The sequence below is a fragment of the Oryza glaberrima genome, chromosome 11 (genome assembly GCF_000147395.1).
Source record: "Oryza glaberrima chromosome 11, OglaRS2, whole genome shotgun sequence".
Lineage (NCBI taxonomy): Eukaryota > Viridiplantae > Streptophyta > Magnoliopsida > Poales > Poaceae > Oryza > Oryza glaberrima.
In genome coordinates, this window is record NC_068336.1 from 22,370,945 (window position 1) to 22,511,413 (window position 140,469).

The 140,469-nt window shown below is 41.5% G+C and overlaps 13 protein-coding genes, 2 long non-coding RNA genes, 4 other non-coding genes and 2 pseudogenes across 30 annotated transcripts; 13 read left to right on the plus strand and 8 right to left on the minus strand.

Moving 5' to 3' along the window:
• Positions 1-1,224: 1,224 nt before the first annotated feature.
• LOC127755813 (U-box domain-containing protein 70-like) lies at positions 1,225-4,888 on the minus strand (annotated as a pseudogene).
• Positions 4,889-13,661: 8,773 nt separating this feature from the next.
• On the plus strand, positions 13,662-13,733 carry TRNAP-AGG (transfer RNA proline (anticodon AGG)). Its single transcript has one exon. It is a non-coding gene; the product is annotated as a tRNA-Pro (tRNA).
• An 800-nt stretch (positions 13,734-14,533) lies between these two features.
• Positions 14,534-14,605, plus strand: TRNAP-AGG (transfer RNA proline (anticodon AGG)). Its single transcript has one exon. It is a non-coding gene; the product is annotated as a tRNA-Pro (tRNA).
• A 328-nt stretch (positions 14,606-14,933) lies between these two features.
• On the plus strand, positions 14,934-15,005 carry TRNAP-AGG (transfer RNA proline (anticodon AGG)). The gene has a single exon. It is a non-coding gene; the product is annotated as a tRNA-Pro (tRNA).
• Positions 15,006-15,118: 113 nt separating this feature from the next.
• LOC127753873 (uncharacterized) lies at positions 15,119-21,658 on the plus strand. The gene is made up of 2 exons (XR_008012718.1): positions 15,119-15,591; positions 21,343-21,658. It is a non-coding gene; the product is annotated as an uncharacterized LOC127753873 (long non-coding RNA).
• Positions 16,211-21,309, minus strand: LOC127753872 (uncharacterized). Its single transcript, XM_052279323.1, has 2 exons — positions 17,271-21,309; positions 16,211-17,114 (listed from the first exon to the last, which is right to left on the minus strand). Exons 1-2 carry the CDS (start codon positions 20,711-20,713, stop codon positions 16,814-16,816), a joined length of 3,744 nt encoding a protein of 1,247 aa, XP_052135283.1. The 5' UTR covers positions 20,714-21,309; the 3' UTR covers positions 16,211-16,813.
• Positions 21,659-28,420: 6,762 nt separating the features above from the next.
• Positions 28,421-31,042, plus strand: LOC127755814 (uncharacterized). Its single transcript, XM_052281453.1, has one exon. The coding sequence runs from the start codon at positions 28,421-28,423 to the stop codon at positions 31,040-31,042; it is 2,622 nt and encodes an 873-aa protein (XP_052137413.1).
• A 3,317-nt stretch (positions 31,043-34,359) lies between these two features.
• LOC127755815 (BTB/POZ and MATH domain-containing protein 1-like) lies at positions 34,360-35,512 on the plus strand (annotated as a pseudogene).
• Positions 35,513-36,387: 875 nt separating this feature from the next.
• Positions 36,388-39,327, plus strand: LOC127755921 (BTB/POZ and MATH domain-containing protein 1-like). The gene is made up of 2 exons (XM_052281532.1): positions 36,388-36,685; positions 38,522-39,327. The coding sequence occupies exons 1-2, from the start codon at positions 36,388-36,390 to the stop codon at positions 39,325-39,327; spliced, it is 1,104 nt and encodes a 367-aa protein (XP_052137492.1).
• An 890-nt stretch (positions 39,328-40,217) lies between these two features.
• On the minus strand, positions 40,218-44,050 carry LOC127753656 (mitochondrial inner membrane protease subunit 1). 3 transcript variants are annotated; one of them, XM_052279071.1, is made up of 5 exons: positions 43,853-44,050; positions 43,526-43,750; positions 42,590-42,700; positions 41,327-41,379; positions 40,583-41,224 (listed from the first exon to the last, which is right to left on the minus strand). In XM_052279071.1, exons 1-4 carry the CDS (start codon positions 43,988-43,990, stop codon positions 41,329-41,331), a joined length of 525 nt encoding a protein of 174 aa, XP_052135031.1. In that variant the 5' UTR covers positions 43,991-44,050; the 3' UTR covers positions 40,583-41,224; positions 41,327-41,328. The 3 variants fall into 3 exon arrangements, with proteins under 3 accessions (XP_052135029.1, XP_052135031.1, XP_052135028.1); XM_052279069.1 differs by lacking the exons at positions 40,583-41,224; positions 41,327-41,379 and adding an exon at positions 40,218-40,546; XM_052279068.1 differs by lacking the exon at positions 41,327-41,379 and having other exon boundaries at positions 40,587-41,288.
• A 1,227-nt stretch (positions 44,051-45,277) lies between these two features.
• Positions 45,278-50,046, minus strand: LOC127754751 (oligouridylate-binding protein 1B-like). Its single transcript, XM_052280313.1, has 12 exons — positions 49,581-50,046; positions 48,702-48,763; positions 48,355-48,457; positions 47,505-47,581; positions 47,341-47,402; positions 47,136-47,223; positions 46,921-46,996; positions 46,802-46,832; positions 46,589-46,708; positions 46,350-46,435; positions 46,078-46,251; positions 45,278-45,807 (listed from the first exon to the last, which is right to left on the minus strand). The coding sequence occupies exons 1-12, from the start codon at positions 49,758-49,760 to the stop codon at positions 45,541-45,543; spliced, it is 1,326 nt and encodes a 441-aa protein (XP_052136273.1). The 5' UTR covers positions 49,761-50,046; the 3' UTR covers positions 45,278-45,540.
• Positions 50,047-54,899: 4,853 nt separating this feature from the next.
• Positions 54,900-56,358, plus strand: LOC127755487 (uncharacterized). The gene is made up of 4 exons (XR_008013026.1): positions 54,900-55,460; positions 55,624-55,710; positions 55,797-55,875; positions 55,964-56,358. It is a non-coding gene; the product is annotated as an uncharacterized LOC127755487 (long non-coding RNA).
• A 2,090-nt stretch (positions 56,359-58,448) lies between these two features.
• LOC127753757 (probable non-specific lipid-transfer protein 2) lies at positions 58,449-58,778 on the plus strand. Its single transcript, XM_052279181.1, has one exon. The coding sequence runs from the start codon at positions 58,449-58,451 to the stop codon at positions 58,776-58,778; it is 330 nt and encodes a 109-aa protein (XP_052135141.1).
• A 5,335-nt stretch (positions 58,779-64,113) lies between these two features.
• Positions 64,114-70,770, plus strand: LOC127754790 (monosaccharide-sensing protein 2-like). Of its 2 annotated transcripts, XM_052280373.1 has the most exons (8): positions 64,114-64,314; positions 64,859-64,962; positions 65,744-65,848; positions 66,980-67,101; positions 67,258-67,824; positions 68,600-69,297; positions 69,435-69,622; positions 70,018-70,770. In XM_052280373.1, exons 4-8 carry the CDS (start codon positions 67,020-67,022, stop codon positions 70,445-70,447), a joined length of 1,965 nt encoding a protein of 654 aa, XP_052136333.1. In that variant the 5' UTR covers positions 64,114-64,314; positions 64,859-64,962; positions 65,744-65,848; positions 66,980-67,019; the 3' UTR covers positions 70,448-70,770. The 2 variants fall into 2 exon arrangements, with proteins under 2 accessions (XP_052136333.1, XP_052136332.1); XM_052280372.1 differs by lacking the exon at positions 64,859-64,962.
• A 104-nt stretch (positions 70,771-70,874) lies between these two features.
• On the plus strand, positions 70,875-74,391 carry LOC127754789 (pollen receptor-like kinase 3). The gene is made up of 2 exons (XM_052280371.1): positions 70,875-72,738; positions 73,356-74,391. Exons 1-2 carry the CDS (start codon positions 71,319-71,321, stop codon positions 74,021-74,023), a joined length of 2,088 nt encoding a protein of 695 aa, XP_052136331.1. The 5' UTR covers positions 70,875-71,318; the 3' UTR covers positions 74,024-74,391.
• A 2,029-nt stretch (positions 74,392-76,420) lies between these two features.
• On the plus strand, positions 76,421-76,502 carry TRNAS-GCU (transfer RNA serine (anticodon GCU)). The gene has a single exon. It is a non-coding gene; the product is annotated as a tRNA-Ser (tRNA).
• A 12,866-nt stretch (positions 76,503-89,368) lies between these two features.
• On the minus strand, positions 89,369-93,378 carry LOC127753713 (uncharacterized). Of its 2 annotated transcripts, XM_052279139.1 has the most exons (3): positions 92,941-93,378; positions 92,331-92,715; positions 89,369-90,342 (listed from the first exon to the last, which is right to left on the minus strand). In XM_052279139.1, the coding sequence occupies exons 2-3, from the start codon at positions 92,690-92,692 to the stop codon at positions 89,775-89,777; spliced, it is 930 nt and encodes a 309-aa protein (XP_052135099.1). In that variant the 5' UTR covers positions 92,693-92,715; positions 92,941-93,378; the 3' UTR covers positions 89,369-89,774. The 2 variants fall into 2 exon arrangements, with proteins under 2 accessions (XP_052135099.1, XP_052135098.1); XM_052279138.1 differs by lacking the exon at positions 92,941-93,378 and having other exon boundaries at positions 92,331-92,934.
• A 3,028-nt stretch (positions 93,379-96,406) lies between these two features.
• On the minus strand, positions 96,407-101,951 carry LOC127755040 (glycine-rich domain-containing protein 1-like). 2 transcript variants are annotated; one of them, XM_052280673.1, is made up of 9 exons: positions 101,827-101,951; positions 101,319-101,495; positions 100,382-100,499; positions 99,999-100,250; positions 99,314-99,769; positions 98,496-99,028; positions 97,905-98,100; positions 97,644-97,802; positions 96,407-97,493 (listed from the first exon to the last, which is right to left on the minus strand). In XM_052280673.1, exons 2-9 carry the CDS (start codon positions 101,474-101,476, stop codon positions 96,657-96,659), a joined length of 2,709 nt encoding a protein of 902 aa, XP_052136633.1. In that variant the 5' UTR covers positions 101,477-101,495; positions 101,827-101,951; the 3' UTR covers positions 96,407-96,656. The 2 variants fall into 2 exon arrangements, with proteins under 2 accessions (XP_052136633.1, XP_052136634.1); XM_052280674.1 differs by having other exon boundaries at positions 101,319-101,500; positions 101,827-101,851.
• A 1,536-nt stretch (positions 101,952-103,487) lies between these two features.
• LOC127754230 (stress enhanced protein 1, chloroplastic-like) lies at positions 103,488-105,009 on the minus strand. 2 transcript variants are annotated; one of them, XM_052279720.1, is made up of 3 exons: positions 104,745-105,009; positions 103,939-104,141; positions 103,488-103,854 (listed from the first exon to the last, which is right to left on the minus strand). In XM_052279720.1, the coding sequence occupies exons 1-3, from the start codon at positions 104,827-104,829 to the stop codon at positions 103,750-103,752; spliced, it is 393 nt and encodes a 130-aa protein (XP_052135680.1). In that variant the 5' UTR covers positions 104,830-105,009; the 3' UTR covers positions 103,488-103,749. The 2 variants fall into 2 exon arrangements, with proteins under 2 accessions (XP_052135680.1, XP_052135678.1); XM_052279718.1 differs by having other exon boundaries at positions 103,939-104,144; positions 104,745-105,005.
• Positions 105,010-107,320: 2,311 nt separating this feature from the next.
• On the plus strand, positions 107,321-110,362 carry LOC127755381 (protein ELF4-LIKE 4-like). 6 transcript variants are annotated; one of them, XM_052281049.1, is made up of 3 exons: positions 107,321-107,473; positions 107,908-108,355; positions 109,422-110,362. In XM_052281049.1, exon 3 carries the CDS (start codon positions 109,517-109,519, stop codon positions 109,868-109,870), a length of 354 nt encoding a protein of 117 aa, XP_052137009.1. In that variant the 5' UTR covers positions 107,321-107,473; positions 107,908-108,355; positions 109,422-109,516; the 3' UTR covers positions 109,871-110,362. The 6 variants fall into 6 exon arrangements, with proteins under 6 accessions (XP_052137009.1, XP_052137006.1, XP_052137008.1 ...); XM_052281046.1 differs by having other exon boundaries at positions 107,322-107,473; positions 107,908-108,360; XM_052281048.1 differs by having other exon boundaries at positions 107,322-107,473; positions 108,151-108,360.
• Positions 110,363-129,687: 19,325 nt separating this feature from the next.
• LOC127755816 (BTB/POZ and MATH domain-containing protein 1-like) lies at positions 129,688-132,020 on the minus strand (the record flags this gene model as incomplete). Its single annotated transcript, XM_052281454.1, has 2 exons — positions 129,688-129,843; positions 131,631-132,020. Coding segments are annotated over 2 exons (546 nt in total), but the record flags the coding sequence as incomplete, so codon positions are not given.
• Positions 132,021-140,469: the final 8,449 nt, after the last annotated feature.

Below are 140,469 nucleotides of genomic sequence, written 5' to 3' on the forward strand. Positions count from 1 at the left end.
GTGAATCGATGGGCTGGAGTAAATAATTGCCTCATCAAAAATCAGGGCTCAAATCTCTCTGTATTGTTACATACTCTGTGCTAAGCTCCCCAAAAATGGCCCATCTCGAATTAACTATTATCAGGGTCGTTGTGGCAATTAGCTGGGGGAAGGGTAAAAGGGAGAAGTGAACCAGACAAGTTCGATGGATATCCAGAGTTAGACCCACTTACATCCCTCCCTGTCTGCATATAATTATTGGAATTCTTGAATTAGTTGGTAGTGCAGATCAAGGTAATTTCATATGCCATGCAAATGTGATTTTTGCATGACATGTACTGTGGAATTTATTGACAAACTTCTATATTTATCAAAAAAAAAAACTTCTTAAAATAGAAAACCAACCATCGAGACAGATAGACAAATAAGTCAAACAACAGTTTGCTACATGACATAAAAGATTAATTACAAAACCAGGATACAATCAAACTCTGCAGATTAAGCATAAACAAGATAAACAGACCAGGATTGAGCTTACATCTGCATAGCTGCATATGCTGAACCTCAGCTAAAAGTAGCTAACATGATAGAAAAAATAGAAATATGTCTTCTTTCCAAAACAAAATATAGAAATATGCATGCCACCAAACGATTTGATTTATCTGTGTGATTTGTGGCAGTTACTTATTTGAACGGACCATCAGTCAGTCAACTTCATCTGACCCATATAGACATTCTGACTTATTCATTGACTCAATCTCAGGCCACACCTCAATTTCCAAGCTTGGACGACGTTTCCTTTCACTATTGCTGCATCTCAGGCCCAGTGAAACCATCTTTACAGCATCCTGTATAGACGTGTCATCCAACTTCAACTGAGCATCCAAGATTTGAAGTTTCTCCAAGATCATCTTTTGCTTGCGTGTGTCCATTTTTTCCAATTTTTTACCTTCCAATTTATCAACGATGTGCTTTCTTAGGCCCGTTGCACTTTGGCCTGTGACTAGCTGCAGCAGAATGATACCCAACGCGAATACATCTGACTGAGGAGTCAATTTGCCTGTATTCTTGAATTCAGGGTCCATATAGGGACCGCTACCCTTTGGCACTTCTGTAATATGGTTAGGCGTTCCTGTGTCGTTTGTCTGCTGTAACAAACGGGAGATTCCAAAGTCACTGAGCTTGCATATGTTTTCATCATTGAAGAGGATGTTGCCTGGTTTAAGATCACCATGAGCAATTGGATTAGGCTTGGCGTTGTGGAGAAATACAAGAGCAGTGCAGATGCTAGTTGCCACTCTTACTCTTTCTTCCGATGAGAATGATTCCCTTTGTTTCTCATTAATAAGGCGATCTTCAAGGGTGCCATTAGGTAAAAGCTCATACATGAGTGCGAATTTCTCACTGCATGCTCCTCTGAGAGTGATCAGGTTTTGATGCCTTATTCTTTTGAGTATTGCAACCTGAATTTTCAGAATTTTTTTTTTTGGTGCAAGAAGAGCAATAGTAAGAATACATGTTAGGTTTATCTGTCAGACAAATATTAGGTTTGCTAAAAGGTAATGCAAGAAGTTTAATGGTGCTAGAACTTGCTTGAAAGGGTGATGTGAACTGCACATTCTACAGAATAGCTTTATCTGTCGGATAAATATTAGGTTTGCTAAAAAGTTAATGCAAGAAGTTTAATGGTGCTAGAACTTGCTGGAAAGGGTGAAGCCGGGAAGAAAAGGTGAACTGCACAATCTACAGAATAAATTGTTGTGCCTGTCGTTTTATTGATCTATTGGTGCAGAACTGCAGGTAGTGTCTACCTCTATTGGAGTGATCGTTTCAGTAAGTAAAGTACACTATTTAATCAATATTTTGAGCATAAATATCGCAAATGAACAGTACTTGCTGATGATACTGTAGCAGCAGCCTCACACTGAGAATACCCTCTTCAGAGTTCAGAATATTTCCTAAATAGTGTGATTTGTTTTCTAGTATAAGAATTAGTTGTTTGACTATTTCTTCTTTTTTTTTTGGTTTGATCTTACCCATATTTGGTAGGAGAACCCTTTATGCTATGAGGCTAGTGCTATTACAATGAAGCAAGAATAATGAATCAAAGAAGTCCCCATGATCTCTTTCTCCCCTCCCCTTCCAGTTGACAAAATAGTTATCCACGTAATGATAGAATTATTTACAATTTATTTAATTGGTTACTCACCTCTTGCTTGAACTCCCGTTCTCCTTGCCGGCTACTCTCATTGAGAATCATCATAGCAACAGTCTCGTTCCGAAGTTTTGCCTTGTAGACGATGCCATAACCACCTCTCCCGAGACAATGATTTTGGTCCTTTGGGACTGAATCATCTACCTCTGAGGGATTGAACTCGATGAAGCTTACCCCACTACTGGAGTTTGAAGCTTTGTCCTCAATCCATTGACGGAACTGTTCATAAACAATTGTGATGGTTTTCATCCTCTTGAGTTCTTCGCCCTGCCTTTCGAGTTTTCTGCGCTGTCTTTCGAGTTCTTCGCACTGTCTTTCGAGTCTTTTGTGTTCTTCACACTGTGTTTCGAGTTTTGTGCCCTGTCCTAATTCTTCGTGTGGCCTTTCATGTTCTTCGCCATGTCTCTCTTCTTTAAGTTGCTTCTCTTTTCTTTCTAGCTCAGTTGTTTTCCCATGCTCTTCTTTTTGTTCGAGCTGCAATAATCGGAAGAGGTTATCATAGTTCAAAACTACTTCGGAGTTGACGAAGGGCCTATTTAGTTCGCAAAAAAAAAAATTTGGGTGTCACATCGGATGTTTGACCGGAAGGAGTTTTCGGAGACGAATGAAAAAACTAATTTCATAAACTCCACATCATCAAGAAACTAGTACTAGACACTACCCTTCCAATGCAAACACCACTATCCATACTTAAATTTAATGCTACTTATCTCACATGATGTATTGGATGTTGCATAGAAACCATGTCTCATGCAATACATGGTTTCCTTCTCTTTCCTCATTTATTCGCTTGCCACATCATTTTTCATCCTATGTGGCAGCTTATTTAATGCTATGGACACCATCCTAGTCATTGGTTTAGGAATGGCCTTAGGCTCAAAAGATTCGTTTCGCGATTTCCCCCCTAACTGTGCAATTAGTTTTTTTAATCTATATTTAATGCTCGTTAACACGGTCGAAGGTCAAAGCAGAAAGGGTTTGAGCTTCTTTGGCAACTTAGCTATTCTTTGGCAACAGAGCTATTTGCATATGTCCAAAGATTCGATGTGATGTTTTTAGGAAAAAATTTTGGAAACTAAACCAGGCCGAAGGTTGATGCTGCTATAGGCTTAACTCTGCGATGCTAGGGACTTTGAGGATAGTTACAAGTTACAACAATCTTTATTATCAGTTGCTAGTAAAATACAATCACAATCCATATGTTTTGCATCAGAAAGGAGATACATGTAAGAATTATATAATTGTATGGCTAAGTATATTTCTTAACTAGTCTGGAGTTCTATGGTACAAAATGGAAATGCGAATAAATTTATGAAGTATCGGAAATATGTCAGCTGTTAACAACTTATGATAAAATACTTTAGCCACTAGAAGAGGACAAAGCAGCCAAAAGAAATATTGTATACTCCCCAAGTATTAGGTAGTAGGTGGAACTAAATGAAAAAAGATTGTTATTGATTGAGAGAAGAAAATATATGGAGAAATTGTTATATTTTAAGATAAATTTTGAATGCTACGTTGTTATATTTTGAGAGGGAGGGAATACTTTCTAGTCCCTATGCAATTCTTAAAATTGCTAAAAAAAAGCTATTGATGGAAAAAAATACTACACATCATTTTGATCTGTGTTTTTTTGTTTTTGACAAAATAACAATGTAAATATTTTGGTAAAATTATCAAGCAACAAAGGGTGCGACGCAAACTAGTCGAAAGCATCTATTTGAAGCTAAAAGCCCAAAATAGATAGTTGTTTCAACAAACCGGCAGATTGAAAAGTAAAATATAAAAACCATAAGAAGTGTACTTTCTATATCCTCAACTTTCTGGTGAAGGTGCCTCTATGGAATTCTAATAATGAAGGGTCTCTATGTTATTTGCATTTGACTTTACAAAAATAGCTAGGGTAAAGATCCAGCTTTATACTTAAAAAAAGTTGGGATGGTTAGAAGGAGCTAGCCATCCGATATAATTAAGATAGATGGAGCCACATATTTCTAACTTTTCATTTAATCCAAGCAGAAAAATGAGTTCAGGAATTAAACCCAGCTGCAGCGTTCACAACTGAATACCTGCGCCAACCGCGCTAGAAGCGCATGCATCTCAGCCGTCCAATTGAAAAGATAGCAGCCATGATTGCATCATGTAGATAATGCATCAATTATAAATTTACTTTTTATGCTTGAATAGAAAACTACAGTTTTTATTTTTGCTGGTTTAATTAACTCCGTAGTTTTTCTTTTTGACAAAGTAGCATGTAAATATCTTGGTGAAACTAATAAAAGCTCAAAATAGAGTTGCTTCGACGAACCGGTAGATACTTAACTAAATGAACAATAAGTAAATTTATAGAGAAAACTCATTGTTTCTCCATAAGAAGTGTGCTTACTATATCCTCATTTTGCCGGGAAAGGTAATCTACATCCGGTGAAGGAAGTTTTCTTTCTGTATCCTCAGTTTGCCGGGGAAGGTACTCTACATCCGGTGAAGGAATTATTCTTTCTGAATCCTCAGTTTCTCGGGGAAGGTCTACCTCAGGTGGAGGAATTATTTCGTCCTGCGATTAATCATAGCTAAGCATTCTTACTATGTATATCATGGTTTGAACTTTTCTAGCTAGGCTCTTGAGGAGGTACGGAGAGCAACCTGAAAGTTGTTGAGGTTCCCTCTATTTCTAAGAGCACGTACCATCGCCATCCCTGCCGCCAAGAATACCCCTCTCATCTCCATCAGATTTTCTTGGTAGGTGCAACCGATCGGGATCGATTTTGATTTAAGAGAAACAAGCCCGTCGAAAAAAAGAAATTTTAGAGAAGCTAGGCTTGTTTTGTTGGATAGCACGAGGTATAGATCTGTAGATGAACAAAAAAGGAAGAAGGAAAGGTATTGTTTGGTCGTCCTGACTAACACACATTCAACACGCCAACCGCTTGCAAATTGCACTTAACATTTAAGCAACAAAATGTAATTTAATGCAAATGGTTTTAAAAAATAAAATGGGCTCAATAGTATTGAAAGTTTGCGTTATCAGTTTTATAATTCTAAAGTTTTCAAATGGACTTTTACATTTTAGCCCTTTCAAAAGTTATTTTATAAACAGACCCTAGGAAACTTATGAGAACGTATCCTATGCACACATTGTGCACACCAATTAAAAAATATCATAAAAATTCTAAAAAAATGTACATATACTTTTAATACAATTATGTGTAAAGTTTTATTTTTAAATTCATCATATACAGGGAACACCAAAAGGACAAATTCTGACAGATTTATACCCACAAAATTGTCAAATTTTTATCTATTTTGTTATGCCTAAAATATAATGAATTTGAGTTTAAGACTTTACATATAGGTGTAATACTATTAAAGTACTTGTGCATTTTTTTTTCTAGATATTTTTGGTGAAATTTGTTAGTTGGTGTGCACGATGTGTACACGAGAAACCTTGTGTGCGCATGATATTTTTCATGAAACTTTTAGTATAAATTTACCTGGGCATATGCACTAGAGTATAACACCGAGGTTACAATCAACTATGCGGATTAAACATAAACTAGAAAAAACACAGACCAGGCTCGACCGCTCGAGCTTAAATTTGCATAGCTGTATATACTGAACCTCAGCTAACATATTGCGAAGTTTTACAGAGTACATGCTGGTTCAGAAAATTTTTTAAAAAAGTATACATGATACCTAAAGAATTTTATCTATTTGGTTCTTGGCAATTACATTATTTAGAAAAAATAATTTCATACCACAATACATCTTCCTCAATCCTTTTGGGTGGGGCACATCTATATTCTATCTACCTATTTCTATTATATACTAAAAAGTTAATTAAACACCCTACAAACGTTCCTAAAGTACCACACGGCATTCCTATAAACCCTCATAAACCTCCAAGTAACACTTTAAAATATAACCATTGATTTTCCTTTAAATTGATGGGTCCAGTATTTTTAACCATTAAATCTAATTTAAAAACCAAAATCCCCCTCTTCACACCCGTCCCCACCTCCCCTCCATAGTACGTACTTACCCTTGCTCCGGTTGGTTCATACGTACACCCCTCATCTTCTCTTCCGGTTTTGGTTCGTACGTACTCCCCTTATCTCCTCTTTCCTTTCCTAATCTTCGATTTCTATAGCTAAATTTAAGTCACGTATATTTTTTATTATTATTTTATTTATAATCAAATAAATAATTCAAAATCCATGATGTTGTATGGGCTATATATTCATTGAATGGCAACCAAATATAACAAGGAGGAAACATTATTTAATTATAAAAAGGTTGACAACATATAATATGTCACCTTAAATAATTCTACGAACATGCGTTGCTAAATTATAAGATGATATCCAATCTATCTATCTATCTATTATATACTAAATGTTTAACTTCCTATAAACACTTCTAAACCACCACGTGACACTTATATAAATGCTCCTATGGCATCACATGACACTATAATAAATTAGAGAAAATCTAGAAACCCTAAGAAAAAAATAACTATTTTCATTAAAATTAATAGGCCCACCACACCAAGCTGTTAGATTAGATTGATTGTTTCTCTTTCTTACAAATCAGCGCCCGATTTATTTGAGAAAAATCGGGCGCCCCTTTCTTACATGCATGTTATCTGTGTGCACTTCTCTGCAACACATCCACATGCATGCTTTATTTCTCTCTCTTTCCCCTCCCTGCATGCAAGTTTTTTAGCACTCCCTCTCTCCTTCTATGCACCTAATTAGCACATTTCTCTCCTTCTATGCACCTAATTAGCAAGATATAAATCATTTTTTCTTACAAATTACTTACCCAATTCACGATTTGATTGCAGCGTTAAATTCGTCGTGATTAAATCTTTACAAAGAGATCTCGCATGATTATATTTTATTGTAAAAAAAATCTTTTTCAACCGAAAAAACATTAAGTTACAACTGCTGAAACATCACACAATAATAGCTGAAACATCACAAAAATATCTACTGAAACATTCACAGAGCACTGTGTGCAACATTTCAAATGATCTAATGAAACATCAGTTAAATTATCACAAAATATCTGCTGAAACATTCAAATAGCACTATGTGCAACATTCCAAATGACATAGTGAAACATAATAAACTACTTATTGCAACATTTAAAAGAGCATTATGACAAAAAAAACCTTAAAATATTTTTTATCCAAATATAATCATATGAGATCTTATTACGAAGACTTAATTACAACGAATACAACAGTGTAATCGGATCATTGATTGGATGCATAGTTTAAAAGAAGAAAAATATTTAAAGTTTTGCTATTAAGTTAGTGCATGAAGAGTGAGATTGAGGAGAGAGGTAGGAGGGTGTGTTAGATCTAGTGTCCCCGAGGAGCGGTAAGCAACTATAACCGATGAATTGCTTGGAGAAGCTAGAGAGATGGAGACAGAGAATGTGCCAGCAGCCAACACACTAAATTATAGGGGTGGATAATTAGTTGGCTCGGCTCGTTTGAGCTTGTTATCTTAACGAGCCAGCTTGGCTCAGCTAGTTAGCATTAACGAGCTATAATGCTAGCTTAGCTCTGCTTGGCTCATGAATAGGATCGTTAAGCTCGATGACGAGCTCTATCTCATTTTTACCATATTAATAATTTTAAATTTAGCATTTTGTCATATATTAACATAATAACAAAAACTAACTAATAAAGAACTCAATAAATACGAATAGTTTGTAACTAAAAGACTAAGCACTAATTAAGAAGCACCGATATCTTATACTAATGAGCTAAACAAGCGGATCGTGAGCTAGTTCGTTAAACTCACGAGTTAGAAGGGTAACTCAGCTCAACTCCGAGTTCAAGGTGATCCAAGTCGAATTCGCTACATAACTTCATTTTTTTTTCACCCTTACATGTATCAATGGCTGGGAAAATATTAGGTATTTTTTTAGCGTTGTAGTTTACTCCCTCTGTCCTATGTAAAACAAATCTAAGACTAGACGTAACATATTCTACTAAGATGAATCTGGATAGAAGTATATCTAGATTTATAGTATAAAAATATACCATATCTAATGCTATGGTTTTTCAAGATACGGATGGAGTACATAAGAGCGATAGTACTCTTTGGTGGAACTTCGAACAAAGATGTCAGGACCTGCCCGAGGTTCCGAAAAGCAACAAGAGCCTTTTCGCAAAAGAGCGGCTCGTCCGTGGCCCGAACATACCTGGGGCTCAAATCCAGGGGAGGACCGGGACGGGAGGCCCGCGCGTCAATAGCGAAAATCGGTGTGTGGGACTCGGAAAACAATGGTCGGTGATTCCTCGGGTGGTGAACTGGTGATGATACTCCGGCCAAGGTCTCTGCTGACCTTGACCGTTTCTAATTAATGGCGTTTGAAGCGGCCATGGAGGAGATCGATGGTACGGTAGCTATCCACGACACCAACGGAGAAAGTGAGAAACGATGGGCAATCTCGTTCGTTTTTTAGGTTATTCTTCGGCCTCGGCCGGCGTCAGTACTGCCGCTGCCTGCAGCTAGCACGTCGTCCCACAATGGATTTGCACATGTCCTCGGTGCCTGATCCCAAGCCACAAGCCACATGCTCCCTTCGTTTTAAAAAAATTTAATTCTAAGTTTAAATCTATATACATTATATTTAGATTTAAATCTAGAATTAGATTAAGGAGTATAGATATGCCATGTAGTGCTCCCACAAGATTAGTTTATCACCAAGCCGTACAAAAATATCCTAACAGATTCTTGTTCTCCTTTTTTTTTTTAATTGACAGTTAGAATCTCACGTTTCAACACTGACGCATGGAACAGATTTTAAAGTTGTCATACTAATCCGACTATTAATTGAATGAAGTTGTAAAAGAGACTTAATTATCTGCTGTTTATACTAGTAGTATTTCCGAAGTATACGTTGCCATTTGCCATAGACGTTGAGCGGCGCACATTTTCTTCTGCTTGGTTAATTAACTGATTGTGGCTACTCTCAAGCAGGGTTTACAATTTTGGAAAAGACCGAAATTTTGGGTTAAAAATTTTCATATTTTGAGTTAACAGTTTAAAATTTTAAAATCCAAGTTAAAAGTATTCAAATTTGAGTTGATTTAAAAAAAAATAAAATTGAGTTGAAAGTTTTCAAATCTAAGTTAAAAGTTTTCAAAATCTTGACTTGAAAGTTTTAAATCTAAGTTGAAAGTTTTTAAATTTGAGTTGAATGTTTTAAATTTGGGGTATAAAGTTTTAAATTTCGGTAGATTTTTTTAGAATTTAATTTGAAAGCTTTCATTATATTTAAAGAAACAACCAAACATTAATTACGGCCTAATTACAAAAAAAACCCCGAACACTAATTACGGAGAAAAAAATCGAATTAATCGTGCTAATCGGCCCTAAAATACAGTGCTACTCATGTTTCTTTATGTTTTCGATTTTATCCTAAGCTAGCAAAACGTGGACGCCCGCCGGTAACTCATCTCGTGCAAACGTGCTAATTAGTCTTCTCGGTAATCAGCTAGGCGTACCGGTGAACTCAGAGATGTCGTAGCCGCAAAGAATAAAATTTAAAAATATACAATTTTTACGTTTTTATGATTGCTAGGAAAAAAAATACCCGTTGCAAAACATATGTTTTTAGTGATACAACAACTTATAGGAGCCGAGAAATAAATAAAAACAGTAGTATCGCTATACATTATAATTGAAAAAAATAATGAATATCTTTTCTTGATTTTGGACCAAAGCCTATTTCTTCGTTACGTTTTCAGCTTACCTCCCTCCGCTCAGCCTATCTCTCTTCGGCCCAGCCCACAAGTAGAGCCGCAGGCCGCTCACATAGCCAACTCGTGTCCTCAACCTCCGGAAAACAGTCCTTTACCTATATGACGTGGAAGCCTATGTTCTCACCATATGACGTGGAAGCCTCATCAAATTTGATCGAATGTTTCTCAATCTCCCAAAATTGGTTGAGGGTTTTCATCCACTCGATCTTCTCTTTCCGATCAATGTTTCTCGATCTCCCAAAATTGGTTGAGGGTTTTCATCCACTCGATCTTCTCTTTCCGTTTTTCATAAAATCGGACAAAAAGTCTGAGAAGCTCGACAATAGGCCATCATCAATGGAGTGACGAATTGAAGACGAATTGAAAGAGTAAATCATGGGGAAAATAAATGAGGGAGGAACGTCAGAGCCTATCTTCCCATCAAATTTGATCGAATGTTTCTCGATCTCCCAAAAATTGGTTGAGGGTTTTTATCCACTCGATCTTCTCTTTCCTTTTTCATAAAATCAGACAAAAAGGCTGGAAAAAAAAAGAGAGTAGTGGGAAATTGATTTTGCAATCATGGAGGAGGAAACATACGGAAGGTAGATCGACTGAGATCAGACAAAAAAAAAAAAGAACCGAGAACTAAAAAAACCAAAAGGCCGAAAAAAAAGGAATTCCACATACGTAAAAATACTAATCGGACCAGAAAAACCGGCCGAAAAAAAGAAGACGGACAAAAAAACAGGAAGCTATTAGGTATAGATATAGATAAATTAGAGATAAAAATAAATATTAGAAAACCAACTGGAACACAGATGACGTATCAAAATTTTAACGGAAACATATTCAATTTTTATAATAGTAGAGATATACATGATTTTGAAAGATTTGTGAAAATATACACGTACATGATTCGGAGATGTGCGGCCGGTTATTTTGCGTGGCACGGAGGTAGCGAGACCAATAGCCGGAATAATCCTGCGACATCGGTGCACAGTACCACATTGGTCCTGCGGGCCAGTCACGCGGCACCGCATATGTGCGTATACTGCATGCATGTGTGTAACTTGGCTGCTCAGTCGTGCGCCCCGCGTCGCGGATTGTTCCGGACGTTGGTCTCGCACTCCCGCGCCTTCATGCTGTGTAAAATAATCTGTCATTTTTGAACTGCGGAACGCGTATATTTCGATAAATCGTTCAAAACCTTTTATAATCGTACATAAAAAATAATGTATATTTTTAAATTTTATTCTAGCCGCAAATGCTCCGCCGCCACGCCACCGCGCGGTCAGTCGCCCGCCTCTAGTCCTCTCTCCTCCTCTCTATAGTAAGTAGTACATGTATAATTGTATATACGTATGTGTGTATTATATATACGTATGTATAAAATTTTTATATGTATATATATATTACAATTTTTTATATGTATACACTTTTACTATAAAAAAATACATGTATATAAAAATTATATACGTATTTTTATAAAGTTTGTATACGCCCATATAAAAAAGAATAATACACGTATATAAACACATATACAAACTTTGTAACGTATTAAAAAAACCAAAAAGTGGGAAAGAAACCGGAGAAAATATCAACTTCGTATTTATATTTGTATATATACATGTAAGAAAATACATGTATATAAAGTTTATATATGTGTATACAAACTTTATAAACATGTATATACACGTAATCACGTATGTAAACTTTGTAAAGTAACAAAAAACCGAGAAAGAAAACCGGAAAAATGGAAAGAGAAACGGAGCGAAAAATAGGGAAGCGCGCGGCGTCCGCCGCCCCTCTTTGCGCGCGACACGTGTTCGCGCGTGGGGGTGTGTGTGGTGGGCCATATGCGGTATGCCGTGTGCCCCTGTCGTTTCGAAGATAACAAATTAACGGTAAATATAGGGGCGCCTACGTCTTTCCAGCCACAATCACCACCGTGTAAGATCGATCCAACGGCGCATGGAGAAGAGGCCGCGAGATCGCTAAAATTTTCCCCATTTCCCGTCGCCGCCGCCGCCGCCGCCGCTCGCCGGAGCTGCGCCGCCTCCCGATCTTCCCGGTCCCTCTCCTCCCTTCCAGAAGCGGCCAAGACCAACGGCCTCGCCCCCGCTACGTGAGATCGCTGGTGCCCTCGTAGCTCCGATCCAGCCTCGCCCCCAAGCCAAGGAGCGAATTCAGGTATTGCTTCTTCTTTTTCTCCCCAGATTGCTGTGCACGGATTTGCGGTAAGATGGGGGAAGTAATTTTTTTGGAGCTTCCAGTAAAGGGTCTGATTGCCTGACCCTTCCCTTGCCATATCAAGAACGCGGCATCAGCATGTTCTAGTATTCGTACAGATTCTAGCCTGAAGCTGACTTTTGATGATGGATGATTCCTGCAAAGTTGCTTGATGTTTTTAGTGACTGAGTTCACACTATCATATTGGGTAATTAATTTGGGTAAACTTCATCGTCGGTCATAATGTATCATCCTCTGTTTAGTTACATCACTGATGGTCTTGATTTCGCAGTGTGTTAGTTGTTAGTTTTGAGTTCAAGTATGAAGACGTGTTGTTAGTGCTTTATACTAGTAGTATTTGGTAAGCTCATGCTCACCTAACAACATTTTGTTTCTTCAGATTTTCTATGGAGATTTAGCTTTCATCAAAACAAAAACAACAATATGCATTATGCACGAATTAAAATGGCGTGTACTATAGTAATTTGTCTCAGACAATTGGTAAAGATTGCGGTTTTTACCTATACTGTCTATTGTTTTCTATGTCTCTCCCTGGATCGCCAGTGGTAGCTGAAATTGGGGCATTCAGCATGAGGTACAAAAATTATAATACATTGTGATGTAATAGTAGAGGGCAATATGTAAGGCAGTCAGAGTCACAAGCACAATTAAAATGTAAAACCTGTTATTTCTGATATATGGAAATGGGGAAGCTCTGCTTTCCTAGTTAAAAAAAAAGAACACAATTAAAATATACCTTTTTTTTTGTAAAAGTGAAATTGTAAATTCATTTGAGGTAAATGTCCATGCACATTCCTTTTCTTGTTTATTGTGTTTGCATATCTGGACAAGTCAAGTATGAACCATTTCAGATTTGTTGAAGATAACGCATAGGTCACTGCTTGAACATGCATCAGACTAATGTGTAACTGCAAGGCTGTTTGCCACAAATGTGTAACAACATTCGATATCAAAATTGTTTGGTCTTTAATAGAGCTATCATGGCCACTTGTAAGAAAAGAGGAACCATCAGCCTTAGGATAACCACAATGGTTGGGAGCTGCCTGAACTGTCAAATTTCTTTAAAACATCATAGGATGTTTGATTATGTTGCATCTGCCCAAAGTACGATAGAATGCCATTTAGAGTTCTCTCTACTTTCTTATGACCACCTTATCAATTTATCCCCATGGGTGCTACCTTATGAATTTTGTAAAATAATAAGTATAACACATGTTAGTATAAAGATCAAGTGTTAATTGGTCATCTTAGTTGGAATGCGTCGGAATCATAAAGAAAGTAATCTGATGTTATTTACTTATGTTAAGTTCTTTCATACTAGTAATATCTGCCCATGTGCATTGCTAACAAAATGTTAACCCAAACATCACCCACATTAAATAAATCATTTACCACTGTACTGACCCAGTTTTCCATGTCCCAAAACTTTGCACATATGCAAAGCAGACAGATGGGGATTTAGTCTAGTGGTAAGATATTCGCTTAGGGAGCGAAAGGTCCCGAGTTCAATTCTCGGAATCCCCAGTCTGAAATTTTTTTTGGGAAGTTTGATGTGAAGAACCAAATATTGTAGAATGATATTCAGAAATAAGATGATAAGGTCTGGAGTCTGGACAATGGAATCTGGACCACACACAGGTTCTGACGATAAGGTGTAGGACTGTATGCCAGAACTTCACAAGTTGTTGGATTATATGCCTACAACTACAATTGCAAGGTAAATGGCATAGCAGCAATTTTATTTGCCAACCTGTTAGTTGGGCCAGGAACAACATTTGATATCACACTTTGACAGATTCTGTTCTTTTAATCAAACTTCATATCAATAACGTATCGCAAATTGTAGAGCAGAAGGCCATCCCTGCCAAACAGCTCAGCACCACCTGCATTTGTATGTGATAAAACATTGATTTTGTTTATGCTGCAATGAATCTTGAACTAGAAAGCTGCACAGTAGCATTCACCCTTTTTTACTGTAACTGATCAATGATCACTTAGCAATTCCTACATCTTCATTTATGTTTCTGTGAACTTACTGAATTTGATTGCAGCGAGACAGACAGAAGTCAATTACTTCTGATCTCAATATAAAGATCTGGGTGGTTGGACTTGTCAGTTTTATTTTAGGAGCCTTGTATGGAAGTAGATTGATCCGATGCAATTATGTTTACTTCACTTTTTCCACAGAACATCTCCTTGCTTAATCAGGCCTCTGTCGTTACTCCAATTCATCGAGCTGCTACCTCAAACAGGCTAGAGAATTTGAACATTATTCATATGTATATTCATGTATGAAAATTTGCAGATTTCCATATAGCACAGCTGGGGATTTAGTCTAGTGGTAAGATATTCGCTTAGGGAGCGAAAGGTCCCGAGTTCAATTCTCGGAATCCCCAATCTGAAATCCCTTTTGCAATGCATGTCAAAGTTTTTTCTTTTCCAGAGAGAGAAATGCATGTGAAGGCTATCTATATGTTTGTATGATTTTCAGTGGTCTGGACTCTGGAGAGATGAGGTTTTGGACCACAAGTTTGATGAGGTCATGAGGTTCAGGTATTGTGTTTGTGCCTGAAATGACACTAAATGCCAGGATTGGTATTGCTGTTAGTTTGTACATACTTGGCATGTGAAGATGCATGTAGCACAGAGGCTCTCGCAGCATAATACTGTTTTTGAATCTGAAGTTTTGATATTATAGTTTGCTATAAAAATCAAGCAAACAAAGGGCATTTGGTCTAGTGGTATGATTCTCGCTTAGGGTGCGAGAGGTCCCGAGTTCAATTCTCGGAATGCCCCTATTACTGTCATTATTTTTATTTTTATCTAAAAGGAATTCCGTTCCGGATCGCCAATTTCTGGTCCAAGTTCTCCCCAACTGACAGATTTGTTTTCCCGATTTTGTTCTTCTTTCCCCTTCTTGATTCATGCAAGACTTGTCATACATCTTGCCAAACTCTTCTCAAATTCATTAGTTCATTCCAATTGTCATTAAAAAAGAAAGCACATTCTAACGTGCATGTGAAAAGTGAAAGATCTCCTTTTCAGTTAAAAAAAAAAGAAACAAAACACCGGAAGCGGCATCATATCGTGATTTCAATCTGAAAATAAGAACATTGAACCAATTGTCTGCATTCGCTCGTGGGATACGAGGGGCTGAGGGCGCCTTGGCCCTGGTCGATCGCTCCAAATTTTCGAAACAAGCCCTTGATTTGTTTATATTTACACAAACAAAAGAGCAAAGTGAAAGGTTCAGTTGTTCACCGGTTGTTGGCCGTCCCTTCCCGCCGGAGGAGGAGGAGGAGATGGGCCATCCGGCGGCGGGGCGGGAGGAGCGTCGGCGGAGACCCATGGCGTCGCGGGCTGCCCGCCGCGGAGATCACTGGTACGCCGTCTATCTCTATCCTCACCCCCGTTTTACTCCTTTGTTGTGTGTGTGTGTGTGTGTGTGTGTGTGGGGGGGGGGGGGGGGGGGGGGGGGGCGTATTTGTGTGTCGTGTCTCTTGCACGCTGGGTGTTCGACGGAAGTCCTCAACCAAAAAAAGAAAAAAAAAACTTCTTGATTGCTTATGTTATGCGGCCGATTGTAGGTCTAGTTGATGCAAATTCCCTCCGTCCAAAACAAACAAACTTAGTATGAGATGTGACAGTATTAGGTTTGTTTTCCAAATGCTGTTATGTGTGCCCTCTGGTCAAGCATGTAGTGCGCAGTTGGTGAGTCTGACATATAACTATAAGAACCTTTAGACTGTAATGCATACAGTATAACTGAAGGAAAGACAAATCATTTACACATAGAAAAACTTGTCCTTGTTCTGTACTGCTCATTTGCTGCCCCTAACTGTTAGTAAATAATATAAATTGTCGCTCGCATAGTGAAAACTCCATCCGTCCTAAATTATAAGGCTTATATTTTTTTACATGGTCTTCAATAAACCATTAATTTATTCCATGTTATGTTCCCAACAAATATGAAATTAGAATCATATGAAAGTACTTTAAAATATGAATCTAGTGATAGATATAACATGCAAAATACTTAGCATATTTATGGTTAGTATGATTGTTAGTCAAACTCACTGAGTTCGATTTTTCTTAAAAAGAGGGCACCCTATAATTTGGAACGGAGAGAGTATAACCCTATAGTGTTGTTGAAGAACATACATTAATAAGTCTGTTTTCTACAGAATTATTTTCTTTTACAAAATGGTACTCATTATATTGTGGTACCTATGTAAGTATTTCCAGAATTTTCTTTTTTGCTTTAGTATTTACAGCTCATTACATAATGGGGGGTACTTAAATTCTGTCATAGACCACAATGAGCTGCAAATACTAAAGTAAAAAAAAGCAATATAATGGATGGAGCTAACTATCCAAGATCCAAGCCCTTTCACATTTTCACTTTATGCTGTAGGAGTAAGCACAATGAATCCCCGCAAAAAGTAGGAAATCAAATTGTGATGATTGCTGACAGCAAAACGAATCATCCAGCTGTCCAACATAAAATCATTTCAGTCATTGGAAATCTGGCATTCTTTTTCTTTTTCTGAGAAAGGCATTTGACGTTCTTAAGAATATTACTCTTTCTTATCCACTTTGCATGTTCATGCTTCTCTAAATCCATGGTTGGTTTGTGTATGTGTTTCTAGACTCCCTTTAACCTTTGAGTGTGGAACTCTTTCATAGAAAAGAATGTAGGCCTCACATTTTAATACATTTTCGAACAGAACTTCTTCAACCTTCTCATCATTTGCAAGAAACCATGAATGAGTGTCACTGCTCTCCCGCTTCTGGCCTCCAGTCCTGCTTGCTCTTACATAGGCAAAATAGTGCCCGTCATCCAACTTTTGACCTCCGTGCACAATTACCGCTACAAGGCAATATTTGTACTCATTGTCCAGATATCTGAACATCAGAGAAATGAATAATGGTTAAAAATATTTTTTTTTGAAGAAGTTATCACCAAAGTTATTGGCACTATGATCTTATCGTGTATCATATTGGATCAGTATTGAAAAAATATGAGCTATGTTATATTCAACTAAGTAGAAGTATTAATACCTGGTGTCCATATATTCGGTTATATCAAGTGTCTCCTGAAAGATCACATGTTCTTCGATCTTTCCTGACCCATCATCGTGAACGAATTCAAATCTCTTCAGCTGAATGGTTAGTACAGGTGGTGCCTTGTTAATGCGATATTTAATTGTTGCAACTCTTCTTATCTTTTTTCCCTCCTTTGGTTTGTTGTGGTATTGATCCATTTGACGTGCATTGCAATCCAGCAACGGTAGCTTCCCTTGGTGCTGATTTTGCGTGATAATTTTCTTCCCAGCTGAATAGCTGAATTGCTCCTTTTGGTGTGTTCCACTGTTCAGCTGCTCGGTTTGGTCATCAACTGTTGAATCTGTTTGGCTTGCAGAGGCATTTTCATTAGCAGAAACAGAACATTCCTTACACTCCCAATCATCTATCTCCCCAGTGGTATATAAATCTAAGCAGTCCTTCATTGATACAGGCTCATTTGATGGTATTGCTAGACTAAGAACAAGAGCCTCAGTGGTAATTGAATGGTGCCCACATTGTATGCTGGAAACAGATTTAACCACCTGGCCGTTGAAGAGCGACTTAACTGTGGAAGGGAAGTGCATACCCTCAGGTTCCTCATTAATTAGATCATTTAACAAGGAGTGAAGGGCATGATTGCTGTCCCCCATGTCACCCTGATTGATATCTTCATGCCTTGAGCACATAAGTTGGAAGAGCTTCTCGGTCTCCAGCGTACTCTCTTTATAATTAATAGTATCCACGAAGAGCTTCTTCAATTCCAAATGAAGGGCTCTTCCTGGAGGAGGGTCCTGTTCTAACATCCTGCTGCGCAGCTCACTGAGTGCGAGGAGGCTCTGCAATACCGCATTGAAGTAGCATCTGTTCCCAATATTCTGCATCTTTCTAACCACATTTCCCTGCCCATTTGCCAAGCCTGACCTGTGTCCTCCATTCGGTGTTGTTGTAGTTGGCATTTGTTGTCTGTCACCTGCAGCTTGCTGCATCTCATGCACAGGCTGAACGTTGCTGTTTTCAGCATTGTTATTCGGAGTTGCTCCTGGGGCATTGTTATCAGGCACATCTTCCACTGGCCACAACATGCTCTTCTCTATTCCACAATGCCATAGTAGTGCCCAGATGTGGGTTATGAACTCCCCTCCTGACTCGAGGCATTTTTTATGTGCTGATGCATTCCAACTAGGGGCGAGGTGTATAAGTAATTCTGTCCATACCCCAGATAGGATCTCCCAAGAGTCTTCATTCTCCTCTTTCATCAGTTTATCAGCCAATTTTGCCCCTTGTCGCAGAACATCTTCATTTATGTTTTCTTCCCCAACATTTTGGGTATTGTTCTTTTCTTTGGGCATCAATTTATCATACCTTTCCTGTAGAGACTCACAGCCTTTAAGAATATCATCGTGAGCAAGTGTCACGGCTTCTTGAAAAATCATATTGGGCACAAAAAAGCTGTCAGGGATCAGGTCAGGCTTTGAAACCAATAGATATGCACAGTATCGCGACAAGCTATTCGTGATGATATATCTTTCCTGCAGCTTACCGGGCAATTTCTTTTCATCCATAAGATACAAGCTGGAACTGAAGCAATTTGTGAAGCACGATAATAGATAGCACAAAAATCCTGGTTTGCTTAAATCAACACCTTCGTTTTTAGCAAGCTTAATCTCACAGATGCTGGTAGCTATGTGCCACACAAGAATAGTGTGGGTGCATGTCTGAAGCTCAGAGCATGCCCATCGGTAACATTTCCTTTTATCATCAAGCAGTGAGATAACCACCTTGGGCAGATGGCCGGCCGTAAGGTCTATAGAGTTGAGTTTCTCCAGGATGGCATGTTTGACACATTCTGGAATATCAATGGGGTTGCTGAGTTTTGCCCCATTGTCCTTCTTTGGAACCATTCCTGTAGATATCTTGTGAATCAGATTCCAAATTCTGGGTCTGTCGTCATATGACTCCAGGAAGACATATTGATCGATTTGTCCATGCCACCTGTTAGCAATAATGTTAGATTTGAAGAAGGATAATATTAGGTTCTCCATGCAGCGGTTTCTGGTACGCTCATCATCCCATCGCGCATACATGCACACAAGGAGTAATCTTGTCCAATCTGACAGTAAGTAAGTAACCATCTCCCAGATCTCCTTGAACGGCATGAACAACATGAATACCCATGTGATGATCATGTCCACATTGACACCCTGCTTCAGATGAACCAGCTCACCCTCCGGGGGCTTATAGACCTTACGGATGTCAATGGAAAGCCAGCATATAACGCAAAATGTCACCATGGATGCAAGCAAGCTCCAGGAGAGCGAAGTTAGACCAGACCAGAAGACCATAGGATAGCGGGTGCTGAAGTAATCATTCAGGAAGGCCAGCTGCTGCTCCATGATCCCAAAGGCATGATTGGCATCCTTCTCTTCAATGATTCTCCTCTTGACTAGATTTATATTTATGCGAAAGGTGCCCCTTTGCAGCTTCACATCCTCAAGCCTGCAACGGAGTAGCCTGGACAATGCGAAGGCGAGGGACAGATCCTTTTGGTCCTTGCCTTGAATGATGCTCCCTGAATTGTTGGGGCTGGGAATGTTGTCACAGGAGCATAGCAGGTGCCTGTGACATCCCCAAATCTTATCTAGTGTGATCAAAGATGATCTTGTAATTGTCTTGGACCCACTAGTAGCGTGGTGGTTGCCTCGCTCGCTGCTTCTTCGCTGACTGGTAGCTTCCAAATCTTCTTTTTGTAAGGAGGTAGTTCTATTATTTATATTCAGAACATACCGAGGTTTCTGTAACTTGACCCTTTCTCCATAGACTAAGTACTTGAAGCCTTCCATTGTCCTTGGGCTGCATTCCTCAGGTTTCCAGTTGTTAGCTTCACGCATGTACTCTGAAACGAGCTCTGAACTCCTGCCATGCCAGTTGGAATTGATGGCCAGAGTACGTGAATGGAATCTGTACCAGCTCCTCAGCATCTGGAGAGCCCAAAGACACCAGAGTGGTAGCGCAAATTTGGAGCCGCGCGACAAATTCAAGAATGCTGATCCAAGAAGCTTCACCACATTCCTCCACTCTGTGAACCGTCGCCCTCGACTGTCAGGAACACCATAACCAGAGATGAAGTCGACACTGTACCGAAAATTGACAAGCACAAGGGCCCAGACGGGGAACAGTTGATTCTTGAAAGGTGCAGTTTTCATAGCTCCCAGCAGGTATATGACTATGGAGTCAGAGACAGCATCGAGGATGGTAAAGATGGCTTTCATGGTCGCATTGTGGATGTGGCGACGAAAAATGTCCATGATGAACATCACAAGGAACAACACTGTGACCAGTACCACCAGGAACTCGATCCGAAACAGGATAAACTTCTTCTGGTTCAGCATGACAAACAGCGATGACACCAGATCACGGATCTCATGGAGGCCAATCATTTTTCTTTCCTCGCTTCTCTGTATGCTGGCCCTTAGAGTCAGACCCTGCAAGGCCAATTCATTGGATGTTTACAATAAGCATGGATTTTAGTTAAAAGGAAATTGGCACATTTGTTCATACTCATATGTGCCGATTCGTTAAAAAAAATCTATATTGGATGTTTTACAATTCATTGGATTTTTTTCTTTGTATGGTTTTCTGTACTTGTGCAACTCCTTTTACTCCTACTATATGCAACACTCTAAGTACCGGTTCGTTAAAAGAAAACATGAACTGGGTTTGAACAAAATATCACTGTGTAGAAAGGGTGTCATCAAATTTATGTATTGTTTGGCTAAATTTTCTGATTTTGTATGAAGGCATATGCTCAATTATGGAAATCAAGTGTGTGATATTTCTCTAAGGCCATTTGGTGCATCCATACTGCAGTGTTTTGAGGAAGATGTATACATGCTTAATTATGGAAATCCGGCCAAGTGTCTGGTATTTCCTACATTTTGGTATATCCAAACTGCAATGTTTGGAGGAGTTTTGGTCATATAAGCATTGGCTTGATACTGCTGTATGAATTTCGAGGGTCGTCTCTCTCCAACTTGAGGTGAATATGACTCAGTTTTCTCCTTTTCAGGGAATCAGGATTTTTAGAAGGTGAAATTATGGTGTATCAAATCAATGCAAAGCATACATTGGATCCAATTGGAACTCTCAAGTTGGTGCTATGTGTATGTGAGCCCACTCCTGGGAAGAGTGGGTTAATGCGGATTTGGGAAGAGGGGGTTAATGTGGATTTGTGTGTTTTTTTTTTAGAAATGGATTTTCATTAATCCGGCCTCTATATTCACGCTTGGATTTTGGATATTAATTAGAAAAGCTAAAGTACGTATCATGCTTGTGAATGATCCAATCATACAACGCAAAATACTCAAGAACGACTTAGATCGATACATTTGACCAGGTACGGTGAAGTGGTGAGCAACTCGTACCTCGACTCGATCTGCTTCTCGCACCTAGCTAGCAGCTGATGATCGACGATGCCTGGATCCAGATATACGGATGATCGGTGTGGAACGTATGCTTGCCAATTCCAGGCGACCCCTGTTTTAGAGAGACGAGATGTTACCCTATATAGGTTGGGTAAGTTAAGTTAGAATGCATTGGGTGGAATCATAGACAGTAGCTACGTATACCTTCACCGCGAAATCATTGCAAAATTGAACTACAGTAGTAAGTTTGCTTCTCTAGGTTGTAGTCTTCGTTTATCATTATCAATTCGTTTCGATCTTGACCGTCCAGTAGTCAATTTAGTGTGTGTATTTAGGTAGTTGTCTATATCCCCATATGATCGGATCGATGAACAATAAATTCTCTACTTCCGACTATGCTCAAACAAAATAATTTCTCAGCTCCGTCGGTCAGTTGTGTGATCCAGATGATGGTATAGTATATTAATTCCTCGTAACTAAAAAAAATTGGACCTGCAACCGCGCGGCTAATTTACTGACAAGAATATATATACATGTGCTACCGGCGCAACTATTGCTTTTCCTGGTGTTTCTTCCACGAAGATAGTTGACTTGGGGGAAAACTATTGCTCCAGTCAGGAAAACAAATGCTTTTAGCCTAACTTTAAAAATAGCTGGGCATCGATGCTTTTTAAATGTTGTTTGTATGAATCATATGTATATATATTGCCTTCATTTTTCAATAGATGACGCTGTTAATTTTTGATACATTTTTAACCATTCGTCTTATTTAAAAAATTTTATGTAATTTTAATTTACGTTGTTGTGATCACAACAAAGTAAATTATAATTACTTTATTGTTTTATCGCTAAAAGTATTTAGGTATTTAATCATTTAAGCATGATTTATCACTGTGAGTTGTTTTATCACTAATCATGATTTATATCTTATACATTGGCACAAAATTTTAAATAAGATGAATAATCAAACATGTGTCAAAAAAGTAACGGCGTCGACTATTCAAAAACGAAGGAAGTATGTAGATAGATTTATCTCAAAAACATACTTTCTCACTTGATCGCCGCCATTAGTGGTGGATGTTCAGTTTTTTTCGTTCTGCTCGGCTTGGTTTCTTTGACTTATGTTAAGATCGGTTTCGGTAAAATAGAGAAACCAAAGTAGCTAGCTCAAGAAAAAAGAAGTAAAGTCCAATTACCGAACAGGAGATGATGCCTACACGTCTGTTACGCGACTTGTTGTCCGAGCCGTCTATCACAGGGTGGATCCAGAATAAGATCAGAGAGGACTCATCTCCTTTCTCCTCCAGTCCCCTTCCTCCCCTCTCTCCTTCTATCAATAGTGAGGGGAGACTCAAGTTCCCCTAGCACCCACGTACAAGTGTGGGACCCTGTTATACATGCACATGGCGCACACAACTAACAAAGGTCATGTGGGAGACGACAATGTCACACATGTGTGTACTAATAACTCGGGACGAGATGGCTAACCCACTCCTACGCAAGGACTTCGGCTTCTTTGGTATGGAGAAGAGTACCGTGTCCTATACCAGTTGTAGACTTGAGTGTTGTTTGAAAACTTACTAACGACAATCCTCTTGGTACCTCCTAAGGAAAACTCTTGGTTCCTTCTTGTAAAACTTTTAAAAGTTGTGTTCGGGTACCTCTCCTCCATGTATGAAAAACGGGGTTGCTCATTAACATATGATTAATTCATTATTATCTAAAATAATACGATTTTTTAAGTAACTTTCATGTAGAATTTTTTTTTACAAAAAAACGCATTATTTAGCAGTTTGGGAAATGTGCACATGGAAAATGATCGAGTATAAGTTGGGAACTTTCACATTATAACACAGCCTTGAGAAGAAAAATAGTACAAGCTCAACTTCAAGGCTAAATAGTCTTTGAATACTGCTAGTTGATAAAAGATAAAAAGGGAAAGATCAAGATCTATTGCGGTCTTCTTGGAAGCACATCTGCACATGGTTTTGCACGTGCCCGCCACGCCGTAAATCCATGCTAGCTTGTTTATCGTATTATATAATATGTATATGAGCTTGGTTGGATGTTGATCTCTGTTTTTGATGTGCCTACCCTTAATTTTATCTCTGTACCATGATCTGACTGAAGTTTTCATTTTGTCGTGTGTGAGCGTTTTGGGGTCTAGTTTTAAATTAAGATTTGGTTTCTAAGTAGCAACGTTACACATTTATACGTATACTCCCTAAGTGCGGGCTCCTTTTGCACATGTATACCCCTTCAATGTATAGGGCTCCTTTTGCATATGTATACCCCTTCAATGTATAGTGCGTATATGTATGGGGAAAAAAAGGGAGCAACACAGAGTAGAAATAATGTATCTATCGCTAAAAAAAAATCAAGTCAAAACTCAATATACCTAGTGAGAAGACAAGAAAAGCAAATTCTGTTGTGAGTAGGTGCAGATGTTGTTCAGGATGCAAATTTATATATTTTGTTTGATGTATATGTGGAGATTTTATGGTATGGTTTATATCTGATATATCAATTCGTAATAATTGTTTGTAGTATTTTTGAGGCAATAAGAGGACATCTCTTGAAGAGTTTAAAATAATTTTCCAGAGCTATATGTCAGACAACAACAATTAATATACGTAGCGGTATGTAAGAGGCTATTTGTTTGATGTCCATAAGTTGCTACACTTGTAGTTAGCTAGACAAGTTTGATCATGTTAGATGAGTGTTTGTTTGACTGACACAAGCTAGTATGGCAAGATTCTTCTTCTGCAATCTAGGTCCGAAAAGTGTGGTATGGTTTCACTTTGTCTAAGATTTTGATGGCTCCACCTTTGGCAAGTTTGGTAAAAAAAAAAGGAAAAAGTATAGCAAACCTAGACAATCTTAGTATATGAACCAAATAGCCCCTTAATCGATCTCGCAAAAGTGAGAGAGCTTATTTATCCTCCTACTCTCCACTCCCACCACTGCTTCGTGCACCCTAAGTGGCCTATGCAGTGATGGTTGGGTTCCTGGTGGCCGTGGGTGGTGGTCGGGTTCCTTGCGGTTGTGGGGAATGGATATGTTGTTCTCCCTAACAAGGGTCCTCACATCTTCATTCTTCCTAGTAGACCCAATGGAGGAGGACATAGAAAAGATTAGATCTGGAGCTTCGGTTGGATGCCAATGTAGTAGTGGTGCAGCCATCGTGCTCCTCTCTAGCTCATCAAGCTACTCGCCAACAACGTGGTGTGTAGGTACGTCGTGCGACGCAATATCCTCGGCCAACACCTGCATGTATCAATCTTGATACCTAGGAATACCACGGCTTATACCCACAAGTAATAGCCTAGGTACCCAAGTACTAGTTCCTAGTACCTAGAGGTATCAGGTCTGCTACCTACCAGACGGTACCCAAGTATTAGGTTTGGTACCTGTAGGTATTAGGTCAGGTACTCCGGGTACTTGGTATCGAGGCGGAGAGGGGACGTGCGTCGCCGGTGTCTAGCCGGCTGGCGAGCCACCTGCCATCAGCTCCTCCTCTAAGCTTCTCCCTTCCTCTCCTCAATGCTTCTCTCCTTACATGCTATTGCTACGCCCGGGGGCTAGGAACTTGAATGGGTGCTGTTGGTTCGTCACCTTTGCGTGTGGGAGTTCGCAGACGAATGAGGGGGTGGGATCCATTAAATTAAGTACCCCATCCCCTAGCTGCCCTCACATCAGTAACTTCTTAAGCATATATGTTAACTAGCTGGGTGGCCCGCGCAATTGCGCGGCTAGCATCAATACAAAATTATCTATTTTTAAACATGTTTTTTCTTGAAATTTATTAAATAGATAACTCATCGTCTTAAGATTTTGAAAGACCAAACCTTATCATCTCTATGTTTCTAATTTTATAGTTTTTAAAAGTCACACCGGTTACTAACGTTTACTTCTATCATCCTTTTCTATTTGCTTGTTCGATCGATCTACCACTACTTCTATTCATTCTCTTTGGAACCTTTAAAAATTGGACATTATAGCTTTTAGAGTTTATTGTCTTATTGGGTTTTGGTTTTTTTAATGTTTAGAAGTCTCGTTAAATGCTATCACTATACTCCTCTACGGCTCGTTAACTGCCTTCTCTCTTTATTGTTATTGGCATTTTAAAAATCAAATGTTTGCCTTCATTTTTTACTTTCTAGAAGTCCTGCCAAACCGTCAGCGGCTTTACCACTGTACTCTTTTGTGGCTCGCCCGCTGCCTCTCATCTTTATTGTTATTGAGATTTTAAAATCGAACATGATTATTATTGTTTTTTATTTTACTTTTTAAAAGTTTCGAACCTTTAAAAATTGGACCATATAGTTTTTAGAGTTTACTTTCTCGTTGAGTTTCATTTTTATAATATTTAGAAGTCCTGTCAAATGCGCTGCTACTATACTTCTCTATAGCCCATCTGCTGCCTCATCTTTTTATTTTATTGTTATTGAGATTTTAAAAATTGAACATAATTATAATTTTGGGTTCATTTTTTTTACTTTCTAGAAGTCCCACTAAACCATCCACAACTTTACCACGTTGTACGTTGCCTCCCCTCTTTGTTGTCATTGAGATATTAAAATCAAACATGATTATCATTGTCATTTATTTTTTACCTTTTAGGCGTCCCGCCAACCGCCTTGACTGTGTTGGTTAACGGCCTGTCCGTCATCCCTCCTTTTAATCATAATTGGGATTCTATTTAGAGTTTTGTTAGTAGTTTTTAGATGCCCAATCAACCGTCACCACTCTACTCTTTACATGCACGCTGCTTCTCCCCTCTTTATTATCATCTGTTATTTGTCATCGTTGTGTTCTATATGAACTTTATTTTTTTGAAAATTCCATATTTTCATTCCGATAAGTTTTATTTACAAAATTATATTCCTACTTTAACTCTTATAATTATTTTTATATTTTTGAAATTTATTTTATTTGTTATTCTGAATTTTTAATTAATCTCGTCATGTGTTCTGGATGGTCTCTTCTTTCAATAGTCTTTATTTTTATTACAAATTTTGGTTATTTATAAATTGTATTTATAGTTGAACTCTTTTTTTTCTAATTTCAGAATTTATTATATTTTTCTTTTTTTCCATGGTTAATGTGGTAATTTCTAGCATCCGGATTGAGTTTTTATTATATTTGTATTTTGAATTTAAAGGATTTTTTTAAGAATATGCAAAAGAAACATAGAAACAATCAAGATCTGGTGATAATGCACATGTTCTTTTGTTAGTTTTAGTGTGCCCGTTAATTTTTTTTTTGCCAATTATTTGTTTCTTTTTATGCCTAGTGCCCTGGTATTTATTGGAAGGCGTAAATCACTGTTAAAAACAATGATAGGATTATACGCGCGCGGTACTACTATTTTACTGCTGCCTCACATGAAACCTTACTCTGGTTCTGTTTCCTTTTGCTAAGTTATGTTCCTTCCTTTTGCTAAGTTATGTTCCTTTCCAAATAGAGTCTGGTGTCCTGATGCTACTACTATACAACACACTCATACTAACATGTCCGCTTCTATAGTGCTTATGTGGAACAACAGTATATTTCCAAAATTTTACTCATTAAATCTCAACCTTTGAGATCTAGATTTACTATGATCTAGTGGTCTATATTTTTCTCTTTTTCTCCGATTAATGTGAGAATTTCTAGCCCCCACAGCGAACGTGGTGCATCTTTTCAAAGATGTTTTAATAATATAATAGATATCCATTAAATAAATGTTTTAAACTTTATTTATAAAATTGTATTGGGTGTAGAGATCTTACTTTATATGAAACAACATATTATAAAGATAACAAAAAAAATAAAGCAACTAAATAAATACAAAACATATAAAACTAGTTGCAGCAAAAAAAAGTCTAGTTGAGGTGAGCACCAGCTACACAAAAGCTACTGAGGTGTGCAATCTTTTAATTATGCAAGTCTAGTTGAGCACCAGCTAATAAAATTTGAGGTGACAGAAAAATAGTAAAACAGACATAATTACTCCTTGCAGCAAAAAAAAAAGAATGCGGTAAGATTATTCTTTTTAGAATTAGCAAGATTTTAATTCTTTTGTACAAATACAAACAAATTGTACAAGTGTGATATTGAAAACTTTTGTTATGACAGACTTGGCAATGTGATTAAATTGTCATATTTGTAAGGAACACTATATAACAAAATTAATTTATGTTGACTATAGGGATTCCATAATGTTACTCCCTCCGTTCCAAAATGTTTGACACCGTTGACTTTTTAGTACGTGTTTGACCATTCGTTTTATTCAAAAAATTTAAGTAATTATTTATTCTTTTCATATCATTTGATTCATTGTTAAATATACTTTCATGTACACATATAGTTTTACATATTTCACAAATTTTTTTAATAAGACGAACGGTCAAACATATACTTAAAAAGTCAATGGTGTCAAACATTTTGAAACGGAGGGAGTATTTTATTGGACTCGAGGTAGCAATAATATATAATTGCATATGGGAGTGAAAGAGAAGAACGAGTTTTGGCTTGTGTTAGTTCGAACTTCGTTGTTGACACAGGTAGCAGACCAACCGTAGGAGAAGCTAGCTTCTGATAGAAGTGAAATTTGCCTAGACTGTAGGAGAAGGTCTACTGTATGTAAATTCAGTTGGCAACTTCCCTGTGAATTAAGCTGTGTGGAGAAGGAGAGAGGCGGCAGTGAGGGAGGGAGCTAAGATGTCTCTGTTTGTAGAGATGGCAGCAAGATCAATCTTCTCTTTCATGAGAAGGCTCTTCAAGATGGACAAGGTGACTGGCATGGCGAGCGTGGAGCTGTGGGTGTTGATGACAACGCTCTTGCTGGTGTCGAGGTTCGTCTTGGACTTCTTCGGTCCATGGAACGCCGACAGATCCATGGTGGCGACCATCCAAATCATCGAGATGCTCAACTACGCCATGGTGCAGTACACCATGGGCCTGATGCAGCTGTCGGCGGCGAAGGTGAACGACTACTTCCAGGTGTGGGCTGTGCTGCTGGTCACCCTGCAGTACAGCGTCAAGATTGGCCGCCCCTACAGCCGATCCAAGCAGCTCCCCATTCTTGACCTCATGTCCTCCCTGTGGGCGGCCAACCTCATCCGGCTCCAAACCCTGTTGCTTCTCAAGATCCCTCTCTGGATCATCTGGTCCCTGAATTCGCTTCGCATCATCTCCTACTTCTTCTCCTCCGACAAGGCGTCCGACTTCAACCAGGAGAACACAAGGCTGGTCAGCGACTACATGAGGTACGAACACACGCTTGACGTGCCGGTGGTGAACGGTAACGAGGAGATGGAGATGATGCAGCAGTACAGATACCTAGTCATCGGGGAAGACGAGGAGGGACGACGAGCAGGAACGGCAACACCTGCTCAGTACAGGATCCGGCTGGACCCGGGACATGACAAGCTGGTCACTCTTGACAAGATATGGAGAGTTGTTGCCAGCAGCAGCAGCAGCAGCAGCCAGAGTAGAATTCTCGGCTGCTCTGGCAACAGGGATGTCTGCCTGTCTTTTGCTCTGTACAAGCTGCTGCGCCGTCGGTTCTACGACCTCCCATTGCACGAGGCCCGGCAAGAGAAGACGGCGCAGCTCGTGTTCGACTACATACTCCAAGATGGCGCCACCGGTTACGAAAGGGCGTTCCGTGTCGCGGCGCTGGAGCTGTCTTTCCTACAGGACCTGTTCTACAGCAAGCACGCCGCCATGTTCGCCGGCGGCGGGTTCCCGGCCAAGACCCTGCTGCACTCCCTGTCGTTGGTCGCGGCCACGGGGTACATCGCGTACCCCGTTCGCCGCATACCTGATAGGATGGACCAAGCAGACCGCAACACCATCACCCATGGGGTGTTCATCACCCGCCTCATTGTCGCCCTCATCGTTTGCAAGGAGATCTCGGAGATTTACCTCTATGTCTTCTCACAGTGGACCAAGGTTCTGATACTGTGCAAGCATGTCAGGAGCCTCTGCTTGCGGCATCCGCTGGTAGAGACGGTGACAAGCAAGCCTGTCAGGAGCCTCAGCCTGCGCCATCGGCTGGTAGAGATGGTGACGAGGATGGTGTTCTGGTTCATCAACAGGGGCGAGTGGAACCAGAATATCGGCCAGTACAACCTTCTGATCTCGCCCGTTTGGCCGAGGTTCGTGTTCAAAATTTGGTGGTTGAGTAGGTTCAGGTTCAGATTTTGGGGGAGGTTCGGATTCAGAATTTGCGGGCTGAGGTTCAGATTCAGAGTTTGGGGGCCGATGTTCATGTTCAGAAGCCATACCATCCGTTACTTTTGGGGCAAAACATCGAGTACTACCAAGCCAGAACCCGTGGTGAAGAAGGCTCTACTCGACTCGTTCAAGCTTCTGAAAGGGTGTCCGATCCATCTCCGTCCGAGGAGGCTTGAGTCGTACTTCCACAATGCGTTTGGATCAGATGAAGACCGCGTTCAGGAGCTGAAATGGGCAGTTGATGACTTGGAGACGGACACTCACAGGATACTTGTGTGGCACATTGCGACGTGCATCTGCGAGATCAACCTCTCCGGCAGGAACATGGCACCCAAGGTCTCCTTGCTCCAGGTAAGGCCACTCGTCGACAGATCAGAGGCTCCAGAAGCTGTGTGGCCACACTACGCAACAGCTTCAACTTTGTCCAACTACTGTGCCTACCTGGTTACCAAGGGGCTTGTCCCGGACAATGGACTTGTCAATGGCATGGTCTTCAGAGAGGTGCGTTGGGAAACCATGCGTGCCTGTTTCAGCAGAAGATCATCACTGTACGACGTGCACGAGGAGCTGAGGAAGAAAGGCGAGGAGATGGTGAAAAAGCAGAAGCAGCTGGTGGAACAGCAGAAGCAGCGAGTGGAGCAAGAGGAGGATCCTCCTGCCACTCACGGTGGTTCTTCCACCACAATCAGTGAACACCAGGGAGAGGAAGATGACGAGATCGACGAGGCGCAGGATGGCAATGGCGATCCTGTGCCCATCGAAGGAGGAGGGCACCAAGAAAACAACAATTCGCAAGAAGAGGCCGGAAACGGCGACGACGCAATGGAGAATTCCATAGTCCTAATGGGTGCAAAGCTTGCGGTTCAGCTGATGAAATCGTATGAAACAGACAGGGAGAGGATGTGGAGGGAGCTAGCAGAGTTCTGGACAGGCTTCCTCCTCCACCTGGCGGCGTCCACCAGAGCAGCCAAGCACAGGACGCACCTCGTCTGCCGCGGGGAGCTCATCACCATTCTCTGGGCTCTTCTGTCCCATGCCGGATTCCTCGGGAGGACCAGCCATGGCCACACTCCTAGACCCAGAAGACCTCGACGCCGCCGACCCGCTCAGCTGAGGTGATGCGTTGCCTAGCTACACCACACGACGCTCCCTACTCGAGTCGAGTGAGCTAGTGTACCATCGTCCTTCTACCTGTCCTTTGTTCGATGTCAAGGGGTCTGTGTCACTATACGTTTCAGCCATCATTTTGGGTTTAGTGCTTTTCTTTAGTTCTTGTAGTACTCCTGTTGGGTGAAAAAGTATTGTAATATTGGTCTTTGGTTTGATGTCAAGAACTCAAGATGAACCTTACCCCAAAAAAAATTATAATATATCACTCCAAAAAATGTAAGTTCAAATTAAACTTACACAGATAAAAACAAAATTAATATTTTTAAAAAAATTTAGGCGATAGAAAATCAGGCGAAAACTTTATATTTTTTTTGTTGTCGGGTTCGCTTTGGAGATTTGAGTGCAGGATGGAGAAAAAAAATCAAATGTGCCCATTGTTAGATAAAATGATATGTAATGTGATCTTATCACTTGTAGATTGTAACCACATGGCATGGCTGGATATGATGATTGTAATTCCTAGTTAGCTGCATATCTTATCCAGCAATACCATCTACTCCCTCCATCCTTTAATATAAAGGATTTTAACATTTTGTTTGTACTATTGGACCATTCATCTTATTAAAAAAACTTTAAAATTATTATTTGTTTTATTTGTGACTTACTTTATTATCCAAAGGAAATGTTCAACCTCTATTAGGGCCGCATTTGTGTTAATATAGATGGTAAGAGCTATCACTGTAGCCTTTACAAGATGAGTTTTCTTTTTCTAAAGTACCTTCAAATCAATGTGGGCCATCTATTTGATCAGATCCAAGGGACAAGATATATTCCTATTTCCTACTACTCCTTACACTGTAGCTGTAGTAGAATTGGTGGAGAGGCAGTCTTCGAAGTGAAGTACTACCTCCGTCCCCTAATATAAAAGATATTCATTATTTTTTTCTTGTAACGTTTGATCATTCGTCTTATTTAAAAAAATTTGTGCAAATATAAAAAACAAAAAGTTGTGTTTAAAGACTACAAACCATGACGCAGGGACAAGCCAGGCGTATCTCCACCGCGACGCTACATACGTATTTTTGTAGTTATAATATAACCACGTCTTCTTATCTTTATGTTACATGGAAGTTATAGTATAAGTACATTACAATTAGAATATAATCATATTTAAAAGTTTCACACACTTAAAGGAACTTGTAATGTTTGGTTAGATGGTCCCTCAAATGGGATGCCCCATAATTATCAAATTTTTAGTGTTAGACTGATTAAAATGTCAGAAGCACTTATCACCTCCTCGCCACCCATTTTTACAAAAGAAACCTCTACGACAGAATTCAGATCGAAGCAACGGCAAATCAGACAAGGAAAAATAATCCTATTTGTGAAAACAAAATGGTTTAGACCCAGTATAAGTGAAGTGGTTTCTTCGGGGTTTTGAAATGAGGTTTCTACGTCACTGTCATGCGTTTCTTCTACCACTGAATCCCACCCATCTTAACCGCTACACCTTTCGTCCCATAAAAACCCAACCCTTCTAGACATATATGTGTATTCAGGTTCATAACTATGATTGGATTTTTTTAGACGGACAGAGTATTGTAATAAATTTCCCTTCCATCAACATTGGCCTTCCACCTTTTCCCACGGCAAGGCATCACCACAGCCACCTCACCGCCCCCGCCGAGCATAGCTTTTTTTTTTCGTTTTGTCCCTAAAATCCATCGATGCACAGCATTTTCGTTTTCAAATCTCCCTAAAAAATCGTGTGATATTATTCTTTAAAGTGTTCCCGAATTGTCTCTAGTAAAATTAGAATTAGTAGCTCCCTCCATATCGCCAATTTCTGGTCCTGTCCAGAGTTCAAGTTTACTCACATAGTCATGTTTGTTTTCCCGGTTTTCTTTTTCGAGAATATGCATAAGGCTTTCGTATCTTCATATTAAGAAGGGGGTAAAGAGTACATCATGACAATTGCAAAGGTATCAAATGAAAAAAAAACACACAAAGAAAAGGACATTGGGGCTTTTATCTCGTGTCATTAGTTATGTGACCCGATAGTCAGTCTTGGGCTAGTGGAGCAACCCGGCTTCCTGCCAGAGAGCTGTCTCATCCCCCTCCATTGTTGCCAACTCGGTCTAGGAATGTCTCGTTGTTGAATACGCTGCGGTTGCGTTCCTTTCAAATGGACCAAGCTATTATTTCAAGTGGCACCACCAGCTGACAAAGGGAACTTGCGTAGTCGGGACTCGGGAGCACGTCGGGTAAGCTGTGGTAGGCAAAGTATGTGCAACCATGCAACGCTCTGCTTTTCCCGGTTTTAGGGGCTATTTGGTTCTAGCCACACTTTACCATTACTCCCTCCATTCTAAAATATAAGGCATAACTACCCTTAACCCAAAAACCAAGAAAATAATTATTATCATCTTATAGTAATAATTTAATGGAGAAGGGATCATAACTAATTGACTACATGCATGCATGCCTTATATTATGGAACATCTAAAAAAGCGGTTGTGTCTTATATTATGGAATTGAGGGAGTATTTGCCGATAAAAGTTACCACTTGCCTAAGGTGAGATGATCAAATTTGTAGCTACAACTTACTAAGCCTAAGAGCAAAGTCAATAATATAGCCTGCTGTGAGCTCCAAAACATAGGCATATCATCTATAGTAAACAGTATAGCTAATGTATAAAATAAAGATACTATAGCACTAATATTTTATTATCTTAGTGGGAGCCATCATCTTCTCTAATCTCTCTCTTTCTCCCTCCCCTCCCCATCCTTTTAGTGGGCCCGTTTTCTTGGAGCACGTGAGTAGCCCGACGCTTATTAGTCGCGCTCTCTCTCTCTCTTCCGTTTTCTCCTAAGCAAATCGTCCGAGCCGACATGGAGTTTTTATCGCTGGTGCTAGAGCCCTATTGTACCTGCAAATCCTGCCACACTTTTTTAAATTATTGATACGTGGGACCCAATGTGTTAGAAGGGAATCTTGTCACAACTGTGGCTATAACCAAAACACCTATCAAATTTGCCCAACTTTAACCGTGGCAAACTGTGGTAAATTATGACTTGCAACCAAAGAAACTCTTAATTTTTGCTCTTCATTCATTTATGAATTGCCAATAACCCATGGCCTCGTCGGCTCCCGTGCGGTGCACACCACCGGCGCTTCGTGTGCTACGCCACCACGCAGCCGCCGCCACCGCCGCCTCGGCTCGCGCGCCGCCGCGACCACCGCTCCAATCACTCACGCCGCCGTGGCCGTGCATCACAATAAATACGGAACTCCAACCTCTCCTGTCTCCTAGCTTGGTTCCAAAATGGCGGGCTCCTCCCCGTCGGCTGCGGCAAGCGGCGGCGGCGGCGGCGGCTGCGAAGCGGTGCCGAGCACGTCGACCATCGTGGCCGAGATGGCGACGGGCTCGCACGTGCTCACCGTCGACGGCTACTCCGGCACCAAGGGGCTCGCCGTCGGCGAGCACGTCAAGTCCGGCACGTTCGTCGCCGGCGGCCACAGCTGGCACATCAAGTACTTCCCCAACGGCGCCACCGACGAGACCTCCGAGTGGGTCTCGTCTTCGTCTGCCTCACCGGCAAGTACTCCGACGCCGCGAAGACGAAGGGCGCCGCCGCGACCGTCAAGGCGCGGTGCAAGCTCACCCTGCTCCTCGACGGCCGCGACGGGAGGGCGGCATTGCCGCCGCCGCCGCCGTTCACCAAGAGCTGCGAGCTCCGGACCTTCTCCTCCGGCAAGGGCGGCTCCGATCAGTGGGGCCACAAGAAGATCGTGCGGCGGAAGGAGCTCGAGGACCCGTCGAAGCGTCTCCTCCGCCATGACCGCTTCAGCGTCCGGTGTGACGTCACCGTCGCCGTGGGGATCCGCACCGACGACACCACCGCGAAGCTCCCGCCACCGTCCGACCTGCACCGCCACCTCGGCCGCCTCCTCAAGACGAATGCGGGCGTCGACGTCACGTTCGACGTCGCCGGCCACAAGTTCGCCGCGCACCGGTGCGTCCTCGCCGCGCGGTCGCCGGTGTTCATGGCGGAGCTCCTCGGCCCGATGAAGGAGGAGGACACCGAGAGCCACGTCGTGGCCATCCGCGACATGGACGCGAGGGCGTTCAAGGCCATGCTCCAATTCATCTACACCGACTCGCTGCCCAATGTCGACGACAGCGGCGAGGCGGCGGCCATGGCGCAGCATCTGCTCGCGGCGGCGGACAGGTACGACATCGAGAGGCTAAAGCTGATCTGCGAGGACAAGCTAAGCGCGGCGTCGACGCGACCACGGCGGCGACGACGCTGGCGCTGGCGGAGCAGCACGGCTGCTGCCGGCTGAAGGAGGCGTGCCTCAGGTTCATGGCGTCTCCGGTCAACCTCAAGGCGGCCATGGCGAGCGATGGCTTCGAGCATCTGGCTAGAAGCTGCCCTTCTCTCCTCAAAGAATTAGCTGCTAATCTCGCTGTTTAATTATGCAGTAGAAACTTCATTTCTCCCTGATTATGATCAATGTGGCGTAGCTGTTATGATCGAAATTTGATGGTTTTTTTCCGATTTGATCATAATTTAAAAAGTTTGGATGTAATTAGGAAAACCATCACTGACAGAATCGGATTATGCCAAATAGTGCTCTAATGTCTAATCAAATCGGAAATCGGTTGGTATAAACACTAAACAAAATAGGGATTAACTTAAAAAACTGTCGAGTGTTTTTTAGGGGAAAATTTTCAAATCTAACTACAGTATATAATTTCACTAAAACTATATACAATAATAACAATAATTTGTATATATATATTAAAATAATATATGCAACTTTATATCTAATAAATATAGAGATAACAATATAGTTATAGTATAGTTACACTATAGTTACAATGTAATTACAATGTAACTACAATGTAACTAGAGTGTAACTGCAATGTAACTAGGGTGTAACTAGAGTATAAGTAACCGTAACTTGCAAACTTTTCAAAAACTTGCAAGAGATGAAGTGGCTACCACACATAGCTGGTGGGAATGAGATCCTAGATTCGAACCCCACGCAGCACACAAATTATAGTTATCACGCGGATTTTTTCCACCAACGCGCTAGCACTAATCTTGAGGCGAATCTGACGGTCAAAAATTCGACAGTTTTTCCCAAATTATAGTTATCACGCGGATTTTTTCCACCAACGCGCTAGCACTAATCTTAAGGCGAATCCGACGGTCAAAAATTTGATAGTTTTTCTCCCCGTTTACTGTCGACAGTAAACTAGCAAATCTGACAAAATAAATATAAATTCTATCACGATGTGCACTACGCTTGGCTTTGCAAATTCGTCACTGATCGAGCGCTCGACATGTCCGGATCATCCGCGTCCGCCGACGACGCGCCGCCGCCGACGACGTCGGTGACCGCGTCGACCATCGTCGCCGAGGTCGTGTCCGGATTGCACGTGCTCAAGATCGACGGCTTCTCGCAGACCATCGGCGCAAGCGACGGTGGCAGCTACATTAAATCCAGCAGGTTCGTCGTCGGAGGCCATGGCTGGCGCGTCGGGTACCGCGCCAACGGCAACGGAGACGACGACGGCGCCGACGCCGGCTGGATCTCCATCGCTCTTCACCTCGACGACCCCAATGTCGATGGTGTTATAAGTATAATATGTTAGTTAGATATAAGAGTTAAATACAAATTATAGAGATAAGATAAATCCTAGAAATAGAATCCTAAAGATAAGATAGAGTCCTAGAGATAGAATCCTAAAGATAAATCTACTATTACTTGTATTGTTCTCTAAGTCTCTATCCCTTATGTACTTTTATATATAACCCATAAGAGGGTCGATGTAATAGATGAGAAAATACCAAAATACAACATATTAGATTTTTCCACATGGTATCAGAGCCGAAGACCAACGTCGCTTGATCCGTTCCTACCTTCCGCTCGCGCCGCCCTGGGGAGATGAGATAATCACCATATTCTCCCTGGGCGCCGCATCTACCAGCTATCAAAATTATCTGTAGATTAATTGGATCCATAAACTCGCATTAGATCAATTTATCCTAGCTAGCCACATAAAAGCCTATGCATTAATTCATGATCCTCGGAGCGTTTGCCATGGCTAACCGAGCGAAGCAGCAGATCAAGATGGCCACTTGGCCAGGGATCTTCGACACGCCCGCATCGACGAGAGCGGACGCCAGTCCGCCACGGACTACTGCAGGAGTACATCGCGGCAAGGATGCGCGCTTCAGGCGCGTGCGCACGGGTGCTACTTCGGAAACCTGGCACCGCCAGCGACGGGGACCGTACGTGCAGCAAGAGGACACTATCGACTCCAAGAGTCCAAGTTCGTCAAGCTGCAGCCCATCAAGCCGCTCATCAACAGCATCAAGAAATTGTCACCACAAATAATGCAGCCATGCATCCACGTGCAACGACTTAAATATCAAGAAGTCTGTCGTCACTACCGCAGCCACAGCAATGCACGCCGCCATCTGCTACCTCCTTTACATCATCACCACGATGGTCTTCTCCGACACAACATCACCGATGGTCTTCATCAATATGGGAACACGCCGCCGCCAACTCGTCCATATAGAGGGACACCTCGCGTCCTCTGACAGATTAATCTGCAAGACGCTTCTTCGACAACATCAACCGCGTCCTCTATCACGGCAACGACCGCATCACCGACGACGACATCGATCACATCATCTACGACGACAACGACTGCATCAACTCGGCATCACTATTGTGATGACCGCTACATGGCGCAGAAGGACCAACCAAAGTGGTGGCCTCATTGCCAACGACGTCCTCTGACATATGCAAGACGTCCCCAATGGCATCCTCTGACATCTACAAGATGCAAGATGCTAACAATTGCAGTTTTTGTCTTCACACCATGGCGTAAATTTTTTTTTCGCCTTCGACTATTTGCGGCTACATCAACTACCACGACCACGGCTACTTCATGATCAGCTACGTCGACGAACGTCTACAACAAAAATCATTGACGGAAACTCCGGTCAAAAACGTCCGTGTCATCGCTATCGTCCATGACACTCCCGCTATGACTGCGGGAGGGAATAGAGAAAAGTCAAGGGACGACACAGAAGGGGACGCAGGCTCCAGGTGGAGGACCGTTCATCAGAGATGCAATCGATGATGGTGAGTCAAATGAGATAAAGAAATAGAAGATTTCAAATCCAGTCGCAATCGTTCGCTTCGCTCCCGTTACGACTGAGAGGGAATGTTAGAAGTATAATATGTTAGTTAGATATAAGAGTTAAATACAAATTATAGAGATAAGATAAATCCTAGAGATAGAATCCTAGAGATAAGATAGAGTTCTAGAGATAAATCTACTCTTACTTGTATTGTACTCTAAGTCTCTATCCCTTATGTACTTTTATATATACCCCGTAAGAGGGTCGATGTAATACATAAGAAAATATCAAAATACAACATATTAGATTTTTCCACAGATGGCGTCAAAGCGAGGTTCAAGATCAGCCTCCTCGCCGCCGCCCACGACGGTAGTCCGCCGCCCCCGCGCAGCGACCAGAGCACAGCGACCAGGTCGTTCCCTCGGTTCATCACGGCGAAGGCGCTGGAGGAGTCGGGATACCTCGTCGGCGACAGCTTCAGCCTCCGGTGCGACGTCGCCGTCGTGAAGGATATCCGCACGGAGGACGACGCCACCACGGTCAAGAAGCTCGTCGGCGTGCCGCCGCCGTCCGACATCGGCGCGCACCTCGGCCGCCTCCTCGCCGCCGGGCACGGCGCGGACGTGGCGATCTACGTCGGCGGCGAGACGTTCGCGGCGCACCGGTGCGTGCTCGCCGCGCGGTCGCCGGTGTTCATGGCGGAGCTCTTCGGCCCGATGGCGATGAGCCGTCACAACAACGAGGAGACAATCCGTGTCCACGACATGGAGCCGAGGGTGTTCGAGGCCATGCTCCACTTCATCTACAACGACTCGTTGCCGGAGGTAGACGACGGCGAGGTGGCGGCCATGGCGCAGCATCTGCTCGTCGCGGCGGACAGGTACGACATGGGGAGGCTGAAGCTGATCTGCGAGGACACGCTGTGCAGCCACGTCGACGCCAGCACGGCGGCGACGGCGTTGACGCTGGCCGAGCAGCATCACTGTGAGAGGCTCAAGGAGGCTTGCTTCAAATTCATGGAGAATCCGAGTAATCTTAAGGCTGTCATGGCGAGTGATGATTTTCTACATCTGACAAGGAGCTGCTCCTCTCTTCTTAAGAAGCTGGCTAAGCTGGCTGCCTAAATTGGGAACAACGTATAGGAAGTGGATTTTAAACTCTCGAAGGGATATCCTTTTATTATTTGCATGTCACTTAGTTACGAAACAAATAAAAAAATAGAATTTCTATAGTTCCATCAACAGAAAATCCAACCTCAAATCTTGCAAATTTTGGATCACTGGATGTGCTTCACGATTCGTGCTCTTCTCCAACTCCGGTGACCACTCTTCTTCTCCGACGCCGGCGAACCCAAACTCCAGTAGAGGGCCGACGAATTAGGGTCCCGGGGTGGGGTGGGGTGGGGTGGGGGGGAGGGGGGAGGGGGAAGAGGGGGAAGTTCGCCGGCTTTAGAGGGATGGCCATGGGAGGCGGTAGCCCGGCGGTGGGCGGCGGATCGGGCGGGCGACGAGGCGACGGTGCTGCCGCCGAAGCCGCGGGGTCGGAAGCTGGAGGTGGGCCAGCGTAGGAGGCGGAGGGCAAAATGGAATATGTGTTAGGTGGAGGCGGCCGGTGGTGGCGCCCCGCCACCGGAGACGGGGAAAACGGCCGCCATCTTCTTGAGGGAGGAAGAGGACAGGGAGGGAAAGGGGGAAGGGGAGGGGGCCGGCCGGGGGGACCTCGCCGGCGCCGTTGACTCCCTTCTACCAGCCGGCGAGGCGGGCGGCGTCTTGTTGGGGCGGTGGCGAGATGGGCACGCGAGGCGAGCGGCGGCGGCGGAATGCGCGAGGAGGAGAGGAATGGGAGGAAAAAGTTAGGGTTAATGATGTGCACGAATCTTAAAGCATGTCTAACGGTCCAAAATTTGAAAGATTTGAGGTGGGATTTTCAGTTCATAGATATATACAGTCCCTAAAAATTAAGATGTATTTAGATATGACATATCATTTAATAAATATGCAAGTTAAATTTTAACTTTTACATGTCGCAACTGAAAAAACAAATTTGACTGAGAATAAAACGCCCGTACGTTTACATGGACGTGAGGGTGTTCGAGGCAATGCTCCGTTACATCTACAAAGATTCGTTGTCGGAGATGAACGATGATGAAGTGGCAGCCATGGCACAGCGAACAGGTATGACCCGGAGAGGCTGAAGCAGATCTGGGAGGACACGCTGTGCAGCCACGTCAACGCCAGCACAGCATCACTGTGATGGCCTCATGGAGGCTTGCTTGGAATTCCTTGAGAGCTGTCCTGTTGATCTGGATTTGATGTGAGATGGCTGCCAATCTTGCTGTTTGATCTGGATTTGGGAGCAGCATATATGAGTTCATTTTTATTTTTCAAGCATTTCAGATGTGTGCATTTGCTAATCCCTGAACAGACTTAACTTGTATATAGCATGGTTAGTAGTCTTGTATAAGGCTGACAAGGCATGCCATGCTCAGTTGCTCACTAGTCACTCGCAAGTGAAACTTAGTAAAAAAAAAAAGAAGTTGTGGCATTCATCTGTATATCAACTCCTTTCAGCTTGATGTCAAAAAAACACTCCTTTCAGCTTCGATGTTTCAATGATAAGAGCTTCAGAGAACAATTCCAGCTTTATCCCTGACAAAACAAGAATTTTGTTTCTACTTATTAAACCGGTAAGCGTTTACCACTGTCCGATAACAACTCTGATACATGGCGACTTCGATTAATTAATCAACAGCGTTCTACAAATTTTGGTCTATCTCAATAATGTTCTAAAAATTTCGTACACCAAAGTTACACTGTTCAATTTATACAAGAGCATGGTTGAGAACTTGGGATTCCCTTGAGGACAATGGCCAAAATTCTCATGTTAAAAAACTGAGCAATAAACTTTGATGCTCTCGGTTTTGCTGTAAAATGTGCCATGGCAGACACCATGAACCAGAATGTAGGGCCTTGTTGCCTGATCATAAAAATCTCAAGATATGCATGCCGTCTTCGATAAATTCTGGAGCAAACGGGTAAAAAAAGGTCGGCTCGGAGAGATAAAGGTAGAGCGAGAGGCCTGGATTCTGAAAATAAGTGAAGAAGAAAAATAAGGCTGAGTTACCCCTACTCAGCTGACATTGGATCTATCGGACCAAAATCCTTCAGTGGCCAAACCTATGAAATAGCAATATTGTCAATGCTCTAATGACCTGAAGGCAAAACTCAATAGTAAAATTAGTAATGACATTCTAGGGGGGAATGAAGAATGGCCCCCAATCCCTGTGTTGATGCGGTTCCATTGGGCTGATGCACTATATAAATAGTAGCAAAACATGGTTTCTGAATCTGAAACCTTTGGTTGCTATAATGAACATCAACAAGTAGTAATTTCAAGCAAGACTTCATGGTCCACACCAAATTAGTTATGTGAACTTTAAGTATTAACTTTATGCCTTACCAATCAAATGATGATAGCATGTTGCTATGTGAACTTTGAATGAAGAAACAAAATGTCATTTTCAAGGTACACAAATGATTAACAGACAAAATAGCAAGGTCACTGAAATGAATTCTTTTCCCAATTAAAACTAACACCCTTCCTACTTGGCTTTAATTACAAGTACTGTGCTAAGTCATACAGTTGAACAAATCTACAGTACTCCAGAAACCTTGTACGTAATTATCTCAGCTATTTCAAAAAAACCTCAGCAAGTACCTTTCAAGTAGAAAACATTTGGTGTATTTAGGCCAAATACCGCCAACAAAATGAACGCGGCCCTGATCGGGGCTCGCTAGTTCAAATTGAGCACAAAACTGAAATCTAACTCTGTTTAGAACTGATAGAATCAGAGTTGTACTCAAAGGTATCCAGAGCTTTTAAAGTTCAGTGGGCAGCATATAGGTGCTTTGCCCAGAGTTGTCCTAGACACGGTGTAAAAATTCATCTGACTCATCACCAATTATTACCATATATGGGCACTTGCCTTGAGGCATTTAAAATGCAGAGTACTTAATTCATAGCAGCTCACCAGTTGAACATATAGGAACAATATTCTAAAACTATAATCTAAGAAAAGATGTACAATGTGTTTGCTAAAGATGACAATAAAATTTTAATTTTTGTGAGTTACCCAGATTGTTGTAATTGAGTATAGCAACAAGAAGCAAATGAAGCACTTGAGACTACATGCTGTTTACCATTACTACACATATTCACATCCTAGAGTAAAGCTTTTATTAACCCTAAAGTTTTTAACAATCATTGGTTGCTTACACAAAATCTCATGATATAAAAAAATTGGCATCTAATTAGATGCAAAATCGAATCAAGGATGAGATTTCAGTGGCATATAAAGGAACCATAATATAGAGGAAATGAGATTACCCGACAAAAGATCTTCCCTGTAATTAGACCATAAGGGACAGGTCCAAACTGTCTTGAATCTCTAGAAGCATAAATATTATCACCCTGCACCCAGACATGGCCTTTTGGTACCTATAAGTAAACATCATCCAAATTAAGAGCATCACAAGATGGTATGTCTGAAAAGGTAGTCAACTAGTCACTATAAAAAGAATTGAAAATCATATAAAGCATGGAGCTTGCCATGTTCAAAATCAGTTATGTTATTGATTGCTATTTCAAACATAAGAAATGTATCTTCTGACTGAATAATAGTCTCAGCATCCTGTCGTACATATGTTATTCGATCATATAAGCAGTGAACTAGTGGTTGTCTTTCGGTGTTAGTCCAATGCCAAAAATTGCACATAAAGCGAAACATGAAGTCACCGGTCATACCATGGGGACCATAAAACACAGCGTTCCACTCATTGTGGAGACAATCAGTGTGCCTCTCAAGTATCTATTGTTCAAATGAAGAAAAAAAAATGTCTGACAGCGAGCCAGGATTGTTTGGTTTAAGGCATAGGCCACACACCCTCACCACCGAATTGTGAACTCTTAATCATGAAACATAAGTTCATCCCTTTATTTTCACATGTGTACTGATGCTCGAGCAACTTAAGGCTATACTCTTGAAGTACACTACTACTGAGCATTCTCGAAATCTACATTTATTAGCATTGGTACCGACCAAATCTGGTATCAAGTGGTAAGCAATGACCTGAGGAAGCCTTTCTTTTTTTTCTCTTTTTAACAAAGGGCAGGAAGCATATCCTCTAGTGTTAGTTTGCATTATAGCAGAGAAAGATAAATTCTACTACTAATCTTTTGCAACACAAGAGAGGATCAAACCAAATCTAGCTAACTGAAACAGAAACTGAAGAACCTAACACCAGATTAACCCAAGCTACTCACCACGACGGTCTTGGAGGCGTCGCTGTTGCCGGGGTCGACGAGGAACGTGACGGCGTCGCCCTCCATCCCGACGACGCGCTTGACGACCGCCTTGCGCGGGTCCTCCGGCGAGACGAGGAGCACGGCGTCGCCGCTCGCCACCCGCCCGAGCCGCGCACTCACCCGGTCCACCGCCACCACGTCCCCCGCCAGGTTCATCGCCGGCAGCATGCTCGGGCCCATCACCTGCGCCGACGCCAAGAGCCCCACAGAACGCGGGTGGGGATCAAGCCAGAGCAGAGCAGAGAGAGAGAGAGAGGAAGAGGAGACGCGGGCGAAGTACAGTACCAGCGCGAAGGAGCAGACGTGGGCGTTGACGACGTGGACGGCGCAGACGGCCTGCGCGACGAGGAAGACGCGGGAGAAGGCTTCCCCGGCGATCTCCCTCCACGGGATCCCGCCGAGGCGCCGCGCTAACCCGGACATGGCGGCGGCGGCGAGGAGAGCTCGGGAGAGTTTTTTTTTTTTTTGTTTTTTTTTTTTGGGAGAGGTAGGGAGAGTTCTGGGAGAAAAGACGAGTAGTACGTCTTTGGACCTGGGCCATGGAAGCCCACAGAAATGGGCCGGCTTTAGACCTACTTATTATACGAATAAGTTTACTTCAGGCCTCTTTATTTTGAGGTCGAGTTTGAATCACACTGTTGAACCATAGTACCGGATTCGACGTATCCCTCAGAAGTTTCAGCTGACGGAGCTGCTGCGGAAAAGAAAACCATAGTTTGAGCCCTAAGGTATGGCCGGTGACTTGAGATACACTTATGTTATTGATTGTTACGTAAGCCGCGGAAAAGAAAAATCAATAACATAACGGTGAAATCGAGTTCCAATCAGGATTTTGAGAGGATATTGCGGCGCAAGACGACGAGGGAGCTCGACGAGGCAGCACCGCCACCATCGCTCGCGCGGCTCAGGAGAGAGGAGTCAAAGCGACAGCTCGAGCTTAGTGACGTCACCTCCCAGCACCTTCCCGTTGACCACACACGCCCTTCTCCTAGTCGGTCCTCACATGAGAAAGATGGGGAAGAGAGAGGGAGAGGGGAGAAAGAATGACTTATCGCTGAAATGTGAGGATGCATGGGTTCCATGCTAACTCAGTCAGATTAACCACAATCGACTCATTATGTCATCCAAAACCAGGCATAACACTGACCTGGGGCCTCGGGTAATATGCTATTATAATTTGAGGATGTGTTATATCTAGTATTGCGGTTGAAAGATATGATTCAAACTTGATGTCAAAATAAGGGACCTAAAGTGACCTTATTGCCTTATTATACGGTCTGTATTGCATATCAGGCCGTCAAGCCATCTTTATCCCTTCTTTATGGACCGAAATGTAGATGGGCCTAATCATAAGCTGAGTCAGCTAGTACTTAATTGGCTTGAAACAAGAAACAACCGTTCCGGAAACGTTTCAAATCAAAGTTAAAACTTTTTTTGATGAGTTCAAGTTGCTTTATAAAGACCAATCAGTATTTAAAACATGTCTATGAGCAGAGGGAGAGAGACTGGAACTCGATTTCACTTTTCTCTTTTAAGGAAATGTATTATACAGTTTCGGTAGAGTAGACAGTTTCTTGGCATGAAAAGAAAAATATACATACAGATATCGTTAATTGAGAGCAAGGTAAAATTTAAAAAAAAAATGCGCATACAGCAATACAATATGACACCGACATGATACGATGATAGTAACAGAGGGAACCATCCAAATACCAAAGGTCGTTTCCATATCTCTAAAAATGCAGAAAAACATTATATATATGTTCTAGATATATATATATAGCCAGCATCCAGCGAAGAGAAGATTACTAGATTGGCAAATAACAAAGGTAGAAAAGGAGAGGTTCAGGTAAGGCTTCATCTACTATATGTATAAGGGGGTGGAGGGGTCATCATCATCCTCCTTGGTCATACAGAGGCAGGCAGGCAATGGTGGTGGTCTGCTTCATGGGGGGTCAGGTACTCAGGTCACTCTAGTAGAAGACGGCGTTGGCACTCTGGTAGCCGCCGTCGTAGATGGCCTGGCTGGCTCCGGCGCCCATCCCCATGGCGGCAGCCTGCTTTAGGGCGGCGTGCTGACTCATCAGGGCCGGGTTCGCTGCCATCTTGCTCAGCGCCAGGGTGCGCTCGTAGGCTAGGAGGTCGGTCGCCGACATGCCAGGATTGAATGGTGCTGGTGCCGGAGGGGGTAGGGGCGCGGATGCTGTCCCTGGTGGAGTTGGCTTGCTTCCCCAGGAACACTGCAAGTAGGAACAAGATTAAAGTTTAGCTGAATTGCAAGAGCCATAACTAGACTACATCCTCTCCTTACGATAAAAACTCAGTGAAAACATAACTTGCGGAGGTAAATGCCAATGAAATTCAGAATGTTCCAATTATTGATGTTTTGCAAGTATTTCTGGTATGCTCTCTAATAAGCATGGGCATGGCAAACCATCCTTATGATTGATCTACCCAAAACACTCTTATATTAAATGTATTTATGGCTGAAATATTGAAGATGAACGTACCTTGATCTGCCTACCGCCAATAAGTTGTCCATTACCAGTCTGAATTGCTAGAGCAGCTTCTTCATGGGTGCTGTAACGCACAAAGCCAAAACCTTTATCACGCGTTACACGCACCTCCTCAATTGAACCAACCCCAAGTGAATGGAAAAATCTGTGCACATCATTGCTGTTGACCTAGTAAATATAAGAGGCAGAAACGTTACTGGTATGGAAAAACAACAAAATACAGCACAAAACAAAAAGAAATTTGTTTCAGAAATGGGAGAGGTTACATCATGAGGAAGATTGCCAACATAAACAGTCGTGTACTGTGGGTTGTTTTCAGGACCATCTTCATTTGCATTATCCTTTCCACCTTCTGCATAAAAAAGAACATGGAATACTTTACAGTTCAGTACTTTCTAGCCATTTAACAGAGCTCTTGCTCAGTTGATTGTTACATTACATATTACAATCATGTATTGACCTAAACCAAAACAAGTGGGCCAGGACAAAAGGCATGTATATTCACCTGATGAACCATTTGTCAACTCTATCATACCCTTGGAGTCTGTATTTTGTTTCTCTTCACCAGCATTAGCACCCTTTGTTGCCCAATTGCAACGAACTTGACGGTTGCCGAGCCACTTCCCTGAAGCAATGAAAAGTAAGCAGAAATGATCAGGTAGCTAGAACTAACCTAATGACTAGTGAGGCATGGCAACAAACATGGAAAAAGACTCACCATTCAGTTCATTTATGGCATTTTGTGCGTCCTGTCAATGAATAACAAAGATGATCAATCAGCACCGCACCAAAAAAAAGTACAAATAAATAAAAATTAAACTGTCACAATGACACTACCTGCTGATTTCTGAAAGAAACAAAACCAAAACCTCTGGATCGTCCAGTTTTCTGATCCCACATTACCCTAGCATCTCTGGAAAAAAAATACATATGGGTAAGAAAGAAAATGCATAATCTTGAACAACTGGTAAAATACCCTTCCGATAAAATGTCGCAGCTAGCAGAGTGAGAACTGGAAAAAAAAAATACACACAGATACATGAAACACTTACGAGCAACTGGTAAATCCAGCGAAAAAAGCAAACAAAGCAGCATCTGTTACTTCCGGGCAAAGATCGCCAACAAAAATATTAAAATGGCCTGCAAGAATGAACAGACATCAGCAAAGCTCAATTTTAATAACTCAGATTCACATGTACACAGACAGTACAGAACAATAATTGCAAAAGAACATTTAACAGTTTTTCAGTTCCCAACCTGATGTGTCCTCTCTTTGAGTACTTGCATATGCCCAATTGACTTTTATTGGCTGGCCAAACCTGGTAATGTAGGATCATAGGAAAATGTTGGAAAATGTTAAGAGGAAAAGCAAAATATTAGAATTTATATATATTATAATACTATAGTATTGAAATACTTACAATTGTCTACCGTTGAGTGATACAATTGCAATTGCAGCAGATCTACGGTCATAATAGTCAACAAAACCAAAGGATGACTGCGAGATTTAATACAAAAAAGGAAATCATATAAGCACATGTATATAAAAAGTGTACGGCTCAGCCAAACCTAAGAAGTTAATTACATTAAATCTGCTGAAAACATTTAGCCACTTAAACAAACTGATGCATCACATTGAAGCTTTCTCAAGAGAGATCAATACTGTAGTTAGTAACATAATAATTGAATGAATTTAGCTGTCTGGCCTATGTGAATAACATAGCAAACATTTTGAAACTTCCTTGTTCAGAATTACGGCATTTGTGCTAGCCTATCCTTACTATGAAATTCAACTGAATAAAATACTCCAAAATAGTCACTCCAGCATCATCACTATAGCTCTAGTGTTAACCATTATGCTGAAAAATAAACTCTTGTATACATTTGAACTATGGTTCACTATAACAGATTTGCATAAGTCATATCATGTACAAGTTGTTTGATGATATCGGTATATCACGCTTATGGTACTGGGCAGTGTCATACTGTCTTATAGTTATTATCAAGTTTTAAAAATACAGTATGCGAATGAAAAATGAAATTCATTCAATGACAGATTTCAGTAACTATCAGTTTAGTTAATTAATTAAGGGATTAGGGGCGGGTATGCATGTGCTTTTCTATGGAGATCGATAAAATACTTAGAACATCCCAAACGATAAAAATGCCTTCAACTAGCAACATTTACAAGGATACAAAAGGATCTAGCAAAAACAGTATAGATAATATTTTTTTTTGTTAGGTTTGTCTCAAAGAGCAAAAATTCCACACCTTTTCCTTCCTGATGAGCTTGCATCCTTCCACTGGACCAATACTTTGGAAGACCTCATGTAGCAGTGAATCCGTCACTTGAAGATGGATATTGCCAACATACCTATTCAGAACATCAATGGCAACCATAAGAAAGAATGAATGCAGAATATCTAGCCAACAATGCAATGCTGCAAATAACAAAGAGAGCTCGATCCAGATCAGTGGATCAAGGGCACTCTGCCCAAAGGCATAGCATTACCCAATCTAACTATTTCGTAATGTTGCGAAATAGAACCAAATCAGTGAAACAACAGTAACAAAGTTCCTTGGGCATAAACAGGGGAAAACAGGTGACAAATACTTACACACTCCGGCATGTACTTGAATCAAATCCAGGAGGCAGGTTGCCACTAACAATGGGCTCTATCTGCCAGAAAATAATATTAGTGTCAAAAAAAATGGTGCACTTAAATATTTTATAATGAAAATAATTCAAGGAGATAGAAGAAGAAATAAAGGAGCAAAAGCATACAAGTCACTGTAACTGCAATAATGTATGCAAATAACATCCAGGTTATAAAAGGAATTCGAGCATAATTATGGTGTGTTCAAGTATGTTCCCCATTTACCACTTGCCCCAAAGAAGTACACCTTGTTAAAGATCAGATGCAGCCTAAACGTAAACGGTAAACCACATCCTTTAATAGCGACTGATCTAGCAATCACCAGACTAGTTTCCACTGACCTTCAACGGAACTCATTTATACTAGTTCGCAGTACAATCTGACAAATTCAAAGTTAATAAATATGAAAGCTTAAACACAAGCACAGAGAACTATAATTCGTGTACTATAGGTACTTGTTGGGTCTAATAATACATAAAGATCTGAAATTTCAACCAAAACAGGTTCCCAAAGACGACAAATTGAACAATAAATCCTATCCCCACAAACCCTACGGGAAAAAAATAATTTTCCCCAATACATGCGACAAGTCAGAGAGACTACTACAAAATCAAAAGAAAAAAACTAGAGTATCTGACAAAATCCCAACCGCGAAACAGTCAAATCCTCACTCTCAATAGTAATCAATCCCACTGGCCTCAAACACTACAACATGAAATTTACCGAATCGTGCTACCGAAATCCCCAAAAACGAAACCCTCGACCGCACAGTAAAAATCCACCAAACCCTGACCGCTGATCGAAACGGAAGGAGAGAGAGAGGGAGAGAGATTGGGCCACCTGCGGCGCCGCGAGGAGGCCCGGGTGCGGGTGGTGCGGGGGGAACAAGGGCGCCTGCTGCTGCTGCGCCGCCGCCGCCACCGCCGCAGCCTGCTGCTGCTGCATGAGCAGCGCCTGCTGCATCATCTGCTGCTGCTGCGCCGCCGCCGCCGCCTGCTTCATCCGCTGCTGATGCTGCATGTCGATCAATCAACCAATCACTCAATCGATCGATCGCGATCGATCGATCCCCCACCTCCTCCTCCGCCTCCGCTCTCGTGTCAGGGATCAGATTATTATTAGGGTTTGGCCTCAGGGGGAGGAAGGAATCAAGAATCCAACTCCCCCGAAACCGAAAAAAAAAGAAACGAGAAACGAAAAAGGAGAAGAAGAAAAAAAGAAAAAAGAAGAAGAAAAAAAAAACCCTCGAAGCCGAGGGGGGAGGAAGAGGGCGGAGGCGCGGCGTGAGGCGGATGGCGGAGTGAGGAGGTGGGCGAGCCGGAGAAGAAGGGGATATTTTTCATGGACGAGAACACGTTTTTTACACCAAACCCCCTGTGTTACCTACAGTTCACATCGTTGATTGAAACGAAATTCATAGAAATTTTTGAGGATTTCATTTCTATAGTAATTTTTCTTATATAGCTATTTTAATTAAAGGAATGAATCCATATGAAATTCCTATGAAATACCTAATGCCATGCAAATTTTAGATAAAATCTAACATGAGGTAGAAGCTTATGAAAACTTTCCTTTGAGATTTTATCTCTCCTCTAATTCTTGTGTTTTTTCTGCGGTTCATTAAACGGTTATTTTTGTATTTTTTCTATGTTTATAATTTTTTATTTTACACTTATATTCATATTAAAATCATTTTTATCTCTATTCCTATGTTTTTTTCAAACATACAATTCAAAGAGGCCTTGAGCCTCTAGAAGCAATGATTGGACTACAGGGGCTTTATTGTAGAGTATTGGTAACTACGAGAGGTGAAGTGATAAAGTGGGTTTTCGGGGGAGAGCACGGGTGGTACAGTGGAAGGGCGCGGTGTTGGTGGACCAGAGCTGACGTGGCGATTCGGTGGGACGTGATTGGGCCAGGATGTAGGTTGGTGGCCCACTTGTCAGTGAGGGGATAGGGCTGGGTGGCGATGGCCTCGGCGTTGGTGGACGAGGTGTATGGGCCGGGGGCGTGTGGAGTGGATAGGGTTGGAGTACGGCCCACAGATCTGGTGCTTGTCAGAGTCCGTGTGGCCCATGCTGTGGTCGCTTGGCTGGAGGCAGGCAGAGGATGGGCACTGGGCATGGATTCTTTGCAGGCTAGCAGAGAGATATGCTTTGCTCTAGGGAGATAGAGCCAGCTTTTCCCAATCTCGGTGAAAATGCAAAGCCTTGTTTAAATTCTAACTTTTTTTTTCTTCGAACTTTTAATTTTTCCGTCACATCAAACTTTTATACATATGTAAACTTTCAACTTTTCCGTCACATCGTTCTAATTTATTTAAACTTCCAATTTTAACGTGGAACTAAACACAGCCCAAGATGAAATTTCATGGATTTTAAACGAAACTTTTATATACGTTGGAACTAAGGCTCCATTGTTTCACTTATTGATGGAATAAGCGATATAAAATAATTTATGAATAAAACTTGTATATACGTGTTCTTATTGATCTAAAAGTAAAGGCTGAAAAATAAACTACGATGAAAAAATCCCAAAATCAATTCCAAATTTTATGTTGAAAATTCAAATTTTGGCTTATAAGCATAAACATAAGCCAAAATATAGGCATTTAATGATACTTTTCGGGATCTAACAGTAAAGTTGGAGGAGAAAACTGAGAGGTTTGATGGAACTCTCTGAATTCCGGTCGATGAAATTATAGGTGCGACGAGCACATTAGAAACGGTACGTGTATTTGAGTCAAATTTTGAGCCTTGTTTAGCACCCCTAGCACCCCTAGGATGTTTTATACTCCTCCCATCCAAAAAAATATAAAGGATTTTGGTTAATACTTTTTTCTAATAACAAATGACACTATCGGTAATCACTCTTCATTCGCTCCTTCCCCTTGCATCAATTTGACCCAATGACAATGGTTACTGTATTTTCCTTACAGACTTCTTACTAACAAGAATTGTTAGTAATCTCGACAGTATGGTTGAATAATTAAAAGTCATAAAAAGTCAAAATTAAACCACAATGTGACACCTAGCATTTGTACGAAGTTTGTAAAAAAAAAAAAGTATGTGTATCATTTCGCTATTGTGTTATCATGCCTAATCAATAAACAGGTCCTATGGTTTGCCATGGTTTTTAGCTAACTATGGCATACTAATAGTTGTTATTTTTTTTCCGATGCCCTACAAATATGCTGGTACTTTCCTTCAGCAAGTATAAGCGCCCTTGAGAGTTACACTGACTCATCTAGTATTGATTTGGTAGGTTTTGGTTATAGTCCAAATATTTACAATGTACTATTCAAATGGCTAGAAAATTAAGTAGGATAAATTTTGGCTTCAACCCAAAACGGGCTAATGAGTCCAAGCAGACACTCAACGTGCATAAGAGTTTGCTTACTGTCTTTCTTTCATCCAGTCACTTTCTTTCATCCATCATTCCTATTACAAATTGATGTCAGTCACTGGAAGTTGAACAAGATACCAGGAAGGTGCCCTATGATCCAACTCGAACACAAATCCAACATCTGACATGAGTCCCGTTGATGTAAGTATCCATAGCAATATTATGACAGTGGTAGGCTTTCATTGTCTGCTTGTTGGTTTATTACCAAATATTGAATTTTGAAGCTTAATTTTAGAGTTGATCTTGGGTTATTTTTCTACTATAGTCATTTTTTCAATATTGACTTTTAAACCATGAATTATAATTACATAAACAGCTTTATCGATATATTAGCTTTTTTTTCACTTCGCTTAGTTTTTATACGGCTTAGCTATATGGATCAGAGCGTTGATAGATCAAAGAAAACGTTGGACGTGTTTGGATGGTGCTTTGGCTTGAGTACTCTTGCCCAGACATGTACATCTAAACACAGGCTACTAAAATCGGACGCTTCTCGAGGCGTAAACCAAACAGGCCCGTTGTCTAGATGGGCCTCAACATCGATCCATCCATGTAGCTATGGCCTAGACTACATCTAAAATTCTGGTCCATGCATGTATATAGACTAGGATTGAGGCCACCTAAACCAGGGCGGAATTGTACTTAGGTTGGCCGATATGTGCTGACCGCTTGATGGACAAATTGAGGCCGTATTTAGTTCCAAAATAATTCTTTAAACTTCCAACTTTTCCATCACATCAAAACTTTCCTACACACACAAACTTCCAACTTTTCCATCACATTGTTCCAATTTCAACCAAACTTTCAATTTTGGTGTGAACTAAACATAGCCTAAAACTAACTGTGGGTGTCAAGTCTCTGCCACTCCACGACGGCGCCTCACGTCATCGTGAACACATACCCGTGTACATGCATGCATGGTGTTCAACGTATGGCTCACCAGTCACCACTCATCAGTTCACCCGAGCACCAACCCATGCATGGTGACGTCGCCGCTATAAATATCGGCAGGCGCAGTAGCTATAGGTACCTATCCTCTGATATAGACAAAGAAAACATCGATGATGATGACGTCGTCAATGTCGTTGTTGGTGTACTCCGCCACGATGCGTCGTCGTGGTGATGGTGGCGGTGGTTGGCGTCGACGTGGTGGAGGCGGCGGTGGTGGTTGGCGTTGGGGTGGTGGAGGCGGCGGCGGTGGCATCGCCAAGTTGCAACCCAACGCTGCTGACACCCTACGCGGGGGCGGCACTGTTCAGGGTGCCGATACTGCTGGCATGTTGCGCGTAGCTGCGGGCGTAGGCGGCGTGCTTGTGCGCGTACGCGCGGAGCCCCAACTACGGCAGCTACATCCGAAGCCCCAAGACCAGGTGCTGCCCCTAGACCTCAATTAGCTTGCATCAGTCATTCCCATGGCCATGGCTTTGGAACTCTAGCTAGATCATGGATGGATGCACAGTTTAAAATATTGTGACATGAATAAAATGGTTGTCATGCTTAGTTCAGTGATTTATGATAGCAGTTTCACAAAACCGACCTGTTTTCATGAAGCCTAGTTCCTACTGGTTAGCACTAGTTGTTTGCAATAATTTTTATAGCTAACTATGACACACTGTTTTTTTGTCCTACTAAAATGTTGATAGTTTTTCTTCAACAATGACTCATCTATAGATTTGGTAAGTGTTGGCTACAGTCCAAACATTTTACAATGTACTGTTCAGGTGCCCCAAAAAATTAGGTAGGACAAAATTTTGTTTTGACCGAAGACAGCCTAATGAGTCCAAGCATCCACTCAACATGCATACAAGTTCGCTTAGTATATACCTAATCCATTATACCTGTTACTCACTATTGTCACTCGTTGAAGGTTGAATAGGATATCAGCAAATTGCACTATGATCCAACTGTAGCATGACATGGGTCTTCATCTTTTGCTCGTTGGCTTATGACCCATGACCAGAAAATGAATTTAGAAATTTAATTTTGAAGTTGATTTGGATTGTTTTTTTCACCTATTTTTTTTAGCATTGACTTTTAAAGCATAAATAATAAATAGAGTATATAAGACGTTGTATTAAATTCTTTTTTGACTTGGCTTGGTTTTTCTACTTCTCATTAGCCTTAGCTCCACGGGTCAGAACATTGATAGATAAGGAAAACCTTGGGCCTGTTTAGGGGAGCTTAAGATTCTAAAAAGTAGCTGTTTGGTAGCCAGCTTCTGAGAATCTGGAAAAGCTCTGAAAACCAGCTTATCCAACTTCTGGCTTCTTAGTTTATTTTTCAGAATTCTTAGAAGCTGTGGACTGTTTAGGGCAGCTTCTAGCAAAAGCAGCTTTTAGAAAAAGCTGCAGCTGGGACAAGCTCCCCCAAACAAGACCCTTGTCTGGATGGACCTCAACCTCGATCCATCCATGTATTTTGGACTACTAAAACAACTGAAATCCTAGCCCATACATGAAGATAGGCCGGATTGGCGCCATCTAAACGGAGAAACTACCCCTGAGATCCGATGCAATGTAAGGATGCATGCATTTATTTTCCAAACTATTTATCCAATTGTCATTCTGATTATATCGTTATATCTATCTACTCCTATAGTTAAACAAATGGTTTTACTCATTCATCATTCATCATCCAATGGTCTAAATTCATCTGTGGAGTAAGATCCGATGGCTCCGCACCTCCCTCTATGATCGTGGTCGACGACTCCCTCGTCGCACGGCCCGCACCCCCCACCGTCGGCTGCGCCACCAACGCCGGTCTGCGACGCGCCCGCTCCGCGACGACCTCGACGCCTTCCTCGTCGCACGGTGCGCCAAACCATCAGCTGCGCCGTGAACGCCTGTCCGCCACGCCGCCGGTATCCCCCATCTCGGATCCTCACTGTGAACGCATGTCCTCTCCGGCCGTCGTCAACTACTTCTAGCATCCGCCGCACCGGGCTGAGCCCCCGTTCGCCACTGCTCGATTTCTCTCCTCTCCCGCGCGGCCCCTCCATCGTCGTCGCGTCGATCCGGCGGCGGCGTAGGTGGAGCGGCGGCTCAGGGAGCGGTCGCGCGCGGAGATGTGCTGCTCGATCCCGTCGATCCGGCGGCGGCGCAGGAAGCGGTCGGCGGAGGGAGCGATGTCTTGCCAATATCTCAGGTGCCATCTGACTACCCTCAAGTGCCGCCGCCACCACGCCATGGGTGGACAGGTACTTCTCCACCTCGCCGGCGCCACCGTCTACCCACGCCTCTGCTGTTCGTCGCATCGGCAGGCACATGAGGTGGTCTACGAAACTAGGACTCAGCAACCGAGTCCATGGAGATGGAGGTAGTGGACACTGCTGCTGGTGTTGCCATTATATCTTGTAATCTACCCTCGATTTCTTGTACTTTTTTTTTTTTGCTTTTTTACACTTGTGCCTGCCACAATTCAGTTGGTGATGTACTGTTATGTTAAAGATTGCCTTGAAATGCCATTACATCACATGCAGGAGCTGAAGCCAAATCCTAGCTGCCGCTTCAGTTAGCATCAACGCTGCTGTATTTCTTCCAAGATGATCCCGGAGCTCAATGCTAAGGTGAGCGTTAATGTCATCTACCAGATCTCATGTTGAGCTATGCTTGTACTATCATATTTGCTAATGGTTTCTTGATGAGCTAGCAGGCAGCCACAGGAGGTGATGCGGGAGGCAGTTAAGCAAAGAAAGAATGTGTTCAGAAGCTGCTCAATGTGAACAATGGAGGTATGATCGATTTATTCAGCAGTCATTTTTTATGTCCCTGACTTTTTCTCTGGTCATGGATTAGTGAATTGCATTATTGGTACTTCAGGAAAGAAATCTTCAAGGAAGACTTGGGAGTGTGGTAGGTTGCAGATGAAGAACCACATGTTGGCGAATGAGCTTGCACTGTTGAATGTGTACGTTTGTGCATCCAACCTGAAAGATGCAAATTCTTTCCCATGATAAGTGGAATGCATTTAGTTGTTTTTTGTCCATTGGATTGACATATATGAACATTCAGCGGTAGTAAGAGATCCTTAAGTTGACCACTTGATGAATATATATGTGAACTGTTAGAATGTTGCATACTAAATAATTACACCAAATTGTTCCCCCTGCTGAAACAAGATGAGCACTATCTGAATGTTGCCATTTTATATGTGATGTTTCTCTAAAACTGAATGTGAATCCTTTATTGCAGAATTATGTCAATCCCATTTTACAAAGCTTAGATTTAGTATGATCCAAACTGAAACTCGATTCACCTCAGATGCAAATTGTGATGAGTTTTATTGTATACACATCCAAATGAAAAAAATTACTCCCGCTGTTCCAGTTTAGAGGGTGTACAAGTATTTTGCCGCTGTCCTGCAATACACGGCACACATTTGGACTAACAACTCTTTTCATATTTATACAATTTGTGTTTCATTTGAGGGATAGTGATGAGGTGATTATATTGGCCTTTATTTATTGTTCATGCAAGCATTGCATATAAGAGGAAGCTATAATGTAGTTATTACTAGCTGAAATGGTAATGTATGCTCAGCTAACACCGTTCAAATTATCCCATCAATTTTAAGTGCATAGAAAGCAATTCAATCCTGATAAACATAATGGGTATTCATCTGTTTATTTACATGCGCAGCAGGGACATAATGATCACTTATGTATCAATCATCATTGATTCATTAATCTGCGATGTAATAATATAGATTATTTATCATGTCATTCAGTTGCTTAATAAAAATCTGTGTATGTACTTATCACAGGAGATATAGTAGTGAGTGATCAACGATTCACTTGTTCTCAGAGTAACTTTGGGTTGTTATCTCTAACACAGAAGATCATTTTGCTGATAATAACTACATTCTGTATGCTTGATTTCCTACGTGGCCACCCTGTTGACTTGGTGTTGTATGATATTCTGTTAGCAATAGTTTTTTACTAGCCCAAAACTCAAGAACGATTCATTATGTAAATTTGAATCGTTTCTAGCTTTGTTTTGTCAGTGCTAAACACGGTGATTAATGTGATACACAACTTTGGGCATGTTGCAATGTAATATACTCCCTCCGTTTCATATTATAAGTTGTTTGACTTTTTTTTTCTTAATCAAGATTCTTAAAGTTTGACCAAGTTTGAAGAAAAATATACTAACATTTTCAATACAAAGCGAACATATTATCAAAATATATTCAATATTAAATTTAATGAAACTAATTTGGTGTTGTAAATGTTGCTAATTTTTCACTAAACTTAAATAAACTTAAAGAATTTTGACTAAGAAAAAAGCCAAATGACTTATAATATGACTATAACTGACAACTAATCAGTATGGCTGATCTTGCTAAAAAAATTCATAATAGCAGCCCTGAAGTAAATTGATTGTATATTTTTTTAATCAAATGAATATTTTTTCTTTTAAACATGGGTTCTACTATATATTACTGTAGCGTTAGCACGGGCAAATTACTAGTTCACTGTAATTAAATTTTTACAACAGTATCTCGCACGATTATATTTTGATTGAAAAATTGCGCATGTTTCGAACATTAAGTTTTGATGTTTTTCACGTGTGAGAAGTAAATGTTTCGGCTAGAATTCGACTATGTGGCACATGTTAAGTTTTTTATACTGTACATGTTGTTTTAGTGTTACACACGGAATCAATAAATATATTATGATGTTTCATTACTTTATTTGTGAATGTTGCGCATAGTGTTATTTGGATGTTTCAACAAGTATAATATGTGCAATATTTACCAAGGACTAGTGAAACATTAGAAAAATATTTATTGAAACATCTAAATAACATTGTGTGTAACACTAAGAAGAGTTAGAAAAAAGTCATCAGAATATAGTCATGTGAGATCTTGTTATGAAGATTTAATTGTAACGAATCCAACGGCATAATTTTTCCATAGTTTGGATAAAATATTGAAGAGAAAAGGACCATTAGAATTTTCAATCAATATGAACAATTTTACTAAATCCGACTTTATGTACCTACCATACACCGACCACTACTATTCTAGGCTAGGAAGCATCCGATCTTTTCCTTTCACCCGGACGACTCATAAGAAGCAATTTTCCATCTAAACCGGGCCGAAATGGTACACAGTCTGGCCCATGCACCGCTTAATGGAAAAGTTTGAAACGATTTGAATGGCTCCTCGCGTCATCGTGGACACGTACCCTCGTGCATGCGCGTATGGTGTTCAACGCCTAGCTCAGCCGACTGCTCTGTTCTCGCACCGCTATAAATACCGGCAGCTAGGTAGCTAACTATTCAGAGAGACACAGACGCATCAATGATGATGAGGAAGTCACCACCATCAACATCGCCGGTGTATGCCGCTGCAGCCGTGCTGCTCCTCATGTACTTGATGGCCATGGGCGTCGGCGTGGTGGAGGCAGCGGTGCTGCCGCCGTCGAGGTGCAACCCTACGCTGCTGACGCCATGTGCGGGGCCGACGCTGTTCGGGGGGCCGGTGCCGCCGGCGTGTTGCGCACAGCTGCGGGCACAGGCGGCGTGCCTATGCGCGTACGCGCGGAGCCCCAATTACGGCAGCTACATCCGGAGCCCCAACGCCAAGCGTCTCTTCACTGTTTGCGGCCTTCCCATACCGCGGTGCTCCTAGACCTCAATTAGCTCATATCGGATACGCCCATGGCTATGCCTTTGGAGCTCTAGCATCATGTGCACAGTGTAAAATGTTGTGACATGAATAAAATGGTTGTCATGTTTAGTCCGGTGATTCCATGATATCAATCCCAAGATACAGATACAGTAGCTAATTCCTTTGCTAATCAATTTGTTTGTCATGATGTGATGATGGAACGGTGGAGGATTATTCTTGCATGGTGCACAGGGATTTCTTTCGTTTGTTTGCGTCATTGTTCTTGCATGGTTTCTTCTCCCTCTGATTTTGTTGCAGAAAGGTGAGCTCTTTAGTACACCACATATCTTCCCTAATTACGGCAAACTTTCCGAAAATGCTTTCTTTCAGACGTCCGACCGAGAGGAATATATTGGATGGGACCCTCACATTTAACTAAGCAGAAACAGAGTAATACTCAATATATAGAAGCATACATCAGCAAACTTTTTAGTTACGCATGTGTAAAGGACTCACACAATATAATAGTTATTTTTTCAACCAAAGCCAACAACAAACAACCATTTGAAACATTAAAACTTCTTTTCTCTTAAATTATTTATCCGGTCCATAATCTGATTATACCGTTGTATTCATGACAATCAAATCTTCTTAACAATACCTCATATGACTATATTTCGATAAAAAATTACAAATGTTTCAACGTTAAAATCGATTGTTTCACGCGTGAGAAACAAATGTCTCAATTTTTAATTCGACTTTGTTGCACATTTAAAGTTTTGTGTTGCAATGGATTATTAAATGCTGCACATCCTATTATCTAGGTGTTTCAATAAGTTTTTTCAAATGTTTCACTAGTTTATTTGTAAATGTTGCAATAGTGTTCTTTTGATGTTTCAGTAAATGGGTGTGATGTTTCAGTACTTATAACTCAATTGTTTCATTTATGGTGTTAAAATGTTTCATATGTTTTTTCCAACGTAATATACTCATGTGAGATATTGTTATAAAGATTTAATTACAACGAATACAATATATAATTAGATCATAGATCGGATAGATAGGTTAGGAGAAAAATCATTTCAAAAATTGCTAAAGAGTGTACATGTATATAGCATGAAAGAGATGGTGCATAGCGCATGGTTTGCGTGAATCCTGTTATCTTCTCAGAATTGTAGCAGGTAGGGCGTCCGATCTTTTGAGTTTTATCGGACGTCCGAGCCGTAGCCTTCTCCCAAACTTTCACGTGAAACGGTTTTTCGGGGGAAACAGTTTTTCGTTTTTGAGATGGCATGAAACGGATTAGGCGGTTGCGTTCGAAAATGAAGTCAATGGCATGCAAACCGGAATAGGTGATTAGCTTGCAAAGTGCAATCAGTTAAGTATTAGCTATTTCATAAACTTAAAAAAATGGATATAGAATTTTTTTTCCACAAAATACACCGAGTACCGGTCTAGGAAGCATGCTAAAAATAAACGAGAAAATAGCCAAATGCAAAATGTGATAACAACATTGTCTAACCGCCATCGCAAAAAAACAAGTTTATTATAGAGGAAAAAACAACATAGAAATTTTTCGGATGGTAATTAATTATCTACTTTCTTTTTTTTCTTTCAAATTTCAAAAACTATTTGTCTTCTGTTTTGTCATGTATGAATTACAATGATGTGTTTGATGTATATTTTATAGAACCCTAGTTTTTTTTGTAGCATTTAGTTTCCTTCTATGAATATAATGTTTTACACAATCCTTTTGTTTTGGAAATACAACTAAAAGTGACATGTTGATTATATAATTCCATATTGATTATATATATAGTTAGGCAAATTGTTGTAGTGTGCATCCCACATATAAGCCTAGTTGCCAGTTAAGAGCTCAACAATGCTCTAGAGCAGTTGTTTTCTCTTCTTTTTCTTTTTATAAAAAAATGGTTGTTTGGATGTTACGCAGGAAAAAAAAGAGTTATGGACATATGAAGAGAAAATCATAAGATAAAAGCTCATGTTTGTTTTCCTCTAAAATACTGAAGGAATGGTTCATTCAATAGGATTTTCAAAGGTATCTTTAGGGACAATTCTTTTGTTTTAAATGGCCTTGTAGGAATTTTATCATTAGAATTCAAATCCTCCAAAAGTCCTAAAAGAACCCTTGATGGAGTCAACATCTTGTTATATGGAGTATATCTCCTAATTATAGATTTGGCGAAACAACGTGCATGCACCACATGCACCGATGTACGTTGGGTTTTGTGTAAGTAAACAAAGGGTGTGTTTAGTAACGTCAAAATTAAAAGTCTGTTTGAAATTGAAACGATGTGACGAAAAAGTTGGAAGTTTGTGTGTAGGAAAGTTCTGATGTGATGGAAAAATTGGAAGTTTGAAGAAAAAGTTAGGAACTAAACTAGGCCAAATACGTATTCCTTTAGGTAGTATTTGGTTGCTGTGATGTGATGAAGCCACTTTAGGGGTGTTTGGTTGAGGGGTGAGTGGGATGGGCTAGTCCTAGCAGAGGAATATTCTTGTCAGATCTAAGACCAATCCATGCGGGAAAAACGGCCGGACGAACTCGTCCCACCTGGGACGAGTGCATGACGTCAGCTCGTCCGCGACGGCCGCCACCTCGTCCGCGCCCGTCGCCGGTCGTCCACGACCGATCGCCGCCTCCACGACCGGCCGCCGTGTCGTCCACGACCGCCGCCGCCTCCGGGACCGGCCGCTGCCTCGTTCGCAACCGCCTTCGCGACTGGCCGCCGCATCATCTGCGACTGCCTCTGCCTCCAGGACCGGCTGCAGCCGCCTCGTCCGCGACCGCCTCCGCCTCCACACCCGGCCGCCGCCGCTTGTCCGCGACTGTCACCGCTCGTCCACGGCCCGCCTCCGCCTCTCTTCTGCTTGCGCCGACGAGCTCCTCCGCCCCCACGCTCGCCACTCATTGTGAGCTAGCTGCTGGGAGCCAGACGGCTCTAACGGTCCGTGAAAGCTGTCCATCCCATCCCACCTCAATCCCTTCTACCAAATAAAAAAACTATAACCATCCATATCACAAACCAAACAGACAATTGGAACCATTCATCCCAAAAAATTAGGGTAGGTCTAATCCATCCCACTTGGTCCCAAAACCAAACACACGCTTAAAGTTTTCCACTCTCTGTTCAATATATCTACATAACTCTGGTGTCAAATTTCTAAATTACTTGATTCTTTCAACTCAAGAATTTATATTGAACTCAGCTTTCACGATGACGAAAAAATTTCACCGAAAAAAGTACTCGTGTCACCAAACGCCTTATGTTCCTAACTACCAACTACTACTACTACAAAACTTTGAACCGCTAAAGAACATGCTGGAAACAAGGGATCAACCATGAAACCTGAACCTGAACTCCTGGTAGTACACGTTTCTTCTCTTCTCTGCTGACCCCGAAAGCTGAAACTTTCGTCTTCTTGTGTGACTCACTCAATCGCCGATGTATCAGCCAGCTAGTATACTTCACAGTAGTAGTGCATCATCTGCCTCTTTTCCTGCACAGCATCTTGTAGATGTGACAATGGATCATCAGATCACCTTACAGGTGTAATGGCGCCGTCGTGTGGATGTTGATTTACTTGGCACTTGGCAGCAGGATCGACTTCGATTGATTCCAATAATAAGTACTACTTATTCATTTAAAACATGAATTTTATTGCTCGAAATTTATCCAAATTAAACTGGAGTAAGTTGATTTTTAGTCTCTTACTTACCCTTTGGTTTCTAAATCGATAAGTTTTATCTCCTTGGTATTTTGCTAGGAATCAATTTATTTTAAAACTGAGAGAGTACAGCACTATCTACTAGCACAATAAATATCGCGTAGTTAGTATAAGGGTTTCCTGGTCATCATCGTTGGAATTAGAATGACATATTTGTAACAATACAATGGCTGTGTTTATCTATAAGTATATTTATAATTACAGTAGAACCGTTAAATAGATCTTTGTCATATTGAGTAGAGGAATATGAAAACTATATATTACCAATCTTAAAGCAAATCTAACGACAAATGTTAGAAATGTACATGTAACATGGATGGTTTTCCTTTTTAGCCTACGATACAATACTTCAACTATAATATTTCACTTGTATAATGCCAAAATGAAAATGTTTCTATAAGATAAACTCAATTATGTAAAAGGGCATGTAGCCTAGTGGTTGCAATGATCTGAGTAGCACCCTAAGGTCTTGAGTTTAAATCTCTATACGAGCGAATTCTAGATTAGCTTATTTGAGGGCTAAATTCCCTGATTAATAGGCAAAGTTCCTAATTTTAAAATGATGCACATATCCGGTTGAATGTATATAAACTCAATTATATCGTTATTCATACCACCCACCTTATTTGAGGGCTAAATTCCCTGATTAATAGGCAAAGTTCCTAATTTTAAAGTGATGCACATATCCGGTTGGATGTATATGAACTCAATTATATCATTATTCATACCACCCACCTTATTTGAGGGCTAAATTCCCTGATTAATAGGCAAAGTTCCTAATTTTAATTTTAAAATGATGCACATATCCGGTTGGATGTAGATAAACTCAATTATGTCATTATTCATACCACCCACCAAATCCACATGCTTAAACACACACATTAATGCCCAAGATATAAAATATGTCATTATTCATACCACCAAATTATCCACATGCTTAAACACACACATTAATGCCCAAGATATAAAATGATCGCCCTGCACCCTGCATGCGTACAAGATATATACTCACCCCGTACTCGTAAAGAAATCGTTTTAACAGCAATACGGTCTCCAAAACACAACTTTAACTTCTTGTTTCTATAAAAATATTTATGGAAAATTGATATATGTATACTTTTATAAAAGTATTTTTCAAGACAAATCTATTCATATAATCTTTATATTTTCAAACTCAACACAACTTAAGAGTTATTCATGATTTATATTCCCAAGATTTGACTTAAACATTGTCCTAAACGATTTCCTTTACGAGTATGGAGAGAGTACAAAATATAAAATCAGAAATGCTGTAATCCCTGCCATCTCACCATGATTATATCAGTACTCCCTCCGTCCCAAATATAAGACATATACCTTTTTTTTTACACGATCTTTAATAATAAACTTTAACAATTAATGTATTCCATGTTTTACTCTCAACGAATATGAAATTAGCATCACATAGTTTTCGTTGGAGAAAGGACGCCCTATAATTTGCGACCAAGGGAGTATATATCAACCGTCGACCCACCATCGGACGGCCCACGTTGCATCTCATCAGATCTGATTTCTCTCTCTCGCTCTCTCTCTCGCTCGTCTACGTCTACTCCTTCCACTAATCACCAATCATCAGCAATTCAGCAGCTTCCATCTCCTCCCCAAAGCCATCGTCTTCGTCTCCACCCTCCCCGGGCCATCCCCCTCCCTCCCGCCATCCCGCGCGCGCGCGAGCTCGCCTCGTCTCGCTCTCACCCATCCCCACGGCTCGGTACAGGCGCGCCAAGCTTCCGGCGAGGCGCCGGGGCGGCTCGGATAATCCCCTCAGGTGAGAAGCTCCGTTTGCCACGAAACCGATTTCATTTTCCCCTTTGTATGTATGGGGTTGGTTGGGATTGGGGGTGGTTGGCTTGGTGGATTAGCGGCGGATTGTTTGAGGGTTTGTGAGGGGAGGGAGTGGTAAGAGTCTGATGGAGAGGGATGGTTTGTGGGTGAATCTTAGGCGGCGTTCAATGTGGGTTCCGGGGGTTTTTCTTAGCTTTGCTTACTTGTGCGTGATGCTCTCCGTGGAAATTTTTGGGATTAGCAAGCAGTCAATAGGAGGAGAGAGTGTGTTTACTCTTTAGTGATCATGTGTGTACGGTTTCTGGTCAACTAGCTTTCGTTTTTCTTCCTTCAGGGGGGAGGGGGGGGGGGGGGGGAAGGATGCAGAAGGTGGAGAGGCAGGTTGCGTTAGATTTGGGAACAGTAACCTTCTTTTGGAGTAAGTTGTTACCCACTACCTAGATTGTAGACTTTAATGATTTCTATATGTTGAGCTGTGTGTTTTACACTATATTTGGATTTGTTTTTGTTTTTTTTTTCATTGAAAGAGGAGGAGAAATTACAGAAGCATTCTCGGATACATGAACCGACAGGTCGTCTCATGGCCGCAATTAACTGATTAGGAAAACATGTGACAACCGGAAAATTCCTCGTATGACTTCGATTGAGTTCCTTGACCGCTGATTGAATTGCTGATTATAAGTTTTGTCTCCTTTTGTTTTCTGGTGGGATATTTGACGTGTCGTTTATGGGTGATAACTGGGAAATGAGACTATTTCTGAACTCTTGATTGGTATATAGATTAGGTATATATACAGTGATCCGAGCTGGTTCAGAGCATTTGCTAAAGGTAATATTGATGGGTCATTTCAAATGTAATTAAGAGTACAGCTTATAAAATGGATTTGGTTGGTGCCGAACTGCTCAAGATAATTAATCAAACATTTTTCCGATCCAATTGATGTAGGGAAGTCATGCCACTTGGACACTTGGTAGGTAGGAAGGTGTTTCATGACAAATAGACAGAAGTTGTCTGGTTCCAAATAGGAAAATATCTCTACTATTCTTGTCTTTTATCAATAAACAGTAATATGCTGTACTTTGGTATTAAATTTCTGCAATGATTTGTGCGATGCTTGTAGCGTTGGTTCACATCTTTCTGATTCTAATTGTCATCCTAGGAAATAAGCTTTTCCTTTCTTCTTTATAAACAAAAGTATTTGCAGAAAACACAAAAGCCAAGCGCATTATGGATCATGGATCGACTTTGTGCCTGTGTGCTTGTGGTTACATAGAGTCTTGGAGCTAAAAAAAATGACCAACTAATCATGTGAAAATCATTTTTAGGAAATAATAGTTTCAAGAAAGAACTTAATGTGAATCTACTACCTCTAGAAAACTGAAAAGTATCCACTTTCACTTATTTTTTACAGTTGAACCAGCAAGTGACAGACCTAATGGACATGGAAGGTGTGAAGTTCCTGTTTTTGTTGGCCTGCAACTGCTGGGGCTTTGAGCAATTGGAGTGATAATGTTGGGTATGACTCTTTTCTTGAACCTCTTCAATTAGTTATATGGTTATGATTTGTTCAGTACTGACTGTATTTTACTGAACAAATCTAAAACTAGAAAGTTTGTAAGTATTTTCTTTATATCACGCCATATTCCGATTGTAATACTTTTATTATATATGATCTCTTTTGTTCTGCCTGTAGTGGTGGGATCACATGCTTTAATTATTTATGGGTAGTATTGTTGAATTGTAAAATGAATGTTAATACTTAATGGGTAGCATTCTTGATGCAGATGTAAATTTTACTGGTATTTTTAAAATTTTGTGTGCCATTATTATCACAAAGAGTTTTCTTAACTTATTCGCATGACAATCAGAATGATCCAGGCTACCAGGGATAAATACGTGAGTGGTAACCGGCTAGTAACATAGCTACGAGTACTGATATGCTATGTTGTTTCTTGTACAGTTACCCATTCGTATATGTTATTTGGAGTTAGAAGTTCAGGGAACCTCAAAGAAGATTGAGAGAAGATTTTACATTTGCATTGTTGAATAGTGATTTTGACTTTTGAGCGTAGTCAAACTGGGTAGTAATTAGCAAACAAAATTATTTGATGACTATGTCCATACAGTAGTAAAACTTGTTACCGCTAGTAACTGGCCGTGAAATGTTGACTGCCAGGGTACTGTATTTTTTCCTCAATTGATTTTGAATAGTTGGATTGGACCACTTTGTCATGCATGAAGGTTACTGTTCATTCATTATTGTTACAAGTTGTGCCAGCAAACTAATGTTTGGTGGCTTGCTCCTTTCAATTGCCCCACCAGCTTTCCATGTTTTGACAGGTGCAACATTTTTTAGATTATGACCTGGATGTAATTTACCTCTTAGTAAATGAAATATTAAATTGCACAAGAATATCTGAAACAGAATAGCAGATAATGCATTAGTCACATATGATTTCTATAGTGAACAAGAGGTTCATATGTTGCAATATATCTGTAATTGTAACCCATTGAATTAAGACCCCAAACATCAAACTGTGCATCTAAAATGATTGTTTCAGGAAGCAGACCTTGTTGGTTACCCTAAAATATTTTATATGATTTTATTTTTAAGTAAATATTTCTCACATGTATTCATATATTTCAGGTCCTCAAATTATTTGGAAAGGGCTATAGTACTTGATGAAATGATGAAGTCAACGGTATTTTCTGCGGTTGCTGTTTCTATTGGTTATACATTACTTGGATGGGATTTTACAACCGTTTTGGGTAATCCTTCTGCTGGTATCTCAGTTAGATATTTTTAGTTTCGTAGATTATTAGTACCATGTTGTACGTCAAAAGAAGATAAACAAGTCTCTTCATTCTTAAGAGATATGGCAAAGGTAAACAGTTGTACTAAATTCGCTTTTGATTATCTGACAGAGGCTAATATCCACATGAAGAAGGAATTTGGTTTGAACAATGGACCTTCTATTGATGGAATAATTTTAGCAGTTTCAGTTTTCGGGTCTATCGCAATCACAGTATTCTCTGGATCGCTATTAGATTGGCTTGGCAGACGTGCTGCACTGATTTACTCTTCTCTGCTATTGATTTCCGGTGGCCTTCTAATGGTGTGGTCTCCTAACATATACATTCTACTTCTAGCTAGGCTTATTGTTGGATCAGGAAGTGGTCTGGTTTTCACCTGTGTTCCGATTTATATATCTGAAACATCTCCTCCAAATATGAGGGGATCACTGGGAACTATGCCACAGTTCATGTTCTTTGTAGGAATAGTCTTCTCCTATTGCCTGATATTCTGGATGACACTGATACCTTCACCTAACTGGAGAATTATGATCGGCGCAATCTTTGCTCCTTCCTTGGTCTACTTTGCTTTATTGGTGTTCTACTTGCCAGAGTCACCTAGATGGCTTGTAAGCGATGGAAAAATTAGTGAGGCCCGAATTTCCTTACAGTGGCTTAGAGGGAAAGATGATGTATCAGGTAAGAATGCTGCTATTAGCTTCAAAAACTGTTTCAGTGGATGATGTATCATTGGTAGATCTGAGTAACTATATGTACTTACTCATTTTTACTTGAGTATCTAGTTATAAGTTATAACTGACATTTGACACCATGACAATAACTGATTGATAGGTCTGTGATTTGGGAATCATTGGGTTTAGTTGTTGACAGACACTGAACATGCATTATAGTGACCAGTCAAATTATAGTCTTGAACATGCGAGGCTGTTTCTTTGCCGTGTATCCAGCTGTCCCAAGACAAGTAGGAGATTTCATTAGTTGGGACGTTTCATTATTTTCTTCTTACCTTCAAAATCTCTGTTATAATGTCTTATATAATGAAAATCTTCCAGATTGAAAAGTACCAAGTATATAACTAATTAGTAATTAGTCATGCTGGTTGACAGGGATTTCTTTGGGATTTAATTCTAATTTCAAACTTAAACTTGAGAGCTAAGACAAGAAAGGGAAGTAAATTCTATGCTGTTTCAGGTACTAAAGCATTTCTGGCTCAAAAAACTGACCCTAAAGAAGTTTGTGACTTGTGACAATTATGGACATGACATAAGAGATAAAACAAGTGGGAGATAAAAAATATATGATCACGATATGTCATGCAACCAAATGCTGTTACGAAGGATAAAAATAATCAAGTTGATAGGCAAGACTAAAGTTGTGAGAATCTAACCAGTGTTTGTTGTTTATGTATAAGTTTTTCACTGTAAATGTGTCTTGACATTAGATAGATCTGCAGGAGAAATAGCTCTTATTGCGGATGGTATGAACATGATAACGGAAACAGCTGTTGGAGGACATGCTGTTGGTGCTGTTCGAAGTCAAAGTTTTTTTGGAACTAGCACAAACCAGATGTCGCGCCATAGTACTTTCTATTGGCACCTGTCAGATCCATTAGTTGATCTTCTTGGAAGCATCCATGAGAGTATGTCGGAATTAGGAGCTGGACGAAACAGCTACTTCCCTGTCTTCAACAGTTTTAATATTGTGGAACAAGAACGGACGAGTGAGCAGAGGGGGAATGATAGTCTTCAACAATCTAGGGAGGCATATTCTGCTGAAGAAGGCAATAATGGAGATAATTTGCAAGCTTCTCTACTTTCCCAAGTAGCAAGTGCTGAAACAAACGATATAAATACATCATTCACCTCTGAAGGGAGCTCTTCATATTTGAGAAGACATGGTACATCAACATCAGGGCTTGCGCAAGATTTAATATCTTCTTTGCATGATCATGACATTGAAGAAGATGACGAAGAAATCCATATAGCAGCATTATCTAGCCAGCCTGCACTTGGTTCAGGACTACATCCATTTCGACAACAAATTGTCCGATTGTCTGAAACAGCTGACATAAAGCCTAAATGGAGGGTACTTCTTCAGCCAGGAGTCAGGCATGCCTTGTGTTATGGTATGCTGATTCAAGCTCTTCAGCAGGTACAGTTCTTTCTCACCAATATTTTGTTTTCTGTAGATTTAAGTGGACAACTTGGTTAAAAAATTCTTCATCAATGAAAGCTATCAAGCACGCTAGTTATATTCTTTTATAATTTACCTTTTGTTGAAAATTGCAGTCTGCAGGAATCAGTGGCCTTCTCCGATACACTCCTCAAATTCTTGAACAGGTCGGAGTAATTAGTTTGTTTTCAGACATTGGACTTGATTCCCATTCAGCATCGATCCTCATAAGTGTTCTTAATGCTTCGCTGATGCTCCCCTGTATAACTGTTGCAATGATACTGATGGATGTCTGTGGAAGAAGGTTTACTCTTGAAACTAATTGAATATTTCAAATTCTATTTTTTTTACAATTGAAGTGTTCATTATATTTCCTAGCGTAGCCACTTCATGTTACAGTACCATCGTTGAAGTCCATTGATTATCACAAATTTTCATAGTAGCAATCGACGTACTGATTACTGAATATTTTCTTAAATTTTGTTAGTGGTAATCCCTGTGCATGTTCTTAACAGTAGCCAAACATTAGGGAGTAATTATTTTTCTTCTGACCATCTTGCAAAATTCCTGTCAAAATTGTCCTTTGACATTTCTTTGCATTGCCCTATCTAACGACAATATCAACATGCTGTAAATTCATTACAATGTCCATCCGAAATATCCCAGATTAAGGACTTTGTACAATGTACATTTATGCAGGGTTCTTCTCCTGGTCAGTATCCCCTTCCTAACATTATCAGTCGGTGCCATATCTTTGTCCAACATTGTGAAGATGGGATCTTTGCCACATGAAATCCTCTTCCAGCTCTCATTAACCATTTGCTTCTGCTCATATGTCATCGGTCTGGGGCCAATACCCAATATTCTCTGCTCCGAGATGTTCCCAACAAGGGCCCGTGCAACATGTGCAAGTTTTTGCTCACTTGCCTTCTGGTTTGGCAGACTACTTTCAATTTACTGCTTCCCGGTGATGCTAAGTACCATTGGGCTCAGTGGGGCATGTGCGATTTATGCATTCGTGTGCTGCTTGGTTCTCGTGTTCGTCTACTTAAGAGTTCCAGAGACGAAGGGTCTTCCCTTGGAGCTCATAGCTGAGATTTTCAAGTTCTCAAGACAAGAATGTCTATAGCAGATATGTGCAGTATGTTCAGTATTCAAGGTGACCCAGGCTGAGTGTTGAATGATTGCTTGCTAGTCCGTGTACATATGACAAATGTAGGTTTGAATGTTGCAAATTTTGTCCTAGTTAGGAGATTGGCCATAGTGTTTGTACTTTGTAGTTGTTCATTGTCTTTCTGTGCTTTGGAGATACATAAAAAAGGAAAATCATACATGGCTTCTTTTGCAGTACAAAAAAAATTATGATGCTGTATACGGACAAAGATTACCTGTAGTTAAGTAATACTCTTCAATGTAACATGGTGATTCAGCACTCCTGGTGAAGTTGTGACATTTCTGACTCTATTTTCAGTCTCAAGCAGTGTGACACATCTCATATTCAGAACCCCTGCTTTTGATCGCCCTCATGGTTTGCACTCCAGAAACAAGGAGCAGGAAGCTGTTTCCGTTTACTAATTTTAATCTTTGCCTAATTTGCTACCCTGACTATTTTTAGTGTGTATTTACAGGGCAGCTGCCACATCACCTCCCTCATTTTTTTCCCCAGTGAGAGAGAAACAGCCAGGAAGCAAATCCTGTTAATCCAGCCTAATCCATTGCATATTTTGCATTTGCACCATTTGCACGTCTGTTGTGAAGAATCTGTCATTGCATTACCTGTTGCTGCATTGCATTGCGTTGCATCATCTCCATTGATCACCTTGTTGTCTCAGCTTCATTATCCTATTTTTAGCTTCCAAATCTGCCTGCCTAACCACTGGAGCAGAAGAAGCCATTGACAAAAGGCACAAGGAGGCAAAGCCCCCAAAGAAAGGCAGGAAAACATTAGAGAAGCTGGAAGAAAGGTAGAGGAAAGGCTCTGACCTTCCACCAATTTGGTCATGGTCACCCTCCTCCTCGCCTTCCGCCTCTCCACTCTCTTCCTCCTCCTCCTCCTGGCCGCCGGCGCCATCGCCGTCGATCCCGATGGCGCCGCCGCGCCCGATACCGCCGCCGCGCCCGATACCGAGGCGGCGGCGCTCCTCCGGCTCAAGGCGTCGCTGATCGACCCGACGAACGCGCTAGAGGCGTGGTCGCCGTCGTCGCCGTCGCCGCCGTGCGATGAAACACACCGGTGGCCAAGGGTGCAGTGCTACAATGGCGTCCTCATCGGCCTCCGCCTCGCCCGCCTCAACCTCTCCGGCGACTTCGACTTCGCGGCGCTGTCGCGGCTACCCGGGTTGCACTCCATCAACCTCATCCGCAACAACTTCTCCGGCCCGCTGCCGGCGAGCCTCGCCGCCGTGCGCAGCCTCCGCGCGCTGTACCTGTCCCGGAACGCGTTCTCCGGCCCGGTCCCCGGCGACGTGTTCGCCGCCATGAGCTGGCTCAAGAAGCTCTACCTCGACAGGAACGACTTCTCCGGCGAGCTCCCGGCCGGCGCCATCGCCGGCGCGCCGCGCCTCCAGGAGCTCCACCTCGACCACAACCGGATCGAGGGGCGCGTCCCGTCCAAGCTCCCGGCGACGCTCCGGCTGTTCAACGTGTCGCACAACCGCCTCACCGGCGTGCTCCCGGAGGCCGTCGCCGCGCGGTTCAACGAGTCGGCGTTCGCCGGGAACCCCGGGCTGTGCGGCGCGCCGGGGAGCGGCGCCGGCGCGTGCGCCGCTGCGGCGCCGAGCCCCGCGCACTCCGCGATGCCGCCGATGTCGGCCGCCGACTACTTCGCCGTCCAGGAGGAGACCAGCGTGTTCGTGGTCATGGGCATCATCATGCTCGTTGTCCTCCTCGTCGCCGGCGCCATGGTGCTCATGCTCCGGCAGGACGAGGGGACCAGCACCGCGTCGTCGGGGTACGAGCACCCCGCCATCGGCGCGCCCTCCGGCAATCTGTCCGTTCCTCACGCCGCCGGCGCCGCCGCGTCGGCGCAGTTGGTGACCATGGAGCAGGGCGGCTCCGGCGCCGGCGGCGGCGGCGGCGTCGGCGGCGCACGGAAACAGGTGGCGGAGTTCGTCCTGATGAGCAACGCCGCCGGCGAGTTCGGGCTGCCGGAGCTGATGAAGGCGAGCGCCGAGGTGCTCGGGAACGGCACGCTGGGGTCGGCGTACAAGGCCGCCATGCGCAACGGCGTGACGGTGGCGGTGAAGCGGATGCGCGACATGAACCGCGTCGGCCGCGCCGAGTTCGAGGAGCACATCCGGATGCTCGGCGAGCTCCGCCACCCCAACGTCCTCTCCCCCGTCGGCTACCATTACCGCAAGGAAGAAAAGCTCATCGTCTCCGAGTTCATGCCACGTGGCAGCCTCCTCTACGTCCTCCACGGTAATAATAGAATGGGATTAATAATCACCAATTCACCCCCCACTAATCACAGCAATTACTACTCCCTCCATTTCAGGTTATAAGTCGTTTTAACTTTGATTAAAATCAAACTACTCTATCTAAATTTGACTAGGTTTATAAAAAACAATACTTCCTTTATTTGATGTTATAAAACATTTTGATTTGATTAAAGTGAAACTACTTTAAGTTTAAGTTTTCAACCCAAGACAAATTTATTATATAAATATATTCAATTATTGATTTGATGAAACTAGTTTAGTGTTATAAATATTATTATATTTATCTATAAACTTAGTCAAATTTGAAACAGTTTAACTTTAACCAAAGTCAAAACGTCTTATAACCTGAAACGGAGAGATGACTAATATTTTTAATTGATGATAAATTTATTATGAAAATATATTCAACTATAGATTTAATTGAACTAATTTGATGTTGTAAATATTATTATATTTATTTATAAAAATTAGTTAAATTTAAAGTAGTTTGATCTTACCAAATTCAAAACGATTTATAATCTAAAAATGCAGGGTGTAGTTCTCAATCAACTAATCTCGATTATAGTTTGCTAATTACGATGTGTTTGTTTGGTTCAGGTGACCAGAGCCCGGACAGGGTGGTGCTGGATTGGCCGGCGAGGATGAGGATCGCCGTCGGCGTGGTGCGCGGCTTGTCGTACCTCCACGAGAAGCTGGGCATCCCGGCGATGAGGCTGGTGAGCATGACCGGCGCCGACTTCGACGCGCCACCGCCGCCGCCGCCGCACGGCAACCTCAAGTCCGGCAACATCCTGCTCGACGCCCACCTGGAGCCCCGGATCGTGGACTACGGCTTCTTCCCGCTCGTCAACACGTCGCAGGCGCCGCACGCCATGTTCGCGTTCCGGTCGCCCGAGGCCGCCTCCGCCGCCGGCGCCGGCGCCGGCGCCGGCGCCCAGCGCGCCGCCCTGTCGGCGAGGTCCGACGTGTACTGCCTCGGCATCGTGCTCCTCGAGCTCGTCACGGGGAAGTTCCCGTCGCAGTACCTCCTCACGGCACGCGGCGGCACCGACGTCGTGCAGTGGGCGGCGTCGGCGGTGGCCGGCGGCACCGAGCAGGAGGTCGTCGACCCCGTCGTCGCCGCCGGCGCCGGCCCCGCCGCCGTGCGGCTGCTGCGGGTCGGGGTGCGGTGCACCATCCCGGAGCCGGAGAGCCGGCCGAGCATGGCGGACGTCGCGAGGATGGTCGAGCAGGTCGCCGGCGGCGGCGGCGGCGGCGCGTCGTGACCGCGCGGACGAACGGACGAACACGGTGCAATGGTGGAGCGGAGCGATGATCCGTGGCGCACGGTCGCCGATGCATGTGGAGCTCAAACGTGGACGAATCCTGGCCGTCGATGCTGAGGAGGGATGACGTGGACGAATCCTGGTCGTTGCATGCATGTGAAGGGTGGGTGGAAGTGATGGGGAATGTGGTTGGGCTGCGTGTAAATTCAAGGGTCTGAATTTGTAAAAATGAATATGTGACAGAGAGAGATAAAAGAAAATGGAGGAAAAAAACAAAGGAAAGACCTGAGGACAAACATGTAATTCCATAATGTCATAGGAACTTTTGAGTAAAGGTTTCTTCTAGCCGGAGGAAGGGAATTTAGCGACCTTTTGTGTGAAATTTCAAAAGGAGAAAAAAATATCTATCCCTACTGTATAAATATTGGACGTGACTATACAGTTAGTGGTAGCCAGCTACCACTCTATCTATGAGAGGCTATTCATCTATACTTCAAATACAATTTTCTCATAAAGACTCATAAAGTACTCATCCGATCTACAATCCAATTACACCTATATTTTGATGAAAAATAATAAATTACTTTTATAATATACCTTCGTTTTGTTCTAAGTTACTTCTATAATATATGTAAATTACTTTTAGGCTTTACTGAATTTACTTTTATATGTTTAAGAAGTAACTTAGTGAAATCTAAAAGTAATTTGGACATATCATAAAAGTAATTTATGATTTTTCATCAAAATATAATCATGTGAGATCTTGTTGTAAAGATTTAATTGTTATGAATACAACGGTGTAATCGGATTGTAATCGGATGAGTAATTTAAAAGAAAATTTTATTTGAAGCGTAAATGATATGAATATTTTTTATACTTACTTAATGGACTAGTACTATACATAGTAAAGTAAGATTCTTCAAGTTAACACATATCTAGATAATGCCGATGGGGTCACTTGTTATGACTAAATCGAGAGTGCTCTCTATTTAGATTTTGCGATAATATTCATAGAGTTTGTTTCCTTGGTAGATAACACTGGTATTTATTAGAAGAAAACTGGGGTTTAAGATAATTCAACAATCGTGTGTACTTTGCATCGGAATGAACTGGGACAAAATCCAGGTCATTGGAGTTTTAAGACCTCTGCTTTCAATGCTATAACAACTCTTGCAGAGCCGAAGACTGAACATCAAATGGATTCTTCCAAGGAAAAGAAATGAAATAGAAGACAATTTTGCAGGGAAGCCATGAGAAATCGTCAGATAGTAACCGTCCATCAATATTTGTTATAACTCATCTTTCCATTCTTTCAAGGAAAAGAAATGAAATAGGAGATAATTTTGCAGGGAAGCCATGCGAAATCCTCAGATAGTAACCGTCCATCTTCAATATTTGTTATAACTCATCTTCCCATGCTAGTTACATGCATAGCTGCCCAAACATGGGGCCTTTTAAGCTCATGTACTTAAATACTTTGAATCTAATATTCCATATCATTAAAAGAAGTCACGAGTCTTAAAAAAGAACATAAATTCCATATCTAATTACATGCACAGCTGCCCAAATATGGGGCCTTTTTTAGACTCAATCTCAAAGAGGAATTGTTATCACTGATGTAAATACTTTTAATCTAATATTCCATATCATTAAAACTAGTATATTAAGTTGTGCATTTGCGCAACTATAAACTCTATCTCTTCTAAATGTGTCTATAGATTGTGGTATTAATAATAAGCTTAAATTTGCAATGATGATTAATCATAACAGACGGGTTCATAGCCGATTATTACATTAGTATATCACACATATATATGCTCATCACTAATATATATAACTTCAAATGATATAAAGCTTAGTCAGATCATATTAATCTTTCTTAAAAGATTAGCTTTATTGGTAAACTGTGCAAATTGTAAAATTATATACACAACATTACTATCTTTTCCTCACTTTACTCTTTAATTCACTGTTGGATCTTTCAAAATATAATTCAATGATCTATTTGTTTTTTTTCCCAAAGGGAAGTTACATGGATAGAGTAAGAGGGCCTGTTTGCAAAATAGTTTTTTAATTAAAGTGTGTATTGTAAAATTATATCCATAACCTTACTATTTTTTCTCTCAGTAGGTTAAGGAAGCTTTTAGATAAATTGAATCCAATGAATCCAATGGCTCATATTTCTTCTTGCTATTTTGTCCTCATGTGAATCTAATGGCTATTATTTTGTTGATTATGTGGCTCATCCTAGTTGATTTTTGGGATTCACTATTCACTTATAGAGATAAGTCGCGAGTCTTAAAAAAAAAAAGTACAGCAGTCAACGACCAAATTATTTACAGAAGAGATTATATACAATTAATAAATTGAATCAGTAATCACATCTAACATCCAAGCGACGCTTTGGCCGAGTGGTTAAGGCGTGTGCCTGCTAAGTACATGGGGTTTCCCCGCGAGAGTTCGAATCTCTCAGGCGTCGATTTTATAATAAAGTCATTTTTTTTATATTACAAACGTAAAACCAGTGCAATTGCTCCTATTATATGGAACTCCTGATTAATGTTATGTTCGACATAATTTAAAATCAATTTTCAACTATTCACAACATTTAAACTCAGTTTTCAACTATTATGTTCCACAACATAAAAGCCATTTTTCAGTCCTGCCATGTTATAATTGCTCCTACTTTATGGAGCTCCTAGTTAATGTTATGTTCGACATCATTTAATATCAATTTTCAACTATTCACAACATTTAAACTCAGTTTTCAACTAGTATGTTTCACAACATAAAAGCCAATTTTTAATCCTGCCATGTTTCACAACTACTATATTTCACAACTTAAAAATCACACAAAAAAAGAGGCTAGAATATTACTCACTACTAGAAAAACGATTTTTGCAAATGGGCTAAAAAGTTCTAAGCGGAGCTCCACCCCACCTGTACTTGAAGGCCTGCAAAAATAGATGATTTTTATAGGCGGACATTAGCCCTGCCTACGAAAATCATTTTCAGAGGCGGGCCTCTACATCTTCGCACACACTACATCCACCAGCCTGCGAAAACCACCTCATTGAATTAAAAAAAACCTGACCCGCTATCGCCCTCCCCGCCAGTCCCTCCCTCCGGCCGCCGGCTCTCCTCCCCCTCCCCCTTTGGCCCTTCCTCCTCCATTCACCATCACCGCCGAGGATGACCGGGTCACCACTGCCGCCGACTCTCCTCCTCTATCTGCCACCTCCGCTGGCCGGCTCCGTCCACACCGCCGGATCTTCTAGTCGCCCACACCACCACCCTCCACGCCGGCTGTGGCTGCCACCTCCACCCTCCGCACCGCTGCCTCTGTGCCGCCGGCTTTCCTCCTAGTTGCCGCACGCCGCCAGCCGTGGCCGCTGCCTCCGCCCTCCGTGCCGGAGGAGTGATAGAGTGAAGGGGGAGGTGAGGGGAAGAGAGTGGATCTGAGAGGAAGAAGTGAGGGAGTGAAAAGGTGAGGGATAGAGATAAGGGGTGGGTGACGGATATTACGAGGCCGGTTAGTGTGGGCGGTGGATTTTTGCAGGCAGAGGACCTAAGGTCCCGCCTGTGAAAATCGTTTTTCGCAGGCGTAACCTTAATGATGTCCGCCTAAAAAATAAGGGTTTCGTAGGCGGTACTAGGTTTATGGTATCTTGAGCTATTTTCGTAAATGGAATGGTATCTTGAGCTATTTTTGTAAATGGTGATTTTATAGTCTGCCTAGAAAAATAAAATCGTAATGTTGGGAAAAATCGTTTTTCTAGTAGATACTTATGGATGGAGTTAACCACGACGGATTCTAAGGGCTTGTTCACTTCGATGCCAAAAAAACCTTACCAAATTTTGGCAATGCCAAAATTTTGGCATAGTTGCCAAAATTTTGGTAACTTGCTAAAACTTTGGTAGGATTTCTTATATAGTTACCAAAATTTGGCAGCAAACTAAATGTAGTACAATTTTATCAAAACTTACCTTGGTAAGGTTGAAAATGGCATCAAAGTGAACAAACCCTAAATTGTCGAAGAGTACATAACAAAAACAAAGGAATCTAAACTGCCAAGAATATTACTTGATCTGGTGGAAGAGGGAATCAGCCACACTAAATTGCATAGTGCTTGCGTACTTAACTGGCAATGTGCTTTCCATAGAATGATAGAAGTGGAGAAAAGAAACGTGCTTACATATTTATAATATGAGTCCAAAATCCAAATGACTATGATGCTAATATGTTGTCTATTTCATGTACATATGAGATGCAAACCGCTCTCACTCAGAAGATAATGATAACAAGACCTACAGCTATGATGTTTTTTTTAGATAAATGTGACAAACATGGGCATCACTTGTGATTGGTGGTGCCATAATAAAGAAAAACAACAACTTATGATAAATTATTAACTTGTACGTATATGCCTTTAAAATTGGTAGAATCAGCTGAAAGTAGGTATATATAGCTAGTTATAATTCGATTTAGATTTTGCATATGTATTTAATGCATTGTAATACAATTTCTCATTCACAATATATATATGTGAAGAATGTGAACGTGTAACTTTAGTATTCAGATAAATCTTACTGTCCTAGGGTCCTCGATATAAATACTACCTCTATCCCAATTTGATCATCGCCTAAGATTTTTGAGGTTTTCCTAGATTGATCATTATCTAACTGGTGGCCATTCGTTTATTTGTGCAGAAGTAAATCGCCTAAGATTTTTGAGGTTTTCCTAGATTGATCATTATCTAACTGGTGGCCATTCGTTTATTTGTGCAGAAGTAAATGATATCATTGCATGTCTATCAATTTATGTGTGCATGAGTAAATACCATTATTACATGTCTATTCATTTATATGTGCAAGATTAAATGGCATCGTTGCCTATATGCATCCCTAACACAACACCTTATCAATGAGGTTAAATTTCATAATAAATAACACAACACCTTATCAATGAGGTTAAATTTCATAATAAATGATACTTTCTTGCCTTGATATTGGTGCTATTTATAAATATGATGATTTACTAGAAAAAATGTCCGTGTGTTGTAACGGGTGGAATATATTTTAATCTTATTATTGCTATAGGTCTAGTTAAGATGAAATTCGCTGTGGAGTTCGTTTGTATATATATATATATATATGTACACACACAATATGTTTTCACAAGGGAAAGAAAATTTGAAAAAAATCCAGGTCGCTCCGTCGCACTGCGTAAACGACATACAGTATCATACTATCATATGCATAATCACGTCATGCTTTTCCAAGCGGCACGGCAGCCTACTGCCTACCTAATACTCTTCAGAGTATTCGTCAGACAAGAGGACCATATGTACAGTATGTTGCTCGGTGCGCTGGCTCATCGATCCTCTTCAGAGTTCAGACTTCAGCCATCACGTGAACGACTCCAAGTAGGTTCGTGTGCTTTTTTTTTCTTTTCACTCTCCCTTCGCCTGTTTCCCTAGAAGGGAGTGGCTATTGAAAAAGGCAAGCAATATCATATTTGGATTGTGTCTCTAGAACCAGCAAGGGAACCAGAACAAAAATTACGAAAGATATACTCTCTCCGTTTCTAAATATTTAGTACCATTGACTTTTTAAGTACATGTTTAACTGTTCGTCTTATTAAAAACTTTTGTGAAATATGTACAAAACTATATGTATATGTATACATATAAGTATATTTAACAATGAATCAAATGATAGGAAAATAATTAATAATTATTAAAATTTTTTAAATAAGATAAATGGTCAAACATATTTAAAAAAATCAACGACATCAAATATTTAAAAACGGAGGGAGTATAATGCATCCTAATTATTTTTATGATAGTTAAATATGATATATTTTTATCTAGAATTGAATAATCTACCCGCATCCCTGAAAAGCACATCTTATGTATGCCGCTTACTGTACATGGTTCAAAACCAGCCTACCCGTTCAAAACCGGGTCGCTAAACCACAGCTGCTGGTTCTACACGGTTCTAGTTGGGTTAGTCCATCACAACCTGTTCGAAGTTCAATTGTTCAAACCTAGTGCTACTGACATGGCTATCGGCGATGTCTCCTGGTTGTCGCTGGTGTGATCAGATTGAGCGCCTCGCTATGCTTATCGACCGGGGTCCGGCCATTCGAGGAGGAGGAGAACCACACCATTCTAGGGTTCATGTTGTGGTCGTCATCGTCTGTGTCGTTGCACACTCCATCCACCTCCTTGTCGTGCTTGCATTGTAAATGATGGTGACTTGGTGAATGACGGTAGGCAGAACACACCGGGATTTCTCAAACTATAATTAGTAACCGTGCGGTTACCGCGGACTGCACGTAGGAATTGATAAATCTTATTTAAATTTAAATTTTAGAAAAAAAAAGAAAAAAAATCCCCAAAGAATTCTAGAAGTAGTGCAAGATTTGTAATGATACCTCATGATATAAATTTATGAAAATGCTAAGTTAACTCCATATTTTGGCATAACTGCTAGGCTGTGTTGCTTCAAAATCATGGTTTGGTGCTCTTGAACATTACATTATGGACACTATAAGTATAATCTTTGTAGTCGTGTTGTCGTGGACATCATAATTATTTCTATTGTTGTCAAATATGAGGTTAATTGTGGTTTTCTATTCCCTGCAATTTTCTTTCTTTTGAAGTCGAAGACCCTGGTTACAGTGGCTTATCGCGCGGGTTATCGCAAACTACCCATCCATAGTTGTCTCCCTTCTTTTCTCTGATTGATGTGTTCCCGTCAAACGATTTGAAAGACCAAGCGGTCTAACCTATCATACCCGGTGACCCAAACCGTCTAAAACTAATCGTCGTCAGTTGGGGTTGGCTTTGTGGTGCAAACCCATCCCAAAATGCTGATGAACATGCCAAATTGTTTTTAGAGAAAACTCCTTCTATATGTAACAAAGATTAATTCTACCTAATTAAAAATAAACCTTGAGAGTACCAAATAATATCACAAAGACATTTTTGCATTGGTCTTCCCCTCTTCCTTTTGATTCCTTCAATGGTTCAATAAGTAGTACTCCCTCCGGTTTCATTTTAATTGACGTTTTGGACAATGATATGGTCTACGAGATATATCTTTGACCTTATTTTTTTATTATAATATATATAATAAATAAATACATGTTTACTTTTATTATAGTGCTTTAAAAGACAAATCTATATATGTTGTTCTAGTTCTTTTAAACTAAATATTTATAAAGTTATTGATGGTCAAAGTTATTAAAGTTTGACCTCAATCTTGTTCAAAGCGTCAATTAATATAAAACCGGAGGGAGTAATCATGTAGGCCCATGCATTGGCGCCTTCGCTGTGAGACAGCAGCTGCGGCCGCGTCGAGGACTCGAGGCTACTGCAGGTAGAGAGATGGTGTGGACTTGGGGTCGAGGACCCAAAGAACGCCGCATGCATCAGTTACTTCGGCCTTTGAATATTAATGCAATACAAATCTACTTTCAATTTTTTATGTTGGTCAAATGGAGTACTACAATAATAAACCTTTTCACTACCTCAGTATTCTGCATGGATCCTCGATGTTGCTGAACTCGACCGCCACCACCATCGACCAAAGGGACCGCCCTCACCGACCTCGCCGCGTCGCTCCTCCACCCCTTCACCATTTTCGTCGGGCGTCCTCACCGTCGAGGAGAAGAGAGAGGTGAGGGGAGAAAGATGAAGAGAGGGGAGATGGGGAGTGAGGAGGAAGGAGGGAGGGGAGTGAGAATGACATGTGGGACTCACGTGGGTCACCTTATTTAATTATGTTTTTGTTGTAATTGATATATGGGTCTACGGTTTTTATTATTTTCCCAATCAAATTGCCATGTAAGGGCCACGTTGGGACGAAAACCTAGTCAAATTAGCCACGTAGATGTCATGTCGGTCAAAACCGGGAACAATTCCGTCAAGGGACATAGTTTACACTGGTTCTGTAAGTTGGGGAACCATTCTATTTGGTTTCTATTTGGTTTTCGATTCGAAGGATCAAAATCGGATTCGGGGTCAAGTTAAGGGACCTCCAATGAACTTATCGGAAAGAAAAATCGTACCGGCCTAGTTGGGCCCAATTCATCTCTCGTCGCTGGTTGCGCAGTTGGACGCGAACGCGACTCCGTCTCGTACCTGAACTGCCTCCGCCTTTATAACCGGCGCCACCCCTTGCTGCTAAATCTTGAAAACGAATCCAAGATTCCGCCGCGAAATCATCCACCCATGGCCGTCGACGGCGAGATGCCCGCCTTGGAGTCCCAGTTCAATCAGTGCGCCATCACGGCGGAGGAGGAGGCGGCGGCGTTGCCCGATTCGACGGAGCCGCCCTGCACCAACGTCGCCAGCCAAGACGAGGAATCGGGTTCCGCCGCCGGCGAGTCCGAATCCGAATCCGACTCCGACGATCTCGACGAGGTGATCGCCGACATCCTGGAGGGGGGTGACGACGGCGGCTCCGCCGATTACTACACGGGGCCTCTACTACCGGAGGGCACGATGCTGCTGACGAAGACGTTGGTCGACAAGATCCTGGCGCTGCGGCGGAGGAGGTTCCCCATGCCGCCAGCCACGGGCGGCGAGCGATTGTGGTGGGTGTCGCCGGAGTTCCGCGAGGAGTTGATTGCCGCCGAGCTCGCGGCGGCGGCGGTGTTCGACGCGTCGCAGGACAAGTTCGTGGAGTGCCAGGCCATGATCGCGGAGAAGCGCCACCCGGAGCACGGGTACGCGGTCGTCGAGGAAACCGGCGAGGTGATGACCACCATTTGCAGGGCGTTCTTCGGCAGATACAACGAGAGCGACGACGATGACGACGATGATCTCTTGTGTGACTGCGTTGATGCGAACGAATGTAAATGCGGTGGTGATGATTGGGCGAACGAATTCATTGATGAGGAAGATGATGATTGCAGTGAGGATGTGGATGAGAAGGAGGAGGAGAAGGATGAAAGTTGCTGTCAAAGGATGATATATCGTTTGAGATGATAAAATATTTTCCTTCTTTGTTTTGGTTCTATGAGTTCTAGGGAGGATTAGAGGCATATATTTTCTCTTATGTTAGTTGACTGTCCATTGGTATCTATCCTTATATATATATATATATATATATATATATATATATATATATATATATATATATATATATATATATATATATATATATATATATATATATATATAGAAAATCGCATTTTTGTTTTGTTACGATTCTACAGTACTTTTTAGGAAGGATTGAAGGTGTAGATTTTCTTTTATGTTAGTTTAATGTCCAACAGTATATGTGAAAATTGCGTCTTGGACAGGATGAAGCTAGCTTTACTAATCTCAATTTGCATGAAGGTTGACATATTGTACAACTCCTCAGGCTGGAGCAAGACAAGTTCCGACTTACGCTAGTTTAAGGGAGAGCGCTACGCGTCGGACGTACGGAGCGAGACGAAAAATCGGACGCATCCAAGAGCCGTCCGATTCACGCGCACGCCATCAGCCATCCAACATCATCAAGCATGCATGCATGCAAAAATATTTTAAACTACTCTTTTTCTTAAATTATTTATCCAAATCATGATCCGATTATACCATTAAATTCGTTGCAATTAAATCTTTAAAACAAGACCACACATGGATATATTCCGGTGAAAAAAAATTAGCTTATTATTAAATTATTTTTAAATGTTGCACGTTGTTCCACCAAGTATATCGGAATTGTTTCACTAGGTAAATCGAAAATGTTTCAATCGTTTAAACCGGACGTTGTTTCACCTTATATAAAAACAATGTTTCACTAAATAGCGAAAGAATGTTTCAAGTCACTGCAACATTTGGTCTATATAAAGTGAAACATTTTTGGTGGAACAAAAAATAAAATGAATTCTCTTAATAGATGATTTCCATAATATGTGGGTGATTTGTTGCAAAAGATTTTTTTAATTCACTGCAATATTAGATCTATACATAAACATTGTGAGTATACTAGGTGAAACATTTTTAGTGGAACATTGTGAGTACACTAGTGGATACTTATTGAAACACTCAACCAACATATATGCAACATTTACAAATAAACCAGTGAAACACAATAAACTACTTACTAAAACATACAAATAGCACTATGAGATACATTAAAGAAAGATATATACATCGTGACACTAAATAAATTTGTGCGACATAATAGAATTTCAGCTGAAACATCTAATTTTCATATGTGAAACATTAAGTTTAATTGGTTAAAACATGTGTATTTTTTTATTATAATATAGTCATGTGAGATCTTGTTGTAAAGATTTAATTGTAACGAATAAAATGGTGTAATCGGATTGTAGATTGGATGAGTAATTTAGAAGAAAAATCATTTTCAAGTTTGCTAAAAGTGTGTTATGTACATGCAAGTAACCTCGTGTCATCTCTCTTTCATGCATATTAATACCCACAAAGGAAGTATATGTAACAGAGAGAGGATCTGACAAAGGCTGCATGCAGCAAAATCACAGTAAGAGGCGTCCGATTTTTTTTCTCAAGATCGGACGACCGGGTTGAAGCATTTTTGTAGTTTAAGGCTTTAAGAACTTGTTACTCCTGGTAAACATGGCTCACCTGTGTGTCGGTGTGCCGACATGGACCGACCTCACCTATGGGTGGGCTATGATTGTAACTGTAACTGATGTGCAAATTGAAACTTCATCCAATAATGATTCTAATTGGGATTCTAACTTATGTGAAAATTGAAACTTCATCTCCAATGCAAGGTGCAAGGTGCAAGGTGCAATGTGTATGCAGCTAATTAAGTTAATTGGGCTTGGTCAATGTAACACTCTTTAATACGACTATGATCCATGTACATGGATTAGTGTATCTATATTTGCTTTTATATTGTGTTGATCATTGATCCTCCCTAGTTGTGTGGTCTATTTATTGTTTTTCTTTGGCGGTTATGAAGATGCCCTGTTGAGCATGATTCATCAATTTGATAGATTGTTAGGTTTTGGCATATGTATTCATTACTGTTTTAACATACTCCAATTCATTCAGGTTTGCATATTTTTTTTTCATGTGAAGATTTGGCTTAAGAGGTACTGCCTAAAAACTAGAAGGTATTTTCCTGTTGCATGTTCCTTTGATTTGTGTACAGGGACAGATGGTTTTTATTGTGTGTTTACTACAAAGCTCATTACTTTGATCTTAATTATTTGCATGATGTCTGTAATTGTTGCAGCCATGCCAATCTTGCATTATAAGCCTTGTATTAGTTGCAGTCTAGTTTCGTGAACGGTTGTCTGAGCTATTTTTAGTTTGTTACAGGTCTGAGGATGATGTGTTTGGGGTTTGGTCATATGCTTCAGAAATTGCTGACCAGATGTGTAGGTTAAGATGGAGACAAGCAACAATGGCCAACAATTCTTTTAGAGTTATTACTAGTATTATGGAGGTGCATCCATCTCGTTGATTTTTTGCTGGCTGTTGCATTTGGAATTACGAGGTTTACATATATATTGACCTGATGTTAAAAGTTCGGTGGACTTGATCTGAGAAACTTGAGTGTTAATTATGTGTTTCATAAAATATGTTCTGGTATGGAAAACAACAAATAAGTATATGAAGGATTCTTGCAATGGTAATCATGCATGATGGTGCATGCTGTCGTCTGCGCCTGCTTTGCGTGTCATGCTAGTAAGTTTGAATTGCAATTTGAATTTGATGTGGCGGTAGTTTCCAAATTTCAATGTTGTGCACTGCAAGGTCGATTGGTTGGGTTGGGTTGGGTAGTTTTCCAGGCCATCATGTATTCATGTTGCGTCTGAACTTTGATTCTGAATTTCTATTTCCCCAACTTCACTACTACATGACAGGGCTATTATAACATAAACTTGTAGCACATAAAGAAATATGTTACATGAGAATACCACAGTAGCACAAAGCATGCGTTACACGAAAGGCTGTAACACATACTACATCTAATGTGAAACAGTACAGTATTACAGGAAGAACTGTCGTAGCACATAATATGTGTTACTAATGCTAGTTACCAGTATACTTGCAATATAAGAATTGACAATTGCTCATATATTAATTTTAAAAGTCACTGTATGGACCTAACAAGAGTTATCACTAAAGAGTTTATACTATAGTAGAGTTCATTTACGAGTTTGACCAAAATGTGTATATAGATAACAAAGTTATCTAAGAATTTTAGTCACTAAAGTGTTTACACTATAGTAAAGTTCCTTTATGAGTTTAACCAAAATTTGTATATAGATAACAAAGATTAGTTCTAAAATCTTTTGTTGATGATGACTTGTATATAGATAACAAAGATTAACCAAAACTTTGTTGTTGATGACTTTTTCAGTTGAAATCATTTAGTATTTGAAAATATTGTTTGAAGTTGCCATAATTTGAAATTCAAATTCAAATTATTATAACAAAGTCATATAGCAAAATGAACAAAACAAAAGTTATAGATATTGATGCGTTATACAACTTTGTTGTTGATAACTTTTTTAGTTGAAATCATTTAGTATTTAAAAATGTTATTTGAAGTTGTCATAATTTGAAATTCAAATTTTGTATAGATCAATCAAACTCAGATGGAGAAATAACAAAAATAAGATTGGTAGATCTCAGTAAGTTATACAACTTTAATTTTTTTTACAACGTTTTCACATAAGTTCATTTAGTATGTTAAAATTTGATTCGAAGGTTTAATATTTTAAAATTAATTAAAAGGAGGAAGGTAAAATGGACTTCTGGGTGAGAGAGGAGAAAAGACCTTGTACAAGGACAAGGGCTGCCATCGCGAGATGCAACAACCGCGCCGACGGAGAGACGATTGGTGCGGAGGACAATCAGCGGGGCGACAAGGGTCAGTGATCATGTCTATGCTGCTAGCCACACTGTTACCTGCCGCACCCCATATCGAATTGGGCCTAACTAGGCCGGTACAATTTTTCTTTGAAATAAGTTCATTTGAGGTTTCTTAACTTGACACCTAATCCGATTTTGGTCATTTGAAACAAAAAAACCAGATACAACGGTCCCCCAACTTACAAAACCAGCGCAAACTAGATCCCTCGGTGATATTGTTCCTGGTTTTAGTTGACATGACATCTACGTGGCTAATTTGACTAGGTCTTCATCCCACTTGGTATTGACGTAGAGCTTACATGGCAATTTGATTTGGAAAATAATAAAAACCATAGACCCACATGTCGGTTGCAACAAAAACATAATTAAAAAAAGGTGGGACCCACGTGGGTTCCGCATGTCATTCTCACTCCCCTCATCTCCTTCCTCCTCTCTCCCCATCTCCCATCTCTTCATCTCTCTCCCCTCACCTATCTCTTCTCCTCGACGGTGAGGACGCCCGACGAAAATGGTGAAGGGGTGGAGGAACAACGCGGCGAGGTCGGTGAAGGTGGTCCCTCTGGTCGATGGTGGCGACGGTCGGGTCCAGCAACGTTGAGGACCCATGCAGAATGCGGAGGTACGGCAAAGGGGACGAGGCTAGTGGCTCAGTGGGCGACGAGGCGAGGTAGAGGGGGTGGCGAGAGCGATGGGCGAAGCATATCGACGTGGGTCCCCCCGGAGTAGCGTCGGCAACCAAGATCTAGAGAGGACGGCGTGGTAGTGGAGCGGCGTAGTTGGGGGCGCCAAAGCTGTGGAGGACGATGCCAGCGGTGACCCGGTTGGAGTAGGGGTGGAAGATGTGACGTGGCAACCTGGCCGACGGGTGGCGCATCCAGATCCCGATGATGGTGGCGGCGACGACAAACATGGTTTCCTACCATGGCCGGGGTGCGGTAGGCCGTGCAGGCCGGATGATGCTCCATCCCCGCCCCCACTCCAGCCTCCCCGCCTCCTCCCTCTTCGCGCGTTGGAGGTGGTGTCAGCAATGATGGATTTGGACTTAGGAGGAGCTTGCCGGCCTCGCCGCCACCTCCCTGCCCACCTACCCCCCTCCCTCACTGGCCTCCCCGCCTCGTCCTCCTCTTCGCACGCTCGTCGGTGGACCATGACGCCCACATGCTCAATAGTGGAGGTAGTGCCCACCTCTTCCCCGTCGATTTGGCATCCCCACGCCTCCGCCGTGCCTCCACTCTCGCTCGTTGGTGTGCCGGCTGCATCCGAGGAAGGAGAAGGGGAAGAGGGAAAAGGAGAATGGGAGAGATAGAGAAGAGAGAGGATGAGGGGGAGGACATGAGGCCCATATGTGGGCTCCACTATTTTTTATCTTATTATTTGACTGACATGTGGGTCCATATATTTTGTTTTATTTTTAAAATTGTTAAATTTTGTTTCATATGCTGCGTCAGATGAAAACCGAGTCAAATTAGCCACGTAGGTGTCACGAAATCAAAACCACTGTCTAAACCGTCATGTGACCTATATTATACCGGTTTTGACAGTTGAGGGATCCGTTGTATCTGGTATTATGGTTCTAGGATGCAAATTGAACTCGTCGAGTTAAGGGACCTCAAGGGAACTTATTCCTTTTTTTCCCAAGTTTTATACTTCTCTAACAGTCTAAAAGGGAAAGCTAAGTGAAGAAAGTGACAATAAAATGTCCCGAAATTACACGGATCTGAAGACGAATTTTTGTACTTCTACTTGGACAGTTTAAAAGGCAAAGCAAAGTGACAAAAGTTGGCCCTAAATTGATTCCGAATGTAAAGTTCTAAATTCGAAATAAACCACAACTCTACCAATTTCACTTTACCACCACTTTCAGTCCTACCAATTCTTTCGTAATAACCAAGAATTGTTAGGGTAACAAACTAAGCAAACTTTTGTCATTGTCACTTTACCAAAATTTTGGTATTTTCAAAAGTATCTTCTCATACAAACACTACTAAATTTTGGTTAGGCTACAAACTACACACATCCAACATTGCTAAAGTTTGGAAACTCCAAAGTGTGTCAGATAAGGTTAATTTCAGCAACAAATTAAACAAGCCAATGTACAATTATACATTGCACAGGAGCAAGACGGGTTGCCAATCTGAATGGACCTATTGGCCTGTTTGGCAAGAGAAGAGAAGAGAGGAATGGGAGTTTTAAGGAGAGAGTTGATGGTGGGATTGGTCATGGGAGTTACATTGTTAGTCCCCATTCCGTGTTTGGATTCACATCGAATTCCCTACAAGTCTCATGAATTAACAGACCTCCCCCAGGTAAGAGATTGGTGGGAATTAAACCTCTTAATTTCCTATCCCAAACCCCCTCAAATTCCTAAGTCTTTCAACCAAACTACAGACTTAAACTCCTAGATATCATAAACTCCCATTCCTCATCACTAACTCCCTCCAACCAAACAAGCCGTATGATCACATCAAAGTACAAAGAACATGTCTAAAAACAGTTTCTAATTATATGCTGTTCATCCATAATGCTGTCGTATGCATAACCCAGTAACCAATTTGATGTACAAGACAAAACCTCTGCACCGATCAGAGGAAAAATCGTAATCCAAATATAAACCCTCACGTAATCACAACAAAAAGGATCAATCAAGCAACTGATCAAATCAAAGTTTCCACGAATTTTGTATCCCCTATTGTGGTTAATCCCAATTAATCTGCAGCCTCCTACTCTTCGATCGTTTCATGATCTGAAAATTCCGAATTCTGAACTCTGAACTGCCCCTGCCACGTGTCACATGCACTCTTCTTCCTCTTCCTATACCCAAATCCAAGAAGACGGCGGCGACGACGGACAGCGACGTCGCCGGCGAGCCCGCTCACTTAGATCGCGGTGTCCTCCAGCGGCAGCGCAGAGCCGACGAACCTGTCCCTCTCGCCGGCGCCGGCGCCGGCGAGCTGCGCCTCCATGGCGGCGACGTGCTTGGCGTGCATCGTGGCCAGGTCGGGGTGCCCGTGCCTCGCCGCGGCGACGGCGAAGCACCCGAGCGCGTAGGCGCAGACGAGGAAGACGAGGCCGAACAGCTGGAAGTTGGCGAGCTGCTCGGCGCGCTCCTGGGCGGCGTGGGTGTGGCAGTCGATGTGGCCGTCGGCGTCGCGGCGGCAGCCCGCCGGCAGCGAGGGCCCGTAGAGCGTGAACGCCGTCTGGTAGAACCAGAGGCCCTGGAGCGCGATGGCGGCGCCGCTGGCGATGTCGACGGGGAAGCTCGCGGGGAGGAGGGCGCCGAGCACGGTGGTGGCGACGCAGAGCGCGACGACGACGACGAGGAGGTAGTGGTAGTAGCCCTCGAGGCCCTGGTGGGTGGTGGAGTGGAAGTAGAAGAGGAGGAGCTCCGCCATGAACGCCGTCGACGCCACCAGGCACAGCGCCCCCTCCGGCAACGGCAGGTACCTGCAAACCCATCACCAAAACAGTGTAAATTTTCAGATAAACACTGTAAATTTTTCAGAAATAGGAATTTCACAAAAGACTTGGAGAATTTTTTTATGAACGAAAAACAGCACTAGAGTGTTTTCATTGAATAGAGCAGGAGAAAATACAACCCTTAGAGATAAAAAAAACTCGGAGAAATTGTTCCTTCTTGCATTCGAGACGGGCCCTTATTTATCAGTGTTATATTTGAAACAGAAGAATTTCACGAGAAACAGTTCAATTTGCGCGGATTTTCCTAGATGCCAAATCTTACAAATTTTCAGTACATAGGAATTTCATGAAAAAAGAAACTAGAGAAAGTGTTCCAATTTGCAGTGAATCCCTTTCATTCAAAATGTCTCACATTGTCAATGCCATGTTTGAAATGTAAGAATTTAGCACGAAACAGTTCAATTCGCATTTGAACCAGGCGCTCGTTCTCAATGTCATGTTTGAAACACAGAAATTTCATAGGAAACAGTTCAATTTGTACAGATATTCTGAGATGCAAATGGGGCCTTTACTCTAGACCATTGCACTGAAACTGTTGATGGTCACTCTCTGTACTTACAATGGGGGGAACATAACTACCTTTTTGATAACAACAATGGCTGCAAGGATAAGATAAAACAAAACAGCAATATGATTGGAGGTGAAAAGGTCACACAAGAATTCCATTCAGACCACAACAGGGCCCCCCCAACAATCAAATGCAAAACAGAGTCAGATTGCATTTGGCCATTTGCAAATTGCACTTGCAGGAGGAATGCACTTCTCCCTGACCCCACCTCAACACTTTTATCTACAAAAAGGGTTAAATAAAAAGAGAAGAGGAAGATCTCCAAGAGGAAGATCAGAGGAAACAGTGGTAACCGGTAAACTTCTGCTCCATCCATGTGAATTTTGACTTCTTGCTAAAGCTGTGGGCTCAGAGAAGAATCAATCCATTGATGTCTTCACCCAATTAGTTTATTTAACTCAATAGTAAACTATTGCCACCTAACTACCTTAATATATACTGACTGGGTGTTGAACCCATGAAGCTCCTTTCATGCACCAATGAGTTTTTTTTTTAAAAAAAAAGGTTAAACTAAACAACAGTGTGTAAAAAAGGTTGTTTGTTCTTTGGCAAAAAAAGGAGAATTGCAAATTTGCAATGTGCCATTTGGAGTGATGTGAAACTAGCACCTGCCAACTTGGACCAGCATGAGAGTTTAGAATTAGAATGGACACATGGCTTAGGCTGGACCAGCCAATCCTCTGCATTGTCTGTCCCAGTGACGTTTTCAGGATGCGACACCCCAATAGTCAAAATCAATGAGCCACAAGGGGGAAGGGAAGGGCTTGACAATTCCTGCCCCAACCAACTATTCCAACAAACATATCAACCCCTTTTCCTCATGTCCCACATGTACTCAAGAAGAACCCAACTGAAAAGATGCTGCTAGTAATCAAGCTCTGGAAATCTTTGATCACGCACACTTTATTCCAACACAAAGCGTCTCAATTATTTGGAGAGGCAAATGGCTTCTGAGTTAGTGAAAAAACGTGATACAGTTTGTTTTTTTGTTGTGGAATTTGATCCGAGCAAGATATAGATGAATAATGATCATATCACGACAAAAGATTTTTTTTTATCAAATTATGAATAAAAAGAAGAAATTCTGATCATATTAGGAAGTCAAGATGAGCAAGGAAGAGGAGTGGATTGGTGGTCGTCGTCGTTCTCAATTGGAGAGAAAAATGGATTATTCTTTGATAAGAACAAGAAAAGGATGAACATTGACCATATCATGACAAAGAAAAAAAAATAGAGAAATTTCGATCAAATTATGAATTAAAAAAATTAAATAAAAAGTTGAAAAAAAATATTATGATCATAGCATGAATAAACAGACGAAAATTTGATCATGTTAGGAAATCAATATGAGCAAGGGAAGAAGAGTGGATTGATCATGCTAGGTTACCTGGTTTTTTGGGAGAGGAGGGCGAGGATGCCGAAGAGGAAGAACATGAGGAGCATGCCGCCGTGCTCGAGGTCGTTGAGGTGGGCGGGGTTGATGCCGCCGTCGGCGAAGATGTGGAGGTGGGTGGAGTAGAGCACCTCGACGCACATGTCGAGGAAGGCGCCGCCGGCGATGACGTAGAGCTCGAGGTGGGCGGGGAGCCACGCCGGCGCGCCGCCGCCGCCGACGTCCACGGGGTTCCAGGCGCGCAGCCTGAACCCGCGCGGGTCGGCGGCGAACCTCGCCGCCGCCGCCCACTCGTGCCACGCCCCCACCGCCAGGAACAGCGTCCCCGGCAGCACGTGCCCCTTGAACGACCCCATCGGAGAGGATCACCGGCGTTGACCTGAAACAAAATGGATCGCCCCGATCGTCACGACACCAAGAAACGCAAGCACGTCGCCGGCGAGGGGATCTAGCTACCGGAAGATTCGGCGGCGGCGGCGGCGGAGGAGGAGGAGAAGAAGAGAATTAAAGCAGGGTGGCGAGGCGAACGAATCATTTGCTTTATGATGGGGACGAGAAAGCGATCGACGCGCGCGAAGGAGAAAGAGAGAGAAGCTGCACGTACGTGAGTGATGAGATTCTACTCTGATTTTTTTTGGAGAAGATGAATTGATGATGATGATGGCTACTGCCCAACCTCTCTCGCTAACCTCTCCCAATCTCTGTATTTCCTCTCGTTGTTTCTTTCTCTAGTATGGGTGTGTGTACAAGTAGCCCTCGAGACTCCTGTAGTACAGGTGGAGAGAGAGAGGAGGAGGTGTTCGATGGGATCGACACGGCCGCGGCGCGGCGCGCTCTGGGATCGCCTGCGCGTTTTGTCGCTTGCTCTGTCTCCTCTCCTCGGCCCCGGCGTGTCGCACGAGCGAGCGCGCGTACCGGGGCCGTGGGGGCGCGGCGCGGCGCGACACGGGAGCGGCGACCTGGCGCGTCGGGGGCGCGACGCGCCGTGGTGGCGAGGGCGCGGTGCGGTGCGGTGCGGTGGAGAGTGAATGAGGGGTGGGGGCGCGCGAGCTGCAACAGCCGAGCCGGATCAGCGCTGGCGGTTGGTTTGATAACTTTGATTGGTCTCTCTCTCTGCTCCGGGATCGAGACCAGCTGCATGTTCCGTGGCCACAAGGTCAACCGATTATTTCCGACCGTCCGATATGGATCAAACGGCTATCTCGGCTGCGTTCTATTTTGTTTTTTTAAAAAAACTCACTACCTATAAATGTTTATATTTTGGAACGAAGGAGTATATAAGAGCAAGTTTAATAGGAAATGTGTAGCCTATTCATCTACAATATATAATATATTGCGGCTAACACACAACCACAATAGTTTTCTTTTGATAATTCACTCTCACGCTATCTTAGGGCCCCTTTGAATCGTAGGGTTGAAAAAATGGAGGGATAGGAAAAACACATGATTCTGACAGAAATTGAAGTGTAAAACAGAGGATTACAAAACACAGGAAAAACATAGGAATGGTCGTTTGATTGGAGCGCAGGAAAAACATAGGAATTAGATGAGAGAGATAGACTCAGAGAAAATTTTTCAAGAGGTTGAAGCTCTTGCTAAATTTCCTCCAAATCCACATGCAATGTGGATTTCCATAGGAATTTCATAGGATTTGGAAAGCTTCAATCCTATGAAATTTCCTATAGGATTTGAATCCTATGAAATTCCTATATAAATCCTTTGATTCAAATGTGCCCTTACCCTCTTTGCTTTTTTTTTTTGAGATGTTACCCTTTGCATAAGGAGTAGCTCATTCTCTCTCCACTCACTTCTCCATCTCATTACCTAATCCTATGTTATATTTTTGGTAGCATTTAAGAGCATTACCAAGAGATACCCAATAAATCACCTCCCTAAATAACCTTTTGGAGATTTTTAACTAGGATTTGAGATTCTAAAATATCCTCCACTCCAACAGATTAGGTAACACATGATTCTCTGTAATATAAGATGGGATCACCTACAAAACTACCAACGGGCAACCGCTCTTCATTCAAAAAAAAAAAAAACGGGCAACCGCTCCCCTTCTCATATATAATAACCCGACAGGTGGGGCCCACATGTTAATCCCTCTTTTCTTCCTCCTCTACACCTTCTCTCATTCTCTTGCATGACGGGTTGGCAATGGTATGAAATCGATGGCTGGCAAATGGCCAACACATGACGCCCAACGGCGGCACGAGTCGGGATTGGCGACGGACGAGCTTGTGAGGACTGGTGCAGTGTGAGTCAGCGACTACTAGAGTGGACATCTCCATAGCGTGCGAAAATTGCCCACGATCGGTGGATTGGGAGCGAGAGGTCTTCTCCACTTATGGAGAACGTAAATCACAGGATTGAAATCCCAAACTTTTTTAATCTGATTAGGAGTTTTGATGGATCTTTTTTTTTCTTAAAAACCCTTTGGGATTGGAATAGTATTGAGCGATTTTTGATCATGCTCTAAACACTTATAGTACTTGCTTAAGCAATAGAAAAATCCATTGATCGGCACACTTTCCGTGATACTAAATGGTGGAGTACTATTTCCGCACTCCCTCTATCCAAAAAAATATGTTGTTTTAGAAAGTTAAAGATATAGGCTAAAAAAACTACCATACCCTTTATTAATGCAGAGAGAAACGAAGGAATATTAATGCTTGAATGGCTAAAACGAGGAAAAAAGATTAGTAGTTTTAAGAGGTCTAGTGGATGAGGACCTAAACTTAAAAATACATTATTGATGGACAAATTAAAAGGTAAAAACACAACTTTTTTTAACGGAGGGAGTAAAAACTTCCTTAGTATGAAATTCTTTACAATAGTTACAATACATTTGTGTGCACCCTTGGATAATTACCACAAAATCATTCACATGAAAACCGTTCATGAAAAGAAAAAAAAACAGGCTATTCACTTGAAAATTTTCACATACTGTTTGGAGTCAGGCAGGCTCTGATGTCTGAGCCACCTGAAAAGCCAAACCAGATGGACTGATGGACCAACTTCGTATGACACACACAACTGGCATACTGATCCGAGTTCCATATCGGCAGGACAGTTCACGAGCATGGCTACTCAAAACTGTTGAGCTACTCTGCTTTTGTACTAAAAGGGAGAGACAGTTAAGTACAGGAGCAAGCAGTCTGAGTCTCTGCTCCACATGAGTTCACTGTTCAGTGTTTAGGGCAGGGGACCTGGCTACTACCGGTAGGAGAGGACTACAACCATCTGATTGCAACATGATTCATGAAAAATGAGGCCAAAAGGAAGGGGGGAAAATGAAAAAAGAGGATAGTAGATGATAGAATGATCACCCTACATCATGAAAGGTGCTACTACATCCAATTAAAAAAAAAGTGGACTTTTAGATCCCTGATGTCTGATGATTACATAGTACAATCAAACTTTTGATGACTTCAAACACTCAAATATTGGCTAGTACCTCCGTCAAACATAATACGAGGCAATGCCAGATTTGTTATTCTAGGATGTGTCACATATCCTAGGTTGGTACATTTTCGAGTAGGTTGCTACATTCTCCAGTAGTAGTGTAGATCTCTGTTCAAAGTAGCTTTCATGTTAGAGAAAGTTTAATAGTATAGCCAACTATTAGCTCCAAATCATATATAGACAATGTAATAATCAATTAATACAATAGTTGCTTACTATACTATTAATACCTAGTCCTACCTGTCATATACACATTACGTCTTGGAGTCCGTGTTGCAGCTAGCTACAGATTTATAGCCCGCTGCTCTTCTCTCTCTTGTTTTATCTCTTTAAAATATGTTTATAACTTGCTTATAGTCTTGCTATTGTACCTGCTCTTATGTTTGCAGCTAAATACAGTGATGAAACATGTTCTTAACAGTTAACACCTTATAATCCAAATTTAACGGGGCAATTGCAAATTTACCATTACTTTGGATCGTTATTGCAAGACTGCCACTAGAAAATTACAAAAATACCACTAGAACTGGTATCCTTGTAAAATTTGAAAAAACCGGTAGCAAATTTACAAATGCCCCATATTTAACCCACATCTCATGTTTCTGATTTGGAGGGAAGATACACTCCTTTTTTTTTTCATTTATCTTATTATCACGCCACATTACAATTTATTATTGTACAGTACTATTTACAATAGCAGCATATGACCAACAGCACTAAGTTTTTTTTCCTTTTTCATTTTTTTTTCAAACGGAATTTTATTTGCAGAGAATTTGATTTGATGACACACTTCACCAGCTGGTCCAGAATGGCGCGCCGCGACATCGCCGGCGCAACTGCCTGCGCCGCTCAGGTGCTCGCGTTGAGCATCGCGCCGCAACCACCGCCGCAGCCGCCGCCACCGCAGCCGCCACCACAGCCGCCTGACTTGGCAGCCATGCCGCCGCAGCCGCCGCCACAGCCTGAACCGCAGCCACCGGACTTGGCATGTCCAACGGTGGAGCTCTCCATGGCCACGCCGCCACCGCAGCCTCCACCGCAGCCGCCGCCGCAGCCTGAGCCGCAGCCGCCGGACTTGACATGGCCAGCCTTGGAGCTTTCCATGACCATGCCGCCGCCACAGCCGCCACCGCAACCGCCGCCGCAGCCAGAGCCACAGCCTGCAGACTTCGCATGGACATCATCCTTGGAGCTCTCGACGACCATGGCGCCGCACCCGCCGCCGCCACAGCCACCACCGCAGCCCGAGCCACATCCACCGGACTTGCCATGGCCACCGCCGACGCCGCCGCCGCCAGCCTTGGTGGCCTCAACGACCTTGGCAACACCACCACCACAACCGCCGCCACAGCCGCCGCCGCATCCCGAGCCGCACCCAGCCGACTCTGTCTGACCGCCGCCGCCTGCCGCGACAGCCTTGCATCTCGCGGCCTTGCATCTCGCGGCGGCGACCACCTTGTCGCCTGCCATGTTGCTGCCGCACGCCGTGCCGCAAGTGCCGCAGTTAGCAGGAGCAGCCACTGTCTCGGCTAACGTCGCCATGGCAGCAGTGTCAGGTTCAGAGATCGCGTCCTTCTGAGCCATGGCGCCACCGATCAGGATCAGCTTCTCACCGTCTTTGACATTGATGTCTTGGGACAGGAAGGATAACACGATCCATGGAAGCAGAAACCAATCCTCTTTCACCTAGAGAAAAAGCAAGAGCAATATAATGCAGCATGAGTAATTTGTTGTTTAGGAAATATAAGCAAACTGAAAAAATTTGTAGAATAAAGTTGATGTGTACACAAGCAAACTTTTTTTTTTTTGGGGTAAAAGACAAGAGTTGAAGTGTACCATTATCAGCTCAGATTTGGTGTCAAGCAATGCAACTGCTTTGCCATATGGATGTTCAGCAGAGAACTTTACAGCAGTAATAGCTGAAGCATCCTCCTCTGCATGATTGTTGCAGCACTTCCGTTGAAATTCTAGCCTCTTTCCCTGGTAGAGTTTGATCTGATTTGTTCAAAGAAGAATTAGAACATTCATTTTGAGACAAGGACACACACACATATATAGTAGATTTATGTGTGCAGGTAATGTATTAGCATCACTTACCATTTTGTTGTCACATTTGAGCTCGAGTATAGAGCCATCCTTGCTTGGTTTCATGTCATTAGTGATGCATAAGTTAGAGCTGCTCAGTGACCATTTGTTGTCCACGAACTCTGCTAGCTTAAATGGTTTCTTTGATGACTTTGTTACTCCGACCAACTCCCGAGCGACAACCATGCCATTCTTTGCCTTCCGATCCCTGAGATGAAGGCGAGTCAGTACTCGTTAGCAACAAGGATTTGATACAAAGAGTACCATTCAGTAATCAACCTAAAGATCCTAAAAAGGTGAACTAAAAACTAGTGCTGAAGTGCTAAAACAATGTTGGATTTGATTTGTGGAATAGTTAAATGAATTTACATAACTTGAATATCAGCTCCAATTGCAAACAACAACATTTTGTAAATGTATATCTAATAGTGGCATTTGAAATGAATACACATAAATGCCATGTAAAGCTGCAAAAGGAAAAAAAATAGTTCCCTTGCCTTTCCCCTGTTTTCCATTCTGTTAATAGAGAAAGTGTTCGTTTATTTCTTTTCTTTTGAATGAAATAATTCATCTGAAGAAGGATCAAGGAGGGCAGAAAATCACCTAATCTGAAGACGGATAAGTTCCGTGTTGCAATCGTACACAAAGCGAGTCCAGCAGCTCATCTTTTGATCCTTGACGGAATTTGGCGACAGAATACTCTTAAGAGAGAAGGGTTCTGTCCTGACCATGCTTAGCACCTGCTGAGCTCTCACTGGGACAGTGGAAGAGGCGGCAACACGAACACTGACAGGAGTTGAACTGGCATGCCCGTCATGAGGTTTCAATTCAAACCACCTCTCGAAGGAGAGCTTGGAATCAGACCATGTAAACTCTTGAAGAGAGATAGAAACCTTCCCAATCTTTTTGGGTTTCTTCGATGATGATGTCCGATCAACCAGTACTGTCAGAATGAGTTCACCAGTAGGCTCACATTGGATACTGGCTCCAATTGACTTCCCTGTTTTTGTAGAGATATCCAGCCTGCCACCATCACTGATGAACATATCTGGTTGATTCTTTGTGAACCATATGTACACATTTTCCTTTGGAATTGCAGGTGGCAAGTTCTTGATGTCCACAATTTGCAAGAATAACTGCAGAAGACCAAAAAGATTTAAATCAATAAATAATTTGAGTAGAAGAATCTTTGTAAAACAGCTGCTGAATTTAGGCTCTCACTATGATGTTCCATCAGTTATATTTTCAGAAAGAACACTAGCAGTATAACATTCTACACTTAATTTGAATCATATATCATCAAATAACTATTTCTTCATGCCACCTTCAATCCCATTCTAGACTTTGTAAAAAGGAAAAAACCATCATATCTCTGTGGCTTATTGATTCAAAGATAGTAGTGTGTTACTAGAGTAGCATACCTCTATAACTGTTGTTTCAAGAATGGTAATTTGCGACTCAGCTTTGCCAACACTAAATTCACCATTCACCTCACCACTGAACATCTGAGGATTGGATGTCACAGGAGACGGCAAGTTGCCACGGTACATAGCACCAGCCTTCCAGTATCTTGCACCAAAGGCATTCTCAAACTGTTCGGTAGTCCCTGAAAATCCAGTATCGAGCTTCTTTCCTTCAGATCGATCGTCATCGGTGTCATCATGCTCCAGAACTCGTCCAATGAGCTTCAGCATATCATGGCAGTAGGTTGCAGGATGCAGTTGGTGAGAGTGCCACATGACATCCACATCATAGGTTGGCACGCGGAAGAGTTTCATTTTGTTCTCCTGATTCGTCTTGATCAGGTACAAGAACCCTTTGTACCGAGCTAAAGCTTCTTCCAGAAATCGCTGATCATGCATAGTTGGTGTGTCAACCTGACATAAACAAGGTAAGTTTCTGAGTACATATCACATTTACTTATGTATGGATCATCATTGACAAAATTTAGATAACATTTAACACCTGTACTACTTTTCAGTTCATTATAATGATATGATGGTTCAACTGAAAGTTGAAGAATGATGTTTTGGATTTTATGATTCAGTCAGTAGTACTGTACTACTTTTATTATATGACAGTGAAGATTATTTCTGTAACTAGTACCTGGTAGAAGAAAGAAGACTGTCTTTTAACAGCTGCGACCAAATCATAAGATATGTCCTCTGCAGCTCCAGCATTTGCATAAATTGAGTTCTCAGAAGAGCTTGTGTTCTCCAGCTCAAAGGGCTCCTTAGGATATTGCTCAGCCCAAACCTTCTCAGACTGATGCTTGGATTCTGCTCTAATCGAAGACTCAACATTGCTATTGTCGAGTATTCTGCCATATAATCTCTTGCAGTCCTTTAAGTATTGTACCTGAAAGATGCACATTTTGAGGATTACTTCTCTGCATTGAATGACCAGAAACAGTACATGATGCTTTAGACTTAGATATTTCAAAATAGTTGACTTAATTTTATCATCCAGTTCCTGGAGAAGATCAGTACCGGGTTAAGCCGATGGCAGTGCCATATCCATTCGCAATCAAGAGGGACAACTAAAGGCCCATCTACAACAGCAGCCTGAGTGTGCTTGGCAAGGAGGGGAAGCCAGCATGTTTTGTACCTAACATAACAGTAAAACCAAAAACATCAAATCTTAGAGCAATAATCACAGGTTAGAATAGAGAGATTCATCCATAACTGCAACTGCAACATGATAATGACTTAATGCCTAAATATCTCATAATGATACCCAGAAAAGAAAGTTATCCATTATTCCAACCTGATAGAGACATTGATGCAATAGTCACTTTCTTCTGTGTTAAGTTTCTAGACAAGTCCAAAAACTAGCATAGTGGCAACTGCAAGAGATTTTATACTCCACTTCTCATCTACAATTTGACCATACCATTTCACATCACCACCCAAGTTGCCATTTTACCCAAGGCATATGGGTTGGTTAAACAATGTCAATTGCAAAGGAGAAATATCTCAGAGATCAACATGGAGAACAATCCTATTATATCCCAGCACTAAAAGGTGAACAGAAAAAAAAATGTCAACTTGATGATTATTCCTCTGTCCTAAATTTGTCAATTTGATTAATATTCTATCATGTAAAAGAGTTCATCGAAGTTGGGCACAAGTTCCCCAGAATTTTCCATCTCAAGATACCCTAGAAATTCATCCATGAGCCCCCAGCAAACACGATTGACTTCTTTTCATCACCTAGAAAAATTGACTAATATCCTATCCTGCAAGTCAGCATTTCATCGAAGTTGCGCACAAATTTCACGGAATTTTCCATCTCAAGGTGCCCTAGAAATTCATCTAGCAGCCACACCAAACAAGATTGACCCCTGACAAAGTAAAAAAAAAAAAAAGAATCTCTCCTAGTGTTCTTGAAATCCCAAGAAGAAGATGGGGTGTTCATCCACCGTACCTGTGGATGGCCCTCTCGAGCAGCGGCCCCTCGTAGAGCCACCGGCGGCGGTCCACCGCCGCGAGGAACTCCAGCTGCCGGAGCGCCGCCGCGACCAGGTCGGCGCCGACGGCGACCCCCTGCGCCGCCAGCCACCGCGCCTCTTGCTCCCCGTCCATCTCCTCCTCCTCCTCCCACCTGCGCTTTTGAGATCAAACACGACACCAATTAACCGATTAATTAATCAGGGCGAGGTTATCTCAAGATCAAAATCCTACTCGAAACACAGCGAGATTTCGCTGTTTGACCTCTTGGTTTCTTGGCTACTACTACTCTGACTCAAACACGAGACTTTTATATAATTTTATGATTTTTATCCCCCTATCCGGTTAGCAAATCCCCAAAATCTCACAAATTTGACTCGTTTGGAGCATTAAGCAGGATACGAATGACGCTAAAAAACCTCTATGACTACAGAAATCAAACAATTTGTTAGCTAGTTAGGAGGCGATGAGAAGAACAATGTTACCTCGCAGATTGGGGTTCAGTTGAGAGCTCAAAGTCTCCAACTCTGCTGCGAGATGAAGATGAGATCACTCGGTTCAACTGGCTGCCTATTTATAGCGCGGGAAGTTGGCGCATCGCCCACGCAAAAGCGCGGCAAAATGTTGCGACGGTTGGTACATGGCGACAAGATTATTACCCTTCGTGTGAAATCTTGTAAGAGATTATTAACACGCAAGCTGAATTAGGCCTATTCGTAATGATTAAAGAGGCGATTTTTGTTATGCACTTTCAGTTTTCAGAGCGTAAAGTTCAGTGTCACCTCACCTCAACAGAAAGGAGATGTGTTCGTTGTGCTTTTTGCAAGATTTGATCTTTGATGACTAATTAAGTGCAATCTTCTGTCAGTTTTTTTGGGATTGCTTGACGCCTTAAGACGAGTTCAAGGTTTCAGCATGCACGTCAGCGTTTATAAGAGTTTGTTAGAATTTTTTTTTCTGTACCTATAGCTTTTATTACGCATGAATAATGTCGGAACTAAACTGAAAAGAGATCAGTTAGTGGTGGTTTTTTCTGCAAGATTAGAGGTGCAAAACTGACGAGATTAATTATGGTGCTAATTAACATTTTGCCAACTCAGTGTTGTTTCTGCTTTTGGCCCTTTAATTGTTCTTGTTTTTGTGATTGCTTGACGCCTTAAAACAAGCGAATTGTTTGCTATCAGATGCATTTTAGTCAGGTAGAGAAATGTACTACTAGATACAACGGATGCATTTTGTTTTATACTATGTGCTTTTTGCAAGATTTGTTCTTTTGATGAGTAATTTCATATGACTAGTGTTTTATATGAGTAACTTCAGTAGTGATTGCTATCTCTTGTCACATGAAACTTGGAGGGGCACTGTACTAAACTATGCCACCTGTGTAGTCCTATGCTTCTCACATGGAAATTTAAAGCATAGTATGCAGTTGTAGCTTTACAGAGTTATGGTATACTAGAATGAAATAAGTTCGATATGGGTTTTGTACCATGGAAAAGTTACATGGACCGGCAGAAAAATGTTCTTTTCTTTCACCAAAATTTGCATAAATTTTAGAATGTTCCGCGAGTAGTTTTAAGAATGTTCTTTGGCTGGTTGAAAAATCATAAAACACAAAATTTGACTTTTGTAAATAACATACCTTTAGTACTTTTACTAATAATCTATATAAAATGACCCATTCATTTAAGTGCAAACAAACTGAATCTTCAGAATTAGAAAATGTTGCCACTACTTGTTTTCAGTACGAATAATGGAGTGCTATTTTATTTCTGAATCAAAAGATGCTACTCCAGGAACGTCCATGGGCTACACGTAGCCTTGTCTCCCATTGAATTTAGACAACCCAAATGCAGTAGTACAGCCGTAGTACAGAGGATGAGGCTACATTCATCTCTGTACTCCAGGACACAGTCGATCGTACAACTGAATCGCTTACTAGCAAACACTGTGCAGAAATTTGGGTAAAGTTCAATCAAGGCAATGTAGGCCTAACCTTTCAAGTACAAACTTATGTTTGTGTTGATTTTTGGGTAAACTTATGCATGATGATTTTGTGTCTACAAGATTGTGTTGGTTCAGTACTTCAGCTCATGCAGATGCAGTACAAGTCGGTTCTTGCAGTACAGTTTGGATATCTTCAGACTTTCAGAAGCAGAACTGAACAAACTCAATTATAATTGCAGCTGGTAGTAGGCCACTCAGGCCAGCAAGGTAGGTTGCTGATCGATGCAGACTTACAAACAAGATGTGTATGTCATCAATCATCATTTCTATATATGCTTGTATATTTGCAAGAACTAGTCCGATCCCAGAGATAATAATCTTAATTCTCATCATCAGTTGAGAAGAACATGTTGAGATGTCAAGTTCTTGGATGTTTCAGCGATTCAGTTCGGTTTGTTTCTTCAGTTGCGGGAGCCGGCCTGGAAGATGAAGTAGACGGCGAGGCCGGCGGCGAGTGACGTCACCACCAGCGCCAGCGTCGGCGCCGGCGTCGCCACGCCCAAGTTCTGCACGGACGAACACCTGTCAATGATCAGAGCTGCAAATGCTGCATTGATGCGCATAGGTTAAGTAGATGTGATTGTACGGACCGCGACGAGGCCTTCGCCGGTGGAGACCTCGACGACGACGGCGGTGGAGAAGCTGACCATGGCGAGGCGGCTCAGCCACACGTCGGCGGCGCCGGCTCCGGCGCCGCCGCCTGGCTTCGCCGTCTGCTCGCATCTCACCGTCAGCGACGTCGCCGCCCTTGAGAAGAGTGGTCTCCTCTTGCTCGAGGTGACGTGTAGCACTGCTGCTGCATTTGGGGAAAGACGAGCAATGGTCAGAACTCAGGCCCAAAATTCACCAAAATTTGTGCCAAATTTTTTAAAATTCAAAATGTAAGGCAAATCAGGACAGGATTACTAACTGTTTTGGGAGATTAACATGTACTATGACACTTGAACATTGAACGTTGTAAACACAATGGAAAGGGAACGGGAACAATTTCTTTTTCAGCAGATAGTATCGAAATCCAAGATGCATGGGCAAATAAGCCAATAACTCATATGGCCCTGTTTGAATCAAAAGTGGAATTCTCTTTATTTCGATTCCTCAGGAATTGAACTGTATTTTTTATGTAAACCAAAATGTAGCCTAGTTTATTTAGCTTTCTTTGTAAACTAATGGCCTTGGAACAACCAGAAGGACCAATTGGGCGCTAGAACAGGACTGTTCATCTTGATGATTAATTCGACCATCATAATCGAAAACAAAAAATTAATAAATGTACAAGCATGGTCATGGTCAAGTGACAACAGCATGGCAAGCCAAATTAAGCTTCAAGAACTATAATTAGGAGCTAGCTACCAATCCGGATGATGGAATGGAGTGATCAAGAGCAGCAAGCTGGTACCATGTCGCCGGGGAGAGGAAGCCGCCGCCGCCGCCGGCGGGGAAGAGAACAGCGATGGACGCAGGAAGACGGAGGAGATCGCCATGGAATGCTGCTAAGCTCTGCTGCTGCTGCTCGGCTTCTTCTTGCTTATGGCCCTTTTTTCTGCTAGAGCTTTTGCAAAGCTTTGCGTTGTTGGAGGAATCGGTGGCGGCACGGGAGCCAGCCGAAGTGAGTGGCCGTTGGCCGGCCGTTTGGAACGCGCCCTATCCAGGAAAAATCCGGCCGGGGTTAAGCACAATTCCATTGCATTCCATTGATACATTCTGTGTGTTTTTTTCTTCTTTTATCTCAGAGAGTCAAGAGGCTCAGAGCCCATTCTGCAAATTGAAGCCGTTGGGCTCGTTGAGCCCATTTGGGACGCATGAACCTTTTATTTTTCTTAAAAAAAAAATCCTGGTATGAAATTCTTGTGCTCCAAAAAGAGGAGAGGAGGAGGAGAAGAACTTCTTCCTACTACCTCCGTTATGCTTATATTGGTATGGGTTTATTAATAAAAAAATAGCTTATGGTAAATCTTTTATATGCGTATCCTTAATGATTTAAAAAGAAATGTTGTAAATAAACTATTAAAAAACACATAATTAACTACTCCTTCATATTATAAGTCGTTTTGAATTTTTCCTAGTTAAACTTTTTTAAGATTTGATCAAGTTTATAGAAAAATTTAGCAACATTTACAACACCAAATAAGTTTTATTAAATGCAATTTTATAATATATTTGTTAAAACAAGAACATGGGAAAAAAATAATTAAATGTGATATATGGGCCTCGACATATGCCACGTCAGCAAAAACAGGGGAAAAATTGCTCTATACTGCCATGGCATCTACTTTGCACGAGTTTGAATAGTTGAGAGATAGAGATTTATGGTATTATCCATTAGGGATCTCATATAGACTCGACGTAAAGTTGAGGGATGGCAGGTAAACTTATTTCCTATCCTTGATTTGAGCCATGGGACGAAAGCCCAGTAGATCTACGATTGGGTTTAGGAGCTTGACGCTTTTTGACATTCTATCTGGCCGATGGGTTTCATTCATTTCTTTCACTCTTACATTTCACTCCAATTTCAATCTAAGGTAAAAAGGCCGGGCGATGGTCGAGTAGCTCCCAATTTGTGTCAAACTGAAATAGGTCAGTTATTAAATGGCACATAACCAGTGTATTTTTTTTGGGCGGGGATTTCGTTTTCGTTTTCGTTTTTCTTGCTACACATCACCAGTACATTTTTTTTCTTCACAATAAGGACACATAGACAATCCCTTCATCTTTTAATCAATCATCACCTATAATCATAATCTTGATTGATCCTAATGCACATACATGATGCAACCATTGACATAGCTAAAATAAATAAACTTAGACAAGCCGTCACTAACATAGAACAGGCCTCCTAGTACGTCCCATGTACATCATAATATACTATAAAATAGTCCTGATGGGTACATGAAAGTGACAAAAATTTTTTGCTACTTAATCTGCCTTCCTGAAAGTGACAAAATCATCGGAGCAAATCGGATGGTTGAGCTAGGGAATACCCGCTCTTTCCTTAATACCAGACATGAATAAGTATCTCCCCAAATTGCTTGATTTACATTGAAAGAGAGATAGTTAGAAATTTACATGTTTTTTCTTAGAATTAGTCCGTTTCCTCCAAAATTTCTCTAGAATTCATTCTTTTCAAGGAGAGCTAAAAATGCAACATATGAAAAAAAAATATCAGATGTTGCTTTCTAGGTAGAAATTGCTTTAAAATATTAGATAAATCTATTTTTAAGTTTGTAATAACTAAAATGTGCGTTAATGATTTCCTTGTTTTCATATCATGTTTATCTTCAGTGTAAACAAACACCATCATAATCCCAAATGTAGGACGATTTCATATTTATTTATTTTCTTCGAGTGATCAATATACAGAGACCCTATTTAGATTGCTGCCAAAATAAACTTTTCTTTACAACGCCAAAATTTTGATTAGTTGATAACATTATCATATTTCGATATGATAGATTAAATGTGTTGTTGCCAAAAATTTTAGGCAGTACCAATATTTACTCTCTTCATGTACTTTTGATAGTCATATTTTATCTTGGCATTCATACTAAGGATAAGTAATTATAGTTATCATCCATTTAAACATTTAAACATGTTACTAGTCATACCTCATAAATAAGCGATTCATTAATATTTACATTTCTCGATACCCATATAGTTAATCTTGTGTGGAAGAACAGAGAGTCACGCATTAAATCTAAAAAAGTCATTAAGATGATAGGTTGTTGGATTGAAATATATCTATCATTTTTTTTTTCAGATTTAGAAATATAACTATCAAAAGTAGATGGAGGAAGTATTTGTTAATTTTTTTCAAAAATGGTATGATTCAAAATGTCATACATCTGAACGGGCTCATAGAGAGAGGAGACAAAGGAACTAGTTATCCACCTGGCTTGTCCTGCCTGTGGCCCTGGCCGGCCGCCCTCCCAAGAACGAGAGCTGCCCTTTTCCCCAGGAAGAAGAGCCCCGAATAAATCCACCTTTCTCTTCCCCCATCCATCCCTACCTCAGCATCTCTCTCTCTCTCTCTCTCTCTCTGCCCCTTTTCCCCCACCTACACGCCACATTCTCTCTCCCTCTCCTCCCCCCCATTGCGGCTACCAAATGCTCCTCCAGATTTGCTCCAAGGTATGCTATGTTTTTATGTATGCATCTGTAGCACCCATGTCCTCTCCTTTTCCCTCTCCTTGTTCTTTGTAGCAGTGTGTGTGTAGCCTGCCCATGTCATGGCATGCCAAGGGAAGGCAGAAAGAATTGCACAAAACAACAGAGAGGCAGGCAGGCAGGCAGATGATGGTCTTGATCATCAGCTGGATTTAGTTAGTTTTGTGTGTCATACTATAATAATACACACATGGGATGATAGTTAATTCAATTAGGGGAGTACTTGTTTGTATGCACATCTCCATGTGTATGTGTGTGTGTGTGCATGCATGCTTGCATATGCAGCAAACACACACAAAGTTTGTTTATTTATTTGTTTATTTGCTCTTGGTGGTCAGCCTGAACTGGCTGGCCTTTTGGGGTTTCTTTTTTCAATCTCCTTTTCTTTCTTGTACTAGTATACTATTCTACAGGTGGTAGGATCAGTTCCTGTTTGGATGGTAGGCTGAAACTGGTGCAGTGGGCACCTCTCATCCCCTCCCAGTTCCACATTTTGAAGAAAAAATATATCTTCATCGGTCTTGGGCTAAATTATTCAAGGTTGTATATGGTGGTTAGAACCCAATTCTGGATTAGTTCTTGGGGAATTCCCTAATTTGGCCATGGTTTGGTTCCCATTATTGACACCACCACCACCACAGGAATTTTCAGCTCAGCCTGGCACTGTTGGAGAGTAGTAGCAGCATCAGCATGAGCTAAGTTGTCACCAAAGATCCAAATCTTTGCTGTGTTGCTTGGTTCTTGAAGGCAACTATTCATTTAATTGGCTTCTGCTTCTGAGTTCTGAGTTCTGAATAATTGGATGGACGTGGATTGCTTGCTTCCCTTTCTTCCATGAAAGTGCAGGTGAGGTGAGGAAATCCTCCTGTCTCTAGCTTGTTTGGAGTAATCAATCAAGTTTGGCTCTTTATTTGGGGCCGATTCAGTTCCTATTCTTGGCATCATCCAACCCTGTCAAGATTGGATTATGGGGTGATTAATATCTTGTCTCTGGTTGCATGTAAATGTGGTGCAGAAAGCAACATAGGGAAAGAGGGTAGGGGTGCAATGCAAAATTGCAAATGCAATAGGCCCATATCTCCCTTATGGAATTGGGGCCAGCTTTTTGGTGATTAGAAAAGCTCTGCTTGTCCTCTTGATCCCCTCCTCTTCCTCCTCCATCTTTGCCTCTGTGTTTGTGTGTGTGAGAGAATAAAAGGGGAGAAGTGGTGGTGGTGGGCATGGAGGAGAATGGCCAGTGGCCATGATTTCACCTCAGCATCAGGCTTGCCTCCTCTCCCCCCAAAACACTTCCCAATAGATTCCATCCCCTCTCTATCATCCTTGGTATCCACCCCACTTTTCTGTTCTTAATTGCAAAGGTTTCTGCAGGGATAACATTTTGTTGGGTAAGTCCTATAGAATCCTTCCATTCTTTTTATGTTGCTTTTCTTCCCCCATCTCCTCCCTCTCCTCTTCATTCTCCTATTTAAGTTCTTGATTTGCATGTCAATGGCGAGTAGTAGTAGCAGTGACTGATAAGCACAAGTGTAAGAGTCCTAGTTCTTGGTGTTTGTGTTCTTTACCTGGAGGAGATTTGGGAGAGGTGAATCCTCCTGGGAGCTCATGTTTTTTTGTCCTTGTTTTTACCTTGTTGAATTTACCTGGATACTGTCTTCACTTGATGTTAGAGATTCTTTTTACCATCTGCTGGGGTTGCATTGGGTTGTTGTACCTCGTACCTACCCATTGAATCTTCCATACTAGATGTTCTTGATATGTCTTTAATTGTTTCTAGTACAAACTGTACACAATCCAATCTCCTCATAAATGCAATGTTTAATTCATGGCTTGCAAGTCTGAAGTGAACCATCATTCATCTTACTCTGTCATCCCAACTAACTGATAGCGAATTGCCCTGTGCTGAATTCAGGTTTAGCTAGCTAGCTCTGGTGCCAAGAACAAGCTGAAGAACAAAGAAGAGGTTGTCAAGCTGAAGCTGAGAGGAGAAAAGAGAGATAGAGAGAGATGGAAGGTGATAGCTTCTCAGGGATGGCCAATGGCGGCCAGGTGGACAACAAGCTGATCCAGACATTCCACAAGAGCTTCGTTCAGGTTCAGAGCATCCTGGACCAGAACCGGATGCTCATCAACGAGATCAACCAGAACCACGAGTCCCGGGCGCCGGACAACCTCACCCGGAACGTCGGCCTCATCCGGGAGCTCAACAACAACATCCGCCGTGTCGTCGGCCTCTACGCCGACCTCTCGGCGTCGTTCGCCCGCACGATGGATGCCTCGTCGGAGGGCGATTCGTCAGGGACGCTCCGCTCCTCCGACGGGGCAGGCCGGACCGGCCAGAAGCGTGTCCGGCCCGGCTAGGATCAGGTGCCATTCTTGGCATTTTGATGCTCAGATCAAATAGGGTGGATGAAGATGAAGATGAAGATGATGGTGATGATGCCATTGTCACTTCTTGGGGACTTCTCTAGTGGTGTTACTATTAGGCTTAGTTACTCTTAATTTCTTTCTTGACCTCTTCATCATCTTCTCTACAAATACTTTTGCACGAGTGTATCATTAGGGAGAAGCAAAACCTTTTACTATGTAGAAGAAGTTGCTATGATGATGAGAGAAAACGGCAATGTAGTAGTTCTTGACCATCTCTGCTCATGGTTGTCAGCCTTACTGATACTAGCATTCAGTTGTTTGATTCCTGACTAGATTCAGGTTGTTGTACATGAGAGCATATGCAGATGCAGTGTTGCATCTCTGCAGGTGTGCCAGATTGGTCAGTTCATCATCTCTCTCACTGGATAGATTTCAATGTCTCACTGGATAGATTTCAATGTCATTCAGTTCTTATATCCTTAACACTTTGTCTAATACTATTTCTTAAGCTGCTTTCTGATGCATTTTGCACTTGGAATCGATCATTCCTTTGATTAATTTGTGGCTTTCTGAAATTCTCATTGTACTGAATGCAAAGTGCAAAGCTTTACAGCTTTACCAATCCTCTGCTGCTGCTGCTGCTGTTCCTCTTTGCCCTGATGAGTTATGATAAAAAGCTTGATGACCAAACTACTTGTGCCCTAATTCCCTCCTTTTTCCTGCTCCACTTTTCCTTCTTGTTCCTACTGCTGCTGCTACTCTCATCACACTTGAGTTGGTGTAATTTAGATAAGGCTCTCCTTTTCAGCATGCCAAAGTAGAGGAAAATTTTTTTAAAAAAAAAGAAAGAAGAGGAAAGTAGTAGTGGGCATCTGCAAGATGCTGGACAGCATCAGCAACAGGAGGGACAGAAAAAGCTTCAATAATTTTTTGGCTTGCCAATCATGGTGTACAACACCATGGCCAGAATCTTGTTTGAGAGAGTAGTGCTGATGAGTGTGAATTCTCCCACCCTTTTTCCTACTGATCTAAACCCTTTTTTGACCGCTGATTTGGCCTGCTGGACAGTGTTCATGGGTCCCCATTGTTCTCTGCCTACAGTGATAACACTGTTTCAACTAATTAGAGAAGCACAAGGAGGAATGGAGGAAGAGGAGGCAGCTTTTGTGTGAGATTACTTACTAACAGTTTATGTGCAATAAATAAAGTTTAAAATTGACAGCTCAATCTTTCGAAAATTGTATGGTAAATTTTAGTTTGAATATTTGTAACGTCGAAATCATCGATGCACGATGATGCGCCATTCTCCTCTTTTGCAAATAGAAAGCTTTGGAGACACTGAATCCTTATTGGAGCAATTGGATATTTGTAAATCTTTTATGTGCTAAATCTTACAGATTTCTTTTAAATTCCAAACCCGCGCTTCAAAGAAAAGTCCTATGAAGTTGCCTCATCCAGAGGCAAAAGACAGTGCTAAAATTCTAATGCTATGATATTTACTCACAATATATCTAAGTTATGATATTCAGAGTAAAATAAATCATCCAGGATGACATGAGCAAAAAGCACCAGGGATATATATATATATATTACCAGAACTATCTCGGCACAGTGTGGGCCCATATGAGAGGAGAGTATGTTCCTTGTGATACTCTTCCAAATGCTTATCTCCTCTCAATGACAGTCTCTCTCTCATCTCTGGAGCTAGAGGATCTTTTGTTTCCTTTCTCCATCAAACTACACAAGTATGCAGGAAATGCCATTGTCATTTGCTCAATGGACTGCACTTGGTAGGGCCCAGACAAGCTGCATCCACACACACAAAAATACATCAGTTTTGGGATCACAGCTGTGGAAACTGGCCAAATTTAAGGGCCCCACAACAATTCCACTGGATATTCATATTCTAACTTAGCAAAAAGAGTATTATCTTAGTTTGTTAGGACATATAAATGTGTGGTGTGTTAATGGGTAGCACATGAAGCTGCCTGTCCATGGAGCCAAATTGCTTCTAAAAAATTACAGTAGTAAATACCTTCCAGTCATTTAGGAAATACGGTCTTTTTACTGAAACAGTGAATTACTTGACAAAATTTGTACAGTACGTTGGGAGACATTTAAATCAGGATTCTGACCTATGGAGGAGGATCATGGGTGACAGAACAATCAATGTCGATGCCATCCTGCAAATATTTCAGATACAGCCATTGATGATAAAAATAGGATTGCCAATGAACATATCAGACACAGTAGTACACTCAGATATCGCAGCACTATTTGCTCAATTATTGTAGTGATGAAGATGTAGAAATTGTCTTTTATTGCCAGTAACACAGTTTTACAAAAGGTCCCCGAATTTGGAGGGCCAACATGTGGTTTTTGTCAGGCATGGCGTAGGCAGATTTAGTGCAGACTGTTTGGTGCATGATTAGTGTGTTGTTTACGCATGCTTAATTAGAAGATCTAGTTTCTACCTACTTGAATTTGGTAAGTTTTCACATGTTTCTATTTGTAATTAATCATGAGTGGTCGGTTGAAAATAATTATAGGATTGATAACTCTACTATGGATCTTTCAATGAAAAAAAAGATAACTCTATGCTGTTTAAATTTCAGGGATCATGGCCTGGCTATAAAGATTCAGGAAGGTGAAAATACATTCTTAGAAGCTGTGAACCCATTCTGTTTTTGTTTTTCTGTTGTAATGAAGATAAAACAAATTTCTCCCAAAAACCAAAGATAGGTTACATTAATCAAGTTGAGAGTTGAGATCCCCTCATTCATAGAGAATTGAACTCAAGTTCAAGAATTCTGAACATATATTATATTCAGCTTAAGAGTTTTGCTTGGTTGGTACTCTGCTAGCTATATCCAAGTGGCTGTTATGTCTGTCGCTTAGCAACTTGCACCCAATTTAAGCTGTGTTTGTACTTCCTTATGTTTTCCCAAGTGATTGATTCAATTACAACTACTTTTACAGCTTAATCAAATTCAGAAATTTCATACCTGAAAAGCTTATCCACAGTTTTTAATCAGCAGAAAAAAGTAGGTGGTTGAGTGGTTCACATGTAATCCTGGCCAATACTGTTAAACTCATTAGTACACCATTGGGAGATTGGGTATTGCTGTAGTGTTGTACCACACCAATAGCAAATTAGCAGTTGTGCACAGACATTTTTTTTTTCTGGAATCAAGAATTTTATCAGTGAACAAGGACACCATGGAGTAAAGTCTTACACAGCTTATTCAAATAAAAAAAAGGTTGAGTCTTATAATATCTGAAGATAGAATGTGTTTTTATATGCACTAGTTAATGCCACCACTGAAACTTGTGGAGGATTAGGTGGTGTTCCAGCAGATCTGATCTGATACTCTGTCAGCTGATTGACTCCACTACACTGAAATCTGATACATCATAAGCAATTATGTTATACCCTGTAGTAGGTATGTGGAGCTGTTGGATTTGGGAAAAATAATTGGGAGAGGACCACCTCACACTACGGCCAAAGTGTTTATAGTTTTGGCAGGACCACTGATTAATGCAATGATAACTATGTTAATTAGGCTTATCATGTGCATCACACACATGCTTTTGAGCATTGGAAGTATCCATTTTCATCCAAAAATCTAGATAAAGGCCTCTCCTTTTCTTTTTCCTTAAAAGTATCCCCCAAGGATGCTTGTCCCTACTCTCTCTAGGGTGCATGAGCATGGAAGGCCTTTTATAATTTGTATACTCCACCATTTGTTGAAAGAGAAACAGCGGATACATATTAAACATGAACCTCCTCTGAACATGTTTTGCTTTTTAATGTTAGATTGCTCTAATCAGCAGTTTTGTAATATTTGAAGCTATTCATACAATTAATTTGAGCTGACCATGTTTGTGGTTAGTTACATTCATCATTTGGTTTGACCTTATCTGAAATCACCAAGCAGTTCATTAGAGTTCATACACACCAGGTAGAGTTTCATTGTTTATTTTCATCTTGGAAACTAAGCATGTCGAATGAAAGAGGAATTCACCAGTTATATTGTAAAAGAACAAAAGGAAGGCGATTGTTACAATAATTTTCTATATTTATTCACAGTTGGAATTCTATTTTCAAGAATTTCAACCTTGTGATCCAATCAAAAGCTCATCCTTTCAAGTTCACCTTTTTTTTATCACGCATTTAACCAATCACACAAGTCCGCATCATGCAGGAATCTTGAATGTTAGCTGTTCTAAAAATCATGTCAGGAGATAGTACCAATCCAAGGATGGAGACAAACCATGATGCCATCTTATGGACCATAAGCACTACACAATATACATGCAATAATTTTCCTGACATACTACATCTAAGTAGTTTAACCAAGGATATGTTTTCTTTTTCTCAATTTTCTAGTTCATCTGACTGTCTAATTAACAAATTAAATCTCAGTACTCCCACAAGCTGTACTATACTACCAAGTGGCAACTTAGGGAGTATGGCTTAAACCAGAGCTGTTTAGTTGTTAAGTTTCAGTACAAAACATTGGTTAGGACCACAAAAGGCACCAAGGAAGAAAAAAAAAGAACTTTGTTGTCACTCCTAGGACTGGGCATGATGCAACAGCAGCAATAAAAAGACACAAAAAGAGGCAAAGAATCTATGATCTCTCTCTGTGTGTGTGTGTGTGTGTGTTTGTGTGTGTGGAACTAGGCCTTAGCTGGTGCCATGCCATGCAAAACTAGCCAAAAGAACAATGTCCTTTTCCTGAGAGCAACAGCATGGAAACCTTAGCCACTGTTTTGTTTTTGTTTAAGTTGCAAGTGTAGTGTGCAGCAGTTTTCAATATGGCACAAGATGCTGTGAGACTGTTCTTAAGCTTTTTTGCTTTTCTGTTTAACCAATCAGGGCAGGTATCATCCTTGATTTTGCAAAATAACCCATAAATGCCATCTCCTGCATGATATAGCTTTAGAATAATGTAAAGTACACTAAGAGAATGACACATGATGCAGTGTTTACAAGATGCCCAAATGATGCTATTCCTTATTAGCCGAAACAAGAGGAGATAATTTCCAAAATGGACTTGGCGTACCAGATTCCTGCTATATTTATATTCCACTTTCTTTGGGTAGTATATCTACTTTAAGGGTTTTGCAGTTGTTCTACAAGGGATCAGTAGTTCTTACAAATTATGTCTCTGTACTCAACTTTGGCAAATCTCCTCTTTAATGTGCTTCAGATATCTGTACTTTGGCTGTGTACATCCTCTCATGGATGTAGAGGCCAAGTTTCTTAATCCATTATCCAAAAAAAAAAGGTATCTCTACTTAGACTTCAGATTCTGTTATTTGCAATTGATTTCACATCTATCAGATAACATGGCCACCTTAAAAAATTGGCTTGAAAAGCTAGCAATTAGCAAACGAGTTCAGTTTGCTGGAAGGGGAGAAAACCAAAGACTCAAGTGAATCCCTGTGCATATTCAGTTATTGCAGATAAATACCTGCCTGGAAGAGCACAGGCTCAAGTAAATCCCTATAGTAAATCTGGTCTCTATTAGCAGTACCCTACCCCAGTAATTAAGAATTCCAGTACACTCAGAATCAAAATCCCAGGGAGTAAATCTGTGTATCAGATCCAGTGTCAGTACTGGGAGGTTCTGTTACTCGTACTAAATGCAGTACACTGAACATTTTAACCATTTCAGTCCCAACAACCGGGTCAGGACCATCAGGACATGATGCCAGTACAAATATGATTGAATGTCACAAGCTCATTCATTGCTTCGCATGACAGATATAAAACTTAAAACGAACATGAATACATCTAGTATACAACAAACACTAGGAAGAACAAACCAAGTTAAGAGAATACTGCCTGCCTATTTGGAAACAAGGCCATGTTCTGAAATCCTCACAACAAGAAAAAAAACATGAATGTAGTATGCCATATTTCATATGAGAATACTGACACGCATTATTTCAGATGAGAATCACGTGCATATTTTGCTACCTTCTGCTACAGACAGGTTGTCGCAGCAGCTGATCATTCACCTTTGTTCTTTAATTATCATTAGACCAGCAATGTGAACTAGGCTCATTTATACGCAATGACAAAGCTAGTAGCAACACTGTAACCGCAGTAAACTTGTTCATTAATATGCGAGTAATGCAGCATTAACACTAGGTAAAACGCTGAGAAAAGATTGAGTGTCAGAGATCTGGTCCCAAGAATCCAAAATTGAGGGCGTACTGTTGGGCATCTTGAGTACCAGGCAGTAAAGAACACAGCAGAACTAGATCAAATTGATACGCAGAAGTTCAGAACCACTAGTTCGTTATGCACATTTAAACTGTAGGCTATAGCAACTCATCCGAGAATTAAATTTACTTTAATCTCTGTACTACTGTCTCCTTTACATTTGTACATTGTTTGCATCAGCTAATTTAGTTTTAATTGCTGCTCATTACAGAGAGGAGCAAACTTAGTTTTAATTGCTGCTGATTACAGAGAGGAGCAGAGGGGCACAAACGGTGACAGCTTCTGTTGGTAGAAACAGTTAAAAGCATCTGATTTGACTACCGAAAGGCGCAATCATTCAGAACTTGTGGAGCTTATGCAGCCACCAAGATCTGCAGGATGGAATCAGACAGGAAAACAGGGATGGACTACAAATCACAACCTGTCTAAAGCAGCCTACTGTTTCCAAACAACTTCCGATTCTAAAGAGGTCATGATTTACTAAAATAATTCGTCCTGCATTTTTGTTTTCAGAAAAAGATCATGCATGCAAAATGGCAAACTGTCAATGTAAAACAAATTTGCAAAATCAATGGTAAGGTTGACAACTGTTCAACCATCATCACATTGGTGGGGATATTTACATCACAATTTGCCACGCTTAAGGTTAGACAAGTTTAACCGGGTGTTTGGTCGTAGGCAGTAGCCATAGTTATGGCAAGATTCTCTTATAACAAATTGGGTCCTACGTGTCAATGACTAAGTGTCAAGATTTCCTTCGGCTTAGTAATAAGTTGTGGTTAAGAAATTGATCACCTCAGCTTAAGCAAAGTGTGACAACTTTGAGAGTACTAATTGAGGCCCTATTAGGGCAGCTTAATTGGGCTTGATATTCCGATAGATCTGTCGGCCCAATTGACCAAAGTATTTGGTGGGCTGAATGGACCATACATAATTGGGCCTCATTTCTGCATCAGAGGACATATTGGGGCCCATGATAGCTGGTGGCGCTGATTTGGCTGTACTGGGTTGGGCCGTACACGTGGCGCCATTGGACCATTAAAGTCCGGCCTATCACAACCGCGTGCAGTAGGCCAGCCCTGTAATAGGTGAAAGTTTGAATTCATATGTAGGGCTCAAAACTTAAGCGTACACCTTTGAAATGCAGGAAAACAAGCTCTATAATAAATACAGCAATGTGTGAAAACTCGTCAATATGAATGTGGGAAATGCTAGAATGACTTACATTTTAAAACGGAGGGAGTAATTTATTAGGGGATAGCTCATACACCACATTGCCTCTAATATACTTGTCCCAATGAAACATAACTATTTATTTTTTTTCACTCTCATCCAATCAACATCACTCTTTTCTCTTGAACAAGAGCCAAGCATCAACTCCAAAAATTCACAAAACAAAATGAGTGCAGGGCTAGACTTGGGAGGCCCGAGGAAACAGCTCAGCTGCAAAAAAGTTTGAACCACTTGGTAAGAAAAATAAAAACGTAGTGGTGAAATTAAAGTTTTATTAGGATCAATGACGATTCAAATGCAAGTCTCTGTCTGCTCATGTTCATTTTTTTTGTTTTCAGGTGCCGAAGTTGAATATTACTGCATCAGTTTCGGCTAAAGCACTGCATTGGACATTTGGACCTAATGCTTGAAGATATTCCGATAGCCAGGTGTCTTTTTTTTTTTTTTTTTTTTTTTTTTTTTTTTTGAAACGGAAGGCAAAGCTTGCCTATTCATTGAATATAGAGGGAGATAGCCAGGTGTCACAAATAAGCTTCCTTGATGATTGTATAAATTCAGTTTTCGTAATAAATACTCATAGCAGATCGAGTAGAGAGTTAATTTAACAACCAGATAATGGTTTCAGACGTAATACATAGGCATTAGGGCTCCTTTAGAATGCGGGAATCTTACAGGAATATCAGAGGAAACAACTAAATTCCTGTGAAATTTCTCCAGTAGTTTACCATCGGCAGTTGACATAACAAAGTTCACAGCCGAGGAAAATGCATTTTTCCCTGAAATGTTGTCTCTTAACACGTGTAAGTTAACACGTGTAAGGATCACCAATCAATTAATATTTCTATATACTTCCTCTGTTTTATAATGTAAGACTCTCTAATAACTGGAGATGATGGATTTCAGCGTACCGTGGGCGCACGCAAAAAAAAAAAAAACTCTTCTTCTGCACAATTGACAATATAATTGTGCCGACAGATATCTTATTGTGCTGTCTGACCGTTTGATCTATGTCATGATTCGTGCTTCTATCAAACCGAAGAACAGAACACTAGTTTTCTCCAGCACAGCCCTGCATGCAGCAGTATGAAACGGGTTGCTAAATTACTCCCTCGGTTTCATATTAATTAACGTTTTAGACAAGATTAAGGTCAAACTTTATAACTTAGACCATCAATAAATTTAAAAATATTTAGTTTAAAAGAACTAGAACAATATATATAGATTTGTCTTTTAAAGTACTATAATAAAAAAACATGCATTTATTTATTATATATATTATAATAAAAAAATAAGGTCAAAGATGTATTTTGTAGACCGTGTCATTGTCCAAAACGTCAATTAAAATGAAACCGGAGGGATTAACATTTTACATCGGGAACAGATGTAGCTTAGCACTAGCCTGGTTTTTGTGGCATACGCTATGGTTTGGTTAAAATGACAGCACAATTACAATGTAATTACATTGTAGTTACACCAAAATTACATAGTAACTACAAGTGTAATTATAATTTTGATGTAAAATTTTTATAGATGCATAAAAATATGAAGTTTGATTGAAACTTGTTAAAATGAAACTAGGTTATATTCTTGCAAAATATTATGTTGCAGAAAAAAATAATCGGACTATTTTGCCATCCAAAATATATCTCTTTGATGTGTTGCCGGCTTGTTATCAACAACCGACCTTTTTTCCCAAAATATGTCACCATATTTATAGTTATTCCTATAAAAGTAATAGGTCTAACTTTTGTGAAAGGAGGGGTAATAGATATGGAAAGCCCTTGTAGTTGAGAGCCGACCGCGAGCGAGTTTAAATATTAGACATGATAGGCATCAGGGATTTTGATAAATCTTAGACTTTCTCCCCAGTTCCCATGGTTTCTCTGTGTTTCAGTTCGTCATGCCATGTTGTCGTCATGCCATGTTGTGCATGAGTGTTGTTGATTCTGATTGTTTCATTTCTTTGCTTTTCTATTTGTCAGATTTGATAGTTTGTCCATGATGAACTACACATAGTACAATTAAGGCATTGAAGGCATCAAGAATTTAGAAATATTGAGCACTATAGATGTTTTATGTATCCAGAAGGTAATATGGGATTGGATTACATGAGGAGGCATTTGGGTCTTTGCTCCTCTGTTTGTAGCTGGGGGTTCTACCACTTTTGGGGAGACATCGTCAAGCAAACATTTTTCGTCTTAAAAGTTATTTCTCAATTATTTCCCTTGGCAATGCACAAACTGTACTAGGTAGCTTGTATAAAATGTGATTTTCTGGTCTGAATGAGATTGAGATTGAGTACTAGAACATGAGACCCAATGTTTCAAACATGTGAATGTCATTGTAGTTTGCGTCGTTTCAAAATTTCCTTTCAAGCATGAAACATGGAGATGAAATTCGCAAAACAAATTGTGATTAAGGCTGAAGGAATAACAGAAGACATTAGAGAATTATCATGAGCTAGCGCATTTGGCAAAAGTCATATTTGTTGCATTAACTAAACGTCTAAACCTGTAGGTAATCGATTGAGCATGCTCTTGAAGACGAAAAGAAACAATGGAAGAAAGACTAATAATTAACCATTTCAAGAAAAACGCATCCAATACTATTTGGTCAATCAAAAGGAAAATGCAAAATGTGTTTGAAAGTTCTCCTCATACACGTCGCGTACACAGCCAATCCTTATACATTCAAGATTTGCATAACTTAATCAAGTAAAAAAGTGCCCAGCTAGACAATAATTTGTCACACATACTGTCAAAGAAGCCAGAAAAGTATAGCTTAACACATGTTCGTAAAACCAGATGAAGCTAAGAGCCAGTAATGATTTGCATACTTGCATGGCTACCCAAATCCACTTTGCTCGGGGAGAAAATAAGAAAATTTACATACAAACGTACGGTGATTAATAAAACAACATAAAGAAAAGGTCTACTGGCAATAGTACTGAATACATTAAAATCGGACCATTCTAATTTATAATTGCTATTTTCAGAACCAAATCAAAAGCAGATCATTTTAAATGCTTTCTTCACCTAGAGTCTTCATTTTTTCTTTCAGAGCAGCATATGAGGGCACCGATGTCCACGTTATATGATCAGAGAATCATCAAAGGACAAGTTCGTACATTAGCTCTCGTGCCAACAATATATATATGCGAGAGTGGATTCTAAACTCTCGAGGGGACGTCCCTTCGTCATTTTCATGCTATCCAAATAGTTATAAAAAATAAAAATAAATTCAGCAAGATAAATTAATATATGATAGATCATTCCACAAACATGACTCAACTTCTATAACAAACATGACTCAACTTCTATAAGTTGCAACAAAAAACAAATTAAATTAGGACTAGTTAACATATATTCACCAATTAAATTTGTTTTTTCATTGCAACTTGTAAAAGTTAAATTTGATCTTGTATGTTTGTGTAGTGATTTATGACATATTAATCTATCTTGTTAATTATTTTTAGAGCATCTTTCCTATCGTCTTTGAGGAGGTACCATGAGGAACTATGAGGTACGAGGTACTAATATAATCTAACCGTTGGTTTAGTAGGGGTATGATTGGGCTAATGAAAATGAGGTACCGCCGCTAATCACCGCCCACTCAGCCAATAGCGACATCCTCTATGCTGCTCTCTTCTCCTCTCTTCCATATGCCGCATCAGGTCGTCCATGCCGGTCGTCTGCACCGTGCCGCCTTCTCATCGAGGCCGCCGCGCCGCCGCCGTCGCATCAAGGCTGCCACCGGGAATGTCCGCATCTAGGGTTCGCGACCTTCATGTCCGTGCCCTCGCCGCCATCTCTTGCTGCCCTTGCCTCTCGCTGCCCCAACCCTGCAATTTAGGGTTAGTTTCTCTAGCTGCTCTTCCCCGACAATTTTTTTCCTCTCGCGAAACAGAGAAGGAAGTGAAACACGAAAGAAAGTGATGCCGCACGCGAAAGTACACAAGTACCCTCCCACCCACGGTACCGCTTCAATGAGGAGGTGCGGTACCATGAGGTACGGACGATTTATGTCCGTTGGATGATGCCAGATCAGCGGTCACGATTTGGTACTGCACAACCTCAAGGACAGTAAAAAACCTCTTGTTTTTATAATCATTTAGATAACATACAAACAACGAGAGGATATCCCATCGAGAATTTAGGATAGTTTCTCATATATATACTCAGATATATAGTAAGACATGCACCTCAACCATCTACAAGCACACACCCAATATTGCCGGCAAAACATCTGCAGCTGCAAGTCATCTCGTGCATACTCTTCCAACGCATGGACGAGCCCCAACTTAATTACTTCCTCCGTTTCACAATGTAAGTTATTTTAGCATTTTCCATATTCATACTTATGCTAATGAATCTAGACAATATCAATATAAATGTGTGAAATGCTAGAATGACTTACATTGTGAAACGGAGAGAGTAGGATTGTGATGTATTGGGAATATTGATATGGTGATCGCTGTACCTAATGTAAGTGAGATTGTAGTTAATGGCTATATCGATGCATTTATCTTATCGCACGTATGGTGAAAAATTCACACTGATTTGACTCCAACTTTTTTTTTACAACTGATTGTGAACTAGATCAGACAAGGTACAAGATACATGTTTTTTCATCATGATATCTATTGCTTATGATCTGATCGTAACTGGCAGGGGACGTACTCGGACGATGCAGGCTACCACAGGAATGCTACGAGTTTGCTTACATACGGTTCAAGGACAACGTTGTAATTCGGATCAAGACCATCTTGTTCACCCAGTTGAACTTGTACGATCCATAGTGCCATCAGTGTAGGTGCATCTTTTGTAAGAGTACGTCGTATGCTTAGGGCATATCTCTAAACTATCTTAAAGAAATATAGGGAAAATAAAAGAGTTTGAAGGGAGAGACGTCCCTCCAAACATTTTTTAAGAAAAAAATCATGACCGTCGTGTTGGGGATTGAACACGGGACTTTAGGGGTTGAAATCACACACTCTTTGTCACTGCACTGTCACGTGCATCTCCTAAAAGAAAGAGATTTGCTCCGATCCAATAAAAAATATCTCGAGGTACCGGTACCTCATGGTACCAAGTCGTTTCCGATCGTTGGATCTAGTTGGACAGGATGGACATTGTTAGATCCAACTATCGTAAACGATTTGGTACCGTGAGGTACCGGTATTTCGAGGTACTTTTTGTTGGACCGGAGCAAATCTCTAAAAGAAATACTTGGATAAGTGCAAGAGCTGTAAAAGCAATGATGATATGATTTTTGTCTTCCCCTCTAACTGGTGGATCTCCCGTACAAAATTACGATTGGAAAAAAAATGTGAAAGTAAATTTATTTTGTCGCAACACAAATATGCAAGGCGATAGTAGAAACAAATTCCTATTTTTATAGCTAGAATTTTCTGAAAAACTACCAGTGGCCAGTGGGTATATTGAAGTCGACAGGACTTCTTTACACGTACGATCGAACCAAAGGTGTGGGTGAGGAGATTAATTAAATGTCCTCCCCAAAAGGAGAAAAATTGACTCTGTTACCAGATTTATACGTTATACAACTAGTTTGATGCATTCAACCATAAAAATTCCTCTTACAATTCGACACTCCAAAGAATCGGCTTGCTACGTACTTGGGCAAATTTGGTTTGAGAGGCATTGGAAATGATTCATGTCGACTCATCTTCAGATCATGGACTCGATTTGTTGTCTTGTACGTGTGATCAAGCACCAGTTTCTGCATTAGTTTAATCTTCAATTGTCCAGGAGATAAATTAAAAGAGGTAGCAAGCTTTTAGATGGAATCAACAGGCATGTCTTGAACTCTCCAAAGCATCCACTAAAAAAAAAAAATCTCAAAACGAAACGGAGACTTGGGAGGCATGATAGAAATTTAGGAAAATACTGCAGCTACCATTTATTTTGCAACAGCCGCGGAGACACTCTCCCTTTTCTTTTTATTTACCAAAGTACGTAGTATTGGATGCTTTTCTTTTTTAGATAATTGGATGCTTTTCTTGAAATGGTTAATTTGTGTTTCTTCCATTGTTTCTTCTCGTCTTCAACAGCATGCTCAATCGATTACCTGCAGGTTTAGTTAATGTATCAGATATGACTTTTGCCAAATGCTATAGCTCATTTTAATTCTCTACTGTGTCTTTTGTTATTCCGTTAATTTTCTACTGTCTTTTGTTATTCCTTCAGCCTTAATCACAAGAGCAATTTTACGGTCCTTAAGAAGGTACCATGAGGTACCATTTTTTCTATTGTAAATTTGGTACCTCTTGGTACCTAGGTACTACGAGGTACCATGAGGTACCAAAATTTTACACTAAAATTTTGGTATCTCATAGTACCTCCTCAAGGATCATAGAATTGCTCTAATCACAATTTGTTTTGCGTATTTCATCTCCATGTTTCATGCTTGAAAGGCAATTTTGCAATGATGCAAAGTACTACGACACTCACATGTTCGAAACCTTGGGTCTCATGTTCTAGTACTCAATCTCATTGAGGCCAGACGATCACGTTCCGTACAAGCTATATATCTAGTACAGTTTATACACTCCCAGAAGAAATAATTGAGAAATAACTTTTAAAGCGAAGATTTTTTGCTTCACTATGTTGCCAAAAAAGTGGTAGAACCCCCAGCCACAAATAGAGGAGTAAAGACCCAAATGCCTCCTGATGCATTCCAACCTATGGGTACATAGAACATCTACGGTGCTCAATATTTCTAAATTCTTGATGCCTTCAATGCCTTAATTGTAATGTGTGCAGTTTATCATGGACAAACTATCAAATCAGCTATATCATCCCGCTCGCCTCATCTCAACTGGCAGAAGCTTACTTGCCAAATGGTTGAGAATTTTCCTCATGCCTCCCAAGCCTATGCACAAACACGGCTGGTTAGCTGCCTGGCTGGATGGATGATGGAGTCGTTTTATTCGGTGAGCAGTTTTTGAGTCGATATTGCTTGGTTCTTTGTTGCAGAGATGCTTCTCGGTTCTCACATTTTGCTGCATTTTATAGAACTCGTATTTCTGCATTGCAAAAGAGACCATGTGTTCTCTTTTGGGACCCTGAAGACAAAGGGACTATTTATGGTCCTCAATTATTTTACCTTTTTTACCTACTCTACCAGCGCCGGTCCTGATATTTCGGAGGCCCAAAGCGAAAAAAATAGATGCCCTCAATAGGTATAATATGTAGTGTATTTTTTTTCTTAACGATTGTAGAACTAACCAACCTAAAATACGATGCTACTACACTAGACTACGTAAGCTTATACTTATTAAATTATTGTAATTATTGTAGAGAAAACATTGCAAACATAATCCAATTGCCTATTAATAATTCCATGACTTTGAGAAAATTGTGACAGCACCAAGTAATTCATGGTAGCATTTTTATAAGAAAATTCAGTGATAATTGTAATTGTACGTACCAACATGAATCAGGATCAATCTGTATTTAGTAGTGGTTATATACATTAAATACCATTAATAATCATCTCAATAAAGAAGAGAGAGAGGAAAAAATGAGTGGGACGGTGAATAAATAATCCAGTCTTGGGATTAATCAAGACGTGGAGCTTGGAGATCAATCTACGATTCACTGCTTCTAAGTTCTATTGGTAATCAAGCCGCAAATATAGGTGTGTGGCCGGTCGAAGCGGACTGGGATTCGGTGACATTCCCCCGTGACATTTTCGGTGACATTGAGTCACTGACATGTGGGTCCCACATGTCAGTGACTCAATGTCACCGAGAATGTCACGGGGAAATGTCACCGAATCCCAATCCGGTCGGAGCCCTTGTCACGGTGGGGCCCAAGGACACCGCACCGCTCGCCCTGCCCCAGGGCTGGCACTGTACTCTACCTAAAGCTCTTGTAAGGATCTTGAGCTCAAGTGCAATGCGGATTTGGACTATATAACTCTCTATATAGAAAGTGGCGGCTTGCGTCCCACAGCTTGGAACAATCGTGTTCATCCCCTGCTAGTCATGATCACAAGGAATATATGAAAAATGTGTTTGTATGATCGATATATGATGCAGTCCAGTTTCCACAAAAATGTGTTCGTCCAGTGTGGATTATTTTTAGTTCATTTGTACAATATAGTCCAGATAAATGCATTAATGTAACAATTGAATATAAATCTGTAATTACTTGCATTGGGTTAGATAAATGGGGTGATCACCATATGGAGGCATCTCCTCTTTCCATCAGGAAGAGGTCAGAAGCGAATATGGTGTAGATGATGAACAGTTGAACACCTGACGATGCAATAAATCAATTTTGGCCTGTAAGACTTTGACGGCGCCTTATTATTTAGAGAGCTGATAATTTTGTGCCATGGACCAGCCTAGCTAGCAAAGTTCGACCAATGCAAATTTGGATCACTATTTCAATTGGAATTGGGAATTTCTGGCAGCCTATCAAGACCGCCCGCAAAATGGGTTGTGCAGTGGATGGGCCTTCCACGTTGCCACATAGACAATTTAAATTAAAGAACATGAAAAACATGCTAAAAATCAGTTTTCTTTTTGTTTCTTTCTAATAAAAAGTGGAGTCGAAATCATTAAACACGAGGAAGAAACCAAAGCAAATAAGCGTTGTGATTTGTTCAATAACACAAATACAAGAAAAAAAATGCTCGACGTATTAAAAATATTCATATAGAACTCTTACAAATAAGAGCCCCACTACGGTGATCTCTACTGGTAGTACAAAGCAATGCGAACCATTGATCTCATTTGATCAAAGGGTTTAGATCTATTTATACTACCACCAGTTAGGCGAAATTAGAAATGTGAAGGAGTATTATTATCAAAAAATAGGTGTGGAAGGGTATAATCATCATTTAGCAGTGACACATTTTTCATATATTCCATCGATGTAATATTAGCGATGCCTGCGAAATGGATGACCACCGACCGATCTTAAATGATAAAAACTGAAATGATAAAGTTACTCCTAATGATTATATTAGTAAATTACTAATTTATTCTTAATAACTGTAGGATCGAATCACAAGAACTAAGCCAACCAGAGGGGGGGTGAATGGTTGGTATACCTAAAAACCGAAAACTTTTAGCGGAAATAAAAGTTACCCTCGAAGTCGATGGATCGCGGTCTGACCGAAGGTATTGCACTGGTCTGACCGCCTGATGAACGTCGGTCTGACCGATGTAGATCGATCGGTCGAACCGCCGAGAAGCCTGCCGCGCCTGTCGCCGCCGCCGGTCTGACTGCCCGTATGCCGCCGGTCTGACCGCCACTTGCCGCCGGTCTGACCGCCGGTAGATAGCCGGTTAGACCGCCGAAACCCGGTAAACACAAATCGAAGAATTCTTAAAGTAGATGACGACTTTATTGATTCTCTCTGTGTTTACAAAGTGCACCAACAGCACTCCTTACAAAAATTTCGGCTAAACTCGAAACCTTAACTCAAAACTCAACTCAATTGCTCTTTAAAGCGATATCAGGAAGCCTCACGCTCCCCCTCTATTTATACATGAGGTAGGCAGCCTAAAGCCACGAACCAAACTCATACTAGGAGTCCTAAACACCTTAGGAAACCCTCTAGTACAAGAAAGAAACTTTACATAACTAATCGTACCAAATTTGGACTTCTTCCAAATTCGACTCCGCATCCCATACGCACACAATAACTCCATCGTATGCCATATGGAATCTCCATCAACCACGTGCATCAACTCTAGCCTAAGTATCCCGCATGATCTCTGACCACAACGGACGTCGTCTTATCCCCAAGCCGACTCCCGGTCCATCACCGCAAATACTCTCCCGAGACATCGAGTCACCTACACATGGAACAAACAAAGAAACCATATTCCGAGACCAAGCTATCTCCAACTTGACTCATTAGCAGCAAACAATAGTATTACATACGTATAGTATCCATCTAGAAGTCATAATCATGAAATAAACTCGGATATCCAAACAAACAACCCGAAACCGAAACCGACACAGTGTCGGCCGGTCAGACCGCGGGCTGGCCGGTCCGACCGCTCGATCACCGCCGGTCTGACCGGCAACACCTGCCCGGTCTGACCAGTCACATAAAATGATAAACCTGTGATTCACCTGTAAATCCAATCATCTCCAAAACCACTTTGTGAATAAATTCCAAATAACAAAACCAATAATCTCCAATGCCCAATTGTTCATCACAGAATAATAATCAAAAACACCTTTGATTTTACAATAACAAGCGATTCAGATCATTGCTACTGGTAGTACAATACTACTCGCAAGCAATCTAAGATGTAAAGAATTTTTTATACGCGCCTTTTTAAAAAGCAATCCCCCCTCTATCATCAAGAACCTGCAACCACCAGCTTACTCCTCCTATTTGCCCAATGATTAATCATTCTGAAGCATTTCCGTCTAAGGCCATTCTCAACCCAATGACTAGGATGGTATCCATAGCATTAAATAAGCTGCCACCTAGGATAAAAAGTGATGTGGCAAGTGAATAAATGAGGAAAGAGAAGGAAACCATGTCTTGCATGAGACATGGTTTCTACACAACATCTAAGACATCATATGAGATAACTAGCATTAAATTTAAGTATGGAATAATAGTGTTTGCATTGGAAGAGTAGTGTCTAGTACTAGTTTTTTGATGATGTGGAGTCTATAGAAACTATGTCTGATGTTTTGGGTTGGGATTGGCCTAAGTCATCGGAAACTGTTTTTTCTTGACCAACCACTTTATTGCCGCATAAGCCGGAAGATCATTATTCTTTAATTGAGTCACTAATGCTTCCGTTGAGTCTATTAGGCTCCCAGACGACTAGACAGAGTTCACTTCACACACGGCGTGTCAGGCAGCACTGTGAACTATGGCTAGATCAACAAATTTGAAGATCTACTGCTTGTGTTTCCATTCGGAGAACTGATAGTAGATACCGATGTTAATTCAATTCGAGGTTCCAAACGCCTCCCATGCCTATGGATATGAATCGCAAGTAGAGAAACAAGCGATGTTACAATACTATGCATGTTGAGTGTTTTGGGCCGTATTTTGTATTTCCGATCAGTGTTGGTTTTATGGTGTCTGAGCAGGGTTTTCCTTACCCTGCGGATGGGATTACCGCACCCCAACAGTAAGCACGGTTATTACGCAGTAACCATGGCAAACTATAAGAAACCATATAAAATTTATCAAAAAGTTAATTATTTTTTAAATTTATTTGGATTTAATGGGGTTACCGCGGTTTTACATTTATCGTACCCGTCGGTAAACATGATTACCACGATAACCACGCGGTCACCGCCAGTTTTGTAAGTCCTGTCCCTGAGTACATACTAGGAAGTAATATATTTTTTAAAAATGTGGTATCTCTCAATCTCAGCTACTAAGAGATACTAAAATTTACACCAAAAGATTTCACAACTCTCGGTACCTCTTAAGGGTGATAAAATTTTTATACTGTGTACACATTCACAAAATTTCTTTTGGGCCCTGCTTTAGTTTAACTATGCTTAAAAAATTGCAAATCCCAAACCAAACTAATTGTCAATGATAAACATTTCACATTAACCACAAAAATAGGATCAGTAAGACAATTCAACTCAAATAAAGGGCGTACCAATTCATTTACTGAAGCCGCACAGTAATATTTTTCCCTGGAAGCCATCCACCAGTGAAGCGCTCATGAGGTCATCACTGATATAGAATTAGAGATTGTACTTTATCAATGCTATACTTTATGAGCATGCGATACTTTATGAGCATGCGATTATAGAATTAGAGATTAAAATTATGCTCCAAACTGGTCTAGAGAAACATGACTATATCAATGTGGGACCCATATTTCAAGGCAACGGATAAAGAAAATCTTAGCAGCTACGATTGGTTTTATCCATTAGAGTAGCATTTATGTTTAATTTTAATGGCACTATCCTATTAATGGATAGAAGTAATAGTATTTTTACCAAATTTACATGTGGATTTAGAAATAAGTGAGACATGAAACCACCCAGATAGTAATATTGTAGTGTATTAATGATGCATTATACTTATTTTATTGGTGCATATGCAGTTTCATCTATATTAGCTTTTAAAACATAATTAGTAGTAGTGATTTATACGTTACTTGGTGAAAGTGTTTTTATTTAAATTTGAGAAATGTTCTAATCATTTAAGTAGAAATGGTAACTACGACTTTTTTTCATATTCTTTTTATAAAAACAATCAACAAGATTCCCGCGCATCTGCGTGGGCTTTCTTGCTAGTTATCCATAAAAGACTTACGCAAAATGTTTGTGGTCATTAGGACGGTATAGCTAGTATGATCAACTTAGTTACGTTGCTCCCAATTCAAGCAACCAACTTTTTTTAAAACAGAAGCCAACTTCTTAAGAACATAAGAGCAGCTCCTTGTCAAATGCAGATAGCCATCAGTCTTCATGACGACCTTCAGATTACCAGGATCCGCCATGAATTTGAAGCAGGCCTCCTTGAGCCCATCACAATGATGCTGCTCAGCCAACGTCAACGCCGTAGCCGCCGTGCTGGCATCGACGTGGCTGCGCAGCGCGTCCTCGCAGATCAGCTTCAGCCTCTCATGCCATACCTATCCGCCGTGACGAGCAGATGCTGCGCGCCATGGCTACCACCTCCTCCTCCTCGTCATCTACCTTCGGCAAGGAGTCGTTGTAGATGAAGTGGAGCATGGCCACGAACACCCTCGGCTCCATGTCGGACATGGGGGCTTCATGTCATGGACATGGATTGTCTCCTCGACATCTTACGAGGACAAGATTAGAGTGTTGAAGCTATGCAAAAACTAATCCCGACAATGCGAGCCACCATAACAAGCCTTGCCCCTCATCAGAGATCGAAGCCGATGCAGCTTAACTCGAAACAAGAACTCATCGAAAGTAAAAGAGTGGCGATGCGCTGAAAGTAGATTGTATTGATCTGTGGAGATAGTTTATAATGACCTTGGGTGTACATATTTATACCTATGGATACTAGTTCTATTGGACACGATACAAACTTTTCTAAATATAAAAGGAAAAACATTAAGTACTTATCGGACACTAAACATACTTTCCTAAAGATAAAGGGAAAATAACGACCATTCCTAATTAATACATAAACTATCATGCTGCATCCTCCATATATAAACTTGGTCTCTTTTTGATAAACTTCGTTTAATTGATTAATTTTCTTAGCCGAATCTACCAAAAATCCGACTATTGACGACTTGATAATTCCTATCGGCTGATTCCAAGACGCTGAAGCCAATAGTGATTCTAAGCTGATGATGACTTCGGGGCTACCAAATTTTGGCGTTAACACATGCCCCCGATTTTTGGAGTATGAGGACTCATGCTTCAAAACTCTCTTCTGTTTAGTCTTTCATGAGTCGATACTGTCTGCATCAGATGAGCTAGGCTGTTGAATTTGTGGAAAAATAATCTATCCTTGATAGGTGTTGATAATCCTTGGAATGCAAGATCTGCTAGCTGCTCATTACTTAGGCTCAAACTATAACATCGGATGCGGATATTACGAAATCTTTTAATATATTCCATAGCCGATTCTCCTTCTTGCTGCTTAACCAATAATAAGTCTGAAAGTTTCAACTCATCGATTCTAGCAAAGAAATATTCATGAAATTGCTTCTCAAGATCGACCCATCCTCTAATAGAATTTGGTGGTAATGATGAAAACCATGTAAAAGCCGATCCAGTCAAAGACAATGGAAAAAGTTTAACTTTTAGAGCCTCTTCAACCGATGCCTCCTCACATTGTGCTAAAAATCAGCAGATATGTTCCATTGTAGATATATCACCTTGCCCTGAAAATTTGGAGAAATCTGGAACCTTGTATTGATGTGGCAATGGAACCCTATCAAACCATTCAGGATATGGCAGCCGATACATAGAAGTTTGTTCCTTGGGCTTAAGTCCAACCTGCTTATTTACTAATTTTGTAATTCTTTCGGCCCAATCTTCTTCATATAGATATCTTTGAGTTTCTTCTGGCCGATATTGTTGATATAACTCATCATGCAGATATTGGTGTGCTTGTCCCCCGAGCTGATACTGTTGTTTTTCTTCAATTTGCCTCCAGAGCTGGACTCTTTTGATCAATTAACTCATCAACCATTCTCTTGATCAACTTTTGTAATGTATTCAACAGAACTCCACATGGATTGGATAAGGCACGATGAACTGCTTGATTGACTTTAACTTGAAGTGTTTCACTCTCCATGACGACCTTGAAGCAAGCCTCCTTGAGCCCCTCACAGTGATGCTGCTCAGCCAACGTCAACGTCGTCCCTGCCGTGCTGGCGTCGACGTGGCTGCACAGCGTGTCCTCGCAGATCAGCTTCAGCCTCTCCATGCCATACCTGTCCGCCGCGACGAGCAGATGCTGCGCCATGGCAACCACCTCGTCGTCGTCTACCTCCGGCAACGAGTCGTTGTAGATGAAGTGGAGCATGGCCTCGAACACCCTCGGCTCCATGTCATGGACACGGATGGTCTCCTTGCTGTTCTGACTCATCGGGCCGAAGAGCTCCGCCATGAACACCGGCGACCGGGCGGCGAGGACGCACCGGTGCGCCGCGAACGTCTCGTCGCCGACCTGGACCGTGATATCCGCCCCATGACCTGCTCGGCTCCGACCCGTCGCCGGCGGCGCCGTTGTCGTCGCGGGTTGCCGAAGAGTTGGACGCCATGTTCGAGATCGATGTCAGCCACGGTAAATTGCCCGCTAATTAAATATTCACGTCATGAGAGAGTCCGTGCATGAACAGGGTAACATGGGTTTACCTTAAATAATATTCACATCATGAGAGTCATGAACGGGGAACATGGGTTTGCCTTGGCCCATTAGGAGAACATGAGAGTCCATGAATTTCTCTATCTCTATATCTATCTTCTCTTCTTCTTTCCCTTGGTTGCGTCCTTTCCGTATGCAGAATCCTAAAATTTCTTGGTCTGTCTTTAGGGGCGGATCAGGAATAAAAAATTGGAGGGCTCAATTGCACAGTTTTTTCAACATCTAGCCATCTAGAGACCTTTAGTTTATCATTTATATAGTGAAAAAATCGAAGGGGGTGCTCCGGGGGTATCCATGGGCCTTGTGGGTGTAGGGGGGACTCTGCACCCACGTTGGATCCGCCCCTATCCGTCTTTACGGTGCTTCAGCCAGATCGAATCGGAAAAAAAATTCAGAAAAAAAGATCATGAATCGACTGTTGTATGTGTGAGTTGCATAAATACTAGCAAAATTTCCATGCGTTGCACCGAATGTCATGTTGGATAAAGTTTAACTGAATGATGTATTAAGCAATCTAGTATGACAATAATAATCACAAAGGTTTTCTTTTTTGTTAAACAATTATTCCACATATACGTGTATGATATGAACTATGTTCCTAACACATTTGCGTAACGATTATACCATGAGAGAAACAAACGGTGAATTGCTTAGGTCACTTTCATGCAAGAGTAGATGAATGAAATTTGTGTGATTAACAAAAAAAATGTATTTAAAATACGTTAGCTTATCATAAAACTAATGATAATCATGATAGATCAAAAAATACATTTCCATATTTACTCATAGTATGGTAGTCGTCTCGATCCGTCGACCCGCTTTGCGAGCGCGCGATCTAATTTTTAAAATCATAAGTGGACTCGCGTGGAGACTGATCGTGACATGTGGATGATATATAGCGTGCAGACTCTAATATGTCGGGTCTTGTGGAATTTTTATCTCAAAAAAATATTAAGTGAAAGTTTCGGTGATTATGATGTCAACAATAAAAGTATTAAAAAATGTCACTAGTCTAGTCTGTGAAGTATGTACGTGTACCTTAACAAATATTTTTTAGCGAAAATCAATTCGGTGGATTAGCAAAGTCTAGAAAATTGACCGCAATTAACAAGTCTACTATTGTTGTAGTTTTTCTTTAAAAAAATATCGCTTGTCTGGTCAGTTAGGCTTATCTCTCTCACTCTCCTGTTTACTCTCTCCATCTCTCCCCTGTCGCCGTCCAGATGCACATCTCTCTGTCTCTCCCAGTCTTTCTTCATCTCTCTCCCTCCACCACCCGAGTTGTCATCGACCAGATCGATCACCGGTTCCAAGCCATCGTTGCTGCTCGCGTCGATCCACTGCCGGTGCCTGGATCCCGTTTTTGTCTCTCCGCCTCCCTCTCGCGTGAATTCGCCACATCAACGGTGATAGGAGGGGCGGATCCGACGACCTCTTCCCCTCCTGCGTGGATCCCGTCGTCTCTCGGCGATGGCCCATTGGCAGTTGTGACTCCTGAGGCGCGCAGGCGGCAACGAGACTGGTGGGCAGCGGATCCGGCAACAGGGGAGGCTCGGGGACGGCAGCGAGGCTGGTGGGAAACCGGCGTTGGGAGGCACGTGGGCACCGATGAGGCTCGAGGGCACGGTGGCGGCTGAGTTTTGGCTGCCGCCTTCCGAAGTTGCTGGCGCCGCCTGCTTCCTTGACATCGCCGCCTGTGGGAGCCGCACTATAGGGAATCGCCTCTCGGTGCTTTCGTCGATTATCTGGCTCCCTCAACACCCAGACACCCAAGAGCCTCGCCTGTCAGGCCACCTCCAGGTTAGATTCGTGGAATCTTGTTGTAACCATGGTATTGATTCCATCTGGTTTTGAGCCCAAATCCAATCAGCATTTGTCCTTTTGTGTTGAACTTGTATTCGTCCTCCCTGTTTTTGTTCAATTTTGCTTGAATGGGGGAGGATGATGTACGGACTCGGACTTATGGACGAAAAAGAGTGGTGACGACCAAAAAAAATCGTGTGTGATGAAGAAATCAAGTTAGTGAAAGCTGCATGTCGTAATCTTGAGTCATTAGTTATGCAGCTGTTCGCCAACTTTGGATGGAGATTCACAAATAGAATTCAATAATTTTTGTGATCTTTTAATGCTTTGTGAGTTTTTATTAGTTCGTCTGTGCTTTTGTTTATTCAGGTGTGAGTTTTTATTGAGTTGGTGTAATAATTGGCTGTAACTCTTTGAGCAAAGGCCGTGATTATATTCCATTATGTTAAAAAAAAGCAAACAAACATATATAGATATATATTCAACGGTTCAATTTAGATTTAATCCAAATCACATACGAGCACATCAAGCTGTTATCTTCCTGCTAACCCACACGGGACAGGGGCACACGGCTGGGGTTTGGGAACAGGAACACGGCATTGGACACGTCAGCTGGTGGACTCGACATACTATACGATCGATGTGCGGTGCGCCAATGTGCTGCACGCCCGCGCCGTTCTCTTCCGACGCCGACGACCGATATGAGCAAAGATGAATTGGGAAGCTAGGGTTGTTCAGCTAGTCAACATTTTGACCACAATAACAAGGGTGAACCTATAGATGGCCCAAAGGCCCGCCAGGCCCGGCACGGCCCAATAGGCACTTCGTGCCGGGCCGTGCTGGCCCATGGGCTGCGCCTCCCGCCCAGGCATGGCCCACAAGTAGTCGGGCCGTGCCGGGCCGGCCTGAAAGCATGGGTAGCTCATCGTGCCTTTTTTTTAAATAAATCTATTTTCCCACTCTCTTCTTTGGGCTGTGACATATATAAAGCTGAAATAAGTGTATTTTCCCCTCCCTCCTCTTTGGGCTAACATATATATATATATATATATATATATATATATATATATATATATATATATATATATATATATATATATATATATATATATATATAGCTAAAATAAGTCTATTTTACATCCCCATTCTTTCGACCGTGGCATATAATATGTCTACTTTTAGTCGGGCCTGGCCTGCGGCCCATCGTGCCGGTGCCGGGCCGACCCAACGTGCCGGTGGAGGGGCCCAAGCATGGCCCGGTGGTTGGGCCGGGCCGGCACGGGCTCGACCCCCGTCGGGCCGTGCCGTGCTTGGGTCGGGCCAAAATATCGTGCCATGGGCCGGGCTGTCAGGCCTCGGGCCTTTTGGCCATCTATAGGTAAACCACAGACACATCAATGGGCCTAGGTTGTGGGCATGAAGCCCAATAATATCTCCAACGCCTCGGCAGCGAATTTATTGCGCTTGCGTGTCTCGGCAGCGGGTGTGCCGTTCATGCCCTCGCGTCAGGGACTTGCGCGCACCGTAGGGGTAGGGGTACTCGCGGCCCGGACGAGGGCGAGGTATGGCTTGCGCCAACCCTCACCCTACCGAGCGCTCTGCCACTGGGTGGGAGGGGAGGCGGCGGTGGCCCGGTGACGGCCTAGGGGCGGTGGATCCTCGGGGTGACGGCGGCAGCGGTGGCGGTTCTGGTCGACGGCGACGGTGAGCAGCTGTGGAGTCGGTCTTGTTCTTTCAATGTTTGTTGTGTGATGTCTGTGATTGTTGTTGGTTGATTCGGGAGTTCATTGTCTGTAATTTCTGTGATTGATGCTGGTTGATTCAAGAGTTCATTGTCTGTAATTGATGCTGTAAATTGAGATTTTGGGCAACGTGGGGTGGATGCGCTTGATGCATCGGCTCGATCGAGCCTTTTTTGACTCGCATACGCCTCAAAGGTTAAAACCGGCACCAATCACTTGAAGTCATTAGTGCCGCCTGCATGGTGCCTACTGAAAAATCCAGCACCTAAGAGAATTTTCCAACCGATACCAAAAAGGTTTTCCGCAGTAGTGGTTGTTGGCTGTGAGAGCCGAGCCACCAAAAGTCTCGTGTGTTCTTGTTATTATATATACACTGTGTTGTGTGTGCGTTTAGCTTAGTGTGTTCGACAGAAACACCAAACAGAGAGCTAAGGGATTTGGCTCCTTACATCGACAAAAAATGAACATAAACACACGAACAAATCAAAAACCCATTGGTTTCTTTACTGTGCACCTTCCTATCTTACATAGTACAGCCATAGGCGTACACAATACGAGCACACTCACCCCACCACTATGAGCACCTCCGAAAGATTGACCAATATATTAAGTTTGACGAAGTTACCATGTGTCTACCACTGTGTGAATAATTAACCGTAAATTCGAGCACGCATGTTAAGTGTAGGACTTTAACCTAGGTAGGCTTGTTAGGCTTGTTTCATTACAAAGAACATAATCATCGAGTTACGCTCACTTTCCACTACTCCCTCTGTCACTAAATATAAGAGATTTTGATTGCATGTGACATATCCTAGTACAAAGAATCAGGATATGAAGCCTGTCCAGATTTGTTGTATTAGGATGTGTCACATCTAACCAAAATCCCTTATATTAAGGGACAGAGGAAGTATCTATCAGTAGTTGGTTATGCTAGAGTAGTCCAATAGTTCAAATCCACTTTATACGAGTAAAATTTACACGTATGGTATGGATAGTACACATAAAAGCATCTCTAGCAGACGCATATCACAACCCCTGAATAATAGTAGACCCTACTAAAGCCCCCAAATTAAATAGTTCTACTGGCCCAATCAAGGAGCTCTGTTGCACAAAAGACAACGTGGCAACCAACCCGAGAAGCCAAACAAAATTCAGAAAAAGGAGGAAATCGGTAGCAATATGGGCGTTGTATATTGATGATTATGACCCAGATTGAATCGGGTCGACTCTTTTTTTTCTCTTCTTAGTATAAAACAAGTCATCCTTGTTCTCCATCTCAAGGTTTACCACTTTACCTTGAAATAAAAACAACTTAAATTGAACCATTAGGAGATAGCTCCACACTCCCATCATTGATCTTATCTCTTCCTCGCATATGTTTATAGCATATTTTCCTGTGCCTCCTACTCCGATAATATATATGTATTTGTTGAACTGACAACTGCATAACTTGTCAAGCAAAGAGTTTACAATACTGATCTTATAAATATATATGGATGCCCTCAAGTGCACTCTCTTGTGCATCACCTCATGGTCTCTATAAAACTGAGAATGCCATGTAGGTATATATACATATATCACAAACTAACTCCATCTCTTGGACTCCCGTCTCGCTTGTCTTGGGCGGGCTAGGAGGCGATAAGACTTAACCCGCGAGAGACCACTGCCAACCACCTCGCCGGCAGCTGCGAGGCTCCCTGCAGCCGCCGCGACGCCTCCTTTTTCCACCTCCCTCAGCCAGCCCCCTATCCTTCCCATCTCTCTCAACCTCCCTTCTCTTTAGATCTGGAGGATGGTGACCATTTGCCAGCGAGCACTTTGTTGACGGCGAATGGGCCTCCCATATCTAGCGACTTGCCATCTCCGTGGCTCCTCCTGGGGCTTGTGCGTTGGACTGGATGTGCTCTTTTCTAGCTCGTCATTATCGATACCCCTGGCTAGGGTTCGGCAACGGTGGACAGCGGCGGCCTGAGCGTCAATCGCTAGTCCTCGGCAGGGAGAAGGCAGTGGCGACAGCTTGGGAGGTCGGACGGAAAGGACCTCCTCGACAACAGTGGTGGCGGCCCTAGGGGCAGTGCCGGCCCTGAGCGCCAGTGCAAGGTTCTTGCGAGGAGGAAACAATTCAGATGGAGGCGAATCCCATCAGCAACTGTGACCCTAGGAGCGGTGGAGGCCTAGGAGTCCGGGTGGAAGAGGATATCCTCAGCGGTGGCGGAGCAGGACTGAGATTTTGGCAAGATTTATGGACCCCAGCGGAGGCGACGGCTGCCCTAGAGGCGGCAATGGGCTGCGAGTCTGGGAGGTGGAAGAGAATCCAATGAAGGCAGCGGCCCTATGGGCGGCGGTGGCCTAGGAATCTAGTGAAGCAGAAGCAAGTCCTGTTGGTTCGCGTCTGGTTGGCTAGTTTGACTAGACGATGATGGATTAAGGTGGGCCAATCGGAAATGCATGGTGTCAGCTCACTTGAAGTGGATAAAGATAGCAACAACGGTGGTATGCAGCGACGGTTTGCCGAATCTGACCGTTTCTGGGGAGAATGTCAGGAAGCATTGGTGTGTTGAGTTCGTAGGTTATTTTCTTTTGTTAGTTGTGTGTTGTCCTTCTTGTTGAGGTGTGAGTCTAAGTACTCTATTATCATTTTGGCTGTGTATATCCTTCATGGATATAGAGACCGGATTAATGAATTTTCATATGGTCACAGTTTTAATTAGATAATGGATTTTCATTAGATTAATGAATTTTCAGCAAATCCATTATATATATGCAACATATGGTCACAGTTTTCAACAAACAAATATAGGTATGTTGGAGGCATGTGGAGGGACTAGGTGAAGTAAATGAAATGTAAAGGCAGCTATAGTGTGGTAGATATACTTACGATATATTATAAAATCAAAATCATGCCGGGTAAAATATTTGAAGGACTATGTTTACACCTTATTGTAGGTTATAAAAGAAGAAAGGAATGTGAGAGGGCAGATAGAGATGAGAAGAAGGAGAAATCAGTTGACAATGTTCACATGGACAAATATGGTGCTGCATCATGCTCCATTTCCGTTGCTAGGTGGTAGATATATATATTTAGATGTGATACGATGAATCATACACATGGGAAGCATTAGGAATTAATTTTAACTTATGGTATCTATCTAGTTGAATCTATTATTACCGAACCTCGCAATTAACCTCTGTACCTTTTGTTTGTTCCATTGGCGCCCATGCATGATTGTTGTCTCGTCAATGGAGCTAAGGAAAGAGTTGATGAGTCCCCTAGACCTGACAAAAGCACCAAGGTGTGGTCTCTTCCTAGAAATCTAAATGTGTTGTAGTGAACCTTAGGAAATCGCTGCGGGGCATTAATTTGCAACCTCAGCCAGAACTCTGATTGTCCACAATGATCATTTTGCAAGATTTTTTTTTTGGTACAAAGCTACTTTTGCTCGTAATAGCAATTGAAAGTATGTTATGAATGGCTTTCTATCTGTCTGAGCATAGCTGTTCTTGAGAAATATATAACTAAAAAAAAATCTAAGCCATTCTCTCGTGCACTTTACTCTTATATTTATCTTAAGACAGTGCACCTGAAATCAAACTTTGGTGTTCAAAATCTCGTAAGTACATGTGCATGGCTTGATTCTTAGCGTCCATATACACATGCTCTGTTCCATGGTAATTACTCATCGATCGGATTAATCGATGTCCATGTATGAACAGATTAATTATAAATAGCACGAGCATATTATGAGCAAAGCGACATACACGATCTAACTCCAAGAAAACTCTAGTAGCCTCAAGCGCCTAATTAACACGATCTAACTCCACAAGTAGCCCAATTCGCCCATTTTGGCGATCCAAAAATTTAGATGAGCCTACTTGGGCTTGTTCATTTGTCCCGTACTGATCTAGACAACTGAGATGACAATTTTCTTCAGGAGATTGCATCATCGAGCTCTTCCTCTCGTCGTCGACGAATCGGGTCAGCTTCATAGCTACGGCTGGCGACGAGCCAGGCGATGCTGTCAAGCACGCTGTGGCTGTACCATTACCTTGCAACTGATCTATTTTGTGTAGCTCCTGAAACCTGGATGCACATGAACCACGCAATGAGCCAAGTGATCGTCATAATAACAATTTTATATAATCTGCTAGGCAGTTTGTAGTTAGCTATATATACTACAATATCGATCATTTTCTTGTTGAAATGTGAGAGAGGTAGCATGCATTAGCTATTATATTATGCAAGGTAAGCAAGGTTAAGTATGCATACCTCTATGGGACTAGTAGTATATTTCCCCGTGCCTCCAACTCCTATATAAATCATGCATTTGTTCAATTAGCAACACCTATATATATTATAAGCCGGATATTCATGTTGTGATGCAGCATATGATATATATATAGGCCTCAAGCGCCCTAGCTTTCATATATACTTCAACTCTTCAAGGCAGCAAAAGCCAAGAAGCCTGTTACATGCTGAGTTTGCTTCTCTACAAGGGTAAACTCTATATATGCTAGGCAATACTCACCAGGGTCGCCAGCCTCTTAATTCGTTGAACACGTTTTATTAATATTGTTAGAATAGATGTCGAATATATACTAGTCCTATTTGGCTATAGTTGGACTTGGAGTTGTAATAGGTGGTAGGGGATGGAGTTAGAGTCGAGCTCTGTAACCTGGCAACTCTCTTAAATAGAGAAGGGGGCACCATAATATAACTATGGCGACTACAATATAGCGTA

What these genes read in the sequence shown, in the direction of transcription:
- LOC127753656 (XM_052279068.1), bottom strand. Translation starts at nt 43,990, where the DNA reads ATGTCCGGGTTAGCGCGGCGCCTCGGCGGGATCCCGTGGAGGGAGATC. An exon ending in ACGTCTGCTCCTTCGCGCTG is followed by an intron (nt 43,751 to 43,852) that starts GTACTGTACTTC and finishes GCGTCGGCGCAG; the next exon opens with GTGATGGGCCCGAGCATGCT. An exon ending in ACGCCTCCAAGACCGTCGTG is followed by an intron (nt 42,701 to 43,525) that starts GTGAGTAGCTTG and finishes GTTTACTTATAG; the next exon opens with GTACCAAAAGGCCATGTCTG.
- LOC127753757 (XM_052279181.1), top strand. Translation starts at nt 58,449, where the DNA reads ATGATGATGAGGAAGTCACCACCATCAACATCGCCGGTGTATGCCGCT.
- LOC127754789 (XM_052280371.1), top strand. Translation starts at nt 71,319, where the DNA reads ATGGTCACCCTCCTCCTCGCCTTCCGCCTCTCCACTCTCTTCCTCCTC. An exon ending in CCTCCTCTACGTCCTCCACG is followed by an intron (nt 72,739 to 73,355) that starts GTAATAATAGAA and finishes TGTTTGGTTCAG; the next exon opens with GTGACCAGAGCCCGGACAGG.
- LOC127755814 (XM_052281453.1), top strand. Translation starts at nt 28,421, where the DNA reads ATGGCAGCAAGATCAATCTTCTCTTTCATGAGAAGGCTCTTCAAGATG.
- LOC127753872 (XM_052279323.1), bottom strand. Translation starts at nt 20,713, where the DNA reads ATGATTGGCCTCCATGAGATCCGTGATCTGGTGTCATCGCTGTTTGTC. An exon ending in ACCGAATATATGGACACCAG is followed by an intron (nt 17,115 to 17,270) that starts GTATTAATACTT and finishes TCTGATGTTCAG; the next exon opens with ATATCTGGACAATGAGTACA.
- LOC127754751 (XM_052280313.1), bottom strand. Translation starts at nt 49,760, where the DNA reads ATGCAGCATCAGCAGCGGATGAAGCAGGCGGCGGCGGCGGCGCAGCAG. An exon ending in GCCTCCTCGCGGCGCCGCAG is followed by an intron (nt 48,764 to 49,580) that starts GTGGCCCAATCT and finishes ATTTTCTGGCAG; the next exon opens with ATAGAGCCCATTGTTAGTGG. An exon ending in TCAAAGAGAGGACACATCAG is followed by an intron (nt 47,224 to 47,340) that starts GTTGGGAACTGA and finishes TCATTCTTGCAG; the next exon opens with GCCATTTTAATATTTTTGTT.
- LOC127754230 (XM_052279718.1), bottom strand. Translation starts at nt 104,829, where the DNA reads ATGGCGATCTCCTCCGTCTTCCTGCGTCCATCGCTGTTCTCTTCCCCG. An exon ending in TTCCTCTCCCCGGCGACATG is followed by an intron (nt 104,145 to 104,744) that starts GTACCAGCTTGC and finishes CCCCAAATGCAG; the next exon opens with CAGCAGTGCTACACGTCACC. An exon ending in CCGGCGAAGGCCTCGTCGCG is followed by an intron (nt 103,855 to 103,938) that starts GTCCGTACAATC and finishes TCGTCCGTGCAG; the next exon opens with AACTTGGGCGTGGCGACGCC.
- LOC127754790 (XM_052280373.1), top strand. Translation starts at nt 67,020, where the DNA reads ATGATGAAGTCAACGGTATTTTCTGCGGTTGCTGTTTCTATTGGTTAT. An exon ending in GGATTTTACAACCGTTTTGG is followed by an intron (nt 67,102 to 67,257) that starts GTAATCCTTCTG and finishes ATTATCTGACAG; the next exon opens with AGGCTAATATCCACATGAAG. An exon ending in ATGGATGTCTGTGGAAGAAG is followed by an intron (nt 69,623 to 70,017) that starts GTTTACTCTTGA and finishes ACATTTATGCAG; the next exon opens with GGTTCTTCTCCTGGTCAGTA.
- LOC127755040 (XM_052280673.1), bottom strand. Translation starts at nt 101,476, where the DNA reads ATGGACGGGGAGCAAGAGGCGCGGTGGCTGGCGGCGCAGGGGGTCGCC. An exon ending in ACTGCCATCGGCTTAACCCG is followed by an intron (nt 100,251 to 100,381) that starts GTACTGATCTTC and finishes TGCATCTTTCAG; the next exon opens with GTACAATACTTAAAGGACTG. An exon ending in CTTATCCGTCTTCAGATTAG is followed by an intron (nt 98,101 to 98,495) that starts GTGATTTTCTGC and finishes CCTTCATCTCAG; the next exon opens with GGATCGGAAGGCAAAGAATG.
- LOC127755921 (XM_052281532.1), top strand. Translation starts at nt 36,388, where the DNA reads ATGTCCGGATCATCCGCGTCCGCCGACGACGCGCCGCCGCCGACGACG. An exon ending in CAATGTCGATGGTGTTATAA is followed by an intron (nt 36,686 to 38,521) that starts GTATAATATGTT and finishes ATTTTTCCACAG; the next exon opens with ATGGCGTCAAAGCGAGGTTC.
- LOC127753713 (XM_052279139.1), bottom strand. Translation starts at nt 92,692, where the DNA reads ATGGGGTCGTTCAAGGGGCACGTGCTGCCGGGGACGCTGTTCCTGGCG. An exon ending in CTCCTCTCCCAAAAAACCAG is followed by an intron (nt 90,343 to 92,330) that starts GTAACCTAGCAT and finishes ATGGGTTTGCAG; the next exon opens with GTACCTGCCGTTGCCGGAGG.
- LOC127755381 (XM_052281049.1), top strand. Translation starts at nt 109,517, where the DNA reads ATGGAAGGTGATAGCTTCTCAGGGATGGCCAATGGCGGCCAGGTGGAC.